General features: G+C 37.7%; 14 protein-coding genes across 24 annotated transcripts in view; 9 read left to right on the forward strand and 5 right to left on the reverse strand.

The window, feature by feature from the left end:
• The window catches only part of LOC112169880 (F-box/LRR-repeat protein At3g48880), a 3,441-nt gene extending 2,863 nt beyond the window's left edge, over window positions 1-578 (reverse strand). For 3 of the 6 annotated variants that reach the window (XM_024306969.2, XM_040512579.1, XM_040512578.1), the window contains exon 1: window positions 409-578. The gene's annotated coding sequence lies outside the window, so the exon portion shown is untranslated. Of the gene's footprint in view, window positions 1-298 lie in introns of all 6 variants that reach the window. The other 3 variants (XM_040512582.1, XM_040512580.1, XM_040512581.1) reach the window with 1 other exon arrangement.
• Window positions 579-19,117: 18,539 nt separating this feature from the next.
• Window positions 19,118-19,657, forward strand: LOC112189870 (DNA topoisomerase 6 subunit A). The gene has a single exon (XM_040507545.1). The coding sequence runs from the start codon at window positions 19,118-19,120 to the stop codon at window positions 19,655-19,657; it is 540 nt and encodes a 179-aa protein (XP_040363479.1).
• Window positions 19,658-24,634: 4,977 nt separating this feature from the next.
• LOC112182440 (putative F-box/FBD/LRR-repeat protein At5g56810) lies at window positions 24,635-26,042 on the reverse strand. The gene is made up of 3 exons (XM_024320936.2): window positions 25,565-26,042; window positions 25,282-25,410; window positions 24,635-25,189 (listed from the first exon to the last, which is right to left on the reverse strand). Exons 1-3 carry the CDS (start codon window positions 25,928-25,930, stop codon window positions 24,860-24,862), a joined length of 825 nt encoding a protein of 274 aa, XP_024176704.1. The 5' UTR covers window positions 25,931-26,042; the 3' UTR covers window positions 24,635-24,859.
• A 621-nt stretch (window positions 26,043-26,663) lies between these two features.
• LOC112182439 (BTB/POZ domain-containing protein At5g03250) lies at window positions 26,664-31,004 on the reverse strand. Of its 2 annotated transcripts, XM_040506096.1 has the most exons (5): window positions 30,691-30,759; window positions 29,445-29,514; window positions 29,319-29,365; window positions 27,875-29,098; window positions 26,664-27,334 (listed from the first exon to the last, which is right to left on the reverse strand). In XM_040506096.1, exons 4-5 carry the CDS (start codon window positions 28,889-28,891, stop codon window positions 26,789-26,791), a joined length of 1,563 nt encoding a protein of 520 aa, XP_040362030.1. In that variant the 5' UTR covers window positions 28,892-29,098; window positions 29,319-29,365; window positions 29,445-29,514; window positions 30,691-30,759; the 3' UTR covers window positions 26,664-26,788. The 2 variants fall into 2 exon arrangements, with proteins under 2 accessions (XP_040362030.1, XP_024176703.1); XM_024320935.2 differs by lacking the exon at window positions 29,319-29,365 and having other exon boundaries at window positions 30,691-31,004.
• Window positions 31,005-33,160: 2,156 nt separating this feature from the next.
• Window positions 33,161-37,956, forward strand: LOC112182375 (dolichyl-diphosphooligosaccharide--protein glycosyltransferase subunit 1B). 2 transcript variants are annotated; one of them, XM_024320863.2, is made up of 9 exons: window positions 33,161-33,392; window positions 33,484-33,528; window positions 34,495-35,126; window positions 35,332-35,473; window positions 35,719-35,898; window positions 36,015-36,083; window positions 36,263-36,352; window positions 37,446-37,593; window positions 37,684-37,956. In XM_024320863.2, the coding sequence occupies exons 1-8, from the start codon at window positions 33,273-33,275 to the stop codon at window positions 37,566-37,568; spliced, it is 1,401 nt and encodes a 466-aa protein (XP_024176631.1). In that variant the 5' UTR covers window positions 33,161-33,272; the 3' UTR covers window positions 37,569-37,593; window positions 37,684-37,956. The 2 variants fall into 2 exon arrangements, with proteins under 2 accessions (XP_024176631.1, XP_024176632.1); XM_024320864.2 differs by having other exon boundaries at window positions 37,689-37,956.
• A 2,634-nt stretch (window positions 37,957-40,590) lies between these two features.
• On the forward strand, window positions 40,591-46,891 carry LOC112186584 (protein ENHANCED DISEASE RESISTANCE 2). The gene is made up of 21 exons (XM_024325054.2): window positions 40,591-41,076; window positions 41,443-41,517; window positions 41,632-41,685; window positions 41,765-41,830; window positions 41,913-41,977; window positions 42,628-42,755; window positions 42,828-42,874; window positions 42,960-43,060; window positions 43,528-43,623; window positions 43,698-43,762; window positions 43,855-43,926; window positions 44,167-44,313; window positions 44,408-44,718; window positions 44,984-45,047; window positions 45,142-45,317; window positions 45,538-45,639; window positions 45,761-45,811; window positions 45,918-46,061; window positions 46,149-46,244; window positions 46,327-46,428; window positions 46,595-46,891. The coding sequence occupies exons 1-21, from the start codon at window positions 40,924-40,926 to the stop codon at window positions 46,685-46,687; spliced, it is 2,208 nt and encodes a 735-aa protein (XP_024180822.1). The 5' UTR covers window positions 40,591-40,923; the 3' UTR covers window positions 46,688-46,891.
• Window positions 46,892-60,589: 13,698 nt separating this feature from the next.
• Window positions 60,590-63,576, forward strand: LOC112182377 (GATA transcription factor 8). The gene is made up of 3 exons (XM_024320867.2): window positions 60,590-60,839; window positions 61,418-61,663; window positions 62,322-63,576. The coding sequence occupies exons 2-3, from the start codon at window positions 61,424-61,426 to the stop codon at window positions 63,123-63,125; spliced, it is 1,044 nt and encodes a 347-aa protein (XP_024176635.1). The 5' UTR covers window positions 60,590-60,839; window positions 61,418-61,423; the 3' UTR covers window positions 63,126-63,576.
• A 20,296-nt stretch (window positions 63,577-83,872) lies between these two features.
• On the forward strand, window positions 83,873-87,188 carry LOC112182577 (auxin response factor 18). Its single transcript, XM_024321083.2, has 4 exons — window positions 83,873-84,234; window positions 84,528-85,697; window positions 85,913-86,787; window positions 86,898-87,188. Exons 2-4 carry the CDS (start codon window positions 84,588-84,590, stop codon window positions 86,935-86,937), a joined length of 2,025 nt encoding a protein of 674 aa, XP_024176851.1. The 5' UTR covers window positions 83,873-84,234; window positions 84,528-84,587; the 3' UTR covers window positions 86,938-87,188.
• Window positions 87,189-100,200: 13,012 nt separating this feature from the next.
• On the forward strand, window positions 100,201-106,411 carry LOC112182379 (phosphomannomutase/phosphoglucomutase). Of its 3 annotated transcripts, XM_024320871.2 has the most exons (18): window positions 100,201-100,331; window positions 101,107-101,331; window positions 101,624-101,690; window positions 101,874-102,054; window positions 102,677-102,729; window positions 103,386-103,474; window positions 103,625-103,861; window positions 104,032-104,096; window positions 104,352-104,412; window positions 104,495-104,612; window positions 104,691-104,772; window positions 104,879-104,951; window positions 105,027-105,088; window positions 105,196-105,291; window positions 105,460-105,614; window positions 105,714-105,810; window positions 105,899-105,976; window positions 106,078-106,411. In XM_024320871.2, the coding sequence occupies exons 1-18, from the start codon at window positions 100,325-100,327 to the stop codon at window positions 106,186-106,188; spliced, it is 1,857 nt and encodes a 618-aa protein (XP_024176639.1). In that variant the 5' UTR covers window positions 100,201-100,324; the 3' UTR covers window positions 106,189-106,411. The 3 variants fall into 3 exon arrangements, with proteins under 3 accessions (XP_024176639.1, XP_024176641.1, XP_024176640.1); XM_024320873.2 differs by lacking the exon at window positions 101,107-101,331 and having other exon boundaries at window positions 100,239-100,331; XM_024320872.2 differs by lacking the exon at window positions 100,201-100,331 and having other exon boundaries at window positions 101,113-101,357.
• Window positions 106,412-107,220: 809 nt separating this feature from the next.
• On the forward strand, window positions 107,221-107,886 carry LOC112169887. Its single transcript, XM_024306981.1, has one exon. The coding sequence runs from the start codon at window positions 107,221-107,223 to the stop codon at window positions 107,884-107,886; it is 666 nt and encodes a 221-aa protein (XP_024162749.1).
• Window positions 107,887-123,480: 15,594 nt separating this feature from the next.
• Window positions 123,481-124,095, forward strand: LOC112169894. Its single transcript, XM_024306990.1, has one exon. The coding sequence runs from the start codon at window positions 123,481-123,483 to the stop codon at window positions 124,093-124,095; it is 615 nt and encodes a 204-aa protein (XP_024162758.1).
• A 6,487-nt stretch (window positions 124,096-130,582) lies between these two features.
• On the forward strand, window positions 130,583-131,197 carry LOC112169903. Its single transcript, XM_024307002.1, has one exon. The coding sequence runs from the start codon at window positions 130,583-130,585 to the stop codon at window positions 131,195-131,197; it is 615 nt and encodes a 204-aa protein (XP_024162770.1).
• Window positions 131,198-131,916: 719 nt separating this feature from the next.
• Window positions 131,917-134,631, reverse strand: LOC112182797. Its single transcript, XM_024321340.2, has 3 exons — window positions 134,371-134,631; window positions 133,269-133,665; window positions 131,917-132,388 (listed from the first exon to the last, which is right to left on the reverse strand). Exons 1-3 carry the CDS (start codon window positions 134,525-134,527, stop codon window positions 132,100-132,102), a joined length of 843 nt encoding a protein of 280 aa, XP_024177108.1. The 5' UTR covers window positions 134,528-134,631; the 3' UTR covers window positions 131,917-132,099.
• Window positions 134,632-135,647: 1,016 nt separating this feature from the next.
• LOC112182384 (endoplasmic reticulum metallopeptidase 1) lies at window positions 135,648-141,999 on the reverse strand. Of its 2 annotated transcripts, none has more exons than XM_024320875.2 (13): window positions 141,609-141,999; window positions 141,274-141,512; window positions 140,917-141,073; window positions 140,503-140,580; window positions 139,784-139,858; window positions 139,569-139,688; window positions 138,739-138,903; window positions 138,045-138,567; window positions 137,765-137,921; window positions 137,209-137,318; window positions 136,961-137,073; window positions 136,356-136,704; window positions 135,648-136,258 (listed from the first exon to the last, which is right to left on the reverse strand). In XM_024320875.2, the coding sequence occupies exons 1-13, from the start codon at window positions 141,933-141,935 to the stop codon at window positions 135,939-135,941; spliced, it is 2,733 nt and encodes a 910-aa protein (XP_024176643.1). In that variant the 5' UTR covers window positions 141,936-141,999; the 3' UTR covers window positions 135,648-135,938. The 2 variants fall into 2 exon arrangements, with proteins under 2 accessions (XP_024176643.1, XP_024176644.1); XM_024320876.2 differs by having other exon boundaries at window positions 141,274-141,499; window positions 141,609-141,750.
• Between the last annotated feature and the right edge of the window lie 25 nt (window positions 142,000-142,024).

Raw genomic sequence — 142,024 nt, forward strand, 5'->3', positions numbered from 1 at the left:
GGCTAGGTTATTCTAGAAAATGAATTATAACAATTTATCAATGTGTCATGCGTGTTTCGCCAACAAACTCTCAATTCATGTGTGTATGGTATTTTAGTGCTTAGCCAAAAAAAAAAAAAAATTAATTAAAAAAATCGGCCATTATGGTGGAAATTAGGGCCGACAATAGTCTGATTTGATGGCTTTTTGTCGAAACAACCCACCAGACCGACATGGCTAATAGATCTTAGGCTTCCCTATTTTGATACTAAAATGGCTAGATGACACAAAAATCAAGAAGAAGAAAGAAATTTCTCACCTAAATCTGGAATATCTCGACTACATCTTTATGATCCGATGAAATCGACTCTCAATTGAAGATCTCTAAAGATCTAGACCAGATCTTGGTTTAGGAAAGTAAATACTCACCCTGATAATGAAAATTAGTAGAAGAAGACACCGAGAAGCAGAGGTATATTTCTTTTAAAATTGCTGGTCTTCACATGAACAGAAGCCCACAAGCACAAGTAGAACTAAACTAAGATTGTAAGTTTTGGGGGGGGGTGGTTGGGAGATAAAGAGAGGATTGTTTGAGAAAAATTGTGAGAAAATGGTGTAAAACTTGATATAGGTTATTTTAGAAAATGAACGTAACAATTTATTAATATGAGTCATGCGTGTTTCGCTAACAAACTCTCGATTCATGTGGCTCTAGTATTTTTGTGATTAGCAAAAAAAAAATAAAAAAATTGGCCATTGTGGTGGAAATTAGGGTCGACAATAGTCTAATTTTTTGTCTTTTTGTTGGAACCACCCAACAAACTGACATGGCTAGTACATTTTAGGCTTCCCAATTTTGATATTAAAATGGCTAGATGACACAAGAATAAAGAAGAGGAAAGAAATTTCTCACCTAGATCTGGAATATCTCGACTACATCTTCAAGATCCGATGAAATCGGCTCTCAATTGAAGATCTCTAAAGATCTAGGCTAGATCTTGGTTTAGGAAAGGAAATACTCATCTTGATAATGAAAAATAGTAGATCGAAGAAGATACCAAGAAGCGGAGGTAGATTTCTTTTTAAATCGCTAGTCTTCACATGCACAAGTAGAACCAAACTAAGACCGTAAGCTTTGCGGTGGCTATGCCGGAAGGGCGGGCGGAGGTGGCGGCGAGGGAGAGGGGGAGCGCTGGTAAGGAATAAAGAGATGATTGTTTGAACAAAGTGCGAGCAATTGACGTAAAACATGATATAGGTTATTTTAGCAAATGAACATAACAATTTATTAATATGTGTCATACGTTTTTCGCCAATAAACTATTGATTCATGTGCCTATGGTATTATTATATTGTAATCAAATCAACAACTCATATACAACGATTAGTCTATTATAAGTCGAACTCATGACCTTTCACTTACAAATAGGAAACTTATGTCACTGGACCAAATGGTACTGAGTTGTACGTGCCTCTAGTACTTTAGTGATTTGCAAGAAAAATGAAATGAAAAAAAAAAATTGGGCATTGTGGTGGAAATTAGGGTCGATGATAGTCTGATTTGATGGCTTTTTGTTGGAACCACCCAATAGACCAACATGGCTAGTACATCTTAGCAGCTTTCCCTATTTTGATATTGAAATGGCTAGATGACACAAAAATCAAGAAGAAGAAAAAACATTCTCACCTAGCTAGATATGGAATATCTCGACTAGATCTTCAAGATTTGATGAAATCGGCTCTGAATTCAAGATCTTTAAAGATCTAGACTAGATCTTGTTTTAGGAAAGGAAATACTCACCTTGATAATGAAAAATGGTAGATGAAGACATCAAGAAGCCAAGGTAGATTCTTTTAAAATCATTGGTCTTCACATGAATAAAAGCCGACAACCACAAGTAGAACTAAACTAAGACCGTAAGCTTTTCGGGGGGTTTGGGGGGATAAAGAGAGGATTGTTTGAGCAATATTATGAGCAAATGTTGTCAAACATTATATAGGTTATTTTAGAAACAAAAAGCTTGAGATCCCAAATAATTCTACCAAATATCAATACCAAATGATGTAGCAGGTGCTATATCATCAATCTATTTTTAGCATGTAATTTTATTTTATTTTGAGAGATTTTATCCACACATTGTACACATTGTTATATACTATATAAACATCCCTATTTTTCACCATATAAAATCAAATTTCAAGAATAGATCAAATGACCAAAAAGGACAACAAATTAGGAAGACTTGAACGTGTTCTTTGTTTATTGCAGGCCTCTTCTTTAAACAATCCTACAACAAATCTTTTCTTTCTTCACACTCCATCAACCCCACGCCCTTATGCTCGTTGTTATACTCATAAATTTCCAACTCAAAACCCTAAAAATACCATAAGGCTTTTGTTAACAGCCTTAGATAGTCCCTATTGTTGCTTTGGAGAAAATCTGGATTGAAACTATTCTAAAATGGGTGTGCGGGTGTTTTGGAACTTGGGGTGTACAAAAAACGATATAAAATGCTTATTTGAAATTAAAGGTAAATAGTAATTCAAACTAGTCTAAATATAACTCTTATCCCAAACTTAGTGATTAGGGTAATAGGTTACCAGTATTAGCGTTGGTCTGACATATACAAAACACAAATTGATCGATCACCGACTACATGGTCAACCATTTGTATACATAATGAACAACCAAATATCCAAGAAAACCATTCCATCATGGTGAATATAAAGCAAGGAAGAGAAAGCATGCATGGTAATTCATTAAACCTCATATCAAGACAAAGCAGGGCTTGGAAAAATTTAATTTGAAGGTTTTGATTAAATGGAAAAGAGAAGTTCTTTCTTTTCTACGTACGGGGGTATTTAGAAATATGGTAGAGAATGTTGAGGAGAGTTTCGGTAGTTTTGGGTGGTGTATATAGAATTATGATATACTGAAAAATTAATTGAGTAGTATCTTGTTTGAAAATAAAGGGCTTGTACGGCTACCCTCAAGCCTTGATTGATGAAACTGTCGAATACAATGGGGGGGGGGGGGGGGGGGGGACATTGAGCCTAAACCCCTAATTACAATAAAAATCGAGAGCACGTCCCAAAATAATATCAGGAGTCTCTATAGAATTCATGTATTCTAACAAGCACCAATTAGCAAAGAGTGCTCTATTGGCTACTCCATTTGCTTTGACATAGCGGTGACATAACGGAAAGATAACTCGACTACAAACACAAAGCATAATTACCATAATCTCAGTTTTCCTACTATGTTGCCGCTGGAGAATAAATCCAACGACACTTCGTTTCATTCTTAATTGAGTAGTATATTAAGAATGAGATGTGTATCAAGTATTTTAGGATGTGTAGAAAAAAAAAATCTCTTTTATTTTTATTCTTTAAAATGAAAAGATCAATAATTAAAAGTTATTGTTGTTTAATTAGAAAAAAAAATGTATATAATAAACAACAACAAAAGGAATGAAGAACCCTAAACCAACCCCTTAAATCATGGAGACTTGAACACGAAACTGTAGGAAAAGGCCATAAGCCAAAACAGAGTAAATAGAATATAAAGTTGTGTATGGCTTAATTCATTAGTTCATTATTGGTAATTGAATAATGATCTATTATATACTGTTAGTGGTGGTGGGTTTCATTATGCTAGAAATAGAGATATGTAGTGATGGAGTAAATAAGTAATGGTGATTTTCAATTGATGGCTAGATCCATCTCTGCTGGGTTTCAAATGAATTTAATATGAATTCTTATATTGTTAGAGGGAGAAAGAAATAGTTGTACTATTATATATACAGTCTACCAAATTTGATGTAATTTCTTTATGCTGTTCTCTAGATTTCTTTGCTCTTTTGATATTATGTAGATTTGGTTGTTTTTTTTGTTTGAGAAGGGCGGTAGCAAATTTGGTTGTTTGGTGAACTACGTTCTCCTTTTTTGTTGATTAATTAGTTTTCTAGATAAAATCAATGAAATTTACTGGAAATTATTAAATTGAATGTCATGACACGTAAGACACCAACTTAGACGCCACATCATTGGTATTGATTTTTGGTATAATTTTTTGGGGTCTTTAGGACTGCTCTTTTAGAAAATGAACATATATAACCATTTTTTTTATTAAATAAACAACTCATGTGCTATAACTAGTCTTTCATGAGTAGAACTCACGACCTCTCACTTATAAATAAGAGACTTATGTCACTAGACCAAATGGTACTGGGCCGAACATAACCATTTAATTAATGAGAATAAAAAAACAAAAAATTAAAATGATACAAAATAGGAAAATCGTGTCATACGTGTTACGCCAACAAATTCTCGATGGGTGGTTCTAGTTAGACCTCCAAATTTGCTATTTGGACGTCTCATACTTAGTACACCTCTAATTTGCTTTTTAGAACACTTGAAAGGCTAAGTAGACCTCCTTATTTTTACCAAAACACCCTTGAATATGAGATACAACAATCTGTTATCTGAATCTTCAACCACGAGAAGAAAAATAAATCAAAATCACATGATATTAATCTCTTATGAGTAGGTCTCTCCTTCACCAAAATTAATCAAAGCGTTGGTCCTCAATCTTGATTATAATTTGCTAAAAGAAGGATTTCAAGGGTTTTGGGTTGGAAGGTTGAGTAATAATTATATCATTGTTTAAGGAAAACAGAAATTGGGAGAGAATTGAGTCGTGCTTTCATTGATAATATATAGAGGATTACAAGACATAGAATCAGAGTTGTACAAGGAAAGATAATCGTACAATTAATCGGATATCTATGAATATCTCCGAGAATATCTCTAATTCTAAACCCTATTACAACTAGGTCAAGTAACCTAGAGTTTGGGCCAGACACATATTCTGGATTTACTTGAACACTCCCCCTTGTGTCGCCCAAACCTGGTGCTCCTCTCGTTGCCTCATTAAAAACCTTGCAAAGGAACAAAAACCCTGTGGGACAAAAATAACCTCGGTCGAAGGGGAAAAAGAGCACAACACACCCTTCACGTTTCGAGACGATACATGTAGACATTTCCCCCTGATGTATGCATCCCCCCTGATGACTATAGTCATGGGAGTTCAGATAACTTCCACAAACGATGCTACCAACACGTTTCTCGAAAGTGGAATTTAGGCAATGACTTAGTGTGCAAGTCTGCCACACTGTCTTCAGATCAAATCTAGTTCACTTTGATCTTGAGGAGAGTCTGTTCTTACTGATTATGCTTGGTGTTGTCGTTTTTTATGTAACCTTGCTTCAAAACAAGCAGCATTATCCTATATGCTTGTAGGCTCATATGTGGTAGACTTCAAACCACAATTGTTCGAACATGTGTAACTATGGATCCAATCCATATACATTCATGAACCAATTCGTGAAGAGCAATAATCTCTGCATTGTTCGAAGATATAGCGACTAGGGTCTATTCTGTAGACCTCCAAGATATCACGGTCTTTACCCATGGTGAACAATTAACCAGTTTGGGAATGACCTTTGTGTGGGTCAGAGAGATACCCCACATCAGCAAAACCTTCCAAAACACATATCGTTTTGGGATGGAGATAGTCAACGCAGGCCAGTGTTGGCGGCGTTCCTAGTGTATGATGAGTCCGAATCCATCATCTCTCTGTAGGGATAGAACAAGCTCATATCAATCGTACATCTCAAGTACCGAAAGATATCTTTTACACCAATCCCATGGTGTCGCTTTAGCGCAAAGCTATATCTAGCTAAAAAGTTCATGGCAAATGAGATGACCGGTCTTATGCATTGAACTAAGTACAATAATGTGCCTATTGTACTCAAGTAAGGCTCTTCTGCCTCTAGCACATCTTCGTCATCATCTTTCGGACGAAGAGGATCATTTTTTAGGATCAAGACTACGGACGATCATGGGAGTGCTTGAAGGTTTGACCTTGTTAAAATGCCAAAGCATCTATCAACACTATGCTCAAGTTCTAAACCGAGACATAATCATTTTCTCCCAAAATCCTTCATCTCAAAATAGGATTTCAAGTGTTCAACGGTTTCCCTTAACTCTTTAAGAACTTCCAATAAAGATCATGTCCAACATGAACCGCGATAGAATCCGAAACTTGTTATGGAAACACGCTGGCATATCCCTTCTCAATCAAGTAGTCACTCTATTGAGCGTTTCAATCTTATTGCAAATGCACTTCGTGGTCTAGAGGCACTTGACTTGGTTAAATGAAGTCCACCATTAACCTTTATGTATATTTCGTATCTAGATCCCCATAGAGATACGTAGTGACAACATTTGTAAGCTACATGTTTAGTTATTCGGAAACTACAAAACTGACAGGGTAGTGGAGTGCAATGACATCCATTACGAGAGAATATGTCTCATCATAATCGATTCCAGGGTGTTTTGTGAGAAGCCTTGCGCCATAAGGTGAGATTGCCATATCTTTTTCTCATCACGCTTTCTAACGAATACCTATTAGTCAATAGGTTTTACGTTAGGAGGTGTTGGCATCACTGGCTCAAAAACATTCCTCTTCATTAGAGAATCCAACTTAACCTGGATCGCATCTTTCCATTTAGGCCAAATTTCTCTATGTTGACATTCATTCATCAACGGAGTGTGGTTCGATATCATCGGACTCAACAAACTCATGCACAATGAAATGCGCAACTACATCATCAATTATGATGGAGTTTCTATCCCACGTCTCATGTACACTAGTATAATTTTCATAGAGCTCTATATTCTCAGGAATAGGTTCTGATGTTGAAGCATCCTCCAACGATAACCATAATCCGGAAGATTCTCATGAGACGGATTTTGAGTCTTGATGATCAAATGATTGGAATGTGCCAAAGTATCATTCGAACCCATGGGCCTCTCATGCATCCTTGCTGGGGCCATGGCCTGTAACGCCAGAGTGCTACTTTCTTTAGCGTTGGCGTCATGCCTACCTCCGTGTAGGGTGGCACTACGTCCTCTCGTAGGGACGTCCTTCCTTGCAAGCATATTTGCAGTAGATGTGTGATCTCGTCACTTTAACAGGGATCGAGATGAGACATAGTGGGGACATGCCACAACAATTCCTGTCATTCCTGCTGAACATTCGTGTTCTTATCTCCCCCTAACGACATTAAGACTGTCTCATCAAAGTGACATCCGCAAATAGCAGTATGGTGATCGCCTAGCAAGGGCATTAAGTGGCGGACGATAGTTGGAATCTCAAATCCAACGTAGTTGCCCATTCGTCTGTAAGGACCCATCATAGAGCGCTGTGGCGGCGCAATTGGCACATAAATTGCACACTCAAATATGCATAAGTACGATACTTGTACCCAGTCATTAGCTGTAACGTAGAGGTAGATTGAGTGGTGGTGGGTCGTAGACTAATTAGCATAGCTGCATGCGATATTGCGTCACCCCAAACAGATATAAGGAGATTAGTGTGCATTACCAATGTCCTGACTACCATCGTAGTCATTTCCGCGAGACCATTTGGGTATGTACATGGGAATATGATGTCCAACATCAGTCCCATTGCAATAACCATCGAAAGTCTTCGATGTTATCTCTCTAACATAGTCAAATCCAATTGACTGAATATGATGGTTCGGGGAGTGAGCCCATTGTCATATGATATGTGCTAGGAGTGTAGCATAAGCAGCATTATAAGTAGACAATGCCACAACACGTGACCACCGTGTTTGCGTGTCAACTAACATCATGAGATATTTAAACGTCCGTAAGTTGGTTGAATCAGTCCATAGAATCCCCATGGATTCTATGTAAGAACATAATGAGTATTTTCATATCCTTTGCATAACATGGTCTCAGTCCTAATTTTCCTAAGGAACGGGCATTGTAAAACAAGCGAGAGGCCTTAGAATCAATCAATAAGGATTTTGGTTGGGCCTAAGCGTTTGAAACGCTATTTGAAGCAAAGTTGGTGATTGCAACATCACCTGGGGCGTCATCACCATGATGTACGCTATCCATGGCGTCATGGATAAAGACTATGCGATCCCTAGGCTAATGGTGGATGGCGGGGGCTCCGGAGGCAGCGGCGCCGGTCACACTTAGTCCAGGAATCAACTTTTGATTCATGCTTCGTTTCGCTAGAAAGAAAGGATGTCCATGTGAAGTCTTTAGTAGATGGATCATCATATCATGACCAGGATGACCTATCATGTCGTAACAAAGCCAATATGTGTCTGAATCTAAGAGATCTTCTCTCATAACTTTATTGGATTTAAGAGCTCGAATAGAGTCTACTATATAGACACATAAACTTCTCTAAGATGCGCCTTTGTTCGCAATCGTTAGAGGTATTGCAAAGGAACTCATTTCTGTTCTCTACATGCGTTTTCGCATGGAATCCGTTGGCTATTCATAGGTGCAATTTTCCCTAGGAGCGTAGAGAGTTTTTGTGACAGTAATCAAGATGCCATTTGGTAGGGGGAACTTAGGCTATTCCATGTCCTTGAATTAATACTGATGGCCCAGCCATCGTAGTCACAAAGTAATATGCTCAAAATTAAAATGGAGTCATAATGAAAAGATCGAACTCAAAATTTTATTCATAAGCCAACGGAGTACATCATTGTCTCTTAACCATTAGGAGAATCTAATCCAAATGCTAGCTAATGCAAAACAAAGGAAGTCGTTTGACTTCTTTCAGTAACTTCAAAATAAATATGACCAGGTGAGTAGAGAGATGTCGGTGGAGCAAAACTCGCTTAAGTACCACTTATCTCAAAACCTTCCTAGACATCATACTTATTTTGGATGAGCCTATGTGAAGAAAAACTAAACCAATGACATTGACTACAAAGTATATGGCAATTGCCTATTACATCTCTTGGAAAAATAAAGACTTAAATAGAATTGGCGATCTATTATTGATCCCAGCCAGATTTGTAGTCTTCAACCCTTCACTGTAGATCATCTTCTTGATCTTCTTGTTCCACATAGTGAGCTTCTCTTGGTTCACAATATACCTTGTAGGCGGTGACAAATTTTTCACGATCTTTACAAATGTGTGCCCAATGACCGGATACTCCACATCGAGAACATACATCTCTTCGCTCAGACTCCATTGATTAAGGAGCTTTGAAAGCGTCATTTAGATGGCTCCTAGTGTTGGTGGTCCACACCAACATGGTCAGAGGTGTTGCCTCCCTCTCTCTTTCCACGTTGACCTCTTCGGTTCCGTGTTCGCCTATTGGCTGTTACCTTACCAAGTAGAGCGATTATATGGACCAGAACGTCCAGAAGTATCCCTAAGATTAGGATTTCGCTCTTGGTGCCCTCTCTTAGGGGCGCGACTATAATTGGATTTCGGAATATACTCTGTTTCCACGGATCTCGAATTATAGTTTTTCACAAGGATGTTGTCATGCTTTTCAGCGACATTCAAAGCTCCAACAACCTCATGAAACCTTGTGATCAGTCCTGCAGTAACATCGATTTGATAGTTCTTAGCAACCATCAATGCAGAGATGAGGAAGGTAGAGAGAGTCTTCTCAATCAACATTGCATCTGTGATCTCTTTACCACATAATTATATTAAGGATTTAATGCGAAGTGTTTTCGAGTTGTAGTCAAGAACTGACTTGAAATCATAGAAGCGGAGGTTATGCCATCTCACTTCTAGGTCAAGAAGCAGGGAGTCATGGACGTTGCCAAATCTTTCTTCGAGTGAGACCCACAGCCTTCTGGGGTCTTCTTCATTCATACACTCGAACTAGACGAATCATCCATATGACGAGTCATTAGGATGATGGCTTTCACCTTATTTGCCTCTAAGTCTGCTCTATTTACTTCCAAAGCTTGAGCTTGCTCAACAGTTAGCACGTCCTGGCTAGGCTCGAGAATCATATCCAGGATTCCATCGGCCTTGAGATGCTAGCGGACATCACAAACCCACCTGTGATATCCAGAGCCAGTTGTTCCCAATTGAGCAAAGTCCAATTTGTTCAGGTTACTCATCCTAAAAGAGAACAAGAAATTAGGGTTAGTTTCGGAGCGTAAAAGAGTACCATGAAAACAAATAAAATTTCTGAGCGTAGTTGCTCCCAAAAAATTATGAATTTCTGAGCGTAATCGCTTCCAAGAAATTCAATTCCAAGAGGTATTGGATTAGATCAAAACAATGACGTAAGTGGTCGATCATAAATTCTCTACAAACTCTAAGTTTGGAGATCTCAACAAGCTCTAAGCTTGTAGTGAGCACGAACCCCCACCGTTCGGCTTAATTAGGTCTCCCCTATGATGAAGAAAGGGGGGTAGAAGAAGGGAGTTTACAAGTCCCCGAGAAAAAGAAGAGAAAACAAATAAAAAAAACTTTAAAAAGGGGAACTTTTAATAAAAAATACCTCAAAATAGGTAGCCAGAAAATTTGACCCGAAAAAGTGGTCGGAAAAGTCGCCGGGGGCGGCCGGAAAAAGTTGTCGGCGCTGAGGTGGCATCGGACTGCTGACGTGTTGTCTTGTTGGCCCTGCGTCAGTGGGCCGTGGCTTGGTCTCGGCTTCACTTCTGCTTCTAGGCCGTTGACTTCTTCTGTAGTGGGTCACGTCAGCCCTTTTTTCTACTTTTGGGCCGCACACGCACGTGGGCAGCTGGGCCTTAGGCTGCCTTCTCCTTTCCTTTTTTTTTTTCCTTCTCTTTTCTGTCGGTTTTCCTGCAGTAGGGTTTAGCTTTCGGTTCAGTATTTTCTGGACCGGTTTTTGTGCTGTTTCTTCCTGTTCCTGAATATTGAGATTGAGGGGCTTCTGCTGGAAAAAATTTGGTGGAAATTGGAGGTCCGGAAGATATTGAACCGGTGAAATATTTGCTGCAGGTTGTATGGAGCTTCCGGTGGTCGGTTCAGTAGGTTTTCGGGCCGGTTCTGGTGGTTCTGCCGCCTGTTCTGGATTCCTGGGGTCTAGGGCTTCAAGTAGTGTGGCGGAGGCAGAAAAGGGTTCAAGGTTTTGTATTCGGATTTAAGGTTTTAGCTTCTTGAATCAGGGTTTGGCTATTTGTTTCAAGGTTAGGGTCTCGTGCTGATAACGTGTCTAAGGAAAACAAAAATTAGGAGAGAATTGAGTCGTGCTTTCATTGATAATAGGAGCCTCTTTATATAGATGATTACAAGACATAGAATCAGAGTTGTACAAGGAAAGATAATCGTACAATTAATCGGATATCTATTAATATATCCGAGAATATCTCTAATTCTAAACCCTATTACAACTAGGTCAAGTAACTTAGAGTTTGGGCCAAACACATATTCTGGATTTATTTGAACAATCATAATATTCAATAAATTTAGTTTAAGGAAATTCCAAATCAGAATGTTTTGAATTTAATTTTGTATTAAATGAAAATTATTATTTTTACTTAATTGTTTTAGGTAAATTATAAAACTATATAGTCAATATAAGAAAATACCGGGAAAAAAAATTAATTGAATGTTATATTTGGGAAGCTAAGAAGAGTATTTTTTTTTTCTCTCATTTTTATCTCTTTGCTCTTATTTGTCTTTTCATATAACTTGACAAAATCTATTAATAATTGAAAAAAGTTGGAGGTCCAAATATCAAATTTGGAGGTCCAACTAGAACCACCCATTCTCGATTCATGTGTCTATTCATTTTAGTGAGATTAGTGATTGCCAGGAAAAATGGATAAAAATATTAATAAATAAAAAATTGGCCATCATGGTGGAGATTAGACGACTTTTTGTTAGAACGATCCATTAGACTGAGATGGCTAGTACATCTTAGGCTTTTCCTATTTTGATACTGAAATGACTAGATGATACAAAAATCAACAAAAAGAAAGAAATTTCTAACCTAGATCTTGAATATCTCATCCAGATCTTTAAGATCCGATGAAATCGTCTCTCAATTGAAGATATTTAAAGATCTAGATCAGATCTTGATTTATTAAGGGAAATGCTCACCCTGATAGTGAAGAATAGTGGAAGAAGACACCGCGAAGCCGAAGTAGATACAATCAACTTATGGCTGAAGTGCGGTTCTCTGGGTCTTAAAACGATTTCCGCCTCCTCGGGTTCTTGAACCAGTTTCGGTGATGAAATCTGGTCTTTAGATTAGGTGCACTTAGATATTCGATCGACTAAGGTATTACCTCAATTTTTCAAGTGCCTTAACCAATTAATCAACGTAGTACCCAAGACATCAAAAATTTATATAAAATCTATTCCTTGAAGCAGTCTTTATATACTGACTTCAAACATTAACAGGGGAAAAGAGATGGATGCAGTTCCTTCTAGGGAAAAAATCACACTTAAAACTAGCAAATTGAAAACAACAAGTACATTCGAATTAACCATTAATCTATATACGTTAAACAAGATTCAATGTACACAAGTTCATGAGTACCAAAAGGAAAACTACTCTTCCCTAATCATTCAGCCTCTTCGTCTTCGTCTTCGTCTTCCACCCCATAAATCTCAATTAGGGGATCAATCTCAAAGACGTAGTGGTGTTTAGAACCAGCATACATGAATTTAGGAATGTGAGATGCAAGCTCCAATATTTCCTCATGACACTCATCAAAACCACTACACTCCCTCACATCCAAAAGCTCAAGGTCTTTGCAGCCTTTCAGTATTTTCACCAGATTATTCCTACTGACGCGTGACTTCCTCAAGCACAAGTACTTAACATTAGGCACAAATTTTACAATTGCTGCAGCCTCATCTTCATTGATGGACGCATCAGACAGATGCAACCCACACAACTTCCTGCACTTCTTGTTGATGTGTTTCAGAATTTCACTTATAGCAAAGCTATAGCTACTGCAAATTCCAGGTAGCTTGAGAAATTGCGTTTCTCCGTTGCTACGATTAATAACATATTCGATAAATTTAGGGACCGAGAAAAGTCTCCAATCAAGTTCAAATTCGCGGGCAAACCTTCTTATAAAGTACTCGAAACGAGAACTCTCAGTTTCATTAGGGTCATTAGTGCCAATTTCTAAGCTCCAAGGATCAATCGTTCGGTCGTTCCTTTCTCGGTGTCTGGGGAGATGAGGCGTTTCCAGCATGTAGGACTGAGGCTTGTTCTGTACCACGATTTGCAGACAAAAGGGATGAACAAGAGCATAGACTCCATTCCTACTTTCTCAAACACATTCACCAAACAGTCGACTGTGTTCAAATCCCCTCCCACCTTCGATCGGTCTGGCGCTTGCGTTTGGGACTCTGAAGCCAATCCATGCATGTTAGTTTTTCTTCTTTCTCTAGTGTTGCAATTTGCTATGTTAAGACTTGCTAATTGGGAGCTGCATACGCTTTGTGGTTAGTTTTGTTGACCTTATAGTCAAATAATTCCTTGCATTTTTAAAATTTGTTTTAATATAAGATAAAAACTCCAAATGGTACATGAATTATTGTGAAATATTTTTTTTTTAAAGGGGGCTGGTGCGGCTGCCCTCAAGCCTTGATTAATGAAATTGCAGAATACAAGGGGGGGGACGTAGAGCCTAAACCCCAAATTACAATAAGCATAAAGAGAACATCTTGAAATAATACCAGGATTCTCCACAAAACCTATGTATTCTAACAAGCACCAATTAGCAAAGAGTGCACGAATGGCTACTCCATTTGCTTTGACATAGTGGTGACATACCGGAAAAATAACTCTATCACGAAGAAACATCATTACAAATAGCACAGTTTTCCCACTATGTTGCCGCACGGAAATAAATCCGGCGACACTCAATTTCATCCTACCACTAGGAGGTTGCGTCCATTTGATCAAGCAAATAACTCGCCGCCTCGCGAGGCCAGACAATGCACACAGAGTGTGCATACCGGGACACAGCCCATATCGCCCTACCAAAAGATGATAGGGATTTATTGCTGGCATAGAGCCACGTTAAATTAAAAATAAAAATAATAAAGCAAAAAATAAAAGGTAAATGGGTCAAAGGCCAAAGCCCAGTCCCCATACCCAATAGGCCAAAGCCAAACCATCAGGTTGCCTGAATCACGACGTCTCCATCCTTCCAGCACCTCCCCTGCCATCCCACCACCGGCAACCGCGCCTCTCCTACCAACCTCACCCCATCTAGCCGCGCCACGTCTCCTCGGATTGGAGCCAAACCGCCCAGCCTAGAACAGGTCGAACCGATCCGATTTGAACCCAGGTCTCAAAGACATCAGGTCGTCACCATCAGACAGGGCCGGCCCTGTGAGTTTAGAGGCTCAAGGCAGGAAAAAATTTGAGGCCCCAAAATAAATGCTCAAACATTACAAAAGAAAATAATATCCCAATTTCAAAGTATCACTGAAATATGACTCGTCTTGCATTTTTAGATGCAAAGGTACTAATCAAATTTACATAATCAAGTTTTCCAACAATATCTTTTTCAATAGATATCATAGCCAAACCACTCAATCTCTCTTGTGACATAGTAGACCGAAGGTAAGATTTGATCAATTTCAACTTTGAAAAACTTCTTTCTGCAGAGGCAACTGTGACTGGTATAGTTAGCAAAATCCTATAAGCAATCCAAGCATTTGGATAACAGCCATCAACTTCTTTTATGTAATTCAACACATCAATAGCTCTTTTTGTTTCATTGGGTAAATCTTCACTCAACATTCGTAAGTCATGATATAGATCATCTTCATTAAGATCAGAAATCTCGCCATGCTTCAATAAATTTGTAAGGTTAGCACAAAAACTCTTCAAACTATCTCTATCTGCAGACCTTAACTTGTCCAAATCAAACAAAAGCCCAAAATTCTCTTCAAAAGTCTTAAATTGCTCAAACCTGGTTTAGAAAAAAAGAAGAAGATGAAGTTCAATAAACTATATAAACATGTCTCACCCAAAACAACGGCTTCTCTGCTTGGATTCTCTTTGCTATAATCTGCTTAGATATCATTAAGTTGGATAAATCAAGTGGTAGGTACAGAGTTGTTCAATTTGAAGAAACTCACAGCTATGATCTTGTAATACAAGAGTGTGCTCACAGTTACTTGGTCAGTGACATGGTCAGTTACGTGACCAGTTACATGACCAGTTACAGTTACTTGGTCAGTGACATGGTCAGTTACATGGTCAGTTACGTGACCAGTTACATGGTCAGTGACATGGTCAGTTACATGACCAGTTACCTGACCAGTTACTTGGTCAGTGACATGGTCAGTTACGTGACCAGTTACATGACCAGTTACAGTTATTTGGTCAGTTACATGGTCAGTTACGTGACCAGTTACATGATCATCAGCTTGCTCAAAACATCATGCTCATTAACTGATTATATTAAATTTGAATGAAATTGTGCTAACCTGGTTTTGAATGAAGAAATAGCTTGATCAACTATGTAGAGAAAATAATTGACTTTAAAGGATTCTGCAGCTGATTGTGTCACCGCTTCGCTAGAGCTTTCACCAAATTGTCTCTTTTTGTGAATTGTCCGTTTTTCCATGAATACCGGTTCAATCCCCATCTCACTTGCAATCTCTTTAGCTTCAATCAAGGACTCCTCAAATCCAGTTTCTCTAAACTTTTGAAGAAAGGAAAGAAGACGTTCCAATTCTTTGATGGCAGTATCAACATGCATATCTTCAGTTTGCAGAACTTTGCTGACATTGTTAACAGCATGTAACAATTCATACCATATAATCATACCGAACAAGAACTCAAAATTCTGAAGATTATATGTTGCTAAAGTCTCAGCATCACTTTTTGTCTTGACATCTTCTTTACCATTCACCAAGTGAATCAAAGCTTCTCTTATTTCTGGAGCTTGATACCTTATTGCTTTAACACTCTCCACACGACTTTCCCAACGAGTTTCTGATAATGGCTTAACGGTAAAACCTGTCACATGCTCTGTAAAAACCTGCCATCTCTTTGTAGAAGCTGAAAACAAGGAATAGATTCGTTGAACTACACCGAAAAAGGACTCGGCTTTGGGACAACAATGAGCCATATCAGAAAGCACAAGATTTAGAGAATGACAAGCACAAGGTGTGTAAAATGCTTTTGGATTTATTTCAAGTAGTCTACTTTGCACACCTTTGTTTTTTCCTTTCATGTTGGATCCATTGTCATACCCCTGTCCTCTTATATCATTAACATCAAGTCCAAGAGTCTTCAATGCAGTTAGAAGTTCATTAAGTAGTCCAAGACCTGATGTGTCAGATACCTTTAAGAATTCTAGAAAATATTCTTCAACCACAATAGGAGTAGCCGAAACATTGACACTTCTTAATACAAGAGACATCTGTTCCTCATTACTTACATCTGGAGTACAATCAAGTATAACTGAAAAATATTTGGCTTCTTTGATTCTACTAATAATTGAGCTTTTCACCTCCCCTGCCAACAATTGAATCATCTCATTCTGAATTTTGTGACTCAAATAATGATATTGAACCTCATGTTTATTAATACGTCGAACATGTTCTTGCATAGTCGAATCAAATTCAGCAAGCAGTTCTATCATCTGTAAGAAAATGCCATTGTTCTCCTCATATAGCTTTTCACTATCTCCACGAAAAGCTAAATTATTTTTCCCAAGTCTTTTCACAACTGCAAGAATTCTCTCTAATACTTGCTTCCAGTGTTCCTTTTCTTGATTGATTTGTTCTTGTAGACTTGCATCAATTGTTAACTTCAATTTCAGCCTTTTTGCCAACTCCATCCAACTTGTCATTGAGCCAATGTGATACCTACTTCTTTCATGACTTTTAAGTCGATCAGAAATATTGTGCCAATCATTCACACCTTCATCAGCTAATTGCCCCACAAGATGTTTCTTTGCAAACAATTTACAACAAAAGCAAAAAACTTTATCCAAAGAAACCGAATATACCAGCCACTTTCTTTCTTGTTTCTCTCCATTTGGTAATTCTCTGAAGTAATGCTTTGAGGAAAAACATCTGTCACATTTATCTCTCGGAAAGATGACATTATTGTCTCTTTTCGGGCCTCTTTCAACCAAGAAATCTGTAATATTTTGGTCTGTCCTGTTCCAATTCCCTGGATCATCCATGTCAAAAAGAATTTCCTCAGTTGAATTTGTAGTGTGAACATCTTCATTGATAATGTCATTAATTTCCTCATTCTCTGACTGATTTGGCTCTGCATTGTGAACATCTTCATTGAGAATTTCGTTATTTTCCTCATTCTCTGATTGATTTAGCTCTTCTGCCTCTTCAATATGATGATCATTCACCACCTGCTCTGGTTCCTCACTTGTATTCTCATTCACAGCTTGACATGCCTCTTCTTTGTTGCTACTAAAATACTTATTAAGAGAACCAACTTGAGTTTTACGTAAAGCTTCTCTCCTCTCTTTCTCTTTTCTTTTCTGCGCCCCGGACTTAAACTTTCTAGTAGGAGCCATGATAACAACTTCAAATCCAACCAACAATCCAACAAATTCAACAATTGAATGATTTGAACCCCTAAAGAATATCATATAGAAAGCCTCAGGCATATAGCAAATTTTCAACAGAGAATGAATGAAACAGAGACGAAAGTTGAAACATGCATAACTGATAACTCTAAAATCCCTAAAAACAAAGATGAAACAAAATCATTGTTCATTGTTCTGCAATATATTAAATAGTTCACAAGTCTTAAATTTTCAATAAATGTTATAAATCATGATTTCATAATTACATGTTTCAAACCAAAATTGAAAAGGAATGGAATACAAGAGGCCAAGAGCATCAAAAACACAAATAGAGAACGAAAAAACCAAAATTTCTTCAAAATCGAAAATAAAAACCTTCAAAGATCTTACCTTTTTGCGTTTTTGGAAGATAAAATCAACTCTTCAGTCTCTTGAATTTACTTTTTCATCTGATCCTCTCAATCACAATTGGATTTTCGATAGCCACCGAGGAAACCTTCCGAGATGTTCAATCATAATTGGATTTTTGTCTTGGATTGAGAAAGAGCTTCAAAAACTTGAACTTAGAAAGAGGAAAATCATCTCCTCTCTACTGCTTTGCGTCTCAATCTGATGGAACTATGGAAGTATTGAAAACAGAGGGTCATGTTGCGTGTACGAAGACACAAAGTGGTTTAGATTGATTCTTTTTTTTTTTTTTTTTTTTTTTTCTGCAGGCCTACATAATAAAATTTTTTGAGGCCCCTAAAATATGAGGCCCTAGGCTTGGGCCTGCTTCGCCTAGCCTCAGGGCCGGCACTGCCATCAGACAATCTCTAAACCAGCGACCCAACCTCGAAGCATCCACCAGGTTGACCGTGCTCCTCCCTATGGCAAGGTGACATCGACCCAGCCATCCATCCATCGCCCCGCCGCTGCCCTTCTCCATCATATCCTTCAAGCGCCTTGGAAAAAACCGCCATCACCATGCAAACTAAAATTCGACTGGGTAAATCACCACCGGACACAGGGTCCCTTCTGGCCCGTCCTACGACACCGCCGCTATGGAGTGCCGTCGGACCGGGCATACGCTTTTATATTCCACAATTTTGTGTCCACAATTTTTTTATATTCCAAATAGTACCTTAAGTATTGCGTTGTTACCAAATATAATACTTACGTTACTTTTTCAGTTATAATCACCTACGTGGCATGTTTTTTTTTTTTTTTAATAAAAACTCCAAATCATATCCGAACTATTACAAAATGTTATTTTTGATACTCATAATTTTTTTGTTTTTATTTTTTTTACCCAAATGGTACCTCAAGGAGAGTTAAACGAGTTACCCCACCCCTCTCCCTCTGTCATTCTTAGATCTTGGAAGCCAACATGTTGGCCGGAGACATGGAGAGGTTGTACCTATCTGACTCTTACGAAGGAGTCGAAGACGATGAAGATGGCATGGAGTCTGACACTGAATCTTTTGACGAAGTCGAAGACAGTCATGGAGGCGCGCGTGCACACATGCAGTAGTATATATGGAGGCTACCATGCATTCAGAAAATTAAAAACGACAAAGCTCTTAAGGAGAGTCTTGATTCCGATGAGGCCATTATTGGAAGGCTCAACAAGTTTGCTGCTTCTCCCTCCCAACTACCAAGCCAGATCTAGTGTGATGGCACCTCCTTTGGTACTGTATATGGGAGGCTTGATTTCGTATATGATGGGATGAAGATGAATTGTCGGACATCTAGGGTTACCATCCCCCACGACCTTAATATGGTTAGTGAAATAAATAGTGATGCATTGTTCATCTTGTTGATTGACCAATCCTCTAATGCTTATATACTGGAAAGAGAGCTGGCTCGGTTTGCAGAGCGCTTTCCACGCATCATTGTGTTTATCAATCAAGTACATGGACAGCCTGCTAACACTACGGGGCTCTTCTTGATGGAGATGAAGATGAAGTTTCCTAACATGCCGATGCTGGCTCTTGTTAATGCTAGTCCAGAAGGAGTGAAGATGTTACTTTCACTCGAGGGACTTGATGTAAAGTGGTTAGGAATCAGAACGGACGATTTTGCCAAATATAAAATACCTACCAATGTCGACACGCCACTGACTGAAGTTGACATCAAGTTGGCGAGACATCTCTTGGAGGAAGAACGTGTCCAAAAGAATCCGGTATTGCGTGATGACCTGAATCACATGGTAGCCACGGAGAGTACGGTAGAATCTGATGCTGTGCTAGCTTTGGGGGCACCCTTCTTGTATCAGGTTTATTTACCACTCAAACTCCAGTATATGGATTGGCAATGAGTTAACGTATTTGAGGATGGTAAGTCACCCCACATTCTATATCTCCGGCCATCATATATTAGGCTTAAGAATTGATTGCTTAGACTTTTTGGCTAATACTCTTCAGAATTGATGGCTTTTATTTGCCGTGTTCTTGTTTTGTATGGAGCAAATACAATGGGAAAAATTGAAAAACTATAGTTTCTTGTTTCCTAAAGCTGTGATTGTCTGCAAGTACATAAGAAAGTGTCTTTTATATATGTTCCCTGCTTGATTTTCCAATCTTTGTCCTTACGAATTAAACACGAGAGTGTTCTTTAGGAATGATATGAAACACTGCATATCCTAATTCTAAAAACTTGTCTTTGTGTCCACCACGGTTCCTTTTTTTTTTTTTTGCCTGTTCTCTCTTTAATATGTTAAAGCAGTTAAGTTTGATTGACAATTGTGTTCAAACATTGCGATGGATGCCTAATTATTTGCATGGAACAATAGATTGATACTAGTGCTGATAAGATCCTCTGGTCCAGTGTTTTCTGTTTTCTTAGTCTTGGAACTACTGATTGTGTCATAATGCATGTCTAATATACATGATATAAGATACAAATTTATAGATGGATGGATAATGTACATTGATATCCGGATTTTTCACGGAGGACAAGAAGTTTGCTGTTGAATGAAGAATGTCTCAATACAATAGGAGAACACAATATTTCATTGTCTCAGAAAACATCCCCTTCTGCCATTCTGCTAGTAACAAAAACACACACGGGCAAGAATAAAGTTATTTAGACAACTCAATTTCTCATTATGTCATCTTTAAGTATTCTGTCTTTGGCTTGTTTGAATTTGTTAGTATTCTGTGTATGTGGTATTGGACATCTAAATCTTTTCTTTAATTAGAAGAAATATATGAGGTCTAGTCTATGAGGTTGAACGGGGTTAAAGATAAAACTATACCCTGGGGGTTCTGATTTGCAAGTTAGACGAGCTTTTAACACTGCTTCCATGGCATGCGCTGAAAGAATGCTTTGACATAATTTCAAGACCATGGTTTCTTGCAGTTTGATTGCCTTGCCTGTTCTGAGCTCACATTCTGGTTTATGTTCAGTAGTTTTGTCTCTAATACTTTTGAAGGATTGTATTGCTCAAGTTTACCCTATGCTTGTAAAGTACACTCCTCTGTCTTTGACTTGGCTGGACATTGATTGATTATTCTCAAATTTAAAACATAACTCTCCAGAAAGTTTCTCAAATTGGGCGTTTGAGAGTTAAAATTTGATATACATTTGGTATATCGTCTCTATTAGAGATTTGGTACACACTAGGCATTAGATTTGCCAAATGAATATCCATGGGTGCCGATTAGTATTGTTAACTAATCAGAAGAAAACCCTTTATGGCTCTGTCCCTCCTTCTAGGGAGAAAACAATGGAAGATTGATAGTAACTGGGCAATTGTCCTATTGTTTAGGTTATGGTGGCCAATCCCCCAAGAATGTGTAATGTTGTCTAACAAATTGAACATGCAAGCACTTGATTCTTTCAATAAGGAATGCTAGTATGCAGATTGCTGATGCAAGAATTTGTAATAGATGATAGTTTACTTTGGAATTTAGTATAGAAAAAAGACTGAAGGTGCTCGAATGATATTGCGATTGGTTTCCTTAAGTTATAGCTTCCTAATTAGCTAGCTATATTCTAAAATTACCAACATTTTTAAAACATGGTCTTTCATGAAACATTGTGTGTTGCAGAAAACTATTCATACTGTTTGACATGCTGTTGAATGAAGAATGTCTTGACTCTTGATACAATAGGAGAACACAATAATTCATTATCTCAGAAAACATTCCCTTCTGCCACTCTGCTAGTTATAAACACACAGACGGCAAAAAGAAAGTCATTTAGACAACCCAGTTTCTCATTGTGTCATATTGATATATCAGCAGGAGTAAACTATCTTCTATTACAATTTACAAACTCAATTTTTTGCATCAGTATTCTCCACACTAGCATGGAATCACAGAGGACGTTATTCCCAAAAAGTATACATATTAAGAACTCGCTTGGCTAGCTCTAAGCCATCGCGCTTCACAACGAAACCAATTAGTAATGGTTTGAGTGACACAAATCCTTAACAAACACATTTGCAAGGTCATTTTCCTGTAGAGATTTAGATTTTGATACCATGATAAAGAAATCTAAGCTGTACAAGAAAAACTAATTGATAATGTTTGGAGTTGCTCAAATCCTTATAAAAATATTTGCAAGGTGTGGGATTCACATTCTCAACATATGCAACATTACACATTCTTCCAAAACAAGATAGTTATCAAAGACAATTATTAGACCATGAACCCTTACAACATCCAGCCAAGCCAAAGATATAAGACAAGGGTAAACATATGCAATATTCACTAATAATAGAAGCTAACAATCCTTCAAGTATAAGAAACAAAACTGAGTGATATTGTTTGATCGCTAGCTTTGTTTCTTTTTGCTCTTTTTCTAGAGGAGTTGGGTTTTATATCCTCTGTCAGCTACTTCTCTATGTATTCAAAAGAAGAAAAGGTTGGCATCATGAACCATATTGTGAGTTCAGAACCGGCGGATGCAATCAAACCCCAAGAAACAATGATCTCGAAATATTGTCAGCATTCTTTCACCGCCGCCATGGAGACTGCTGAAAGCTTGTGTAGCTTTCCAGTAAGAACCCCCAGATTATACATAGCTTGACTAGACCTCATACATTTCTTCCAAAGAAAAGATTTAGGTGTCCAATACCACATACACAGAATACTAACAAATTCAATGAGTACACATAACAATAACAGATCAAGAAGTTCATCATCAGAACGAAAACTGCCCTCACCTCATATTACCCTCGCCAGATTCATGCTCTGTCCTCTAATGTCATCACAACTCGTTCTTCTCCTCGTTGGACACTCAAGACTCTTTGTCTTCCTCCTCCGACATACAAGATTCTTCGCCCTCCAAATCGGTATCCATACAAGATCCTTTGCCCTCCTCCTCCCTGTCCAACACTCGAACCCTCACACATAAACTTAGGAATACTAGCAGCAAGCTCGGCTATTTCCTCATCCCCCTCATCGAAACCACTACACTCCCTAACATCCAAAAGTTCAAGGTCCTTGCAGCCTTGCAATAAAGTAACAAGACCCTGCCTACCAATTCTCGCCCTCCTCAACCACAAGTACTTAATTTTCGGCACAAACTTGACAATGGCCGATGCCGCCTTCTTCCCAATATCGGCATCACACACATTCAACCCACAGAAACTCTTGCATTTCTCCTTCACATGTTCAAGTACAACTTCTAAAGCATAAGAGCCAGTAGGCAGCTTAAGAAACTTCACATTTCCCATGCTACGATCAATCACAAACTTGAAAAAACTAGCGGTGGAGAAACCCCGCAAATCAAGTTGAAATTTAATTGCAAATCTTTTTCTTACAAAGTCCTTAAATCTAGCCTCTTCATCTTGAACATCATAACTGGAAAGATCATCAGTCCCATTAATGTCGAAAGAATCCGTACCTGGGACATCGTCTGGTACAATGAGGCGTTGCCAGCAAGCAGGATTGAGGCTAGATCTGTACCATGACTTGCAGACGAAAGGGACAGAGACTAGAAGTGACCCAGTTCCCACTCTTTCGAAAACGTTGACCAAACAGTCCGGGTTCAAGTCCTCCCATCTTCGATCAGACCCATCACCGCTGATCCCCTGGGGATTGCAACTGAGATGGAGAAGCTCAAGGTCTGATTCCATGGTGGGGTTTTGGTCTTCTGCTTCTTCTGGGGGAGTTGCAGCCATCTTAAGAGCTAAGCTTTCCTTTCTGATTCTCTCCGCTGAAAAAGGAAACTCTCATTGTGGTCTGATAATTTTGGTCAGTAAACTACAATCTTACCCTTGAGGCCTTAACCACACTATCTATATAAACCCCATAATAAATTTTTTTTTTAAATCAATCATATGACAAAATATGCAAAAAATATGCATCACATGAACGGTTTAGTTATTCCGTGTGGTTCCTATGGGGGAACCGAGAGAATCATGAAAGAGCAGACTATTGTCGGATTCCGTCATCTGTCAATCACGATTGAGAATGTGAGGCTAGTATATGTGTTGGACTTTAGGCCTACCTTGTAAAGTTAGGACCCAAGTCTCTTTCGGTGGCCATTTGGTCATGTGCTTTCGGTGTTTGTGCCCAATATGCATGTGGTATGAACAGCATAGTTGGTTGAACAAACTGTTTTTAACTAGATTGACAATTTTGCATCAAAATCTAATCGGGTCATTTTTTAGAGTTTCCATGAGGTATCAATATATATTATTTTCAGTGGCATTAGACAAGTTAATTTACAACATGAAGTAAGATCAACTCTGTTGGGAGGTAGACTATAATGATTAGAGAGTTGGCTAATATAGTGATTCATCAATGCATTGTGGAGTAATACATGATTAGCAGCTGTTGCATCTTAATTATTTATTGGTCAAGATGCTGGATTTTATGAATCTGGCTGGTATGAAGTGACCGAAAATTAGGCATGTTGCATCTTAAAGATCCTAACTATTTCATTTTGAACGAGTCTTCTTGCGATGCATTTCCTTGTTTTGGTGAGTAATTTGGACAAAAAAGCAGCACCAAGTACCAAGGCAAAACACTAACCACGAAGGTTTATTGTCACAAACTCAAAATCTCTAGTTGTAGTTCCTATCAAAATGGAATCAGCTTAAGTGATAAAATGGAACTGCATTTGAATCAATGATTTGGTCAGAGATTACCCTATCTCAATGAAATTGTCAGTACATGCACAGCTAACAATATGCTTGCAAAGAAGAGTTACCTGCAGCGCACTGTGTCATCTAATGTACATGATTATAAGATGAGCATTACCAAATGCTCCGGCTAAGAATGTAACAAGTTGCCATATATCCAGATTCACAGACAATTATAATTAGTTAATTACCATAGGGTATAGAAATAGCTGTGAGCAATTGGCCAAGGCCGCAAAACACCAATTACATATATCTCAAGAAGATTAGATATAAACATGATGAAGATACTATGTACACATTATGTCTTGTATCAAATCAAATTGAGTATCTGAGTCTAAGACCACAGAAAGTTCCACATGCACCTATAATCTGACTTGGAATTACTTGGTCCTGCAGAAAGGTTACTTCACTAGTCCTCCTCTCTCAGTCAAAAAGAGTAGTTTTAAAGCCATCAACATAGGCCTTCTGCCCTTGGAGAAAATCTTCACTCATAAGAAATAGAATAGAACAAGTTATTGCCCTCCGAAACATAAAAAGTTCCTTGCGTAACTCCTCTTTCTTATCCAAAACACCAGTATAGCATATTGTGAACCGATTCAAAAGATAACCATTTTTTAACAAATACTCGGCCATTTTCATCTCAGACCGCCGCCCCTTGAATTTCCTCATATAGATACTCTTCAGATGTGATGACAAACATGAAGGCACAACCTCAGGTAGATTGAATGACCATTCATGATCACCTATACCTTTCTGACAAAAAATATTAATGACATGAAACGACTTTAGTAGCTATATGTTGGTATTCAATGAGAAGCATAAGCTTTACATAGATCTTTACTTACTTCTTCTAAAGAAAGATATTCCAGATTAGGGACTTTTTGGAGCACAACTGTTAGCAATTTCCAGTAATCGTAATGGTCAAGAACCAACTCCAATTTGGTCAAATTACCAAAAGCAGGGAAGCAGCAATCCTTGGTGAAAGAAAAAAAAAAGTACATTAATCAAACAAAAACACAAGTAGAAATAAAAAACTTCCTGAAGCAGAATTTTAAATTATAAAGTGCCAAACTAATAATAATTAATAAACATGCAGATTAGGCTAGTTGGGACTTGGGATGTACTTACCACTGGAATAGGAGCCGAAAGAGACAGATATTTGACCTCAGAAATTTGAGCCAGAAGCATATTGAGACTGTTGGGAAAGGCATGTCGTATAAGGAAGAGCTTGTAATTCTTTTTGAGAACAACAGCAGCTGTGACCAGATATTTTGCATTTTCCAAAAAAAAATTTGGCTGAGGGAACGAACAGAAAAGATCAAGATTTTCAAGCTTTGGGGCATCAACATAAAACTGAGGCCCAGGACAATATGATATTATCTTCAATTGCTTCAGCTCAGGCGCAGAGACCTTGAAATTAAAGGCAGCAATTACTGAAACGATTCGTACGCTCAGATAAACAAGCTTAGGGCAGGAAGAAAAAAGCTTTTCCATTTCGTGCTCAACAGGATCTTGAACTGTAAGTTTGAGGGACTCGAGACTGGGGAAACACCCGGATGTAGGAGGATCAAAAGTAATATACCTACCACTGAAGTGCAAGGTCAAAATCCGCATTGTTTTGCATGTAAAAACACTTGGAGGCATTTGAATACTAGTCCCCTCTTTATATTTAAGTCGGAGTGCAACCACATTGTGCCTAACAGCAGTGCAAATCCAATCGACAATGCTAGGATTATGCGATAATGAGCCCTGTTGAAAAGAACAGTGAACTTGTGGATATCTGATGAGTCTCGAGAAACAAGTACACGATTAACAAACCTAGTAAACCAATCACGGTCACTGCTGTGAGTAGAACTAAAATAACGGTTACCCTCATCAAAGTCTAAATTCTGAATAGAAGTCCACTGGTTGTTCCATCTTCTAGACAAAACAGTGGTCCTCACGGCATCTAATGTTGGAAGTGAGGAAAGTATGTGACTAATGAGTGCATCTGGCAATGCACTGATCCTATCGATCGCATCCATTTCTTTTCCTCTTTTTGAACAAGGAATGGAATCCATTTGATCTACCCAGGCCAACTCTGTCAAAAGGAAATCTATTCTGCCATCGAAGCTCTTGCAGATACACTAGAATCTAAGTTGAAAGAGGGAACTGGATGGACAAAACTGATTACTTGGTCACAATTTGGATGATAAAGACCGGTGCAACTCATAAGGAATTCGTTCCGTGATAAAATAACCATTAATTATATATGATACAATCACAAGACAGCCTACAGCAGCGTTAACTAGGTTCTCAAAGGAAACCAAAGAGTGTAAGAAAAATGGAAATGAACAAGAGCTGGGAACGTTTTTAATCTCTTAATTCTTTATTTTCGTAATTTTCTTTTCCATCCATAAGTGGCCCTATTGATGTTGGTAATTCTTCGGAACCATTGCAGCTAGGCTTGGATGGTTTCTTAGCATCAGGCTTTGACTTGAGCCTCAAACCAAACTTTTTCAACAAGGAATTCCAACTCCCTTTTGTCTTCACCAGCTTCTCAATCTCTTGTTTCATGCTCAAGCATTCCTTCTCAAGCTCAGAAACCCGCTCCTTCATGTCATCGACTGCTACAACACGATCCAGTCGTCTGGTGCCAGCTTGAGCAGGTGCTTCATTTCTAACAAGCGCGAGATTTCCACTCAGATTCTGTGAGTTCTCAAGGTTGTCAGATACAAAGAACCAACCGGCAACTGAAGTCCGTAGCCGAAGCTGTTCAAAGAATAGAACTTGGACAATGACGCGGAGTGGTAACCTCTCATTCTGGGCTGCATGTGTGCTGGCTTCCAATGACAGCTTCTGGCAGTTCATGAGCCTGCAGATTTGCTCCTTCTCAGAGTCTGTTAGCCAGGGATGGGCCTGAACTTGATCAACAATGCAAGCATTGAACATTTAAATCAGACCTCAATGTTTTAAGTAAAAATTTGACAAATTCTAATGGCTGCAATATCTATAATGCAATCTTAATGAGAACTCTTGATTATTTAGGAAGTTTTCAAAGTGCAAGCTTTCTGTAGCTTTCTGACCAGCAAGTGTTTTGACTAATGTATATCAATTAGTAACCACAATCACATTATTACTGCCGCTTCTCTAAGACTTGCATAAAACTGTGCAAGTGCATGTGTATAGCTTTTTAACAATCCTAAATATTAGTAGGTTAGAAAAATTCAAAAACAAGAAAGACAAAGAACTATCATAATATCATATACTATAGGGTGATTCTCATCCATATTCTGGAATCACATTGTAGATCTTTTAAACCGTGTTACCTTGAAGGACTGTGAGGCACTACTATATTATAGGAAATGCTTCCAAGCTAGTTGCAGAAGCAAGTCCTTTAACCAGATATTCCATAATCACGATCATAATAAAAGGAAAGATTCGTAGTGAAATATTTACCTTGAGGTATATGTCGATAGCACGGTAAAATCCATCATCTAATGGTCTTGCATATTCAGGGATAAGAGCAGCTAGTGACTGAAACTTCTGTAACTTCAAGTTAACATCAGGTGCCACCTCAGCAAGATAGCCATCCACAAGATGAGCCACCATGGTCATTCGAGTCAGTGCATGAGACCCATCACTCAACTGGCCTTCATCAACTATACAGTTAGAAGAATAATCAATTGAATCGCGATCCATTAGCATGAAGTGATCGAGAATCCGCTGAACACAATCAATATCGTAGAGGGTCTCCACTGTGTAACCCATGTTTGGTATCAGGAGATCTTCAAGAGCTGCTTGTTCCAACTGGGCCCCAACCCGCTTTTCCAAATTCTCTCGACATGATGGGCTAGCATGCAAAATCATAGATGTCCGGAGAAGCCTAAGCAGGAAGTTGGTTGGTGTAACGCCCTTCTGATCAGGTAGTAATTCCACTATCTCCTCAAGAAGATTCCTTTGATCTACATCAGATGGGGCAGAAACAGTTGATGCTGGGGCAGCACGGTTTCCATTTAGGAAACTAGATTGCCTGCCCAACAAGGAAAGATGCTTCTTTGCATAGTGCATAATTGAACCAGCAACCTTTTCTAGATTCATACCACCTGATTCAACAGCCCGAATCAGCCTTTTATAAAAAGGCAATTTCAGGAAGGAGACTTCCTCAAACCACCAATCTTCATTAACTGGATGTGGTTTGGCAGTCGTGCTTATTCCATTCCAGAATGCCACGCCTTCTGAGCTCTTCACTGCACCTTTACCCGACATAGGCCAACTGAATAAACTCGGATCAGCACTAGCTGTCATTGCCAATGAATTGATGCATCTTGAAACAATATGAAGCTCTTCTGCATGAGGCAAGACTTCTTCGCAGGTTTCAAGTACTTTAATTGTGTCAGTCCAATTGCCAAGTATATCATTTAGAAAATCCTCTGCTTGCCTGATGAGATTTCCTTCTCCATAGTCTTCATTCATGCGAAGATACTCAGCTGCGCACCTCACAATTACTACATTCAGGGCATTGAGTTCAAATCTTACACCATAACAGAATTTGGCTACAAGCAAGAAGGCTTTGGCTCCACCAGGAATGTCATGCAGTTGCAAACTACATTTGTACTCATCCTCACTAGGAAATTCTGCAATAATGTCTTCTAATAATCCACTTCTTGATAGCAATGGAAACTGGTAGATATATAGAAAAGACGTGAAAAAAGAAAAAGGTAAATTAATACATAAATCAGATGAGACAGAGTGAGAGTTATAACAAATCATTGAGCAGCGACAAAAATACAACTAAATAAATGGTCAGGGATAACATCTATTAATATATTGCAGTTGCGAAGCAGATGACAAGCACTCTGCTTGTTTGCCTCTATACACAGTAGAGTAGTGAGGTATTTACTTCACACTTCACCAAACATTGTGCGCCTTACTGCTCCTCAGATTATACTGTCCACATATTTATGTCAAGTTCATTGTGAGAAACAAAATAACAACACAATTTTAAGCTTGACAAAGTAAAGTTCACCTTGTGGAGATGGAAGGATGTCTCCTCAACTTCAACAATGACATCACTTGAAAGTCCAGTTGAGCAAAGCCTGCCAAAGAGAATATCAATTGTTCCACGATAGAAACCAAATTTTTTTTTTCTTAAGACACTTGGTATATTAAATGTAAGTGTATGACAAGGAATGTGCAAACATTGACATCATTAAATTTACAACAATCAAAGTTGTCCAGCAAGATAGCTTTTATGTTTTCACATCAGTCTTGTAGCAAATCAGCAGAATACAGATTTTACTTATCTGTTCTCACTTTCGTTATATTTTGAGAGACCTCTCTCTCTGCATGGTAGTTAATTTTGTGATTCGAGGATAGTCCATCTCACCATGTAGCTCGATGAATACCAGAAGTTCATTTGTATCCAAAGAGCTACACATTTTACTCGGAAAACCAAAGGAAGGTCATTAAGGGTCCCAAAAGAAAAAAAGAGGACAACTTGGGTGTACAGATTTTCATGAAACATATTACTTCATGAGGCGGCAGAAGTCGCAACAGGATGTGAGCAATCTTTGACAGCACAGGGCGCACAATTGATTACTTCGAAAGCAATCATGCCACAAAACCCTTTAACAGTTTAACTAAAGTCCAATCCAATCCAGAACAAGGAATCAGTTGAAAGTACATAATGAGTGACTATCCTCTTAAGATGAACAGTTTCCGATGTTCCTTGATTCAAAAGTTTGTGGGAAGATACTATACACCTAAATATGAGTACATAGAGAACTGACAACACAGACACTTTCTTCTTCCATGGATATAAGTTGCAATATGGAACTCTACACAGCTCTTCAGTTCATAAACTATGTATTGCATACCAAACACCAACAAGAATACAAAAAAATCATCAAATGAATGGCAGTTCAAAATGTCTCTCTATGAACTAAATCATAAACACACGTCTCTTATGATCTTATCCACATTGCATCATTGATATTCTACTATGTGCCCAGACCATATCAGTTAATCACTCACACTGCAACTTCTTATAAGAAATTAAGTAAAGAAATAAGGCTTTCCAGATGATCCGTAGGGAAAGACTAAAACCCAATTGAGTAATCTCCTAAACAAACTAAGCCCAGAAACCACAATCCAAAAGTGAACATTCAAAACAAACCCTTTTACTCTCTTCCCAATTACATGATAAACCCAACATTCCAAAATCACAATGTAAATCATTGTAAGCATAAATCATTGTGAGCAAAATTACTCACCAAGTTTGGCCATCAAGATAAAAGATCTCAGATTTCGATCCCAGCTTCAGGCACGCCATTTCTAACTCTCTCACTCACTCAGTCTCTGTCATCCAATATCATTTCAGCTTGAAATGTATGATGAAATGTACGAGAAAGAAACTGACTAAATAGATAGCCAGCAAATTGTGATAAAGATGAGAAAGGCAGTGACTGAGAAATGGGTTCTCTCTCTCTCTCTCTCTCTCTCTCTCTCTCTCTGTGGTCCCGAGTCCAAAGGAGAAGAAGATCTAATTCAGTTCCTGCTGTTACGCAAACAGAGGCTGTGTTTGGTGATTCCTCTAGAAACTTTATATTTTTCTTATATAATTACTTTTTCGTAACTTCCAACGTTTGACGAACAGAGAGATCAGTCAGTACTATATAGCCGACTTTATGAACTCAATTTAATAACGTTATATGGTGCTTGAAATTCTCTTTGTTGTGTGTACTTTAGGGGACGGCATACAACGTGACTAGTCTCTTTGCCTTTGTACTTAGGGTGACGAAGTTTCTAACATTAAATTGTGATTGTGATTGTGATTGTGATGTGTTTCTTGATATTAATAAAGAATTTCGAGACAAGTCTAGCTTTACATAAAGCTTATTCTTTACAATGGAGACTCTGTAATCTTAGTGGCCAAGTACATTTTGAAGGCCATGACACAAACTCATTCCTAATTTATGAATCCTCTTACTCAAAGCGTCACTTGTCATTTGTCAAAGGAGTTTTGTTATCCTAGGAGTCTAGGACTAAGACAACATCTTCGACTCGATCTTGAGCTACCATAATCCTAATCCATTTTACACACATTAGAAAATGTCAATAACACCATTTATTCAGAGCGCAACTATCTTTTCTTTTTGGGTAAGCCTCTCCAATGTCGTTTTACTTTATTACTACCTGTCACTTGGTATTACTCAAATTGTCTAGCCATATAGATGTGACCTTGATTTTGAGCTTAGTAGTAAAAGTCGAAAAATGAAAAAGGTATCCAAAAAAAATCTAATCTTGTTGGATAATCATATATGTAATCTCCATGACTTTTTTCTCCAACATTTATTATTTATCATTCCCCTAAAAGTTATGGAAATTACAAGATTAATTTTTCTACATTTTATCGAAACATGGCAAACCTTATCAACACTCTTTTTTATTGAAATAATCTTATGTCATAATCTCACCATTAGTAAAACACAATTTTTATGGTCTCAAACATTTTTTTATTTTTATTTTTAGGAAAACTAGGTTTGTTCAATGAATGAATGAAGAAAAAATTGAATTATTCATCACTACATGTCGAGAGCAAAACCCTAGGTTTCGAGTTCAACAGCGATGACCACCTTTTTGGTTGGTTTGCGTCGTGTCTAGTAGGGCCGGACAATGGGTTTCCTTTATGTGTCGGCGTTGATAGGCATCTCTTTTGAGGAGGAACACTACAGCTTCAAGTTGTGGTGTTTTGTTTGATCGGAGGTGTTTCTCAAACTGGCTCATCGAATGGGCCACTGATTTATGCAACGGAATCTAGGTGTCAACGCTGTGGCTAATTAGATTTGGTGCCGGTTTCTAGTTTGCACAGCTGCTCGGTGCTTTGTTGCAAACGGCTAAGACAGGAGTCTGATAAATGATTTCTGTTGATTGGTGCTTGGTTGTAGAAGGGAGGCGACAAAATGACCTTTTAGAAGAGTCGATCATTGAATCTAGCGGTAGTGCGGATGGCTATGGAGGTGGCGGCACTGAGAACGTCCTTTTGCTCGGTGTGCTCTGACATGAATTTGGGATTTTGGGCATGGATTCATGTTGGGGATATTTGGGCCTAGGGTTTGTTAGGTCACAAGCATGTGTGAGTTGGGTGATATTCTATAAGTTTTCTAAGACGTTTCTAGTTACTTGTTTGTAATACAACTGTGTGATTGGCAGGTGAGGGCTGGTTGAATGATTTCTTTTTATTAGAAGACAAGGTTATAGGCTTGCTTAATGCGAGTGTCCCTTAGAACTTATTGGCTTTGTATTTTCTTAGATAGGTTCTACCCGGATTTTCTTGCTGAATTTCTTATTTGAGTGTATGTAGATTCTGGTCTGAGTACTGACTCTGATGATATCAATTTCTATTAAAAAAAAAAGGAAAAATTAGTCATTTTTGATAACTTTTTGATACTGGATTCACTTATATATCAATTCACTTGTGTTAGTAAACGCAGAAGAAATCTTATATCGAAAGTCATCTTCCTTACTCTCATAAGTTGTATTTCATGTAAATAAACGTGTCATGTAACTACCGACCAACTTTTCCCAGCTAAACCACAAACACTTCAAAACAGTGAAGGAAAGTCAGAAGAAAAGATGGGTGAGAATGTGTAACAAGCAAATTGGAAGAGTCCACATCTGAACTCTCACACAGTTAAACAAACACACCAATCCCATAACCAAAAGCCCCTACAAACCCAAAAGGCCCAAACCCGAATGATCCTCAAAGGTCAGAACTTTGCATAAGGGGGAGTGTGAGCCTTCACCAAAACACACACAGCTCAGTCGTCGCAGAGGTCAAGCTCTCCCTTTCGCCATGGAAGCTCTGCCAAGCTTAGCTCGATTACTCCTAGCCTTGACGATCTTCTCCAGTCTCTCACTGCTTGCTTGCTCCTCTTCGCTTCAGGACCTCCAGATCGCCAACGCCGAGCGCAGAGTGAGCTTTTTCCCGTTCCTCATTCCCGATTCAAATTTCTCATTCCCATTGGGATTGTGTGTAATCGTTGTTCGTTAATTTTTGGTTGCAGATTGACGTGACCTCTCATATCATCAAGGTTTTCTTGACGTTAAAGGTAAATTCTTTGTGTTTGATTGGTTGTTTGGTTGCATCCATTAAACTCGTTGCGGAGAAAATTGAACCCAATTTGTGGAAATTGAGAAATTTTGACTGGTCAGGAATAAAGTCTGCATCTTTAACATGGTTTACGATTTTGTGTACATGGTTCATTTTTCATTTGCCAGGTGAATGTAGATTGTAGATGATTGAGCTTAGGTTTGATTTTCAGAGGCTTAGATTTTAAGCCGTAAAGGCCATTTTGTTGACAAATTAACAATGCATTTTGGGCCGGAATCAGGGTTAATGTGGATGACTGAATTTCAGTTAATTTTGGATATCACAGCGTTGGAAGTTATAGTCTTGATGTATTGGCACTAGACAAGAGTTATCTGTGGTCTTTTGGCATTGTTCATTTTGGTACATTCATGTTATTCTACTATACTGATCATTGAGCTTAGGTTCAGTCTTCAGTGTCTTAGAAAGTTGAACCTAATTTGTGAATAATTGAAAATTTTGATGCGTCAGGAATCAAGTCCACATCTCTATTCTTTACCATGGTTTACGATTTTGTAGATGTTTTCATTACTCATTTGCCACATAACTGGGTTTAGGTTGGATTTTCAATCTGCAATGTATTGCATTTGACACTGTAGTCTTAAGAAGGGTCATTCTTTTTCAAAAATTAGCCTTGCATAAGGGCCGATATTGATCATAATGTGGGTAGTTGAGTTTCAGTTTATTTTTGAATATCAGAAACTTGAACGTTACAGTCTTGAGTGTCATTATGTTTCCAAATTGGCATGCCATCCTGAAAATTCGGGTGTGCAATGCAATGCACCTCGGATGATATACTTGTAACCTTGACCGGCATGGAACTATTATGGGAATACTTTGTGGCCATATAGCATTAGTTGTTGTAGAAATAGTTTGTCTTTCTATTCTACTGGGATGTGCATTAGAACTTATTTTGGCTGTCTTTCAGGTGGAAAATACTGGCACTTCTCCTGTTTCAGAAGTGCTTCTTGCTTTCCCACCTACACAGGTTGATCACATAGCATCACTCAAAGCAGCTGTTACCATTGGAAAGAAGAAAAAGAAAAGTTATGTTCCTCTTGAAGTGAATCCTACTGAACTACCTGATGCACCAAATGGGACTAAGTACTTTAAAATATTGTTGCTCAACCCATTGAGTGCTGGTGAAACTGCAACACTAGAAGTGCTTTATATATTGACACATTCTCTGGAGCCTTTCCCAGCAGAAATAAGCCAATCGGAGTCACAGTTGGTCTATTACCGGGATAGTGCAATAATATTGTCTCCCTATTATATTAAGCAACAGACTACTTTTATAAGAACTCCTAGTACTAAGGTGGAGTCATTTACTAGAGTAGAACCCACTACACGTGCTGGTACTGAACTGAAGTATGGACCGTACAAGGATCGCCCTGCATACTCATATTCTCCAGTTCTTGTTCATTTTGAGAATAACAGTCCATTTGCTGTTGTTGAGGAACTTGTACGTGAGGTGGAAATATCTCACTGGGGAAGTCTTCAGATCACGGAACATTACACTCTAGCACATGCTGGTGCTCGACACAAAGGTGTTTTTTCGAGGTAGGTTCTCCTGCTTTTCTTATCATCTCTAATTGATTGTAACAATGGAAAAGACAACCTCTACTAATTTTATTCTTGCAATATAAAAGAATGGAAAAGAAAAAATTGTATTTATGCCTAAGAAAAACTTTTCTGTTAAATCCCATAGAGAATTTGTATGTTGCTTAGTTCTTAGTACTAATCTTTCGAAGCTTTGTTTTGACAGGGTTGATTATCAAGGTCGGTCTAGTGGTGTCTCTTCATTCAAACATCTCCTAGCAAGACTACCTCCTAGGGTCCATTCAGTCTTCTACCGAGATCAAATTGGGAACATCTCATCATCACATTTGCGTACAGATTATCGAAGGGTAAATTCTCTCTTGACAATAGAACATTTATATCAAGAAGTTTTCCGTTTACATATCTTTTAGCTCTTCAGTGCCATCCTTGTGGAATCTCTCCTTATAGTTGAATTGGAAGCATGATATCAGAATTGTGGCAACTGAGCAAATTCACATGGGAAAACTATGTAGAATAATATCTCTGCCTTTGCAAATAGATGCTGATTTTGTATATAATAATCATGTCTCTTTCACTACTTCCCTTTTTCCAGACAGATCTTGAAATTGAACCAAGGTATCCTTTATTTGGAGGTTGGAAAGCTACTTTTTTAATCGGGTATGGACTACCATTGCAAGACTTCCTTTTTGAGTCACCTGATGGCAGGCGATACCTCAATTTCACCTTTGGTTGTCCTCTTGCTGATACGGTGGTAGACAAGTTAACCCTCAAAGTGCGTGTAGTACCATGTCTTTGCATTCATACAACTATCTTTGAATTTCTTCAGCTCAGTTTGCCCCCCAGACATAGGAGAATTAGTTTATTGATTCTGGAACCGTTATCTTTCAGGTTGTGCTACCAGAGGGATCGAAAGATCCATCTGCTGTGGTTCCTTTTACAGTTCAGCAACATCTAGAGGTATCCCAATTGTAACATTTTTTTCATTCTGCCAGACTATATGATTATGCTGAGCAATTTAGTTCTCCTTGATGCTGCTGATTAATTGCCATAAAAGCAAATAACAAGACTGTGCAGATATAATATTCTTCTATAGTGGTATTGATGCTTGGTTATATTTCATTTCATTCCTTTTGCAGACCAAATACTCATACCTTGATGTCGTTGGGAGGACAGTGGTCGTTCTTGAGAAGAAAAATGTAGTTCCGGAGCATAATTCTCCTTTCCAGGTATCACAAACATTGTTTGAGTACTTATATTTGCTCTACTTTAAAACATTGAAGGCAATGAGCTTCTCTAGTCTATAAATTTAGGACTATTGACTTTGCATAGACAGCTAAGCAAATCATGTCGTTATAATTGATGTTGATCTGACCACTTGGAGAGTTGGAGATGAGCTTGTAATGCAGCAGCCACAACTTGGTTAGAAAAGAAATATCCTCTTTGGAAGCCTAAGACTAAGCCTAGCCTTTTTTGGTCCAAGGGAAAGTCTCCATGGTAGTTTAAGGGTCTTGCCAGATAAATTTTCAGTTTTATGAAGAATAAATATGAGCCTAGTGCTTTTAAGAGTCTATTAAAGTCTTTAAGAGTCTGTACTCAAGGGTCTCGAGTCTTTATGTCTATTAAAGTCTAGTATTCAAGGGTCTTATTATTAATGTGTCTTTAGTAGAGTCTTCTGGTGTTCTAGGGGTAAGGATTATGTTTTTAAGCCTATAAATATGGGTACCTATTGTAAACCCAAATCAGATTGGAATGAATTAAAATTGAATTTTATTGAAGGCTCGGTGCCTTGGTTTCTCTTCTCCTACCATATTCTCTGTTCGCTCTCCTAACCTCCCTCAGTCTATTTCTCCCTTCTACAGCTAGAAAAACCTCTGTTTCTTCTAAAATCATTCTGCTTTCTTAATCTCTCAACACTCCCAAACCCACCTTAATCATACTCTCACCAACTGTTGCTCTTTGCTGCATCTGCTTGTGCAGTTCTTCCTTTAAATTAATTGAAACTATAATAGGCTTCAGTTTGTTAATTTGTTACCAGCATGGAATATTTTTGGGATAAGTAATGCTCACCTGATAACCTCACAATAGACACATGCCACAGAGGTTGGCATATATTTTAGTAGTGCATTCCTGGTATATATTCTAAGAGAAATGTACATCCAATAAGATTAGGGTTTGTTGACCAAGTATTGAACCATCTTAGAGTCCTGTATAGTGAAGGAATTGTATGCTTAATATTTGTATGCATCTTTCTATACCAGGCATGCATCTACATCTCCCTTTATGGTGACTGAGCCCTCTTTCTGCTTACTTATTTGGCAGGTCTACTACAGCTTCAACCCAGTTTTCATGCTGGCAGAACCGCTGATGTTGATATCTGTATTCTTCTTCCTTTTCATGGCTAGTGTAGCTTACCTACACGTAGATTTTTCTATCAGCAAGTGATATAGTATCTCCTGAATTATCAAAGGTGTGGTGTCAACTTTCAAGTATCTGTAAGCAAGCTTGGAATTACTCTACTAAAAAAAAAAAAATCTTATGATTCTGTTTTGCTTTGTAGCTTAGATGACCAAGTGGAGCAGTGCAACCAGGACTCTTGAGTGCCAGTCATTTTGGATTTTACTTATTTCAGTCAATCAGATATATGATGTAGGTTACTATGAGAAAATTTTGTTGTGCATTGCCCGCTTGCTTTATGAAACTGAACCTAAACCCCACACTATATTGTTATCTTAGTACACTAAATTGTTATCTTAGTTTTAGAAACAGAAGAATACTGATGTTATAAATCTATCTACATAATATGACAGAGGACTTAAAAGCTCCGTTTTGATGTGGCCTAGAAGCGGATGAATAGAACTGCAAACCTGCAGTTATTATATCTAGAGCATTTCTTGTTCCAGATTGCAGAATAGAAACTTACCGCAACTCTCCCTTGAGAGAAGCAAGCCTTAATCAACAAAGAGTTCTCTTTCTTTCATTAGTACCCAATACCGAAACACAATTCTTTTACTTGTACAAAGACAGTGCACAGAACTTGCATTGCTGAATGCTGTGTTATATAACAACACTCCTTTTTGCAGCGTGCATCTAGATGAGAAAAGAGTTGGCTTCTATTATTCTAGAGTATCATCCAGATCAAAAGAAGCATATCCAAACTGTAACAGTAGGGGTGGGTGGGTGGGTGGTGTTGATTTACTACAAGGTTGACACTTGAAAATGAAATGCGGAAAGCTTTTAATGAATGTTTTGGTTCTGTGAATGTATAACATATCCAGGATACAGATGCGCCAGATACTCAAAAGTCAAAAGCTTTCTGTAGAACCTTGTTGTTTCAATCTAATTAAATCCCACCACCAAGTCAACAACCCAGATAGATAAATCCCAAGTTATTGAAGCCAACCTCTGCCCATGAAGAAACATCAATTTGTGTTGCTCCTATATTCCAAGTCTTCACCAGCCAACCAACTAACCCCATCGTAAAACTAATAAATGTTTTTTATGTGGAAGAATTGCCATAATGAAACCCATTACTTGTGATGATGAGGGCATGGCCAATAACCTATATCAGAGCCTCGGTCATTGTCAAGGTATTAAAACAGCTTGCATATGCAAATTAGATAGGCTTTGGTTTTTGATAGGACTCATGGGGATGAGAATGGCAATGAAATATCTTTGTATAGGAATAGGAAAGTATTTCATTTTAGGATCTGACATCGAGTTTTAGACTTGCACTATGGATAGGTAGTCAAAAAGATCAACAAAAGACTGTGACATCGATGATGTTAAAACTCAAAATTGGGGGGCAAAAGGATGAAATTGAGGACAAGAAAAGGAAATGAGTTATCATAGCATCAGACAGGCTTAGGATAGACTCATATGACTTATGAATTATGATTAATTCCATGCTTAAAGCTAATCTGCAATTATAAGTTTCTTGTCAATGTATAATTATAAAACTTGGCAAAGGGTTCATCATGTGGAGTGAACTTAATAAATCCATTATTGGGGTTTTTTTTTTTTTTTTTTTTGATACGAAAAGATTATAAATTAAAGATGGAAGCCTCTTTGGCATCCCGAGTTTACAATATCAAACATTAAGGATCTTGAAGCCTCCAAAGGGACTCTATTTGTCCACACATTTCCACTAGTACAGTTAAGGCATCAGGTACAAAGTTTGCTTCCCGGAAGATATGTCGAAAGGAGATTGAGTTGAATCTTGAATCCATTATTGGGGGTTGATATATTAGTTCACACCTTGCTGACGCATGTATAGTCATTAAATCCTCCCATGAATGCATTATTGGGGTTGATAAATTAAGACACACTTTGCCGACGTATATACAATTGTTAAAATCCTCCATAAAAAAAAAATAAAAAAATTAAAGGGTCAGATTTTTGCCAAGGAGCCAAGGAGAAAGAAGTCACTTAAAGTATTCTATAAGAAATTAAAATGAAACACAAATGTTTCGTTGACAAAAGTCTCCCATAAAAAGAAAATCGAAAAACGCATAAATGCATCAAGTTGGATATTGGTTATAGATGAGATTGAGCATTATTATAGAAATGAAATCATGATATTATTGTTCTATCTACTCTAATACTCTTGTGGCTAGACTTCGAAGTTGACAAAAAAGACATAGTCACCAAAAAAAATCAATCTCGCTTTGGAGCCCAAATGAATAAATCATGTTATGTGATTGATGGTAACCAACTCATAATGATCACTGGCCACATTCAAGGGGAAAAACTAATTTCCAACCTAACTTGCTTGTCAAGGTACTAGAGAGAGAGAGTCTCTCTCTTTCTTCTGTTTTTCCTTTTCTTTGCATTTTAAATTGATACAAGCCAGATTTTGTCAATGTAGTTTGACTTGGTAAAAGAACAAGAAGAAGGAACCAGAGAAGCACAGCATGGACCATGGAAGGACTAGGAATCCATTCATGGGACACCATCCACTTGGATATGTTTGCCTAAACTACCCATATTCCTATTTTAAGCAAACAACACAAGCATCCACTTTTCTCTATGAGCCATATGCTATGGTAGTTATGATCGTATCCCCAACCAACAACCACCAAAGTCCACATTCTTATGTTCTTCAAAATTCCACATGTTAACCTTAATTATTGAAAGTTAAAGCCTAACAAAGTGGGTGACACATCTAATTAGAACCTTCATTATCAAAGTCAGTGATCAAATTTTCCTCATTTTGCCTTCTTGCCCTCTAGTTTTCTCAAATACCACTGATTTCTTTGAAAGGGATGGTACTATTTATCTTTGAGAATCATATGTTACATATATAGTAAACCTCTAAATATGAGAAACACCCATTACAACTCTCTACAGCTATGAATATTATAAACTCTATATATGATTGTGATTGATCATCAATCAAGCTTGGGGAAAATAAAGGGGCAATATGATAATTCCACCCTCAAACCCAGACAGGTATAAATACACCAGAGTCAGCTAATTTAAAACCGGGAGGAGGAGGAACACAGACAGAGAGAGAAAGAAAAGAGAGAACAAGAGAGAGGATTCATCATCTTCTTTGATTCTCTCAAACCCAGAAACTGAAAACTCCTGTGATTTGATTCTCTGATTCCCTCCAAAGGGATCAGAGGATCATCTTTCCTGCCCCAAGTAGCATGCAGGTTGGGTTCTTCGTCATTATGTTAACCAAAGGCTTAAACTTTTGAAACTAGAAACTCAATCACAAACTGTGGTTTTGATAAAGAAGACTGACGTTTGGGCCTGGAAAGATTAGAAACTTGGGTATTCTGTAACTTTTCTGGAAATGGGTGTCTCACAAAATGATGGTAAAATGGAGGGTTGGCTTTATCTGATGAGGATGAACCGGCTTGGCATGCAATACTCTCGCAAAATGTACTTTATTCTTCAGGGGAATTTCCTCAGGAGCTTCAAATCCAAACCCACTTCTGAATACCAGGTATATTTGGATACCCTTTTAGTCTCATTGTGATTTTCAATCTCTAGAATGCATGGCATGTGTAAGAAATCAATGTGGTTTGTTCAAGTTTGGATTTTGGATCTGGAATTGGGATTCTTGTAGGCTTTGTTGTTAAAGGAGTAATGGGTTTGTATTCATATTTACTTTTGTGTTTGGCATACAACTATGCTGGCTGTGCTGGCTTTGATGCATAAGTCTTTATAACTTTGCATTTGTTTGTATAATCAACTTTGTCTAGGTTCCTCTCTGCATTCCTTGATGTTGGAATTTTTGAAATCATTGTGATGATATTAATTACTAAAATAAGGTAGAAAATTTGCTCAATGAAAGCTGTTCTTTTGTCAGGAACCGGTTAGGAGTGCCATAATAGACAGCTGCATTCGGGTCACGGATAATGGAAAGGCTAGTGTTCATAGAAAAGTAGGGCTTCAACACACCTATGTTTTTTTCAAAATCTATGGATCAATGTTTGTTGAACATCAGAGAGATACCATTTTGAGCAGTTCTATTCATGATGATTTTTGCAACATACAGGTGTTCTTTTCCTTTACGCTTTATAACTCTTCCAATGCCAATGATCAGCTCAAGGTGGGTTGCATTCAAAGCGATATGTCATTGGTTCCGTTTTACAGTATATTGGTGTATAACCGGAATTAAACTTTTATAGTTGGGAGCAAGTAGCCCAGAAGAAGCAGCAAAATGGATTCATTCATTGCAGGATGCTGCATTAAAGGTTTCAAGCTTTAAATCACAACTAGGCTTCAAGAAAGTAGTTTTTGTTTATGATAAGTACCTAATGTTTTATATATTTTCAGGAATTGCCTAATCCAGCAAAGGATTTTGTGGCTTGTTCTTCCGGGAAGAGGTGGTCACCCTTAAGGTAAATATGAGTTCCAGACCGACATATTTCATTTTGGTTTCCCCTCTCTTTGAATCAGGACTCAGGAGGATGACTGCACACAATTCTTTGACTTATCTGAAGATTACAGTTCCTAATTAGTTTCACAAATTGAATAATCCTGGTGGATGGTCAAGAGCATTGGACACATATGCTTGCACAAAAGTCATCATCACACATGTCTGTATTGTTACATATCTTTTCACGCTTTTGAATCTTAATCATAAAAGCTATAATTAAAACTTGCAGATATGACAATGGAACCACAATTGCTTGTCTTTTATTTTCTCTCCCCATTCAGCGCTCCCATTCTTATTCATATAATTGTGTAAACCTGAAGTATAACCTGGTCTATAGTGATTGAATTCTATGCAGTTTTGTATATCACATATCTTGTGAAAACCAAATTTCTGATAAAGTAAGAAACAAATCATCATTTTCTGATAAAACTGATGTGGCAGGTAGTAGTGATTAGTGAGTAAAATTAGCATGCTCATCTCTGTGAAATTAGCATGCTCATCTCTTAGATCTGAAGCATTCAGCTGAATTTATTTAAGTTAGGCTGTCGTATATCTATTCCAAATCTGCAGCATTTGCGCTGTTTATCTACATTTTTTCTGTTTTATTGACAGACTGGGTGGTTCCAGAAGCGCCTTGAGAAGTTCTGTTGACTGGACCTTTTGCCCATTGATTCACACTGAAGTAATGACAAATGACGTTATTGCTCCCTCACCCTGGAAAATATTTGGTTGTCAGAATGGTAAGACATTTAGTGCTTATATGCATTTTGAGCAAGGGATGTGTATGTGTTGAAAGCTCATTTCTTACGCAGGATTACGGCTCTTTAAAGAAACAAAAGATGGGGATTCCCGTGGAAGGGTAAGGTGCTCTTTTGGCAAGCTAATTCTTGATTTTTATTGTTTCTTCTCTTCTCTTTTAAGCTTAATGATGTTTCTAATATCAGCATTGGGATGACCATCCGGCAATAATGGCAGTAGGAGTGCTTGATGGAACTTCAGAGGCCATCTTCGGGACTCTTTTATCTCTTGGTCCATCGAGATCAGAGTAAGATTGGTGATATGTTATTAATCTATTTTAGAAAAGTAGAGCTTTATAATGAAGGCCTCATTGTATTGGTTTATATATTGGTAGAATAGTCTTGCCTTTTAACTAATAACTGCAGTTTCTTATCAATGTAAGTACTGCAATCAGGTAATGAGAAACTTTCTTAACAATAACCATGGCAGCGAGTTACTTCCCGTGCTACAACATTTATGAGTCAAGACATGCAAATGCTTAATTCACTTGAAAATCTCCTTATATACTAGAAGCTGATTTGGTTTTCCTATATGCAGCTTAACTTGCAGTTGTTGTACTTTTCTTTTTTCTTTTTTTTCAAAAGTTTTTAAAACTAGTAGCAAAAACAACCAAGTCCTTATTGTAATTTCTTTCTTTGAATATATTATCTTGACCTCTTTTCCTGATAATGGATTGTTCCAACTCCAGAGGTTGAATTACCAAGTGTCTTGCAGATGGGACTTCTGTTTTTACCGGGGTACTGTGGTTGAGAACCTAGATGGCCATACTGATATTGTTCACCAGCAGTTATACAGTGATTGGCTACCTTGGTTAGATTTGGAACCTCATTAAGATATAAACTTTTTACATAGATATGCTGTCGTTGACACACAGTGATTTTCAGGGGGATGAAACGAAGAGATCTACTGCTGCGACGCTATTGGAGAAGAGAGGAAGATGGCACATATGGTATGAAATTCCTCCTGTAAATATTACACATAATACAAAGCTAGAGCCAGAATCAGCTTGCCCCTAACTTTCTTAACCTGGTTTTGTCACAGTTATCCTATACCACTCTGTGTCTCACAAGAAGTGTCCACCAAAAAGAGGATACGTGCGTGCTTGCCTTAAAAGTAATGTACGCTTTGAGCTGGAGATTATTGATTGACTTTCTCATAGGACATGATATATGGAAAATACATGAGAATTATCTATATTACTTCGCGCCAACTATTTTCTACTACTGAATAAATATGGTTATGCATAGTAATTCATTATTTGGCTTTCATTTTTCTTCTTTCTGACTTTGTCCATGTTGCTTTGAATTTGGATGTGAATATGTCCTCTTTCTCCTTGTGTTCTCACATCTGCAGGTGGAGGATATGTTATTACTCCAGTGAACCATGGGAAACAATCACTTGTTAGACACATGCTTGCTATTGATTGGAAATTCTGGAAGTTATATCTCCGTCCGTCATCTGCAAGATCCATTACCATCAGGATGCTTGAGAGAATTGCTGGTACCGCTTCATTGCTTGCTTAGAATTGAAATCTTTGTTCCCATTCTATGTCCAAATTTTTTGTTCACAGAACCTTCATTATCCTTTATTTCAGCACTAAGAGAGCTGTACGGAACGAAAGCTGGAAATTATTCCACTGCATTCAGATCCGGAGAGTTTTCAAGAGATATTGGATTAGCTCATAGTGAAAAGGAGATTACCAAGACAGAATTTCACAGCCCTTTAGAAGTCAAAAAGAAAGAAGAGGTTAATCCCATGGAAGATGAGGTGGAAAAACCAGGACGTGCTAGTTTAAAGGGAATGCATGATTCTGCAGATGAATTCTTTGATGTTCCTGAACCAACAGATTATGACCAGTTTGAGAATGAGTGGTCTTCAGAGTTTATCATGGAGCAGCATCCCACGGTACTTCACTGATCACCAAGACTGATATCTTTATATACCATATAGTTCAACCTAATGTTGAGTCTGAGTCTTTGCTTCAATTGCTACTTCTATCATGTTTTACGCGCTCATGTTGATGAGATAGATGGACTTCATTTGTGTGGACCTTATTGAAGTTCCAATGGCATATATGCATATTCATGTTATATATGTACTCAAAGAAGTTGTGAAACTCGCGAGTCATTCTTAATATTTTACAATCTTCTCAAACACTTTGGATGTGCAGAACACACACCAGCCCAGAATGTCTAACAGCAGCCGATTTGTAAAGAAATTTCATGAACTTAGAGGTCAGTTTCTGATGTCCCCGTAAATTGCACTTCAGGGATGGGATGTGTACCTGTATATTTCAGTTATATTCTCATCAATCTCTTTATGCTACAGTTCAGAAGAAGGGTTATGTGGACTTACAAGAGGTGGTGAAGGAAGATAACATGTCATGTGCATATGGATCAACTCTTCAAAAGGACCCAAATTGTGCTTTACCTTGTAGCTGGGGAGCAGCTGATCCTTCTTCGTTTTTAATACGTGGGCCAAATTATTTACGAGATCATGAGAAGGTATTTTGTTTTCAGCTGTTGCTACTATTGATCAAGAGACTGAAGTACAAGTAGATTCCTCAAAAGTGCTCAAACATGTGTTGTAAATTTGACTTGCATAGGAAGTGTATAGTTGAATTAAAAATCACGGATTTATATAGCATTTTCTGTTTTTTAGGGAGTGAAAATTTTGATGTTTATTATTTCTCATTTCTGAAACGAGCATGCTTCTTTTTACCAGATCAAGGCAAAAGACACCTTGATGCAACTGGTTGGTGTAGATTGGCTAAGATGTGACGAGCGAATAGATGATCTTAGCAGCCGTTTTGGTGGGATCGTTCAGGTTTGATCTATCATTTCACATAGTACTTTCAATTTGTAGAAATGATCATTTTGAAAATCTGAATCTACTAAATATTTTGAGTGATAAAAAAACGTAATAACAAGCTATTGGATGCATGCAGAAATATGCAGAACTAGGTGGGCCAGAATTCTTCTTTGTTGTTAACATACAAGTAAGTCTCATTCAAATTACATCAATCGAGTAATATCATCAGTATCATCAGAAATTCAGAATCATCAAGATGCAGATTTCTTAGTACATACATGTCCATGAATCAGATCCCCGGCACAACCATGTATACCTTGGCATTTTATTACATGTTGAACACTCCTTTGGAGGAAAACCCTTTACTACATAGCTTTGTCAATGGAGATGACGCCTATAGGAATTCGAGGTTCAAGCTAATACCTTACATTTCTAAGGTTAGTAGCAAGCCATTTTGATATACTTATATGTAGATTAAGTAATTATGTGTTTTGTACTTGACATTGCTCGAGTTGTTTTCTCAGGGCTCATGGATAGTCAAGCAGAGTGTTGGAAAGAAAGCCTGCTTGGTAAGTCAAGCACTTGAGGTAAAATATTTCCGTGGGAAGAACTATTTGGAGGTAAGTTACTAAATCCTTTATCATGTTAAGTGAGAGTTTGAACTGCTTACTACGGTTCTAACCTGTGAATTTCTAATGTTAGCTTATGATCAACGTTGGGTCTTCAACTATAGCAAGGGGGGTTGTCAATCTTGTTCTTGGATACCTAAACAATTTGGTCATTGAAATGGCATTTCTGATACAGGTAACAATTTAAATGTCCTGAGTTATAGGTACACAGAAGATATGTTGATTATGAGCATAAGAAAAGTAGTTTGAGAGTGTTCGAGTGGATTGCTTGCTAATATATTGTGTCAATTTACTTCATGAAACAGTTGTGGTGATCAATCTAACTAAGAAAACTTTTGCAGGCCAACACAGAAGAGGAACTTCCAGAAGTCCTCCTTGGAACATGTAGAATTAACCATTTGGATGCATCCAAATCAGTCCAGGTAAAACCATGATTTTCACCCAGAAAATCAGGCCAAAAAAGAAAAGAGCCAAAAAATCTCATATAAGTTCATCAGGTAGATACCCATTTGCTCCCCAGCAAGGAACCAAAAATGATGTAAAGATTCTACCAAAATAGAAAAGAGAAAAAGATGTAAAGAGAGGTGCTCCATGTTCTGGTATCCAAGTGTTTATAGTCCTTTTTTTTTCCCCATCCAGTCAAAATTAGTTTTTTTTTTTTTTTTTATCAATTCTGTAGAGCTCGTTAATTCATTGTGCTTCATTCTTCAATTTATCCATCTGGTTGTCTAGGTTACGTCATCACATAATGAATTAGCAGCATTTCGTTTGTAATCCTAAAATCAAAAAAGAGAAAACAAAAATCATCAACATCGGTTTATTCTTATATAGTAGAAAATAGATTCATTACTCTGGATCAAAACTGTGACCAATATTTGTCAAAACCGTCGTCGTCGTCGTCGTCCATCACACCACTCCCTGTCAATCTGGCCTCGAGTACTGCATTTTGCTTCATGCGGCACAAGTCCCTGTGATCATTCAATACCCTTATAAAATTTCTATTGCATTGAATTTTCCGTATGCATAGAGCCATTGGTTAGAAGGCTCAGTTATGTTTGACCAACTCTGAAAGCTCTTCAATATTTTTATTTTTTTGGGGGGGTGTTTGGGTCTCTGATTACTGTACGTGATTGCATAGCATTTTAGGCTTGCAATTTTGGACACGCAGCATAATTAGTGGGTTGGGATGACATAATTTTGACACGAAAAATGCGAATTTTACACATACGTACTCTAGTTAGGTTAATGTCAATAAAGAATGATCAACTTACTTGATAGACACACTTAACTAGAATCGTGCAAAGAGATATCAGTTTTGTTCATATCATGACTAATTGATGTATAACTGCGAAGTTTGGTTTAGAAACCAAGAAGATGGACACCAGAAATTGTCGGTTTATAGAATAAACAAGCAGCTCGAACATGAAACTACTATAGACGGGTTGGTTTGGTGTCCGTTGTGCATGCAAGTTGGATATGAAGTAGTGTTTCCACTCGCGGACGGATGAGTAAGGCGTAAGAACAATCTCGAGCACACACAATGGAGCCGTAGACAATCAAGTGAAATTCAATCCATGAAATAAAATTACGATCAATATCGTTGGAGCAAAGGTCGTAATGCCTTTCCATAGGGTCAAAAGAAGAGCAGGAGCCGCATAAAAATCGATTCATTTAGACCCAATGTAGATCCAACTTTTTATTCACTCATGGGATTATGAGCATTTCTGATTAGTGAATTAGAAAATTGTTACGAGTCCTAACTATTAGCTATTACCTAATAAGGAACTCTTGAAAAGCGTTTTATTTGCCCGTAGTTCGCGTTTGATATAGATAAAGTAAATCTTAGTTTTCGTTTTCGTTTTGATGGATTAATTAAATTAATCACATTACATTTGACTAATATTTAAGCTAAAACACTTTCGACACGATACAAACATAACTCTACTATGAAAATATTGCCGATAAACATGACGTACTAACTCACAACATACATGAATAACTGATCAATAACACAACTTGAATGCATTACCGACATGGGGTGGAAACAACTTACAGAAAAGCAAGATTGATCGACATGATTGGTGTTAGTGAATCAATCATATGGGAAGAAGAGTAGGGTTTCCAAGATATGTCATTTCACAGTTTCACACACAAAACCATTTTGTTTTTCCTTCAAACAAAATCCTTGAATCACCAATCCAGCCAATCATACCAGAGCTCAAACCCAGGTTGAGTTACCATAACTAAAGAGAATTCATTATCAACTACAGAAACTTGCCGACATGTTTAGGAATCTCATTACAGTCAACACAAAGAGAAAGGGAAAGATATGATATATGAAATGGCTGTCTTAGTCTCACTTAGTCACTTACACAAAAACAATGATATACGAATGAATTGAAGCTACCATTTCTGCTTAGAAATGACCAACAAAATAAGAATGCCCATAAATTCTGTGGGGAACCAATTCCATGCTTTGTAACTAATACTAGCTAGTGGAGCTTGATAGTTGATAGGTACACTGCTCCATATCAATGGCCACTGAGCAATTAAGTAGAAGCGTGGGATGCCGCTCTCTTTTATTAGAGTTTTAGACACCCTTTTCAGTTGTGGACTGGAATTCAAGTATGTTCCATGCATTTTGATTCTCGATCGAATGTCAATCTCAACCTATCATATTTGTCCGAAGAGGATTGCTAATTGAGATTTGCTATAGGAAGTGTCACATGTAATGTCCGCAAACACAATCTACTATATGAAAATTTAGAATTTGTTCTCATTTGACTTCAGGAATAATTGAAAAAAAAATATTATAAATCTTTAAGTACGAACAACACAGACAACTATACGAAATCAACTAACGCAGTTGCTATTCTCTAATATAGAATGTCATGCAAAATGTTTGGAAGAGACTTAAACACACTTGAACGTGAGCAGTGTATAGAGATCATTGAGTTTAAAGTAAGAAGCTATAGCAAAAACAAATGATGAATCAACACATTAAGTGTGCAAGCTTGTTACTCTTGAGTGCGAGAAAATTATATTGAACGTGCAACTCAGTTACCAAAAGGACCACTGCTTCTAAGTTCTAACAAGTAGAAGAGTAAAATGCGAGATGTAGAGATTAAAATATGGTTAAAAAACAAAATTAATGACTAAATAACTATTAGGGTTGATAAAATGATTAAAATCACCCAACGTAGTTCCCACGTAGTGTCAACCAATTGAGGCACCCACGTGGCACGTGGCAACAATCAACGACTTAATTTTAACCCTCTATTTTTGGCGGATATTTTCAAATTTAACTATTCATTAAATTTTCTAATTTTTTTTTCTGACAAAAAAGCTTCTCACATGTAAGCATCGCTTTCATGTCTCTGTTCCCGGCGTGTATAACGCTCAGTGATCTCTATATCATTTTCCCCGGTCACCATCACCCCATCACGGCGTTAATTAATATTCTCAAAAACTAATTTATTTTCATAGATATTTCATTCAACGAAATAATTATAATATGACCATTGAAATGGAAAAAATGAGCCTAATTCCACCTAATTTCATCAAATTAGACCAGTTAATGTGATATCGTGATTCACCAGAATATCGGTAACTCTGCTACATTTGCGAAAGATATGCAAGGAACGAAAATGCATCTGATCGAGACATACGGTGCTTCATCCAGTCCAATCTAAGTTGTCATACCACCAAATTTTTTGTTCTCATTGAATTTGAATTGGTTAGAATGTTAGACTAAGTTTGCGGCATAATTTGAATTGGTTAGAGTGTTAGACTAAGTTTAGGCCTTTAGGGCATAATCAGTCAAATCTCTTTCAGATATAAACAAAATAAGAAAATATATATATATATATATACAAATCAAGAATTTCATATGTTCATGTAGCCACGTGGTAAGAGCCCATGTGGCTGATTTATTCCATATTCCAGCACATACTTGATATTTTGAATCAGAGTATATGACAGCATCCATGCTGTTGCTAGTAGCTAGCTAGAATATTTAGATCGATCGGGCCCTGAATTATTGGCCTATTATTTTAGTGTTAGATTGATCTGCAACGTATTAGTTTTGTTGTATATAATTAATCTGACAAAAATGTCTATAACTTGGCAATGACTCCATCATAATATGACAAAATGAGTGTGTTTATATTGTGAGACTTGTGAGGCAGTGGAGTGAGCGAGTGAGAAGAGGCAGCACACCACTCTCTATCGAATTGTCGTGCCACTGGCTTTCGTTTAAGGTTTGTCAATGTGCTCATGATCTACAAGTCCCATTGACTTGGTTCTTTACTCTTGGATGTTGGTGTTCTATATTACATTATCCTATTGAGTAATGAAAGAGTTGTGTGAGAGGTTAAAATACAGAACACCCACCACGATATTGTCCTAAATAGGTTGTATTTTAAACGATATTATGGTTATTGAGGATCCTAATTGAAGAAAACATATATATATATATATATATATATATATATATTAAGAGCAAAACAAAAATTACAACCAGAAGCCCCTAGGATAACCGAAACTAAAAGAATCGAAATTGAAAGCTGAAAGGACCAAAAGGGGGAGTTTCCCTTTCCAAGTAGCAGGCGTCTTCAAATGGTGTCCTTGATTCGTCATCGCATCCGCCACAATATATATTGATCAATGTAAGATGACATTTTATGGTCCGATATGCTCAATTTTTAAGTATGATTCAATGATCATCTCTAATGCATGGCTCATTTGGCCAAAGCCGGCCCTGAGGGCTGCTGCCTAAGGCAGCCGTCTCAGAACACCGGTTTCCAGGGGCCTCGGAGAAATGTAATTATGTATATATGTTATATATAGTATATATATTTTCTTTGCTATCATAGACACAAACAGAAATGTTGCTCCAGCGGCAAGCTATTTGTTTCTTTTTGAACCGACCACGTTTCGAACCTTGTAGGCGTATTTTCTTTTCCATTTTTTTTTTACCTTTTCTATATGAAAACAGACAATTAATAATTGTCTTTTCCTTTTCCATATCAATAATTCATTTCTTTCTCCATATAAAAATCTTTTCCTTATGAAAACTGATTTTTTTTTTCTTATCCTTTTTCATATGAAAACAAACAATTAATTCATTTCCTTTTCCTTTTTCATATAAACAACTAATTCATTTCCTTCTCCATATAAAGATTTTGACCAAAAATCCTAGCCTATATATTAATTATTTTAACTACTTTTTGTATTTCAGAAATTTATATACGAATCAACATTCATATATTTTTGTTTTGTTATTAATTCTACACAAAATTTTGTACTGCGTTTTGGCGATATACACACACACACACATGAGGGGCCACATTTTATTTATTCGCCTCAGGCTGTTAGAGTCTCAGGACCGGCCTTGCATTTTGGCATATCATTTTAGTTTCAACACCATGACTGTACCAACTTATTCATAATATGTTTGACTTATTACGTTGATTATATACTTAATATGGGAAAGAAAAAAGTTCAAACTTATAATACGTGTTTTCTCTTTTCAATTATCATTCTCTCTTCATAAGTTATGGATCTTCCATAGTCCTACGCAATTTAGACTAATTTTTAATGATGATTTTATTGACAAAAGTTGGTTTGGTTCGTAAAACTAATAGTGCAATCATTAAGTGTTTAAATTTTAAATTTAAAAACACGCTCGCTCATTTGTCTAATAAAACGAACCAGCTAAAAAAACTGAAACTGCCACCATTATTAGAGAGATGATCACAACACATTCAATCATCTAATTCAAATAGTTTTGTTCAATTCACTAAACAGTCTAAACCAGACAAAGAGTGAGACTATTCTTGCGTGCCAAGAAAGACAGATACTTATTATTTCAGTGAGTTAAATAAAATATATTTGACTGTTAGTAAAAAACCAAAAACAACCGAAAACCGTTAGTGTGTGGGTTGTCACCAGTGTCAAAAATAAACGCACCGACGCGTTTGAGGATCGCCGTGTATGGGTTTCCGGTCCAGTTACCTTCCTTATCCGGTAACACAAACCCCGTTAGGCCCCACCACCTTCCACACGCGGTCACCCAGCTTCTATTCCCCACTGTCGGCACCGACACGCCACATTCATTCCCGGTAATTTAAATTTAAATATATTCTTCCTTTTTTTAAAAAAAAATTAAAAAATAGAAACATGTCCGGATGAGGGTACCACTGTGCCTTCGTTTTCGTTAGTTTCTGAAAATCGTACGACTTACAGAGAGTCACAGAGATGATGAGAGAGATGGAACTTTTCTTGGGATTCGACTCATTCGAGCTGGGGATACAAGTACAAGGAGTATAGTTCTGTGCGGTTCGGTGTAGGGTAATACGGTGGGTGCGGGTAATTAATGCATTGATTGGTGGAGTGTGGGGGACCATGATACGGCATTTTGTTCCGCACGTGACGTACAGCCAAAGAAAACGGACATGCACTTTTGTATTCTTTTTGGGGGGGGGGGCTTCAAGAAGGAAACAAAATGAGGAAAAATGTTCTTCTACAGTGCTACTGCAGAGATTGCTTCTTTACAAGAAAAGTGAGGATAGAGTGGCTTCACCACATTGTTGCTGGTTTTGAGAAATTCAACTCTAGTTTTGTTTCGTTCCATCGACCTCATCCCGCATATCGTCTATAACGAGTTGATAATTTTAAAATCTAAATAATTATTAAGACTTTCTATCATAAATCTCCATTTACTGTTCATAAATCTCATCTCGAACAACTAAACTAAAGTGGTTTAGGTGAAGACTCATAAGCGTAGCATTGCATTCTTGTTTGTATTCAAGCTCACCATGTCAATTTATTGGCATCAGTCCTTGTTTATTAAAATAGTGTGTTTCCATAGCGGTGTTGTTTTCCTAGTATGTATATTGATTTTTGCTATAGTGATTACGACTCTTCTCAACATTTTTGAAATGAGATAATATTCCTTTTTGACAGAGATTGTGGAACCTAATGACTATTTTCATTAATTTCTTTCTTGTAGAATGCAGGCACCATTGGAATAACGAATCAAAACATGTCCCTGGTTGGATAAATAAGAAAGAAAAAACATTTTCAGAATCGATTTTTGGGTAAATAGAATAATTCTTCAAGATTGTGCACTGATTCTTGGACTAAAAACACATGGTGGCCCTCGTCGCATTTAGTCCTCGTAAAAAATCTCTCAATATTGTAAAAAAAAAAAATAAAGAGGAAATAAAATATTCCAATGTGGACGCTTTTCAGTGAGATCGTGCAACGTGGCGGGAGGCTATTAGTCCAAGTAAGCCAAAGTAAGTGTGAGGTGTAAGTGAAATCGAATCCCGAGGCAGAGTCACGTGACCTCCGCCCCCACCTTCTCGTGCTCTTCCTTCCGTTTGATCCCTCCAGCTGGCGTTTAGTAGTTGATTCGCTGTGCTGGGATCCACGTAACTCAGTCAATAACGGGGCGCCACGTCATCTCCGTAATTTGGCGGTGGACCGTGAGATGTGGGTCCACTGTAACATGCTCGCACGCACGTCGCATATGACCCATTTTAGAACATGATGCCCCCGCCTGTCGCGCCGGGCACCGCCACGTTAGTCCAGGTGAGGATGCTTTTACGTTAATGTCCCTCTTTAAGGGTCGGGTGCAGCAGAGAAGGTGAGGGTATATGTGTCAGATGAGAGTGGGAAGGTTACGCAGTCTTTTCGTTAATCAACTCCAGGCAATTGACAACTAACATCTTTTTAACACTAGTAAACTATGAGTCGTTAGCGCGTGATGGACACGTTCTAGAAGAAAATGGTAGCTGCACGGCGAGGGTTAGGGAGTGACCGACTGCACGGCGTACAGCGTGCAATTGGAAATTGGAAATTGGAAATTGGAAATTGGAAATTAGAATTAAGTTATTGTCAAGCTTGGTAACGTGTGTGGAATTAAGCAGTGGATTAAAGTAATTGGTGATTTAAGATGTAGTGTCAGCAGTGATTTTGATCTGTAGTCTATGTCGGTCAAACACGTCTCACTCTCAGGTTATGAGAAACTTTCATATTCTCACTCACGTGAGTCGCGTCAATGAGTGAGTAACAAATCAAGTTTACGAAACTAAAGCCATTACATCAATTTTCTCTCAGGTTAGGAGAGACTTTCATATTCTCACTCACGTGAGTCGCGTCAATGAGTGATTAGCAAATCAAGTTTACGAGACTAAAGCCATTACATCAATTTTTATTTTTTGTTAATGTAGAAGGCCAAAAGATGGAGGATTTTTGCAAACATTTTCACCCTGAAGAGAGTTGGCACCAAAGCTCGACAGTTTACGTATATATGAATTCTCATTATACAAACGTGTTATTCTTCTTCTAATTTGTATAAAGCGTTAGATTAATCTTATTTTCTCCAAAACTAAAGAAATATGAAGCAAGCTTGTATTTGCATCCATGATGATCGGATAAAACATGTCAATGTGCGCGGCAGTAAATCGAAACCCTAATCGATTGAGTGCAGCTCTCGGCCATTGTCAATGCCAAGCGCAATTCGTCCGACGCAATCTATAAAGTTAGTTTTTGTTCGACCTAAGCAAAGATCGGCCTTCTTTGTGGGGATTATGTTGCTAATCAAAGCTACAAGATCACAATGACACGAACTATTCCTGCATCTGATAACGTAGCTAAGTCACTCCTTCTCCGTACTATCGGGGCGCAACGCCATGTGCATGGCTGCAGCTCTGCTCCTTTCTCTCAGTATCTTCTTACCGACACTATCAGACGATTAATTAGATCAACTAGTCTCTCTCTGTGATTAAATTATCTCTCATTATTGAATCAATCCAACAATTATAAATTTCGCCTAATCTAAGATTAAATACGACAATGACAGATGATCAAGGTCCAAATTAACTCGACCTTCCCCGACCATTAATTTCAAACACAGCCCTATTTTATACGCTACTCTAGCAATCGATCGATCAGCTCGGCACGACGTCGTGCCGGGAGAAAATCATTTGTGGTCAAATCAGATGATTAGGTCTTCTGGGCCGGCCAATCGCATGCTCGTTTGCTCATTATATAAAACCCTAATCCATGCAACTTCGTCGGTGCCACTCTTTGGGAACTCTAATCGGATACAGACACAGGACGTACTTGAAATATACTTGGTGTTTCCTTTTCTTTGAAGGAAAGAGATCATGTGTCAATCAGAGTCAGTTTCTTTATATGCTTGGATGTGATATCAAGGTATGCTAAAAATAATTGTGTCCCTGGACGATGTCACTTTGAATTGTTTAGACATTGATTAGGAAAGGTGTTGGTGTGTGTTATTTTATTTAAAGATGAGATCTCCAAAAGCTTTCAGGTTTTTAAGATTTGGGATTTCATTCCCAGAACATGTTTAATACTTTAAATTTGCATTAAATTTGTATTATGACATCACTTTTTGAAGCGAAACTCTCAAATAGATACTCTTAATTTACTGGTATATATACAGGTTGTTATTAGTGTATCATTTGTTGACATGTCGTATTTTTAATCTTGATTTTTAGATTTTGGTATTGCTATTGTAACGAGTTTTATAAAATGCTTTGCGTCTAGATATTGTTGTTTCCGCTTGAGTAGCACTAGACTGAAGTACTAGATGACCTTCATGGTGCAAGAAGCCTAAATCTTGACTGGCCAAATGGGAGAAATGGGATTTAACCAAATTTACTTTTTGAAAATGAAAAAGTCTTTCAGAAGGAATTGATGGTGATACAAAGAGTGTAAACCAAGTTAGTCAAAAGGTAAAAGGGTTCACAGCCCTCTTTTTTTTTTTTTTTCTCTTTATTTAAAAACAAAATCCATTATTAGTTTTAGCATGGAGCACAACCCCCTTTCTATACTGGATTTCAGAGACAGAGTATTTTGTAAGGGATTGATGCAAAGAGTAGACCTCAAGTTAGTAAAAAAAAGAGCATTGCTATTGCAAAGAGTAAGTGAAACAAATCATTGCAATAGACCCAAATGACACATGCATCTGTTGTGGAGTCCCTTTTCTTAAACCTTTCTTCCCAATATAAAAAACCAACTCCTATCATATTTAATTGAAAGATTAACACTCTGATTTGCTGGTAAAGTCATTCCAAATTTAGCAAAACACTTGTGGAGCACTACGGGTAGGATTTTTTTTCTTTCATGATTCTGGCCAAATTACCCAAATGGGTATCACCCTAAAACTCTAAAAGTAATAGGCTAATGCCTAAGTTAGAGAGAAATGACAGCTTTGCAGATCATCACTCCACACTTTGCATAAAGTCCATGGCTCCCATACCCTAATGCCATTCAACCAGATAACTACGGTGTGTGACCATTTTGCTATATGGTAGAGACAATCCCATTACCACCAAAAATGGGTCAGAGGGTCCCCAAAACATATAATGTTTCTTCATTTTCAACCCTGTGGACCTAAACTATGAAACAAACAAATCTTTCACTGTTTGTTTTACCGGAAGAGGACTGAGTAAAATTAATGTTACAGCATTATTTTTGGTCTGATTTCTGTAACCTCTGCTGCCTTTAAGGTACAACATTTTTCAATTTTGGGTGAAGAACGTCAGAGAAACTATGTCAGTGTGTATGGATTTTGTTTGCATGGGATACAAGTCACATTGACTCGTAGTGACATAACAAACAATTTAAATGATTCCAATTTTAATTGGATGAGAAAAGGGTAAGACATTGACACAGTGTACAAGGCATATGGAGTACTTCAATGTTGGTTAATAGGCACGGGCTCCAATTCTGCTATCTGTTACTTTGAAATATAATGAGGGGGATGATCTTTAGGTAGAAATTCCCTTAATGTGGCACTTTTTTCTGTTGAGTGTGAATGTGAATTAAGAACCATAATGGCAATGGGATAGATTGGGAAGAAATATGTTGGTTAAGCCAACTTCTAATGATGAGGAAATTGAACGTGTAGGGAGTAATAAGTTTGAGGTGCTATCTTTAAGAGCCATTGCATATGTAGAACAATTTATCAATGGTGCCTTTGGATTTAAAATTTATGTGTTATTTGCTTAATTAAACCTAATGGATAGTGAACTAGCTAAATTGGTTGATTCCACATTTTGTGTATCATATGAATTAAAATTAAGTCCAACATCATAGTTCAAATTTCTATGGTTCAACTATGCATGAAGAGTGTGATATTTCAAGTCATTCTACATAGTATTTAGCATAGATTTGTATATATACCACACATGTAAAAAATCTTCTTCGAGTAAAGAGCTTATTTTATGATAGAATACATAAATTTTATGGAGAATTTTGGTATTATTTGTGAATGTTCTCTTTAGTCTTTATGCTTATTATAATATGGGATTCAGGCTCTACGTTTCTCCCATGTATTCTGCAATTTCATTAATAAAGATTTGAGGGCAACCACACCAAGCCCATTTGAAAAAAAAAAAAAAAAACTTTTTTTTTTGGAGGAAAAAAGAGCTTATTTTAATAATAAGAGAAATATCGATGGTGGATGATCATTGTATTTTATTTTTTGGATGAGAAGTATTGATTACATATACGAACACCTCGTTTAGTCGCACAAAAATTTGGTACGTTACCTCACACATGTCCAACACACGTGTCCAACGTTACCTCACATGTGTCCAACGTCTATGAAGTGTGTATGATACTAGAAGTTATTCTTCAATAGTATTTAACCTTGATTTTTTTTTTTTTTTTTTGAGAAGATGAAAATTCTATTAATAACCAAACATATTACAAAGCATTGGATCCATAGTTATGGGACCGTCAACATGAGTGACTTCCATGAACCAAAAAGGCCCAATCCCTAACCAAATTTTACACCCATACCCGCGAGCTACAATGAGTAACAACCAAACCTGTACCGATACAACCCAGCCACCAACATTAAGATGAACTGTTTTCACCCGTTTGGACACCGCGTCCCAAAACAAGTAGACCACGTATAAGGGTGATTCACCATCATGTTGATAACCAGAAAGCATCGACAAAAGACCAGACCATGACACAGCAGAACGACCATGACACCATAACAATGGCATCGACACTCCACTAAAACACCCAAACCCTCGCTCAAGGGAGGAGGGACTTATTAATCCTAATTAACCACGAACTAAAGACTAAAAGCCTAAAAAAACAAAGAAATAAACTGCCACAATCAACTTTCCTTCTCCACAAAATCGACTCAAGCTTCACAAAATCAGCCACAGCAAAGTTGGGATTGAGGTTGGTAAACTCGACCCCAATTATTTGACATCTAAGCCAAGGACAAAACCAACTTGGAGAGAAACTCCATCTCTGAAATCTCCTTCCACTATAAACCCATATGGCAAAACTCTCCAACCCAGCACCGTCCCAACACCGACCCAATGTCAATACGCCTTCCAATCTTACCGAGATGACCACTCCTCGATTCCCCAAGCTTTCTGCAACAGAACACCGATCCGCCGTTGTCTTCATCTGAGAAAAAGAAAACGCCTCCTGTCGCAACCCCCAATCTTGATCACCTCCCGCCACCAAGTGAAAACAAGCCCATCCGGCCACACCCTTCGCTCGATGGGAAGGCGCAACTGGATAAGCAAAGGAGCCGCCTCTATTTTTTCCAAACCATAACTACGTTGCTCCAATTTTTGCAGTATTTAGCATTGATTCGTATATATCATATATGTATATTAAATAGTCGTATTGTATAAAGTATTTTAAAGTGAACTTTAATAATGAACAAAATTATCAATGATAAATAATCATTATACGTTATCTGATTGTTTCACTTTTTGAAAAAATTGCTAGGTTACTCACGCGCTTATCAACTAGCATCCGGTGTATATAAAGTGTATGATTCTTCAAGTACTTGGTATCAATTCGTATATCCCATATTCAATGCACAAATGACCGAAGATTTGAAGTTTTATATGGTAACTTTAATAGTGAATGAGATAATCACTATACGTTATCTGTTTATCATACTTTCTGGAAAGAAATATTGATGACATACATAAGGACGTGATTCATTCACTCGCTTATATACGCGCTACATACTTCAAGTTGTTCTAAAATAGTATTGATTCTTACATCCTATATTGCATATTAAATAACATCGGACGGTTTAAAGTGTTTTTGATAACTTTTATTCTATCTCACTATCTCGAAAAGAAAGTATAACGCACTAGTTCACTTACAAAAAAATTGTTACGTTACGTCACCCGCGTGTCCACCGCATGATAAAATTATTACATTGTCTCATGTGCGCATCTTTGCGCGTCCAGAGTACATGCGATATACTTTATTTTTTTTATAAATAACTCACGAGTTTAGAGTTACATACATCTAAATCCAAGTGAACTGATATCTCTTAATTTTGCTAACTCCCCTTATGTCAACATATTATAGATGTACACATATGATTCTAATAACTCATCGTCTCATTACTAAATCAAGACGGATAGAATTTACTTGCCTAACCAAATACATTGATTGTTACATCCTAGCAGTAATATGTGAATGTAAATAATATACCAAACCTGGCCAAAACCATCTCGACCCAGAAAGAAAATCTCTAAATCATATTAATCATTTTCAAATAGGAGTAATTAAAGAATTACGATGATTTTCCAAATAAACCCGAACCGAATTCTGACCAAAAACCTATCCAATTTCAAAAGGTTCCCTCTCAAACGAATTGCATGAGTTGTGATTGATATAATGCCAAAAAAGCCTCTCTGGTTTTAATTGCCCCATTCAACAGCACCAAGTTTTTTCCATGTATAACAGCTCAAACGCGTTTTTGTAAAAGAGAATAGTCGCTGTTTTGGGGGAAAAACAGAGGGTAAGAGTGCGCGTGGGATAAGCGCGTGTGATTACTCATTTATTAGATGAAAAAAGAAAAATCCATAAAAAGAAACAAAAAAAGAAAAGAAAAAAGTGCCCCGTTGGTGCTATAAGTAATTCCCCTTCCCCATACACTCCTCATCACACAACAAAAATGAGCTCTCCTGATATGAAAAACTCTCAGCAAAACTCTAAGCGAGAAGAGGTAAACACTTCTGTTTTAAACTACTGCTTCAAAATTTCAATACTCTGAAGCATTATAAGATAATGACATTCTTAAATTTGTTTCTTCTTCATCTTCTTCGTTTTTCGCTAGGTGTTTAATTTTCTGCGTTTTAATGGGTTTAATGGGGGAGGAATTGAAAAAGGTGTGAGAGGGAGCGGTGAGGGGTGTGTGGGACCCGTGAGGGCAATGAGGGGGGGAGAGAGAGAGCGAGAAGTCTTCAACATCACGATAGTAAAAGACAGCTAGCAATGAAGGTTGAGGCTCACCTACCATTTACGCCCCTCTCTCTCTCCTTCTCCTTCCTTTTTAGCCTTTCTCCTTCTCCTCTCTCCTCTTTCAAACCTCACTCCTCACCTTCAAAAACTCAACCCCCTTCTCTCTCTCTTTCTCTGAACAGGGTTTTAGTTCAGTAGCACTAGCTAGATAAAACCAAAGCCTCAAAATTTCCCAGAGACTTCATTTGTCTCTTCTAGGCGGGAGAGTCTTGGTTCATCCACTGGTTCATTTCCCAAACCTCACAGGTTTGCCCTCCTCTGCATTTTTCTCTCATTATTTCCCTCTCGGCGTTCTCAATTCTCCTCACTCCGTTTGGTTTCTCGGAAAATGACGTGGAAAACTCAAAACTCAAAATTTCCTTTCTTTCCGGCTCGGTTTCCGAGGAATTATTGCTCGGAAATTCGAACCCCTGGTTAATTTTGTTTTCCGCCGGAATTCGGAACCCAGAAAATTCTCAATTTAAATTTTTTCCGGTTGAATTTCATAATCCGGTGACCAAATAATTGAAAATTCCTTTTTCCGGGAAAGCGGAAGTTTGAGTTTTGGGGACCAGCTGGCCTGGTTCTGGATTCCCATACGCCATGTGTTATTGTTTTCTCCTTTACTGAAAGCTCCATTTCGAATACCATGATTTTCGCCTTAATTTAATCCCCAACCTTTACTCTTTTTCTCTCTTTTCACCCCAATGAACAGTGTGAATTAAGCAAAGTAAATAAGCCCCCTCTATTCACCTTTACGTTAATCACGGTTCGCATTGTCAAAATTTAACCAAAGACGCTGATTTTGACTCTTCCTCTTTTTACTCTTTTTCTTTTTTTTTCAGGACAAAATGATCACACCCAACTTCGTCGACGAGATTGACTGCGGAAGCTTCTTCGATAACATCGACGACCTCATGGAGGACGTCGACTCCGTCCTCGGCCCCGCCCCCGACTGCAACTCCGCCTTCCCTTCCTCCCTCTCCCTCTGGGACGGCCACTCCTCCGCCGCCGCGCCTCTCCCCCCTCCCGACGCCGCCGTCTTCTCCGGCAACGGCGACTCCGACTTCTCCTCCGAGCTCCCGGTTCCGGTGAGTCACTCACTCATTCAATCACCGCATTTTTATTCAATTGTTTCGCTTTGCTTACGTGGCAGTCCTCAGTGTCGGTTTTCACGGGATTGCGGTGAATGGTGACGTCATAAAGTTGAATTTTCTGGATAGATTTTTAATTTTTTTTTTCTTTCCGTTTTTGTTTTTTAGTTATTTAAATTTATTTTTGGTAAAAAGTTAGAATTGGACGTGCCAGGCTGGCAGTCCCCGCGTAAAGGTGGTTTGTATGGTATGGTCTGCATGTGTGGTATCATGTGGGTGGTTGTTTGTCTTGGGATCATTGAGGTTCGAGGATATTTTTGTCTTTTCGAATGATTGGGTGAAGAAAAGGTTAAACGGTAAAAAAAAAAGAAAAAAAGAAAACAAATTGAAATCAAATCCCTCCTTTGTGAGGGTATTTTAGTCATTACAGGACACCGTTTTAAATGTCGGTGGGGTTCGTGAATAATTGTGGGGGTGTCGTCAGTCACGTGACTTGTCATGTGTCATACATCACCTTGATGTTAAGTAGTTAACCATAGATATTAATTGATTGAGTTGTACTCAACTGAAATTTGGTTTGATTAATTAATGAGGTCAAGTTTGATTCCGTGTTGGTTATGAGTTTCTGATAGTGTTTTGTTTTATTGTGTTGCAGTATGAAGAGATGGTTCATTTGGAATGGCTGTCCAACTTTGTTGAGAATTCCGAGTACTCTGGCGGAAACCTCACCATCAACAAGCAACAGGAGTCTTCCCTGGTCAACAAGGAGTCTTCCCACCAACAGTTCCAGACCTCCAGCCCCATTTCTGTGCTTGACAGCAGCAGCTCCTGCTCGGGCGAGAAGAATGTGCTTGAAGGATCGATTGCTCCTGGCAGGCGGGGACGTGCTAGAAGCAAGCGTCCACGCCCTGCCACCTTCAATCCTCGCTCGGCAATTCAACTGATTTCCCCTGCTTCCTCTGTTTCGGAGATTGACAACCCTCTGCAGCAGCATTCGTTGTTTGCCCCTAAGGTGTTTTCGGACTCTGAGAACTTTGCAGAGTCTCGTCCTGTGGTGAAGATGCCCAAACAAGCTTCCGGGGAGCAGAAGAAGAAGAAGAGAATCAAGTTGCCCCCTCCCCCAAAGGTTCCAGGGGAGCTGAATGAGGATACCCCAGTGCAGGGATCAGTCAGGAAGTGCTTGCATTGTGAGATTACCAAGACACCCCAGTGGAGGGCAGGCCCAATGGGGCCGAAAACCCTTTGCAATGCCTGTGGAGTGCGCTACAAGTCAGGCAGGCTCTTCCCTGAGTACCGTCCTGCAGCTAGTCCAACTTTTGTTCCGGCCTTGCACTCCAATTCCCACAAGAAGGTTATTGAGATGAGAACCAAGGGTGGCGAGATGGCTGCTGTTCCCGATAACAGCATCCCAGAACTCATTCCGAATAACAACAGCAGCATTTCGCTGGATTACATGTGAGGGGAGGAAAGGCAAGACTTAGAGGATAATGTTGCTTAGTTTGGAGACTTCTCTCTCGTCCTCAGTTATGTTATTTGTCTTTCGTTGTCATTTCATTTCTTTGTTCATTGGTTTTTGTACAGGGATGGGAATGGGGGGGAGAATAGGAGCCATAGATGACCATATATTTAGCTAGTAGAGGAGAGAGAGAGACCTGAAAACAAAAAAGGGGTAGAGAAAGTGATGCAAGCTTAATGGTAGAAGAGAAAAAGAGCCTTTAGGTTTAGTGACGATGATGGCGTAGTAGGTTCTTAAGGTTATATTAGGTGTTGTTGAGAGTCTAGTTTGTCTTGTCTCCTTTTGAATTCATTTTCCTTTTTCTTCCTTTGCAAGGGAATTCTTTTTGCAGTTCATTTGTAGTTGGAACAATTCTGAAATGAGTACCTGGAATTTGAGATTTCCTTTGCACTTATTTTTTTCCGTTTTTCGATTAGCCTAAAATCTATCTATTTGTTCAAATGTTGCTGGTTTGGAAGTATCTGTATTATAACAGTGCTTTCTGAACCAAATTTCCCAAAAGGTTTTGGTACATTCCTATTAAGATTTGGTACACATTTCAAATTTCAAAGAGGGCCATGAACAACTGAGGAGGATTGAGAACAATTAATGTAAATAATACAAGGCACATGGTTCCTTGGGATGGTGACAAAGCAAAGCAAATGGGGAATGGTTGGAGTCTGGTTGGCTTTGGAAATTAGTACCTAAAGTCCAATAAACCCTATCACACCACTTGAGCCACCACCCCTCTTGTTCATAGGGACCCAAAAGTCATTGCCCATCTAAATGAGTGTGACAGATGGTCCTGGATGAAATGGCTAAATGCTCGTAGCTCATCTAAGGCAAGAATGAAAGGTGCAAAAGGAAAAGTTTTCAGGTCCATTTGCTCTGCAAATTTTGGGAGACTTTTCGATTCCTTTTAGGGTTTTGGTCAAGGGGTTGGAAGCTTCATACTCTATGTGCTGCCGTTGGTTTGGATGTGATTAGCTCTGAGTTTGGCACTTGCGTAATGTTTTCTCAACAGATTAACTATGATTTTTAGGCCCCATATGATGCTAGGATTCATGACTCATGAGCTAATATATAATGGTAGGGCTCCGGTTGCTTCAAGGTTAGTCAACCACTAAATGATCAAAACAAGAAGGGTCTCTCCTTTTTTTTTGTACGTAGCTGGTAGCAGATAAAAGAAAGAACGAGTTTGATCAGACAAAACCCTTTAGGTCATTCTATAATGGATGGATTAAGCAAGCTTCACATGCCCATCTGACATAACAAACTCATAGAGTTAGGAGTTAGGACTTTATCACTTTAGTAACTGGCAATTAGTATTGGCAGGTTGAGACCCACAAAATAAAAGAAACATAATATCCTCTCACTATGCTAGGGTTACTGATGAGGAGTGCATTTGGCTAGAGGGGAGACCTAATAAGGAATGTTTCTATCGAGGATTGTTGTATTTCTTCATTGGGTTTAAATACTGCGTTCCTTGTTGCGCTTTCTTTGAACTTAAATATTGGCGTGGCACTAAACCTAAACTTTCCCGGCTTGACTAGGTTCCGATATACCTAGGGATTTTGGGGAGGGTTAAAACTCATAATTGAAAATTGTAGCTGAGGGTTAAATGTCAAGGGCTTTGGCAACACGTCTCAATCTGACCAAACGCAACCAAATGAAAGATAAAGATGAGCTTTTAATCACCAGCAATGATAGAATTTAGCACATATCAATCATTCCAGTAAATTGCTTTCATTTTCTTAATAAGCTATTGACTCGATGTCTAATCATATGAAATGATAGCCAACTCAGTCTCAAAATGCATGTTTTAAGTTATGCTCGATCAAGGAAACGTTTTGATAGGACGATTGAATAGGCAAAACACAAAAACAATTTGTGTGAAAAATGAGAATGTGGTCTATTCTCACTTCTCCATCTAGAATGAAACGCCTGGCCAACCTAATAATTTCTGGATTTAAATAAATGGGGGATGTGGTGGTTAAACCTAATTGGGATGAGTTTTTGGGTTTTCACTTTTCAGTGTAAGAAATGCTACTGGCATTTCAGCTTCAATGATGGGTATTTTGCAGAAAATATGGCCAAATTTATGGGATTGATTTAATGTGCAAAATCAACCCCGTAAAATTGACTTCGTGGTAATGAAGGAATATGATGACCCAAAATTGAACTAAAAATGCTTTCAGACTGTCCAAATTGGCCATAGGTAGGGTTGGACTATGCAAGGATATAATAGGATGCTGCATTTTCAGCCTTATGAATTCATGTCAATGAAATGTGTAATTGATTGAAAACAAAATGAAGAAATGTGCACAATCATATCAACAATAATGACACTGAGATGGTCCATCCCAATGTTGAAATTTAAACTTATTCAGTACCACTAGTACCGGGGAAGTTTTTGTGATCTTTTTAACTATGCTTGCAAGGTTGTGGTAGGACATCAAAAAGAACATAAAAGGCTAATAGGGATTGGATCTCTCTTTGTAATCATCGTGCTAAGCTAAATTTTGATGGTTCAGTTTGGCATAGAAGACATGCTCTATTGAGTGTTGATTTTGTTCTTAGAGATTGTGGTGATAAAATTTTAGGTGTTGGTTCTATTTCGATCAACTGGTTATGCTTTTGTCTTATAAAAATTAGGTCTTAAATATGGTTTGATGCGGACTACCAGATTGCATTTGTCTTCTTCATAAGTAGAATGCTATTCCGGTTTGATTAAGATGTTAAACGAGGAACCACTATTCGTCTAAGACATTCATCATATGAGCTCTAAGGTTCATCAATTCAAGTTCTCTCATGTATCTTGGGAAGCCAATATGCTTGCTTGTAGTGTTTGCAAATAGGTCATAAACATCAGAAATCTTGCATTTGGTTTTCACATTTTGCTAGGAAGGTAAAGATACAACTCTTTTAATGCTTGGATGTTTAAGATCTTGCCAAGTTATATATCAAATTAAATTTGACATAGGCCAAAAGAATCTCAATTAGAGATGCTCTAGGCCCAATATGTAATTATGGTCAAATGTATTTTTCCCTAATGGAACCTCCCAAAGTCTGTACTGTACATAATTAGTACAAGGAGACCCAAGTTATACCTGTATTAATATTTTTAATAATTAGGCTCTTTTTGAAGAAGCCGGTGCCTTTTACTTCTTCTCGATGGCGGTGTCTCAGATGCTGAAAAATAAGCAAGTTTTTTTTTTTTTTTTTTTTAAACAAAATGTAATTAATAAAACAATAATTAGTAGTAATATACTGTACACTATGTTCAGAACTGATAGAAGTAGAAGAAGCTGCAACCTCAATCGCAGTATTATCACCAATCCTTTGCGTGCACCTTCAACTCCTCGAATTTGATGAATTAGATTGAGCAATTACAGAAACAGAAGGATAATGAACAATTTCTTCATTGCAGAGAGACAAATTTCTTTTACTTTTTCTTTATCGTAATGCCATATTTGAGCATAAAATATGAATTATTAACATAATAGTAATGTATTCATATTTATTGTAACCATGGTATAAATTATGTATACTTGTTATTAAGAATTTGATGCGGAAATGATTTTGCTTAATTGTAAATGTCCTTGAGCAAGGAACATATTTTTTAGATGTAATATATCAAATTTGATAGATAAATCTTGTTATTGATGAACAGTTCTCTTGAGAAGACTATCCAAACACAGGTACCATGTGTGTTTGGGCAGAGATGCGCATATTGAGTACACAATTTTTTATTATCAAACAATAAATGCAATCTAGTTATTCAAGAATTTGTGGATTTCAAGGCTTGAAAGCAGCCGCACCAACCCATTTCAAAAAAAAAAAAAATTTGTGGATTGTGTGGAAATATTGATGTCAGGTCAACATTGATAACGCAAGCTTTCATGAGACTCAAAACATAAATGCCAACTGCAATTTGGTAAAAACTAACTACATAATCACTTCATAATACATATTCTAATTTATTATTTCATACACAGATAAACAAATTGCTCACTGCTATAAATACATAACATTGCATAGCAGAATCTTCATGCAAACCAACCAACAAAAAATTGAATACCAATTGTTTTTGCTGAAATTTGCAAACCTAGTTTGATTTGAACTTATTGGTTGTGGTGGAGAAATTCATATAACATGCTTTAATCCAGTAGCCGAAGAATTCAAAAAGGGTATTTGATCTCCAAGGATACTGCAAAGATAGGTACAACATAATGAGCCTGAGATTCAATTGGTCAAAACACATGTTGAAGTTATGTCCTAATTGAATCTCAGGCTCATTCTGGTGGAGCTGTCTTTACAGTAGCCTTGGAGATCAGACACCCCTTTTGAAATCTTTGGCTATGGGATTCATGTTACCTAAATTTCTCACCACAATCAATAAGTTCAAACCCCTATATGACCTGATTACAATGATTAAATATTAGGATGTTCAGGCTTATTCAGAAAAGAGCAAACAACCCTTGTTCACACTTTTAACCTTGTTAAGAAGTTTGTGTTCACTTCCTGTTTTGTCCAAATAAATCAGCAATATAATGCAAGTAATACCACATATATATGCAGGAAACTGTTTCAGATCTTGTTTCTGGAGGCAACTTCCTTGAAAGCTTGAGTTGCATGAAATAAGTCAAGAATAACAAAGGGTCAGGATTTGCGATAGTATTTTTCAAAACAACTGGACTTTAGCATGACAGTTCTATGCTTTATATATATTTCAATTTCTCTGCAAGCTAGAGATGGTAGCTGATCAAATTTTTTTCCTCACATAGAAATGTCAAGATATTGTCCCTACAATCTAAGTCTAAGAACTTCACCAAAGTGTAGATTACTACAAACAAAACCTCTTTCAATGTGTGTTACAACAAAACAGAAATCCATAACACCGGGCTATGAAGTGCAGAAAAAGTCTTGGTATCATCTCTCCCAATGCTCATACATTAAGATCATACAATCAATCATCCCAAAAACCATGCAAACACAGCAAACCCAAAAACTCAAAGGAAAAAAAAGGAAACCCAAACTCCGATCAGACCTGAAGGGACAGAACTCATCCAATTGCACATGCCAGACGCAGACGAGGCCGGAGGCCCACACCGACGCAAGTGCGCCACCGGACGAGAGAAGATGTCAACGAGAAAGAAACCCTAGATGAGTAGAGAGAAACGAGAGCGGCTGTTTTATTTGTGGCTCTGTTGATACTAACGAAGATTGATTGAGTTGGATTTAGTACTTACATTTTATCTTGCGTATGTATGATTGGATAACACAATTAGAATCAATCTCTTTTTTGTTGTCACTTGCGACACTATCTACTCTCTCTCAATTAAAAATTAATGTATTTTAGATCTTAATCTCAACCAAAATTTATTTGAAATAGTCGGAAGGTCAAAGTCAAACACAAGTCTACAATTTTCACTTTCAGAGTGCACAGTATTTTCAGTCCATTTGAGTCACTAACCAAATGTAATATTTTAATTTAAAATTTGAGTGTTTTGAGTGAATTTTTCTTTGTAAATCATTGTAATATGACCTATAATTTTGAACTTTTCTTACCAACTCATACGTCCCCAAAAAAAGGTCTCACAGATGATCAATTGTTTTTTTTTTTTTTGGTAATATAGATGATCAATTGTTTAAAAATTGTAATATTTTGCTTCCATAAATAAAGAAAAGGAAAATTCCCCATAAGTATCATTTTTCCCATAAATTTAATCCTTTTTATCAATTTTCCCCAGAAGTCTAATATAAGCCAAAAGTTTTTTCCGTTAAGGATGAAATTATTGTCCAATGTTTTTTTTAAGACCATTTTATCCTTTAATTAGATTAAAAGAACAGGTTTTTCAGAATTGTCAGACAAAAATTTTGTTTGAGGGTCACGAATTATTTCGTTGTGTTTTGCTGCGAGCTCCTTCTCATTCTTTCTCTTGGGAATCATAAAACTCGTGCATTATAATTGTTGATTAACCTAACCAATGCATTTTCTTTCTCCCTCTGCTATGCCTGCTGCTTGTGGTATTTGTATTGATATATGGATACCTTTTCATGGTGGTATTTCAACTGTATTGTAGGGGGCCTGGGATGAACCGATATGACATCAGTGAAGAGGAAACAACAAAAACACTTGATGCATTGTACCAACTACCATCTGTAGTACCTTCGGGTCATGCTCAACATCTTGATCAAAATTACCAAAATCTCAGTTCTAATGGCATGTCTAATAGGGTGAAGAATAGACATGGTGTGAAGGAAACATGGAATGCAGGTAGTGGTAATGGTGTCTTGAAATTTTACCTGCAAGAATCTGTGAAGCGTACAAGCTTAAATGACACGAACCAGCCTCCTTTAGAAATTAGAATTAATCCAATAAAGAAATCCAGCATAAAAGGTTTGTACTGACTTCTATATACAAAGCCCCTGTTTTGACGTTGCATTATGATTTCAATCTTACATTCAGCTTAGGCTTATCTTGGAATTAATATCCAAAACACTGATACTTTAGGGGTCAAATATGAATGCCTTAATATTTAGAACTTCTGTCTGCTTGGTGAAATGATTTTGATGACAACAATTTTAATTTGCTGGTACCAACGCATAGGTTGTAGTACATGAATATCTAAAAACTAGGAGAAAAAACCTTTCTGATATCCTTGTTTTAAGTTATTCTCTTTGGCATTCTAGAAATGAACTTATTTTCAGAAATGTTCAAAGATAAAAATCATACTCAAGTTCTTCATTTGACAGCTAACATGACTAATCAATATTAGAAAACTTCAGATGGATTCCTCCTCAGGCTAATCATATTAAGCTGAATTTTGATGGCTCAGTTATAATTAGAATGGTGCTTCGTGATTTAGTTGAGGATAAAATTCTTGCACTTGAATTTATTCCCACTGAACACCAGCTCGCAGATTTATTCACTAAGCCTCTAGATCAAGTACGTTTTGAACATCTCAGAAGATCCATTGGAGTCTGTGATTTAAGTTAGGCAATCACCTTGATCTTGTAGCATCTCATGTGTGATCATGCAGAATAGGTTGTTGTTTACTCTCATGCATAGATCTGTTTACATGCATTAGTGTTATTATTTTTAGGACCCGATTTGTCTTTCTGTCCTATTCTAGGATCAAATGTCATGTTCTGTCCTAATATGTGCATTGGTTCTTCTTCATCATCTCAAGGAGTAATTCATGATCTAAGATTTAGATATCATCACTTGGTCTTCTCTTTGAGTGATCTGTTCTCGCACTTTGAGTGTTTAAAGGTCCAGAATTAAACCCTATTCTTTTCACTCCTTTATTGTGTTTATAGAGACTGAATCTTTGCTTTGCCTCTTGCACTTGCACACTAAGATGTTGAGTGAGGTATGCAGTCAGAGTTTTTCATTCCTGTAATGGCACCATTAGTTCTTAAGGAGACATCCAGTCTACCACCAAATGTAGGTGGGACACCTACCTTGTAAAGCTAGTGTGTTCCAGGTCAAAACGGTGGTGGTCTAGGCAAGTCAGGCTATCTCCAAATGTAGGTGGGACACTTGCCTTGTAAAGCTAGTGTGTTCCAGGTCGAAACGGGGATGGTTTGACTTATGATCTTTAAAAAAAACAAAAAAAAAAACAAAAAATGTCTATCAGTTGTCTTGAGCTCAAAGAGCCTTCAAAGATCTTGTCTCCATTTATTTATCTTTAAAAAAAAATTCTATGTTTATCGTGCCCTCTAGACTTGTTGGGTGATACTCTTACTAAAGCTTCTGATGCTCTTGGTTCATTTCTCAGCATCGCACATTTTGTTCTTTGTCTCAATTTGGTTTTTGAAATAAATAGTGTTGAATTACTGTGACTTGCTCCTTTCAAAACTGCTGGTGGATGCTCTTGAGGTAGTGCTCACATTGATGTTATCTTGGAAAAGCTCTGCCTGTTTTTTCTCCTTGAGTTGGTGTTGGTCTGTCTCATATATTCATGTTGTGTGATTGATTTTATTCATATTTACCTGCTGCAAGTTGTCATGGTGAATAGCTCCAGACTTGATCTCTTCTCTATGGTTTCTTTTTCATCGTTAAAAAGGTATTTGATTTTAGGAGTGTGTTGTCTGTTGACTCCCACTTTAGGATTGTTTTGGTCTTTCAGTCCTAGTTCTTTTAGGTTTTAGCTTTATTATTATTATTTAAAAAAAAAAACAAAAACGTTAAACAACAACAAGGGGTTTATTCATATATCAGTCGCGTCTTTTCTTTTCTTTTCTTTTTCCTTTAGACTGTTTCTTTTCTTCGCGTCTCTGGGTTTGTCTTCGAGTTAGGGTTTATTCTATCATGCCTCCCTCTAAGCCTGCTCTGCGCTCTCGGAAGAATCAAGTTGGTTCTACTGCTTCCTCTCAAGATGCTACTTTAGCTGCGCCATCTTCTTCAAGACCTGCGGTCTCCAGTAAGAACCCTTCCAAGAAGTCCAAAAGAGTTCAAGAGTCTTCTCCAGATGCCCCATCTTCCACTTTGGACTCCTTTCGATTTGCATCTGCTGACTCTCAATTCAGGTTTTGTTCCTTCTCTTCTCACAGACCGGTTCTTTTTTAGAAGAAATTTGATCTTACTAGTCTTGGTCCTGCATTCTCTGAGATTTTGGGTTATTATGGTTGGTTGGAATTGATTTCTGGGTTATCTGATGCCAACCTTTCTGTTGTCCGAGAATTTTATGCTAATTTTCCATCCAATATTGATTCTGTTGCTAATTCTTCGGAACCGGATTTCAATGCTCAACGTGGGTTGATTTCAATCCATCTCACATTCATTCAGTGCTTCATCTCTCTGAGCTCAACTCTGATGTCTCGATTGACTCCGTTAAAACCTATATTGAAGGATTCAACAAAAAATGACTCATGGATGAATTGTATTGGAATAAGGAGGCAGTCAATCCATCTGACACCTATGCTACTCTTGGTCACTTGTCTCAGCTCACCAAGCTTGTATATCATTTTGTGACCAGTTACTTGTGGCCGTCATCTCAGTCTTCTCAACTCTCCATCAGACCGGGTGCTTTAGCTGTTGCTATTAAGACTAGAAATTTTTCCTCCATTCCTCTTCATCAATATGTCTTTGATAGAGTGAAGGAATCTACTTTAACCAAGGGAACCAGTACCTCAGCCTTCCTTATTTTTCCATGCATGATCACTCAAATCTGCAATGCAAGCAATGTTCCCACCTCTCGTGATGATGATCCTTGTATACTATGCATTCTTTGTCTCGCAGTGATGGGCAAAGCTCTTTTCCATGCCCTTCCATCAATGATGAAGCTTGGTACACGCTATTGGATCAACATTTTCTAGTCTTGAAGGATTGTTTACTGCGCTTCAGTCATCCATCAAAGAGACCCTGGCTCCTTTTTCTCGTCTCATTGATGCTCATGAGCAGGACATTCTGAATGCCCTCTCTGCTGCTGCTCCTTCAGCTAATGTTGCTTCTCAGAGAGATGAAGCGCTGAATGAATGTGAGATGGATTGAAATCAACCCACTTTCCACGAACAAAGACTTGATACGTGAGCATTGAAATCCGGTTCCGAAGAATTAGCAACAGAATCAATATTGGATGGAAAATTAGCATAAAATTCTCGAACAACAGAAAGGTTGGCATCAGATAACCCAGAAATCAATTCCGACCAACCATAATAACCCAAAATCTCAGAGAATGCAGGACCAAGATTGGTAAGATCAAATTTCTTCTCAAAAAGAACCGGTCTGTGAGAAGAGAATGAATAAAACCTGAATCTCCATCAGCCTCAGACCGTGTCCACAGTAAGTGTCGCTCCAAGCGCTTTGCTGACCGTCCTGCTACTTGTCACCAGCTGTGACGCCTCTTCACCCTCCTCTTTTTGTTTATTTCTCTTGTATGTGTTTAGGGGGAAAGAAATTATTTTGCTTACCCTTTGTCCTTTCCAGGCAAAAAGGGGGAGAAAATTATTTGTTTCTTGAAGTAGGACCTGTTGAAAATTGCTAGCATGGTTTATTAGTTATCGGCCTTACCTTATTATTATGTCGCTTGTTGCTTCACTGGTGTTTTGTTTTCATTGTGTGCAGTTTCACAGAACTTGATGTTTTCAGCCGTGTTTATGAAAGAATAGTGTTATGTTTTCTTGATCATAGTTTTTGCCTAGGAAATGCCAAAGGGGGAGAATGTTAGTGCAAAAACTATTTTGTAATTGGCATTTCCTAGCTCATTATTTAAGACTCTCTAGTATCTAGTTTTAGCTTCTGTCCCTTTGATCTTCAAAAGAATGTTGTGCTTCAAGTTCTATGGATCTTCCCTCCTCAACATCATCAGGTATAAATTGCATTCATATTGCTTGTTGTTTTTAGGATTGAATGTTCTTATCTATTCTAGATTAGGATGAGACTTGCGTTTCAATCCTGTGTGTCTAAGTTCAGCTGGCAGCTTGTTTTAAGCTTGCTTTATTTAATGTGTCTGATCTTAATTAAGTGAGTTATCTTTATTACACATCTAGTCAGCCCTAGCTCGAGTCTTTCCATAGAAATAGGTTCTCACACTCAGCTAGCCACATACTTGCATCTAGAGAGCACTGTTCCTTATCGGTTTCTCTCATCCTCAGATCTCTCTAGAAATGCACTGAGCCAAAATCTTCTCTGATAGTGTCTTGGTAAGCTGTTCCATGTCTAGCTTCCAAAGGATTGTTAAACCCAATAAACCATACCTTTAAAACACCATCTGTGTATGTCTTCTTGTGTGTTGCATACATGTCTTCTTTGTGCCTTGAGATGATTGACGACGTTGTGGAAGTTATGCCATCTGAAGATTGATAAAGGAGTTACAAGTTCAGCTGGTGAAGTCAGTAGCAAAGCAAAGACAAAGCTGCCTTCTAGATTGGGTCTAGGTAGATTGAGCGTCCGTAAATTCTTTATGTACTGATTTCTTTAATGGATTTGTTACCGGCATAGTACCTGCAGTTGTCTCCCTTCTCTAAGGGTTTTATTGCGTCAAAAGATTTGGTGTTTGTGTGTCATGCTTTTAGCTTCTGTTGATGGTTTGGTAAATTGAAAAAGTCATAATCTTGTTGCGATTTGATTAGTGGTTTCGATTAGGATCGAAGTTATTCTGCAATCCAAATTTAGGATTGAAACCACTCTGGAATCCTAAACCATAAGTTAAAGTTGTTGGCCAGATTTCTTATCACTTTAAATAGTGGTGTAAGTACCCGTTCTGTAATTACAAATCATAAGGTGGTTGTTTCCACGAAAGGGCACGATCTCTAAAAACTATACCACTGAAATCCTTGAAAACAACAATGAATGTGTGTAACGTTTGATTCTCTTTTTGTCTTGAATGTTACAAAAATTTGAAGTTTCGCGGTAAATATTAAAATTTATAGTTTCTCAGTTAGATCGATGTTCTACATCACTGCTATGTTAGGAAAAAAAAAGGAAGCCAAGTTACAGATATGTGATTTCTTCAATGAACACTGCAATATGGAGGGTCGAAATTGTCAGAAAGGCAGCAATATATCAGAAAAACTGTGTGTTTTTTTCCATGACAAGAATAATAGAAACTACAAAACTTCCAACGGAATGAAACAATTGTTTAATATGATCAAGGTCACCTCTCAATTGTGTCCTACTTGGAAGTATTTCTCAAAAACCATCCTGCATATATTATCTTCTTCCTGCAGAGTCATAAGAATACTGTTTCAACTGTTAATATAGCAAACTTATGTCCACATAATGTTGTGGAGTACCCTAGTATAATAAGCACAACTAAATCACAAATATAGGCTAAGCTACAAAAAAAGACAGTCTCATAAAATAAGATTTAAAGTCATGTTATACTTTATTCCTGCCAGGCAAATTCAAGTTGTGACCTCATATAGATAGATTATAATGTTCTCAAATATCATTCAACTTTTGTATAAAACGATATTAGTTCAAATCACTCAATTATGCAAAATAGGCCAACCAAAAAGAACAAAATCTGTGACATATATTATTGTGATTGGTTGAATCAAAACAGTGCAGATGACACCCCAAACAAAATGGTTTTCTCTCTTTTCTTTTCTTTCTTTTTGAGCCCCAAAAAAAGGTTTAGGATGCCGATTCATTCACACAGTCAGAGCCTACAACCCACCCTGAATCCTGAATACGCTTGTAACTAAAAACAATTATTATTTTCAATATTTTAGCTGTACCAAGCAAATGAATTTCCCTCCACAAAGTACTACAGATCCCCTAACTACCAACTAACCTTATGAGAACGCCGCCATCCGACTTAGGATTCTTTCTTTGCTTCTACATCACGATTTCTCCAAGGATTGAGAGCTTCTTTGACTGCCTAAGCCTCTAGCGAATTCTCCCAAGCCATCTTTCCAGATTCCAAAATTGTTACTTTATCATCTTCATGTATGAAAAAGGAAACTGAGAATTAGATTAAGCAAGAAACAAAGTAGAATATCAGAGAGACAGATTCACAAAATGTGTTGGAGAAAGTTCTAACTAAATGATAACAAATAACTTAGAGATGCATTTGGTCAGAAATAACATGAGTATCATAAAAGAGACCCGAGTTGATAGGGTGGGGGAGCTAAAAAACTCAAAAGGGCACAAAAGGGGAGCAAGATATGTTGAAGAAATTACTGAGCGGAGACCATTGTCAATGTTCAGTATCCAGGTTTATCAATCCTCAAAACCGCTTGAGAGCTGAGTAACCATTACAATTGGTAACTTATTGACTTTGAACACAATTGCTTATTCAAAGAGTCCAAAAATTCTCTAAAACCCATGTCCATGAAACCGTATCTAGGTTAAGTTGAACCAGTAATGTGCCATTTATACCCATTTCTTATACAATGCCATCTGAACCATATCCTACTACATGTCTGTAACTACAGCAGTCATGAACAACCTTTACAGGCACAATATAATCTATCCTTGTTAGAAAGGATCAAACTTTTAAGGACAAATTTAGGACATTTCACATGCTGACATATACTATTACCCATCCTTGGTCATAAACTGAAGCAACAATTTCTATACTATTCAGGATAACCTCAACTCCAACATTCCCTACCAAACAGTAAAATAGGGAATACAAATGTCAAAGATGGAGACTTGGTACCCAAAATTGAGAAAAGAAGAACAAGAAAAAGGGAAAAGATGAAAAGGAGAGTTCTCACACAGAAGCCGGTTTTGATCATGAAAAACTCCATGGAAGCTCCAATCAGAGCTGACCCAAATGCAATCTTCAAATACCAATCTAGAAACTTCATATTAACTGCACATACATAACCCAAATAACAACTCAAAATTCAGAAAGGGGCGGGTTTAAATAAGTAAGAGGCATCAGTAGAGCAAAGAAATTTACAGAGCTCAAGAGTAAGCCAAGTTCTGGGAAGACTCTTTGTAACTGCGAGTGTGGGCTTCGGGTTTTGGGAGCTACATGCAAATGGACTAATAACACTTATGCCCCATTTAATGTAGGTATTTGGGAATTTTCTTTTATTTATGGCATGCTCACTAGAAAAATGTTCCAATTTGCAATGAAGTCCCAATCTTGGAAGCTGAAATCAGCTACCCTCCTAATAGCAGAAATACAACCATTCTTATGCATTATGTGACCAGGTGACCAGCTGCAAAAGCACTCTGGGATTTTCATGTAAATTGTTATGAAATAGCAAATTACATACCTCCACTTACTCGCTTCTCCTTCTGCTTAATTAGCTATGTTTTCTTCCATGCCCCAGTTATGGAGGTTACTCATATGTTGATCACTAGATTTCTTAATTGGATTTGATCCTAAAGGAGGCTGGTTCATGTCATTTAAGCTTGTACACTTCACATATTCTTGCAGGTAAGATTTCAAGATACCATCACCACTACCTGCATTCCATGTTTCCTTCACACCATGTCTATTCTTCACCCTATTAGACATGCCATTAGAACTGAGATTTTGGTAATATAGAAAATGTCCTCATTTTCTATGTAAGTATTGTGTTATTATATACCTCCAAAATACAATGTAATCAATTTTTCAGTGAAGGCCAACACCAACCAAAAGGGGGAATCTTTACACTCTTCCCTTTTTCATAACATTAAGCCATATGCATTTGGTTTGAAAATCTATGCTTAAGACCAAGTTTGTGCGATTTTTCAGAACATCACACCATAGATTATCAATTTTCTATTCCAACACAACATTTCAACTGATAGAAATCAAGACATTGCAACCCATCCTTACAATGTGCCATCAAGAAATTCAAATCCTGGAAAAGTAAACAGAAAAGCACACGATTTCGATGCCTAATGGAAGATTTGGAAAGAAAACAACTTGATCAGTAATAATGAGATGAGAACCAAATTGGAACTATTTCCTGAGATGGGTAAAGCCAAGAAGTACCATTCTTCCAATACCAGCCACCAAATCATTTGCAGATGATATTCTAAATTTCAAACAGTAATGGGTACGTAATATAGAAAAAGTTTGATGGAATCTAGAGGTTACCTGGATATTAAGATGCACGGGAAAAAGGATAGGTAACTGCTCTACCGCACTCGACTTATGCCAAAACAAGGCAGCAACTGTGCTTGAAATGAATCAGTCCAGCAGCTTTCATAGCCAGACTGAAAACAGCCACAAAAAGATCAGCATGTTGGCAAATTTCCATCCAGAAAGTACCAACTAAACAGTATAGTGTCTGACATAAGTTTACTATAGTAAAATGCAACACCTAGATCCCTAGTAGAGTTTATTAAGTTCTTTTACCTAGATATCTAAAGATGATTATTGAAAAATAAATTAAAAATATCTAGACAATGTGTTTTCAAAGGTCATGTAAAATATTTACTACAGTAGTAATCGATTCGTTGAGATAACAACTTCATAGCGATAGAGTAAATCCACAAGAACTGAATGGACAAAATAGTCACGACACTATTAAATGAACAGTACAAAACCTCATTCTACTTTAGTATAGTTATAATATATTAAACGGCAGGATCAACCATTTCGCTAAGATAACAACTCCATAACAATATAATAAATCTACAAAAAAATAAAAAGACAAAAGAGCCATGACACTATTGAATGAACCGTACAAAACCTCATTCTACTTTAGTATAGTTATAATTAGCTAGCTTGTTTCTTGTCATAAATGTGAGAAGTTACATTGAACTTGTGATGATCTTACACCATCTAATAAATAAGAACCAAATATGAATCTAGCTATGGAGTATGGACTTCACCTCTTCATTACCATGTAATATTTGTGACTTGTGATTTAGATCGAGATAGATCCTAATTAACGCACTACAGTTTAGAGTATCTCAAATAAAGATGTCTTTTGCCACATGGCAAATCCAACAACTACTTTTGACATATTAGGTTTCTCCAACCTATAAGTTAATTCTGACAGAGCAAAAGACATCTCATTTTATTTTATATGTCAAATTTAACCATTCTATTTCCCAATGTCAATTTACTGTTCATCGAGAGAAAGGAAAAAATTTTGAACAAAATGTTTGACATGATGATTGGAGCTAAGATTAACCAAAAGTCCAATTTAAAACAACAAATCAATTTTTCCATGTCAAGTATCAAATTTAAATTTAACACAAGTCAAAAGACTTGGAGATGCTAGCTCTGGGCCCAAAATATAATTATGGTCAAATGTATTTAGCCCTAATGGAACCTCCCAAAGTCTGTATTGTACCTAATTAGTACAAGAAGACTCAAATTAAACCTGTACTAATCTATTTAATAATTAGGCTCATTATAAGTCATATTTTGCAGCATCAAGCATGAGAATTGAGAGAGTGAGAGGTATGTTCAGCCTTCCAATACATCCATATATATGATATGAACCAAGTTCCAACTGCTCAGAATTACCAGATCACCCTCACCATGTGAATATGTATGAACCGTCCTTAGGGTTTTAGGCTAGCTGACTTCATTGATTTGAATTTAGAAGTTATAGCCGGCAATGATATAAACTTTCATAGTACCAAGCTACCAACATACCTAGCTAGCTCACGTGTTAGAACTTTCTTCTCTACACCACTGTTTCATAAAATATTAGACAGAAGTCAGAATTACACACTAATTGTTATAATTAATGGCATTAGACTTTGAATAATCAAACCATATTTAATCGATCCATACGGTGGTAGTGGATTCATGTTTGTCAGATTACTCAATAGAAAACTATTCACCCTCATTAAGAGCTATAGTTGACCCAATTAATTATCCCCTTATCGTCTTAATTAAACTAATCAATTCGAAGTTACGCTAGGGATTGTTGGAGAGAATTAACTAGAGTGAGGGCTGGAGCAGCGGCCGTGGCTCGATCTTTACCGGATCGAGCGGCATGTGAACAGCCGTTGCCGATGTCTATGTGTTTGTTGCCTTGCCGATCTGCCATGTGTGGCATTCAATTTGATCAATGCGTGCATCAGACTAGTAGAGTAGTATAGCTTAATTAGCTACCTTCATGCAACGACTTGCTGCTTCAAATTTTGCTGCAGGCAAGCCCTTCCCAAGTAGACTACTGCCTCTGATTGCCTATTTAGTATTTTAGTGGGCAAGCTGAGCTCCTCAACACGCCCAAAGGTTAAGGTTAAGGTAAAGGTAAAGCCTCGATCCCAAAACCAGATTAAACTAGCTTTATGTACCTCAAAGCCATCGAAATGTATATGATTAATTAAGAGCTAGTAGCTAAGCTATGGTCTTGACTAGTTCATACTGCTAGTTTAGTGAGTAGCTAGTGACGCTACGCTACGTTTGTATGAGTATGAAAAAGTTTAGTTTCTCCGTCAAACCGGATCATGAGAGATTAAATTATTGACTGTACTGAAATGATGAACTAGTCAATATGGATTAATTAAGAAATTAACTAGCTCCCTTTTACTTTATCACTCTTATGAGAGGTAGCTAGCTAGAAGTCAATGGCGCATCGATGGCTTCATAGCTAGGTTCAAGATATCCGACATGTTGCATTAGTAACTTTAGTGTTTAAGCGGAGATCCATAAAAAGTAATTTTAGTGGCAAATAGTTTAAGGCGCTCATGTAGATACAAAGGTAACGATAATGTGTTTTTGGAGTAGATTATCGCATTTTGATTATATTCCGACATATTTATTTGTGACTCCATAGCTAAATACTTGATAGCATAGCTAATGATCTTGACTTTATGAGTAACACTCCATCAACGTACTCGATATCATAACTAGATAGTGATTTCTTACATGTTATGTTAACGAAATCGTGGAAAATATCATCACATTTGGAAGAAACTCAATTCTTTGTTGATATATAGTTATATACCATGTATTAACCTAATCATGTCTCTTCAAATTTCTATATAACAAATTATATCATAACCCCTAAACTCAATTAATACGACATTATTGTGGACACAACACAATACAAACACAAAAAACAAAAGCCTAAGAAGATCCGAACTCCCAAATTATCTAGTAGACATGAAGCATTTCAAACTAAATGGAAGAAATAGTACTGCAACTTCGCAAATGTTCCTTCCATTTCCCAACAACTGTCAATTGCTAACCCTAATATCACTTTCACATACAAAATCAATTGCAGATTGCAAGCCTAAGTCCTTATCAGGGGCCAAACTGAGAGGAACAATCAACCACTCAAAGCAGGTGATGAACACAAACCCCTTTTACAGGGCTTTTAGGAGACCACCAAGGTTGGTTGGTTAGTTAGGAACTTGTGCTCTCTGTGGTCTACAGTCTACTATATGAATATATGAAAGTGGCCTAATCACATTGCTGAAGAGGTAGAACAATATAATAAATTGTGAGGGAGGTCAAGTCTTGAAGTTTGTTGGACCAAATTGGTCTTTTTTTTTTTTTTTGTCAGTGCCTGTTTTCTCATAGTGTTGTGGTCCGATCGGGAAATATTTCTGGTTCAAAAGTCACTTTCTGTGTCTACTTTTTAACGGTCTTGATTCTCCGCCGGAATGTTTTCAACTTCTGGTTGGCTCCTGTGGATTTCAGAGGTAATTTTTAAATGAGTAAATATCATCACTTTTTATCTTGTCAAGTTTCAATTATCGGTTAATTTTATTATTCTCGAATAAATTGTCCAACGATGCAATTTACTCTTTAAAATTTGTTATGTGTTACAACGTAAACTTTACAGTTTCTCTTATATACAATCGCATAACCTAAAATTGAATTTTTTGCGTTATCGAGAGCGTCATGTTTTAAATATTTTTTCTTCCCAATAACCGGTTTGCTTGTAAATTACTCGGCTTCAGTTGTTATGCTTGCTTGATTAGAGGTGAATGTGAGAACAACATAACTTACTACTAATACCTTGCGAATTAGAGATTACAATCAGAAATAACACCATTTCAACTTCTTCTTTTTTTATTCGAAAGGAATTCATAGATACATCATACATGAGAGAAAGGCACATTGTTAAGGTCTTTCTGGAAAAGTATTAAGAGTTTTAACTCTAATTAAACAAAAAAAAAAAAAGTACCATATGCATCTCGAACAAAATTACTAGTCGACTACTTAATCAGACTTATACGTAAGGAGATAACCATGTAAACGTCTCTCCTAAACAAAACAATGAAAGAGTTAAAGTAGACAACAACTCTAGCTAATTAATTGGTAAACCACTTCATTGGTAACTCTTAAGACAATAGCCTTCCAATTTGTAACCATATAACTACTACTGCTACTTCTTTTTGTCCCTCAAGAACTGTATTCTGATAAGAGAAAGGTATCTTGGCCTTTATTAGACCGAACAAAGCCATTTGCCGAATGATTTGGCTTTTCTATTATATCTCATCTTATTGTCATATTAATCTGTCCTTGCGTTCAAATCGGTTCGTGCCTTATCAAGTTTTTACCCTAATCAAAACCACTTTGATTCGTTGCCGTAATCTCCTATCAATATCACGAATTCACAAAATAGCATTTATCACTATTTCTTGGGTCCACAATTTAGCTACGATCCAATAACTTTCTAATTCATCAATCTCTTTGAACTATACATAAATATGGAGAATTAGTTACTAACAAACCAACCACTTGATCCTACTAATTCAAGGAAGGGAGTTTCGGTGTAAATTATATAGATGATTTTTATTAGTGACGAATTTGTGTCTATTCTTAAGTCCCAATAGTCTTGTTTTTAAGACATCTAATCTCTGATGATCTCTGGTGGATTTACCGGTGATGTAAACCGCGTTATTCAGATTTTTACCAAAGGCGCCATAAAACATAACTTTACATCCTATTATATTCTACAATGTTATTGAGTTTATACATTCCAACAAATACCTCAAAGAGACCGTTCAAGGAGCAACGAATACACTAGTTGTCCTGCGTCTAGGCGATCATGCGTCTAGGCCAGATTGGGTTAAAGTTTGATCTTTATTTAACGTCTCTACTCCTCTTTTTTACAAGTTGTAATTTTCTCTAGATGAGGAAAAGAGAAAAAAGAGACTTAAAAGCCGGTGGTTTAATAGTTTGTTCTCTTCTTAGCCCTAGAATTGTCAGACGACAAGATCACCAAGAAATCAGGAACAACCAGTGAACTAAGAGACGCAGTGGATCATTGCCACGTAGGAGTTGACTATTGACTACGAGTTAGTAGAAAGTACAAAACCAATCCAATCAGACTAAATGACTAAAGGAGTTTGTGCAAAACCAATCCAATCAGGTTAAATGACTAGAGGAGTTCGTTATTACTTAACCCTGGTTAGTCCGAAGAGTTAGGACCTCGGACAAGATGATCTTCAAAATGGTATTTTGTAAAGATGTATTTCAACCGATTCTCCAATATGTATGTTAATACTTACACTACTTACCATATAATATAATTTAATAATGGTTAAACTTCTAACCGGCTCCTAAATTCATGCACACACAAGAGATGATATTTAGATATAATCTGAGTCACTTATTTATCGCGTGGTAAATATGAGTAGACTTTTCACTTACAATTAATATTTTGAGAATTGTTAAAACTTTTAACAACCGCCTACATTTATGCACAAATATATTAGTAAACAGTGTTTTACTAGAATGGTATGTTGGCAGTCACGAATAAGTATTGTTGTAATAACCTTTACTTTTGATACAAGAGTAAAATTGTTAATGGCGTATGAATCGTTAAACTTTCTAACAACCTCCTATGTTCATGCGCACATATACAAGTAAACACAGTTTTACCAGCATGATTTGTTGACAATCAAGATAAGTATTATTGTAATAACCTATTGTTAATGGCTTATGAATCGTTAAACTTCTAACAACCTCCTATACTCATACGTAGATAATGAGTAAACACTCTTTTACTAGTATAGTGCCTGCCTAGTACTACTGTAATAATGTTGTGACCGGCAAGGTTGCATTCTAGTACAAAATTGAAAGAGGCCAACGTGGTTTTTTAATCTGAGAGTTGTATGCATTGGTTAAAAAAAACCGAATATTAGTATCTGTGGATCTGGCTTGACATGTCAATACAAATACACCAGTATGAACTTGAAAAAGCTTATAGAATGGTGAGGAAAGTATATAATTTCTCTGGTCCAATGGTAAAAAAACTGTTATGTATTAAAAATGAAGAAGAGAGAAAGGGAATTCAATTCACCTGAAATTTGGCAAAGTCCACTTGGACTTTTGCGATCCGAAAACATCGAACGTAGCACGTAAATCTCTGGCCCCTGCGAGATAAATGAGTTGTTTAATATATAAAACGGGCTCTTTTCGTAGTGTCCCTTGTCGTCTAAATCTCTCTTCCACACTCCAAACACAGTCTGCTCTGGTCGGCAACGAAGCTTCACCCTTCAGTCAGTCACTCTCTCTCTCTTTTTAGAGAATGAGTTGTTCACTTGTTTAACGCGCTTCTGTGGTTCAGAACTCATTCACAAACCAACCCTTAAAGCAGTTCACACTCTCAAGTCACACCAACCAAACCCATCAAAGATTTTGGTTCTTACCTTTGGAGTTTGGACTTCATATATCACTGGGAATTCCAAATCCTTGGTGGAGTTTTCATCTCTCTTATTTCAGAGCCTTGCCTTGAAACAGAGGTAATTTACAAAGTTCTGAACTTTGTCTCTCTTGAATCTCATATTTCTGGCAGTTATTGTTGTTTCTAAATTTGGTATGTCTTGTGTGTTTTTGTATTGAATCCCACCAATTAAACTGTAATGGGTCCCTGGATGATCAGTTAAAGATTGATACTTTGCATTCCTATTGTAGCAGTGCAGTTATTATTATTATTATTTTTCATCATGAATGCTGTTATGAGTTTTTTTGTCTTTGAAGAAATTATGGGTTTTGATTTCGTTTTGTTCTTTTGTGATTTTTCATGTGTTAACAGCTGCATTTTTACTGAGAAAAGCAATAAGCTTTGAGAGGATCTATATGCTTTTGTGAAACTATGATTACTATAATGAATTCTGTGAGGGAGCCAATGAAGAACAACAGCAACAACTCAGAGAAAGGTTTGGATTCTCAGTTCTGGCATGCCTGTGCTGGTGGCATGGTTCAAATGCCACCTATTAACTCTAAGGTCTTCTACTTCCCTCAAGGGCATGCAGAGTATGCCCAAGGGGATGTGGATTTTGGGAATTCTCGAATTCCAGCACTCATTCTTTCTAGGATATCTGCTATTAGGTACATGGCAGATCCTGAAACCGATGAGGTTTATGCGAAAATGAGGCTGGTTCCGGTGAGAGAGAGTGGTTTTGATTTTGAGGATGATGGGGTTGTGGGGAATAACAATGGAGTAGTTGAGAATCCTGAGAAACCCACATCTTTTGCTAAGACTTTGACTCAATCTGATGCTAACAATGGGGGAGGGTTCTCTGTGCCTCGCTTCTGCGCGGAGACTATCTTTCCGCGCTTGGATTACTCGGCTGAGCCTCCGGTTCAGACCATTCTTGCAAAGGATGTGCATGGTGAGATTTGGAAGTTTAGGCATATCTATAGAGGTACTCCTCGCCGTCACCTTTTGACAACGGGATGGAGTAATTTTGTGAACAATAAAAAGCTTGTTGCTGGGGATTCGATTGTTTTTTTCCGAGCAGAAAATGGGGATCTTTGTGTGGGGATTAGGAGGGCTAAAAGGGGGATTGGTGGTGGACCTGAGTACCCTTGTGGGTGGAACACTCCATCCGGAAATCCTTCCTCTCAGTATGGTGGTTATTCTGGCTTTTCAAGGGAGAATGGAAACAAGTCAATGGAGAAAAATTCTAGTGGGACTACGAGAGGAAGAGTCAGGGCTGAACATGTTATAGAAGCTGCAACTCTTGCTGTCAGTGGCCAGCCCTTTGAGGTTGTGTACTATCCACGTGCAAGCACACCAGAGTTTTGTGTTAAGGCCTCATCTGTGAGAGCTGCAATGCAAATTCGCTGGTGCTCGGGAATAAGGTTCAAAATGCCTTTTGAAACTGAGGATTCTTCTCGGATAAGCTGGTTCATGGGAACCATATCTTCTGTTCATCATGCAGATCCCCGTTGGCCTGATTCTCCATGGCGCATATTACAGGTGGGTTACAAATACATTTCATTCCTGCTTCCTAAACTTATTGCTATGTTGTTAGCCTAGCATATGAAAATACATTTTGGTCATGTTCGATATTTTATGTTTTTTAGCTTTGTAATTCTGTAAAGTACATGGTTATATGCACATGCCTGATATGAAGTATACATCCACTGTTAGTAGACTATTGTCAAAGATTAAAGAAAAGTTCAACTTTTTAGGTTGCATGGGATGAGCCAGATCTGCTCCAAAATGTGAGATGTGTTAGTCCATGGTTGGTCGAATTGGTATCAAGCATACCAGCTATCGATCTCTCTCCCTACTCGCCTCCAAGAAAGAAGTTGCGGCTTCAACAGTACCCAGATTATTCTCTTATTGGCCAGCTGCCAATGCCGTCTGTTTATGGCAACTTCCTAAATTCCAGCAACACTTTATGTCATCTATCAGACAACATTCCTGCAGGCATACAGGGAGCCAGGCAAGCTCATTTTGGACTATCTTCATCGAATCTTTTCAACAAACGGCACTCAGGTCTAATTCCAGTTGGCTTTCAACAACTTGGTCATGTTGTCCCTCCTGGAATCCCTGGAGGTAACTTCATGCGCATTGCTGAAACCAATGAGGACAGCCCTTGCTGCATTACTGAGGGTATTCCTTACCACAATTTAAAGGATAATGACGAGATAAAGACACCTCACATATTCTTGTTTGGACAGCTAATTGTTTCGGGGCAGCAGATGTCAAAGAGCTCCTCTGGTGATGATAGTTCATCAGATCCAGAGAAAACAGGAAATTCTTCTGATGGCTCTGGTTCTGCATTACATCGCAACGGTTCAGTGGAAAATTGCTCTGATGGAGGGTCTCCCTGGGACAAAGACCACCAGAAAAGTGACCACAACTTGGAGACTAGTCTTTGCAAAGTGTATGTTGAATCTGGAGATGCGGGGACCCTTGATCTCTCAGTGTTTAGATCATACCAAGAATTGTACCGAAAGCTGGCCAACATGTTTGGCAAAGAAAATTCAGAGATGCTGAGTAATGTACTGTACCGGGATGCAACAGGTGCTGTTAGACACACTGGAGATGAACCCTTCAGGTAGTTTTCTGCGTTTTATTACTTCAGAAATTTGATTTTTCTTTTCCTTTTAAGACACATATGTGACGATATATTCATTCTGTTTTGGTTTTTCTTGGTTGCTATGGCAGTGAGTTTTTGAAGACAGCAAGAGGACTTTATATGGCATGATGTCTACAACTGCAATGCTTGCCTTGAAGACCAATGAAACTGGAAGATACCATAGAAGTATATAAATAAACTTCTCTGGTGTTTCTTCTCTATGGTTTGGTAGTCAGTAAACAAAGTTTAGTGATTCAGGCAGTGACATTGGAATGATTGAGAATTAGAAACTCTCCTTTATTAACATTTTGTACAGTTGCATTTCTTCCTTCTTTTTAACTTTTTGTACTAAAACTCTTGGGAAATCCCACCCCACTAAATTGTGGTTTATTTTAGCTCAGATTCCAGCCCGCAAATCTTTTGGCCTTTCCTCGATTCTTTTCAGAAGTTTGGTTTCCTTCACTGATGATATATGAAGTTACATGAAAGCTGTTGTCAATTGACGAGCAATATGGTTTTCCTCAAATCAAAGAGAGCTGCTTTTTAATCATCTGCATTTCATCAATTTTGCTTCTTTGGGTATCTCTTCATATCAGAAGATAAAGGGATACGAGAAAGTCAGGTCTTTTTTACTCTGCTAGACTAACAACTTTATATCAAGCTAACACTCCCCTTCGTGGGTGAGAAGGCAGAAATATACTCATACGATGCTGCATGAGGCAGGGAGACTGAGACGGAGAGACAATGCTTTGTTACTATATCAGACAAGTTGACAACTACTAGTCCTAAACCTTTTCTTTTTTTTAATAAACTAGTCCTAAACCTTAAGTTGTCGCAGAAAATGCCAATAATGTAAATCGAGCTGACGATGCCCATTTTAGTGACTCTTTCTTCTCTATTATATGGTGCCTTTCACTACATTTCCGATAATGGTTGATCCTAATCATCCTATTACAGAATCACTGAGGATTTTTTTGATTAGATATTGATCGCATCCATCCAGGTCTTGAGGCATTGATGAGTCCTAATGCTCTTGGAAGTTGGAAATGACTGTAAAATGAATAGTCCCAGAGTTAATTTCAACACTTTTGATCCACTAATGCGCCGCATCTACTGGATACAGTTCCTTTGGGATTTGAAATCTCTTACTTAACCAGCTTTGCTAGTCAAATAAGCACTTCTGTCCATGAAAATCGGTTTTTAAATCTTTAGGATCAAACAGGCAAAGATTGTGAGCCAAATAATTCCACCTTATGTCCCTATGCTAACCACTTTGAATCATTCACAGGAAAAACTGAATCCTATATACTATGAAATAAACTAAGATTTGAGTTTGACATTTTAAAATCTCTCACAAAGTCACAAGATAGGCTGGACCAAGCCCTAAGAGAGACAAAAACAAACCAGTAAGACAGCAAAGATGCAGAAGCATCACACATTCTTTGTCCGTGGAATTTGGATCCTCCATTGACAAATCTCAGTAATCAAAGAGGTTGTCTTGCCCAACAAACTATAAAGAAAACTAATGGTGACACAGGAAACCGGGTTGGTCAACAATATTAGTTTAGATTAGATAGGTATTGAAAACTGAGAACTGATTTGTGATTTACAATGCTCAATGTGTTGATATATTTAGTGACCAAGATCCAAGATTTCCACGGATGTGTTCCCTTAATTAGTCAACTATATTGATCGGATTTTCGACATGGGTTTTAGCAAAAACCTAGCTCCAACCTGTCTTCCATTTTTTCTGGTGTTGTTTTTCTAATCATCCGCACGAATTGCATGGGAACAGAGTTTTAAGAACATGAGAGTGATGAGATATTGATTAGTCCCTAGTCAACTCACACAAAAAAATTGTCAAACATCATCGTGTTGTTGCTCATAATATTTTTATGTAATATGTTGATTCATATAAGAACAGGTGAGATGTGACCTATTAGTAAGTTATAATTTCAATATTAAAAAAGTCATGAATTCTATTCTCCACTGACATATGGCGAGTAGAGTCCTGCTCCAAAAATATCAGAGCTCCTAGGGTTTCAAAAAAAATTTGGGAAAGCGACGTTCTTCTTGGCGGCACTTGTCCGGTGGCGCTCTAATGTCGGTGAGGGCCAACAGCTTCACTGGTGATTGGAGCTCCCAAGGTTTCGAAAAAAGTTTAGGGAAGCGACATTCTTCTTGGAGGCTCTTGTCCAGTGGCGGCCCAACGTCAATGAGGGCCAACGGCTTCACCGGTGATTGGAGGTTGCTACCTGACAGGCGTGTGATAAGTTGGTGGTGGAGGACATGATGCAGCTGGAATTTATTACCCCTATTTTGGGTGGCGGTGGTAGTGCTTCTTTGGATGATTCATGCTGGATCTGGAGGCGGGATCAGTGACCTCTGGTATCGAAGCTGGGGGGTTATGGTTGTGTTAGGCGGGGTGTGACTATGTAGGTGGATGTTGGAAGGTGGATCGATGCCGGAGGTTTGGGTGGTAACAGCTTTGTTGCTTCTTGGTTTTGATATAGAGTGCATTGGTATTGGCACCAATTCAGCAGAGAGTGTTCTTGGTAGTACGGCAGTGGTTCAACTTAGCAGATCTGTGGATTCCGGTGGTATCTATTTGTTTTTTAGCGTTGTTTTAGTTTTTTTGGCTTAGTCTAATAAGTCCCTACTCTTTCGAGCTAGGGTTTAGGAGTCTTGGTATGTTAGTTGGTGTCATTTTATTCTCAAGAATTCAATTTACCCTTTTGTGGTCAAAGTAATGGGGAGAAGCTCCTGCACGTGGTTTGGCGGTTTTGGGTCATGGTGTTGAAATGAGTAAGTTTCTTCTTGAGGCTGGCTGTGAGGATGTACTTTGACTCCTGGGTCAGTGTGGATGAAGTGCCATTGATATGGCGTTATTTCCGGGGACTACATGTTTTACTCTCGGTGTTTTCTTGTTGTCAATATGCCAATGTGGTAGTGACTTGCTCTTGCACGTGGTCTTGTTGATTTGGGTCACGATGTTGATAAAGGGGAAGTGCTGTTCGTAATGTTGGCTACATGGATTTATCGTGACTCTCGGAAAGTGGTCTGATTCTGTAGCCTGAGTTGAGGGACGATTAGTTGGTTAGGAGTTGGGCCCGTTTGGCTTATGGTTGTCATTATGGATGACGGACCCGTAACTGAGGTTGTTCTTAGGGAGAAGAGTGGAGAATTTATGTCCACCACCGATCATTCCCGTATGTAATTTTGTTATTCTGAAATAAAAGGTTGTTTTCATTATAATATATATATATATATATATATATATATATATATATAATGTGCTATTTGTATTTTATTGGTGCAAGCCTACAACAAATCTGAGGCTCAATCAAAAGGGCTTTTGGTGTTTGATTTGATAGTCAACATTGAAACTACATAAGTACATAGTGGCAATTCACCTATTTTTAACTCATGTAAAGTGTGAGTTGAAAAGTTTCATCACTAGATCATCAATAATGACCTATCTGCTACAGGTTTTACATAGATATCTACGTCTTCCTTCCTCAAATTTCATGACCACGAGATTGCTGCAACACTGACTCCTTTGCCTTCTCCGACTCGCCTAGAGTTGATTTAGGCCTCATATATAGGAGCATAGGTGATCCAAGACACACATCATTATTTGGTGGTAAAGAGGTTTAAAAAATTTGCTATGCATTCTTTTCATTTAGCGGCAAAGATTATAGGAGTAGGCTGCAAACCACCAAACTATAAAAAACCAAGGAGCCCCGGTGACGTGGCACACTAGTGTCTACATATTTAGTAGCCTAAGAGCAACTCTAACAACTTCCCCATATTTTGATTTTTCTCTATTTTAGGAAAAAATGAGCCTCTTTTGCTCCAACAGATTCCCTACAACTATCTTATTTTAGGGATAGTAAGGAAAGAGAAAACCAAATTCCCTAAATTTGCAGCAATCTATAAAATTTTAAGGAAGAATTATGGAGATTTTAGAGATTGCTGTAAAATAGAGAATCTGTTGGAGTTGAAGAAGAAAAATTGCTTAAAATTTTGACTTTTGCTTTCCTAAAATACAAAAATCATAGAGAACTTGTTGGAGTTGCTCTAAGCTATTGACCGTCACTCTCCGGTTGCAATAAATTTAGATTTCGTTATGGTGAAAAAGGATGGGCATTTTTGTCCTTCCTAAACAACCACGCTGGAATACACTGATTTTCTCTCACTTTCTCCATCATCTCTTCTTCGTCTCATTTTTAGCGCAAAACCAACAATTCTAGGAGCATATGTCTGAATATTCTGACCTACTTTTTGACTTAACTTGGGAGCATATGTCTAAATATTCTGACTTACTTTTAGACTTAACAAGTTATTTTTTCCCCATGGTGTTGATCTTCACGGAATGCATGCATGCTTGATTGACCAATACACATATTCAGAAAATCTGGATTATTTGGAATCTCAGCATGTCATGGTTTTCCTTTGAGACTCTCTAGACGAAGAGCATGTCAAATCCACCTGCATGTGATTTCCCATGTTTCCTCCATGTTGCAAAAAACTAAACCGAAATGAATAATAAGCTTCTTTGCTTGTGGGTTATTCAACAAACTTCTTCTTCTTTCTTTAACTCGAATTTTCTATGCAATTCGTATGGTTTCCATTGTTTATCTTTTCTTCTAGAGAACTGGAGATGAGCATCTATGCAATTTATATCCTAACCATGAATTTTGGTGGAACAGAATTTTTTGAATTGGGAAGAGAGTGTGTTGGGTTCTTCATCAACTGCATGCAATACTGAGATTGTGCAAAATCTCATGAATCCTATTATGCAAATAGTCAAATACTCAAATTCATACTTGCCTTTTCACCCAAAATTGGAGGTGAGAGTAGTTATCTTCTTTTCCCTATTCAAGACGAAGAAAGGTTGGACTCTTATACTTCGCAACAAGAGAAGTGACGTCCAGGGAAGAAGAGCTACTTGCAATTGCAGAGGAAGAAGAATTTTTAGTTCCTGAAACAGATAAAGGAGAGAAAACCAGTAGGTCAAGCATTCCTCCTTCTCCATAAAATGCCCTTACGGTAACAAAACTCTCAAGAGCATCAACAGTGGTAACTCATTTTTTAGACTCAAATTTGGATCCAAATAAGATGGAATAGTGATTTGAGTTCATCTTAATAGTGTATAAAAAGACTTACTTTTATTGAGTGCTGCAGGACTTATTTTTGGACCCATAGTTTGGACTCATTTTTTTAGACTGATATTTGGGTCCAAAACACAATTTTTTTTTTTTCAAAGGGAAACACAAATCTTTTTGCTGTGGAACAGATTCATATTTGAGTCTTTTATTTTATGTTTTTTTTTTTTAATTTTAGATTTATATATATATATAATATGTTTAACTTATATTAAGTTTAAAAAATCCCTAACTTTTTTTTTTTTGAATCAATCCATCAATGATTGTATTTATCAAAACTCAAGCCAGAATGACCATTACATACCCCTCCGCTACCATTCAAAGATAGACAAGAGGTTGTGGGGATAACACATGGTACATAGTACTAGACCATTCATTAGACATCCGATGCTCACTTATTAAAGTAAGCCTATTAACTACGATATACTGGGACATAATTAGAGGCAAATGTAAAGAAAGACTACACTTTTCCTATGCCCTTTAACCTAGGGCTGGGAGAAATAAACACATTATCATCAGTAATCTTGGTTTGTTGACTCCGATTTTTGGAATGCACTTCCAAGGTTCTATGTTGTTCCTGCTGCTTCTGAGGCTCATACTTTTCCATAGACCTCATTAGCCCAAGTTGAGCCCACTTCCAAGCTATCCAGCCCCGTGGAGAAAACCAACCCAACCATCTGATTTGGGCCCCAAGTAAGCCCTCCACATTAACCACCTTTGATCTGGACACCCAAGCCCATTTGGTTAACTCGACAAGCATCAATCGCTGCAATTGCTCCAGCGCCGACTGCTTCATGTCTGTTCTGCCATTGTCGAAGCCGTGATGCCGACTTTCAGGCCACGCCAAACCCAAAATCCATTCCTCGCTCTACAACACCAGAGCCATCGAAATTTCGATCACCCAAACTTCGCACTGCTGCAACGGTACTAACCATGGCAGACCGACTCTCCATCATTTGAGATCTTCGATTTTTGGATCAATATCGAGGCCAAGGCCGAGATGGGTAACCAAGCAATATCGTCCACCCAAATGAGATTGAGTGCGACTACCCTTTTGGGCTAGTGTAAAGGATACATCACCTGCATCCTCGTCTCCGACAGCAACGACATCATCGCTGCAAATCTGGTCTCTCGTCTGCGTGCAACAAAGGTTGTCTGGGACTGGACGTTCTTCAACATTGTCGCCACCAATCCGCGAAAGCACAAACCCAGAAGGGAAGGGTAGAGGAAAAGATGGATCAGAATATTGGAAAAGGTGAAAGGGTTCACCAGCCATTGGGAAGAGTGGAAGAAAAAGTCTCGAAGTTTCAAAGCAGTAAGAACCGCTGTGCTTGTCACCGCCGCCATTAGCGAGCAGCGTTAGGGAGAGCACGACCAAGAGTGCTGCTAGATAGAGATTAGGGTTCGACATAACTTGCAGTATTCCCCAAGCATCTAATAAAGGTTAGTTAGCTGTTCCCCTAGCTTATTAGTATAAATAAAAGTTAATTATCAAACATAAAAGTTAAATAAATATAATCCAAAAAAAAAAAGGGAAAATGATCATTTACCCGATTTTAGGCTAAAAATTGCCCACTTGCTCCACCAACTGTTTTTTAACCCCATTTACCCAAAACACTCTAAGGGATTATTTCCCCTTTACCCAATTAATTCTTTTTTCTTTTTTTTGAGACTTTTTTGCCATCTCCTTCTTTCTCACTTAGAAAGAGAAGTCACCCTCCACCTTGCTGTGCTCCGACGACCGGTGACTGGACTCCGGCGACCGATGACCGGATTCCGGCGACTGATGACCGGATTCCGGGAACCGGTAACCGAAATCCGGCGATCGATGACCGGAATCCGGAATCCGGCTATTATTGCCCCCCAGTAATCATATTACTGCCCCCAGTAATCATATTATTGCCTCCCAAAAATCATATTATTGCCATCCAGTGAATTGTATGAACTCCAAAAACCAAAATGAATACACTACAGGCACAATTGATCAATTTATAATCATATTATTGGCTCCCAATAATCATATTATTGCCCCCCAATACAAAGTCCAATGTCTCTACTGCCTCTCAATAGACCACCAAAAATGCACCATTTTGTATGATTCACAGATAATTTGACTTTAATACACAGAAAACAACAGGTAACTTATCAATACACCACACTATAGTGATCCCTGTCCCTCATTTCAAAGTCTACTGGGGCCAATAATGTGTCTACTGCCTCATCTTCGTTACTAACAGACCCAACGTTTTGCTCATTATCCATAATCATCTCCACAACACCGTTCTTTAATTCGTCTTCGGTGACCTTCGACTCCGCCACATCGTTTCTAGGCTCGTCGTCGCTCATTACATCCACCACATCGCTCACCAGAAGCTCATTCTCAGCCTTCCTGGCCCGGGTCCGGCCAAACGAACAGGTGACCTCCGCCTGAGCCAAATCAAGGTCAATTCGTGCTTCAGCCCCGGTCGTTCACCGGCGGGAAGCTCTACATGCAGAATGACCTCGACATGTCCGCCGCGTCCGTCACCAACCAGCTCTGCGACCTCGACTTGCTGCTCAGATCTGGCGTCCTCCACCAGTCAAACGCCACCTCCACCATCTCGCCCCTCACCGCCGCAAACGATGAGTCGCGCAATCACCGTCGAGGCCTCATCGCCGACCCGGAAAACACCTCCTCTGTTTCGGTCTTCATCGGCGCCTTCTCCGACGACGCAGAACCACTCGATCGGCGCCTCCTCTATTTGCCGCTGCTTCTGGAAATATTACGCCATGCCGGAGTCGAGAGAGAGAGCGAGAGAGAGAGAGAGAGGGACACGTCTGAGAGGAAGAGAGAATATGATAGGAGAGTAATTTTTTAATTAAAATAAGGGTATTACTGTCAAATACTGTTAGATTGGGTAAATGGGGTTAAAAAACTCTAGGTGGAGTAAGTGGGCAATTTTTAGGCTAAAATTGGGTAAGTGGTCACGGCCCAAAAAAAAAACACCTAAAATTCGACTGTTGGTATAATTGGATCAATTAATTTTTGGTCTTCAGATTGGATGATTAATTCAATCATGGCTTCCATTTAAAACCAATATAGCTGTTTGAAATTTGAAAGCATGAGTCCCAGTCCAATTCTAATCTCAATCCCAATTGAATGCCTCAATCTGCCCATGTGGTTGGTCCCACCAGTTTTGAGTCCTCTCTTGGACCATATCTGAGCCAAGATATGGGTCTCAAGCATAAATGGGTCTAAATTTTTCCAACCCACCACAACCCTATTCTCATGATTTTGGACTCAAATTTTGAATTTGGACCCATAAATGGGTCTCCATTGCTGATGCTTTAATAGATTCATCTTATTTGTCTTAATCAATTGACCTAGTCAACTATAATGAAAAATGCTTGGTGAATTAAAATGTTAGTGGCTTGCAGACACTGCCAAGATTATATACACAAAGAATTACTACATTACAAATATTTAGATTTTTAGTCTAAGCAATTACAATAATTACATAATGAAGGGTGATGATTGTATAGCTAAAGAAAAGATTGATTACTGCCAGGGGCGGATCCAGAAATGTTTCTCAGGTAAGGCAAGACTCAAAGTAAATAGTAAGGATATATTTAGTAGGTCAATATATCCTACGAAGCTTGCCTATTTTGCCATTTTCTACCATATTTCTGCTAGTTTCACATATATAGCTTGCTTATGCCAAACCTATTAAATATATATTCAGTACCAAGCTTGCCTATTTTACCATATTCCTGCCCTATTTTCTCCATATTTATGCCATTTTTGCCCTATTTCTGCCATTTTCACATAGCTTGCCTATACCAAATCTATGTAAACTCAAAAATCCAGTCTAGGCAAGTGCCTAAGCTAGACTCTATGTGCATCCGCCCTTGATTACTGCATTTTCCTTTTTTAATAAATAATGTCACAGTTGCTTATAAGTATTGTCATATGTATCCACCATTTCTCTTTGAAGCTTGCAATGATAAAAATTCATACATTAGAAAGGAATTAGCTGCACGGGAAGTTGGTATTTGTGTAGAGGTTGTGATGATGGGACTGGTTTCAGACTTATTTCATTGTGATGATTGGACTGTTTTGATTGTGATTTCGGATTGAGATTGGACTGATTTCAGACTGATTTAGTTGTGATTTTGGATTGATTTCGTTGTGATTTTCACTTATTTGAGACAAATTTCATCGTGATGATCAGATTGATTTCATTATGATTTCGGAATGACTGGGGGCTGATTTCATTGTGATGATCAGACTAATTTCATTATGATTAAAGACTAATTTCATTGTGGTGATCGGACTAATTTTATTGTGATGATTAGACTGATATTGTACTAATTTCATTACAAGATATCTGACCTGATTTTCAGTAGGGCATCCCTGAATTTTCATGCTCCTAGAGTGTGCTACTGTATTTCGACAATTTATTTTCTTGTAAGTTGTTCGTTCTTTGTTTTTACGTTTCTTTGATAATTTTCCTTCACCTTCTAAGTGAAAAAGTCAAGAGAATGAAACTATTACATATTTTAGAAAAACAAATCGATAAGGACATAAGTTAACGAGAAATTTGATAGCAACTCCTTAATTTGGGTGCAAGATTCATGGACCTTATGAGAAAATAAAGTAGAAGAAGTTCTTTGCAAATATTTTTATTCTATTTAATACCACTAAATTTTTTGAACATAAAGTAGATGTCCATCCTCAAAAAATGTATTGCTTATAACAAAAGTTTAATTATGTAGTAACATTTACATGAAAACAAAAACCCTAACTCCTAACATGTAATTGCATTTTTTTTCTTTCCATTTTCTGAAGCTTGAGACGAGTCGGTTATACCCCAAGGTTTGCGAATTGATAGTTGATTTTTCCCTCCAAAGCTTGATTTTTGTTGCAGACAAATATGATGAAGAAATCAGAAAAAACAGTTAGATTGACCTAAATTCTCTAAGTTATTCATTCAGTGCTCGCAATGCATGCCTTGGAAATTGTTCATTCAAATAAATGACTTTTTGTTGAGCTTTTCTTTTGGCCTTTTGGTTCTTTTTGCACCGAAAGTACATTTGTATTATTATTCTTTAATAAATTTCAAAAATTTATTAAAAAAAAAAAAATTTCAAACAAAAGGAAGTGGGTGCATTCCTTGAGTAACGTAGACCCCTCACATTCGAGGTTGAGGGTGAGACTAGTTCCCTACATCTTTTACCTCCGAGGAACTATATTGCTTAATCCTTTATTTGATTTAAAAAAAAATTGTGGAACATGTGAGATATAGTTCAATGATGAGTATGTATATAAGGATCACATGGAGATATTTGAGCAGCCTCATAAGGTTGAGCTTGGGGTGAAGACACATCCTCGCTCTATCTGCAAGAAGATATTTGCAAGCAACAATGCACTACATGCTCATATGAAAAGCCAAGTGCACAAAAAGTAGCTATATGTTTTATTATATGTTTGAAGGCTTATGGTGGATTAGATAGTTTAGACTAGTAACATGGACTTATTAAAAAAAATAAACTAAACAATGCATGACATTAAAAAAAGAAGGACAGAATGGTGAAGAATTTCTTTTTTAGGGTTTTTTTAGAAGTTTTTGTCTTTTTCCGAACATTTCTTTTTGAACATTTTTAGAAGCCTCTTGTCATCTCTTCATATTACTTTTTAGTATTCAATATCCATAATCATCCACATTTTCTCATTCCTCACAACAAAAAATAAGACCAAATTAGAGTCACTTTTTGTGGGTGGTATGCGTCGCAGTTATCTTCGGGTGTAGGATGAATTTCTTTCTTTTTGAAAGTTCAAAAATCTAAATTATACTTAAATTTGTTTAAAAGAAAATCATCAAACCATAGTCCCAAACATTACGTTATTACAAATCATAATCTTTGATTTGAAAGAAAGTTCAATAACAAAAAACTTAGAAGCAAAACACATAGCTTCTGTTAGTAAGCCCAAATTACCATCATCAAATACATCAAATAGTGGAGTAGTATTAACTAGGTACAACAAGCAAGTTACAAGTAGTAGTCATCAAGTCTCAAACGAATTAGGGCAGTTGTAGTAGCCTCTTTAGAAACTGAATGAGTTTGCTTTGCCTTCCGTAACCATACAATATTTCCGAGCATCAATGACCTATTATCTTTATTTGCTATAAGAGCCTGGATTATTTGACAACAATTCAATTACACTATCAGTGCCAAGTTCAAAGTACTATTTGTACAAATAAAAACCCCTTTGTTACATGATTTCCTGGGTTGCACATTCTCCAGCCCCAACTTGAAATGTAGTCCTTGCATTTCTAAAGGAGCTAGAGGAGAGTACTAAAATAAGAGACATAATCTCTTGTAGGACTGAAGAATCATCATTAGAAAATATATCCCAGTGTTTGCCAATAATCGCACAAGGACTGCCAATGATCGTATACTTGTTGGCAGGTAAAGGCAATAATAAAACATATGAAAACCATCATAATCTCACTCTTTTTAAACACACCACCACATTGAATGTTTTCATTATTAATCACATTTTTGAAATCGTTGTGTTTAAGGATAAGCTCAAGAGCTCTTGTGATACTGATTGCCACGTAATTTCGGGTTACTTTAGATATTCTGAAAGGTAGTGTTCCTGAAAAAAGAAAAATAGTTCGGATTACACATTCGAATTCATTGAAAAAGTAAGCAATGATTTTAAAACAAAACATTTTGTCCTTCCTTTCAACTCAACAAAATATTTTATAGACTTTCAATTTCAAGTTCATCCTACACCCGGAGTGATCCAAAGAGCTATGCATGATTTTCTCAATTTTTTTTTTGCATCCCTTCCCTTCCCTCCCTTGATGGGGCTTGAACACATGATCTTCTAAATGAGAAGTCATTGTTTTACCAGCAACCGATGATTTTTTTAGTTATGGTGACTAACTTTGGCTATTGGCGTTAAAAGTACGTGTTGCTAAATTGCTGATATAGTAAAGAAAATAAATGCTTCACTCTAATATCATTCTGAGACCAATGCATTTAGCCATATTGATTTGTCAAATGAAATTTGTGCATTCAACTAAAATGATGCATTTTATGGAATGCAAATGAAGATACTGATAGGTCATTGGCCCACAACATTAGAGATCTCTTGAAAATTACTATTTGCATAATGTTTCAGCCACCAAATGCTTCAAATCTTATGGAATTTTTCAAGCCGCGATTTTCATTTACAAGCAAACTCATAATTAATGTTAAATATCTTGAATTATTTTCCTTTAATCTTCCAATCTTTTGGAATGATGACCTTTCAATAAGGTTTTTAACGAACTTTGACTAAACTCAAATGTAATGCAAACAAATTTAAGCTTGGACTTGGGGATTTGATGCTGACAACAGTGGAAATTGATAAGTTTTGTTTGGTTTGGCTTGGGTTGAGTGCTTTCATTTTTTTTTGAAAGGTAGTTTCATTGAATCAGATAGTGATTACATCGTTTCAAATGACATCCTCTATAGTGTTGGGAGCTAGTACAAACCAAACTTGACTATCGCTATCCTTGAGAGCATGAGAAGTCAAAGTATGAGCAACTAAATTAGCTTCTCGTCTAACATGACTAACACTAAAGGCAAGATGGCCTTGCAACAGTTGCCTGACTTCATGATCTAAAACTAACCAAAAAGTCAAAAACGAACCGATTGGGTTTAGTTCAAGTTTTAATTCTTCACTTCAGAATAGATATATTTTTTCAAATTATCGATCGAAATTTAGCACCAATTCAATTCAGAAAATGATAGTCTGTTGGTAAGTGAGTGAGATTGATATATCCAATCACATTAAAACACAAAGGTACGTATGAACAAGAAAAATGGATGACAACAACAATAGATGAGATCATGAGATCAAGACATTTTTACCACAAACAATAATAAGTACTTTTTAACGGCTAAAGTTATTTTAGGCTTTATACATTGCACCGACAATAATCTATTTATCAGACTCCAACTTCAAATGAGAGAACTCTACCAAGTATAGCCCTAATAAGATTGTAAGAATCTTATAATGTCTTACAAAAAGGCAATTGTAATTTGTAAAGAGAAATGGTTCCAACTGTTAATTCTTCCATAACACCATTCCTTTTTAGAGGTTTATGCTTTATACTTTATAGGCCTCAGTGTAACACACACACACCCAAAAAAAAAAAAAATGGAGGCCAATATTAGAAAAAAGAGAGGAAAAAAAAAAAAATAGCCAGGTGGCAGTGGCCAGATATATTTACCAACCCTTCTTGTTCCACCATGTTCCAAGTCTCATCTATCGGCTTCTCCGCCTTGCTCGCTCCACCAACAAACTCACGAAAATGGAAGGTGAAATCTCTGTCTTTTATCTCAAACTCCAACTTGTAATCTGCAGTTTGATTTTAAATGTCCATTGTCTCTAGTTTTTATTTTCGTTTTGTAAGTTCTACTGCTCTCTATGATTTAGGAAATGTAAAGTTTACTCCTTTGGTGATGAAATTTCCAATTGAAAATTTAAAGTTCAGTTCTAGCTGCTAGATTACTCTTGCCCACTTTGTTTATATTGGTTGGTCATCACTTACTGGTTTGAAGATGAAATCTTTAGATTAGAAGTGAACCATATTGTTTGGAGTGAGTTGAGTATTTGATAAAAGATGACATATAGGCATTTGATTGTTGTGTAAACTCTGAACTGATGCTTTCTCACAATGACATCGACTTGGGTTCGCTTTTTGATTCTGTCTTGATATGATGTATACTAAGTTTCCTTATGATTCAAGTCGACTTGAAACTCTTTTGTTCAGAATATAGAGTGCTCATAGTTCAAAATATTAAAGTTTGTGCCTTTTATGGAATTCGACCCTTTTTAGCTCACAAAGTATGATGTTGGCATTATGTGGAGATGGGTTTTAAGACTCGCAAAAACTGTTAGATCGTTATTCGTTGGTAAAGTGTGGTATTCATCTTTTAGACCCTAGTGTTTCACTGAAGAAATCGAAACGTACCTGTGTTATAGTCTAAATTGGTGAATAAAAACCAACTATTTACATGCCCGTGGAAAGCACTATCTTGATTAATCTTTTATCACCATGAAATCTGATAAAAGTGCAAAACTTCTATGCAGCAATGTCAGGGAAGATTGTCGAAAATGTTACTGTGTCACAATGCTACCAACTAAGTAGGAAGTTCGACAACCAATATCGAAGGGACCCTTGTGCCCCTTTTATGCGCAAAGTGCTTCCCTTACAGAAAGGGAAGTTAGCATGGACTGCCATTCATTCCATGCAATTGCGCAACTTATCAAAATACCAGAGCAGTTTTGTAAAGCGAAGAACTATTCATTGCAATGGTCTGTTCTAGAATCTCATTATCCAGGTTGATATCAGATGAAAAATTAGTGTTCTAGATTTGCTCATAAAACACTAAAATCTTTCTTGACCACCTTTTCTGTATTAAAGATTTATTTATTTTTACTTATTTTTATTGTTGTTTGGATGGCCTACGTCTCAAATGACACTTTAATTTTGGATCTCTTGTCATTTGTCAACTTGTCATTGTGGTTCAATGATCTTTACCTTATGGTTCTATATATTTTACCCTTAGTGGTTTATATATTAACTTCATATTGGCTTTTCTTGCAGCTGCTGCATCTACCACTGCAGTTCCATATCTTGAAAAAGTTGATTTTCTGAAGCTTCAAAATGGCAGGTAACAAATTATGCCACCATATATGTTCTTACCTTTAACATGTCCTAAATATCTGGGTCCTGAAAATTTCTTGCATTCTTAATGGTTGTTTAAGTCTTTTTGGTCAAGGTTGTATGTTTCCTTTGTTTCAATAATAAGCATAAAGTGGTTGGTTCTATTTAATGGATTGATGTTCACATGCAGTGATATTCGAGGTGTTGCTGTTGCTGGGGTTGAAGGAGAGCCAATCAATTTGACTGAACCTGTGGCAGAAGCAATAGCAGCTGGTTTTGCTGCATGGTTGGCGGAAAAGAAGAAGGCCGACTCTAAACGTTTGAGAGTTTCTGTTGGCCATGATTCTCGAATATCTGCACAACAGTTAGAGGTATGTCCTAAATGTAACAGCATGTTTAAGTTTGAGGATTTGTTTTTTGACATTATTCAGATTGCTTGATTGATTATTCTTGATCTGGAGTACATTTTTTTCAGTACATTTTTTTCAGTACATATTATATTAGCAAGTACGCTTTCAATGCTTCATTTTCTGTTAAATTTTTAGCAATAAGTGTTTGTACTTATAGTTTCATATAACAAAATAAGGAACACGGTAAAGTTATAGAAATTGAAAAATTGTATTGGAATTACAAAGGAAATATAGATGTTGAGACCTTGAATTTGATCAAGAATAAATACTGCAGGATCCATATGATTTCTATTTTCCTGTTGTATTAATCAAGCTTCTTGCTTTGTTGGGGTTAAAATGGTTGTAGTGCTCATACTTTTTAAATTAGTATTCTTTGTTAAGATAATTTAGTTTCTGAAAACTACCAGTGCTATAAGAGACGCAGAAAAGAATCAGAGTTTTAGACAGATAGTATAGAATCCCCTTTATTAGAGAGACCCATTGAAAAGTTTCAAACTATTTATTCTAGAAATGTATTCCAAAGTTCTACTATACTTTCCTTAATTGTTGACAATTTGATTCAATTTGAATGATCAATTTCCAGGATGCAATTTCACGGGGAATTGCTGGTGCTGGTCTGGATGTTGTTCAATACGGGTGGGTGATGAATTTCTATATCATATTGTTGATATATACTACTGCATATGCCACTTTTTGGATGTTAATCATGTTGAATGAAAAGATAATGGATGACTGGTAAAATAATGATACTCGGGATTCTGGTCGATTGCGTTGATCTAGTTGGTCACAACTGTCACTATTTTTTTTTTTGGCTTAGACCAGGCAAGTAGGAACTGAGGTCATTATTAGAAGTCACTTGCAACTCTATGTAGATGATTAGAGAAGATTTTTGTTTTGATATCATTGTCTTTTGATCCCTCCTTATGTATGTCTGAGATAATCAGTTGAATGCACAAACCTATATCACCTCAAAATGCACTAGTTTACTCTTCATCTTAAGTAGTAAAATTTTACTGTATAATAAATTGATGATGCCACTGTTCGCTGACCCATTGGTCAGTTTGATGATGTTGACATGAATCGTACAGGCCCTTGGTCTAGCTTGTGCTTTGTAATTGATAATTATACTGTAATAGATACAAGGATGATATGATTCAATATGCTTCATTCTGATTCTTATAAAATTTGCAAATGTTGCATTGGATTCACAACACCAAGAGTATCTTTTTTTTTTTTGGTACTACTTTGACAGGCAATGTTTCATTGAATCTTTTTTTCCTCTTTATATGTAGATTGGCATCCACACCAGCAATGTTTAATAGCACAATTACCGAAGATGATGGTTTCTTATGTCCTGCCGATGGGGCCATAATGATAACAGGTAAGTCACTCATGTTCATGTTTAAACTATGTGAGTTTTGGTTTTATCACTTCTGTATAATTAAAAATTATGTTCGCTTAATGTTAAATCATCTACAAGGTTAGTTTCCCCTCCTGATTTAAATTCTAACATACTGCGCTGTTGCAACAGCAAGTCATTTGCCTTACAACAGGAATGGATTCAAATTCTTCACAAATGCTGGAGGGCTTGGGAAAGCTGACATTAAAAACATCTTAGAGCGTGCTGCAGATATTTACAATAAGTTTACAGTGGAAGGTTTGACAAGTTCAAAAGAAAAGGCACTTGCTTCTGTGAAGAGAGTTGATTATATGAACGTATATACATCTGATCTTGTAAAGGCAGTTCACAAAGCTGCAGGAAATATAGGTACCACTTCTATATACTGGTTATATAGTTGGAGATAAATCTCTTTACCCCTTACTGGAATTGATTATGTGAGTGGTACTTGACTTGTTCTTTTCAGTATTAAATATTGGCTTCTACCTTTCTAAATTGATCTTATTTCTATATTCTTTTTTGGTGTTATTTAATCTCAGAGAAGCCACTGGAACGATTCCATATTGTTGTTGATGCAGGGAATGGAGCAGGAGGATTTTTTGCTGTAAGTCTCTCTCTCTCTCTCTCTCTCTCTCTCTCTAACTTTTTCTTAAAAGTTTTGGATCTAACTTTGTGGCTGTATATGTTGATAGCTACTTTGCTTCTCTCTCATGAAAGTATGTTTGATTCTGTGCTGGAAGCGATTTAGCTTTATGTCATGCGTCGAATTCTTATTTTATCAAACTGTGCGCTATGTGAATTGATGTGACATTATAGAATACTCGAGTTGATGATAGGATTTTTGTTTCAATGATGTCAGGCAAAAGTGCTTGAACCTCTTGGGGCAGTCACTTCTGGTAGTCAGTTCTTGGAGCCAGATGGTAATACTGAACCCTAGGCAATTAAAGCTTTTTAGTCTGGATTGGATTTATTAATTCAATGATTTTTTTTGGGTCATGTTAGGTATGTTTCCAAACCATATTCCAAACCCAGAGGACAAAGCAGCCATGAAAGCTATCACCCAGGCAGTCCTTGATAACAAGGCTGATTTAGGGATCATCTTTGATACAGACGTTGATAGGTACTTTTTGTGTGAGTTGTGACCCATAAACATATATCATATTGTATTTTATTACATATTTCTGACAAATGCTTTTAGATCTGCTGCTGTGGACTCTTCTGGCAACGAGTTCAATCGGAATCGGCTGATTGCCTTGATGTCTGCCATTGTTCTTGAGGAAGTAAGATTTTCTTCTTATTGCATCAAGGATCTTGACTCAAAATTATGAAATTTTGTTTATTTGCTCTGGTATGACTTCAATAACGTTTTTGGTTTATTTTGTGAAGCATCCTGGAACAACTATTGTCACAGACAGTGTCACCTCAGATGGTCTTACCACATTCATCGAGCAGAAACTTGGTATGAGGAAAACTCAAAGTGGTATAGTTCTTTTCTTTTCTATTGAATGTATTGGTAATTACAAATTTCTTGTAGGGGGGAAGCACCACCGTTTCAAAAGAGGTTACAAAAACGTTATTGATGAAGCCATTCGTTTGGTGAGGAAAATTTCTACTTATCTTGTTTACACTGTTTAGGATCTATGTGAATCAGCAAAAACGAATCAAGCAAAATCTTGTGTGACTGAAGTATAGATTGCTTACAGAACTCTCTGGGTGAGGAATCACATCTGGCTATTGAAACTAGTGGCCATGGAGCTCTCAAGGAAAACCATTGGCTTGATGATGGTGCATACCTCATGGTAGGTTTTCGATGCATCTCTGCATTAGGTTCTCCTTTACACTGTTAAATTTGTGTTTGATTGTCCATTCATTGATATGAATATAGTCAATTTACTCTTTCTTCATCTCTTCTGGCATGATTGTTTCGGCTGCTGCTGCTCTTAATGTTCTGTGGCAAACTTTTGTAGGTCAAAACTTTAAATAAACTTGCCTCAGCTAGAGCTTCAGGACATGGTGGTGGCAGCAAAGTTTTGACTGATCTTTTAGAAGGTTTGGAGGAACCAGGTTTTTCAGTGGAACTGAGATTAAAGATCAATCAAAGTCATCAAGATCTTAAAGGAGGGTATGGCATTGAATATGCTTATTCTCCCTGAGAATTTGTTCAGTGTGTCTAAGTGCATGTGTACTTGCCTTTAAGTTTCTGATAATTCTGTGCTTCCAGATCTTTCCGAGACTATGGAGAAGCAGTGTTGAAACATTTAGGAAACTATATTGAATTGTATCCTAAGCTTAAAAAAGCCCCTGTTAACCATGAAGGGGTAAGTCAATTTATGTTATTATTCACTTTATTCTCATCATCTATTAGTTTGTTTTGCTCATGTTTCCCCTATTTGCTCTTGCAAACAGGTACGAGTTTCTGGCTATGGTGGGTGGTTTCTTCTTAGACTCTCACTTCACGATCCTGTACTTCCCCTTAACATAGAGGTAACCTAAATTCACCAATTAATGATCGCCTTATTTATGGTTCTTGATTACTTAAAAGCACTGTTTAATGTGCTTCTACTAATGGAACTTTTACACTGAAGGCACCAAGCAAGAGTGATGCTGTATTACTTGGAAATGTTGTGCGTGCTGCTTTGACGGAGTTCTCTGCTTTGGATACATCTTCTTTAGACAAATTTGTCCAAGCATCCTAGTTTTAGGTTTACACGAGTGGGAAAGGCTTTGGCATCTTCATGTGTGAATTTCCTTTTTGTAATTTGAGTTGTTCTGCAGTTTTAGATATGGTTGTTAGGCGCCATAGGGCCTTGGAGAAATCTATCAGACTAATGACACTCGAATACTATTGTACAAAGATTGAGTTTACCTGATTGTGGTTCTATTAGTACAAATACATGAATAATGTGGATTTCTCAATTCCATCCCGTAGTTAAGAAGACCCTCAAATTCAGTGGTATAAAAACATTCAAAAGGTGAAAGTGATTGAAAAGCTGAGCTCCATTTTAGATCTTCAGCGTCATAGCATTACCTACAATCCCTGCCAAACCAATCACGGCCACTGAGAATTGAAGACTTGGTGACCAGGAGTCCAAGATTTGAATGCCTCACATGAAAGTATTTCAGCAACAATAGAAGCCATTACGCAGAAGTGGCAAAAGCAACAGCTTACAGAAAAAATAATCTAAATCATATATAGCCTGTGACATTACCAATTCTACCCTCCAAGTTTTCACTAGATAGAATTTATTCATCAAGACTCTCAGTAAGAAAATCGAGTAGTAAATAAACAATGACAAATGCAGAATCAGGCAAAGAAAATAGAACACCAATCATCAGTCATATATCAAACAGCCAAATCAGATGACAGAGCTTGACAACATAAACTTTGCAAATACATTGAATCCACAATATAGGATAATCCTATTTAACTTACTGTATATGTTTAGTAGTACTCTTACCAGGTTGTAGCTACAGAGTTGAGCCAAGTTACTTGTTCAATTTTTCACTTATCTTTTTTTTTTCTTTTTTTTTTTTAATCAACTCTTTATTTACAGAAATACTAATTTTAATTACCTGGCATAGAAGCCTTCTCGTAAAAGGAAAAGGATCAAGGATCCCATTCCTATAAGGAAAAGGATGGTTACTTGGTCACTACTCTTTAATTAACCCTAATCCCTAAAGGAAAAGGAAATCAAGCCAGACCTCATTTTCCTATAAATAAGGCAGAAATGGAAACCACAGAGCTCACTCACTTCACTCACAAAACAACCATCATCACAATGGAGAAGGGAAGGCTAATCCGTCTCAATGATCACTGGGTCTCCATTGCTATAGACAATCTTGATTCTTTTGGGGATGTTGGGTACCTAGATTTCAGGTTTCTCGATCAACTCTTACCCCACTGCTCCAAAGACCAGTTGATTCACATCGAGAAGTGCACAAAAGATACAGACCTGACTCCGATCACCGATAAGCTTTGGAAGAAGTTCTTTGAGAGAGACTTCGGTGGCAAAGCTACTGATGAGGTCATCGAGAAGATGAAGATCAAGAAAGTGAGCTTCAAGTGGTCGGAGTTGTACCAGGAAAAGTCCAAGAGACTGGAAAAGGCTGAGAAAGAAGTCGGTGTAAGGTTGAAGAAGCTGTACGAGAAAGAAGCCGCTCGGAAACAAAGCCGGCAGGTTAAGGTGTTGGACAAGGTTCCACCTTCTTCGTCAACCAACAACAGAAATGGCTCCAACAAAGATAGCAAACTGATGAGCAGATTGAGGAAACAACATCTGAATTGTCTGGAAATGAGAAATATTCAAGCTATGAAGATGAAGAGAACTGCTGCCAACTATTCTGGTCTCATCAAAAGGCCAAGAACGACTATTCGACCTATGAACATCTTTTGAAGCATGATCAATCTTGGTGGTGGCTTTCAATCTTCCTACTTAGCTAGTAAAGAATCTATAGATTAACATTTGTTGTTGATTTCAAGAAAAGAAAGAAAGAAAAAAAAGATCAAAGTTTGTTCTTTTTCATCTCTCTTCACGTAAATTAATTTGTGATTGATGAAATATAAAGTTCATTCTTTAATGATAATTTGGTGTTTTATTGATCTTGGTTATTGGTCTGATCCTGGTTTCCTTTTCCATTACACATTCACAGTAACGAATCTAATCAAAACATGAATATAAAAGAAAAGGTCTTTGATACCATGCCTTGGTCTGGTGATTACATGTTTTGAGGAAACAACCAATTCCTACAGATTTGTACTTGTCCAATTCTGTTTTCATTAAGTTCTTGATTCTCAATAAAAAGTTTCTATAAAAGATTTCTGTTACCTCATATTAGTTGTTACTTTTAATCAAAGTACCAAACCAATTTATTAGGCCATTCTTTTTCTTGCAGCTTTCACTTGGATCATGCTGCATCCCTACCTTGTTCTTGAGAAAGTTCACAGTAGCTTCCTTAATGAATTTTACATATTTCTTTTCCATTTTTTGTTTTCCAGAAACTAATGTTCAGTCTCCAACTTTCGATAGCCATATTCTAAGGGTGTGTCTTTGTAACATATGCAACAAAGGCCATCTACAAGTTGCATTTGAAAGATTAATTGAAAATGATGAGCAAAGTATCAGTTGAAGATAGGTTATTTGATTAGGAGGAATTAAATTCCTGAAAGCTAAAGATTGAGGTTTGTGTTTGTTGACAATGGTGTCATGAATTAACTAACATTTATTCTGAGTTATGTTGTTCTCAATGATATACATATTTGAGCAAACCAATAAGAACTGTAATTATATAGTTACGTGTTGCTCAGTTTCATATGCCATGTCTGTATACATGTATGCAACTGATCGATTTGTTCAAATTAAAAAAGTAGAGTTCCAAGCATCTGAGTCGGTCAGGTCTGATGTATATTCATATTTCAGTTTGATACAAGGTTATGATTGATATCATTAGTTTCTGTTGATTACTTCACATCTTGTCAATGTACCCTCAATGTTTATCTGTATTTTTGTCATAAATGGACTCATCTTCAGTATTAACTTTAAATAGTTATTCATTGGATGAATGGATTCTACTGATTCTATTAGCACACCATGCGAGGACATGAAAGGTGTTCTCATAAATATTGTGCAGCAGCTATGAATAGTATTTTCAAGCACGTATATAACACTGCCGGTGCAGGAAAGTTCCCCTCAACATGAATAGTCCATTACATTTCATTCTCTGCTGGTGCTGACTTTGCTCTGATTACTGCATTTTGCTCAGATGATTTATGGAGAAGCTAAGCAGATGGCAAGGCTCAAAGATGAGCTCATGAAGAACCAGAATCATGATGGTAGTGGTAGTAACAGAAAAGTCCTCTCACTAAAGAATTGTCGTCCTATTGAAATGTTATTTAGGAGGTAGAAAATGGCTAAAGTAGTTGGGAAGCTCACTGCGGAGAAGAAGAATGTCAGCGGCTTGATAGTCAAAAAAGGGTTCAGTAGTTATCAAATAATGGCTCCTGACTCCTAAAGATCTTCATGTCTTCTCACCAGTGAGTGGTGACCACAGTGAACATCACTCAAAGGACTGTCCCATATACTGCTGTCCTCTTAAATGTATGAGTAAGCAATTCAAGAGGGGTCTGATTTGAAGTCTGAGTGCCAACAATGTGAGTACAGAATCAAGTGACTGTGAAGCAGGTGTTGGCGAGATATAGGGAAATGAGGAGGAAATGGCCATTCTTGCACTTCTTGGAAAATGTTTTGGGGATATGGATCCCTTAAAGGAAAATGGGCAGCTGGTAATTAGTGTAGATGGGAATGTAACACAGCTACTTAAACGCAGTGGGAAGTTTGAGGATGAAAGCAGTGAAGGTCTCAAGGAACAAGTAAAGACAACATTTTGTATAATCCAAAATGTCTTGAAGCCAATACCTCTAATCTTTCCATCATAGCTGCTTTATCAATTATCTTCTTTGCTACGTACTGGTGTACGTTCACAGTGTTTTGATCTTCATTGTTTCTTTTTGATTAATAACTGCAAACCTTGATTCTACTAAATGCTTAGCTTATAATACTTCTAGATTGTGCTTGTGAACTAATCCAATGTTGTTGATCTTGAAGCAAATGATTCTTAATGTTTCTGTACCCTTCGAAACAAAACAAAAAGAAGGGTGCCTGAATTAAATAATGGTTATCAGTTTACGACTTGAAGACTTTGTTAGATTCTACTCTATTACATGAAGGTTCAGACTCTACATACAAGGCAGAATTGATGTATGTACAAACACTTAATATACTTCTTAGTTTGGGAGCAAGCGAATTCACTAACTTGTTCATATTATGTTGACTGGTACACTGCATATGGTAACAAAGTTGTAAAAGTACCCACTGAAAACCCTATAGAAGACCCTCAAACATATTCTATAAATATATATATATATATATATATATATATATATATATATATATATCAAATTGTGAAAGTGAATGAAAAACTGTGTTCAGTTTTAGCCCTTGAGCATCATAGCACTACCTACATCCCTTGCGAAACCAATCACAGCCACATACTAAGAATTGAAGAGTTGTGACCATGGTTTCAAACTTTCAATCATCTGAATGCCTCGCATAAAAGCACTACAACAATAAATGAAACTTTGTGCAGAACTGGCAAAAGCAAGAGCTTGGACAAAAAATACTCTAAATCAAACCTGCATATATAGCCTTGAGAAGTGCCATTGACAAGACTGCACCACTGATATATTGTTAATTTTGAGGTGGTCCTCCTGCATATATATATGTGTGTGTGTGTGCGCGCGCGCCTTTAACAGCACCATATCTAGTCTCTATAGTACGTAGTTATCTCATGGAACTTCTTCAAGCACAGAAATGAATAGTCGCAAGAGATCAGATGAAGAAAAGACATCCGGTAGCTGCACTAAGCAAACTGTACTAAGAGCAGCTAACGATAATACTAAAAGAATCAACAAATTTTTCATTCCATAGGATTAATGGATGTCAAATATCAACTTGATAGCATTGATTTACAAAGTGATCGATCTTAGACTTAGTAAGGTCACAGTTCTCAATAAACTGTAACAAGTCCAGAATCAAGTAAAGAAAATAGATCATCAGTCATATCAGTCATCAAATTTCCAAATGCTTTTGACAATGTCTACTGCTATATAATGGACTCTCAATTCTCAAATAAGGAAAGTCCAACAAATACATTAAATTTAGGGAAAATGATTATTTACCCGATTTATGTGACATTTGACCCCATTTATCCAAACACTAAGAGATTGCCCACTTAATCATCAGTTTTCATTTTTAAACCCCAATTACCCAACTTTTTCAACAGGTGGCTGTTTTATTCATTTTTGTGGACGCTTTTGCCCCTCTATAACTGAAACCTCTATAACTGAAATGTTTTGAAATCGTAACAGAAACGTGATTTAGGGAGCGAAGCTCTCCGATTTTAGTGAGAGAGGTTCGGCTGTATCTGTAGAGAGAGAAGCTCTCCGGTTTTGAGTGTGGAGCTCTATCATTTTAGAGAGAGAGAGAGGAGCTGTGCGATTTAGAGAAGCGTCCTGGTCCCGGTTTTTGAAGCTTTACGGCGATTTCGGTGTGTGAAGCTCCTGCGATTTATATTTAGAGCTGGTGGTAGAAGTTTTGCGATTCATATAGAGAGGAATTCTGCTGTGATTTTCACATGGATCGTGATCCAGATGCTCTTTGTGTTCCTCCACTGAGGTTTGCTTTTGTTTCTTTACCTCTATCTAATCCGTTTGGCTCTTAGCTCTGTTTAATATGTTTGATTTTAGAATTTTTTTTGTACGAATTGTTGTCTTATTTTCGAACTGATTTTTCTGAATCAGAGCTTCCAGGTGTTTGTTTTGGTTATGAATTGTTTTTGTAATTTTAGTTTTGAACTTCCAGGTGTTTTTGAGTGCATTGTGTTAGTTTTGAGTTTCTGTATTAATTTCGTGTTTCTTTCGGTGAATTCATGTTTGGATTTTGGGGTTGAGCTGGTACCCGGAGTGTTGCGGTAGTTCTGATTATATTCTTGGGAGGCAGTAATATTTCTAGTGGGGGCCAATAATGTTGTTCAACGATATTTTAGTTGATCTTGGTTTTATGTAATCTTGGGAGGCAGTAACTTGTGATTGATGAAATATAAAGCTATTCTTTGATGATAATTTGGTCTTTAGTTGATCTTGGTTTTATGTAATCTGTTGCTTGGTCTGATCTTGTTGCCTTTTCCATTACACATTCACAATACCAAATCTAATGAAAAAATGAATCTAAAAGAATAGGTCTATGATCTCATGCCTTGGTCTGGTTATCAAATATTATGAGTAAACAAACCATTTGGTTGTCTTAGTTTCCAGTTCAGTTATTGTGCAGGCGAAAAATGGAATGACTAATGAATTAGACACCATGATGGGAGAAAATGAATAAATGATGTCCCTTAATGGCTTTTATAAATGGAAGTAGGATTCAAGGATCCTCGTAAGCTCAAAGCTATATGGCTTTTACTGAGCAGTACGTTGTTCTTGCAACCTAGATGGAAATTCCTTCAACTGGTATTGATTGGAGTTTGTTTCTTTTTTCTTTTTTGGTCATTCTTCGAACAACAAACACCTTCAATTGCTCTAATGTCTCAAGAAGTATTTCCTACAACTATTGATTGAGATGTAAACAGCAATACTGTACATAATTTCCTGTAAGGTTGACCATTTTCACAATTTCTTGATATGTAGTTTGTTTATGACAGAGTATTATAGGGCCAAACTATGAATCAGAAAGAGATGTTGCACAAAGAAGTCAATGAAACAATGAAATTCACAATAGTTTTATTGAAGTTTTCTTTACAAGTAGGACTACTTGAGACAGACAAGCTGGAAATATAAAACAACATTAAGAGGCTTTAGCTTTGCCACAACAACGAACTTATTCAAATTATCATGATAAAGATCAGACCCTAGCTCTCGCCTCTCCTTCCACTCCGATACTCTACCAATACGTTGCCACCCCTCGGCATCAATAACAGGCTTTGGTTTTGCTTCTTTTTTCTGATTCTCTTGACCAATCTTCTTAGTAACCCTTCCATTATCATAGTATCTTTGGCTGAAGCCATTATCACCATTAGTAACCCTTCTTCCATTGCCATGGTATTTTTGGCCGGATCCATTGCCACCACCATTAGTAACTACCATTCCCATGGTACTTTTGGTCTGGCCCATTAGTCCTCCGTGGACCACTGTTATATGATCTCTCTGAGGACATGGTACTAGTACTAGAGTTAGATTTTACAGGACCTTTCTGGGCTGCTTGGTACTGTGAATTCTTGAACTCATTAGTAACATGGTTAGTAGTCTTTGTATGGGGAGCATAGTTCTCCTGAAGAACAGGAAGACTAGTAGTCACAACTGTAGTGGCAGGAACAACTGATGCATTGTTGTTGTTGCCTTGAGTTTTTTGAGCCTCTGCAGCCTTGTTCTTTTGTAAGGCACTTGAATAAGTCATCGCATTAACCCCCTCCTCTACTTGCTTGTTTCCTTCTTGCACTTTATCAGCACCTGTCTGCTGATTTTCCACAACAGTGGCTCGACTCTCCTTCTTCTCAAACAAAGAAACATTTTTTGTTTGATTATTGGTTGGTGTCTTTACCAGGATTTGTCCAACAAAGAAGGCTGTCTTTGTGGAGCCAGCAGTACTCGTAGACTCGTAGTACTACTGGAGAGAGATGTTATAGCAGCTAGTTGTTGACTGATAGCAACACTACCAGGCTTCACTGAAACAGTAGGTATAGGAGTTTCAGCTGCTTTGACAGGAGCTTTTGAGGCTTGGGACTGCGAATGACCATCGATATCAGATCTTTTAGAGACATCAGTTGCACTAATTGGGGCCGCTGCCTTTGCCCAAGCTGCAGCAGGAATGTGAGTTACACAAGCATTGGGCATGGGGCTGTGAATGGTGATTGTTATAAGACTTAATTTGCCGAAGCAACAGGAGGAACACGAGTGGAAGGAAGTCTTGAAACTTGCTTAACATTGTGCTCTTTGTTTCTATGTAAATCCACTAGCATGCGGAGGTGCTCCTTGTTCTTCCTTTCTTCCTCCTCCTTGTTCCTCTTTTCCTTCTCTTCAAGCGCTTTGTATTTCTCCTCTCTTCTTGTTCTTCTCCTCTTTCTTTGTATTTGCTGATATAAAGGCTGGCTCTGCTAAAGCCGCCATGGAATCAAAGGGTTAGAAATGTTGAAGGATGTCGACATCGTGTGCCTCTATAAACTAGGGTTTAAAGTTGTAATAGGAAAAGGTTCTAGGTATTCAATGTATTCGGATTCTATTACCTTTTGTGTACTTTGTAACTCCCTATATAAAGGGCTCCTATTATCAATAATACACACAATTCCATTCTCCTACAACACGTTATCAGCACGAGCCTTCACCCTCGCCGGAAAAAAAAAAAAAAAAAAAAAAAAAAAACTCTAAAAGCCCTAATCACCCAAAACTGTCGCAAGCCTGCAGCCCTCTTGCCTCATACCTGCAGCCCCAGCCTCCTGCCGAGCCTACTGCCCTGCGCTGCCCTCCTGCCACAAGCCTTGCAGTCCCTAGCCGCACATACTGCAGCTCCCTGCTGCAGCCTCACCACAACGCCAAGTTCCTGCTGCTGCCCGCCATCTGCCGCAAGCCTCACCACCCTGTCAGCTCGCTTACTGCCCCCGCAGCCTCTGCACACCAACTGCCGCATCCTCCTTTTGCTACCACAAGCCCGTGCAGCCCTGCCTTCCTGCGCTGCTGCTGGCTGCGTCCGTGCACACCTCCCTGCACACCTGCCGCACTGAGCTTGCTGCTGCCCATGCACTTGTTGCTGCTGCCTGCGTCGGTGCACACCATCTGCTGCTGCTGCCGCCAAATTGCTGCTGCTGCCATCTTTTTGCTGCTGCCCCAAAACACGCTTGCTCCAACACGCGCGTGTTCTCAAGCCCCAAACCATCACGTAAGTTTTTGTAATTAAAGTTGCTACTTTCTTGTATTTTAAATTCTTTTTATTTTCTGCAGAATTTTGGATATATGAACATGGTTTTTTGAGTATTTAATAAGCGGAATTGTGGGGATTCACGCTTAACGAACTAAGAGTGTTCGTATGGGATTTAAATTTGCTCACCACTTTTATTTTGTGGTGATATCACCACCCTATTAAAACTTCCACGTCATATAGAATTAATTGAATATTTAAAATATAATTTTGGATTAATTTCAGTTTACCCCCCCTGAGGTTTGGGGGTGAAATCATTTCACCCCTAAACTTTCAATTTTGAATTTTTACCCCCTAAACTTTTCAATTTCAATCAGCCGTGTCCAATTTTTACTGTTCCGTCCAAATTGGACGTTAAGTTTGACTTTTGAGGGTTAAAATGGTCATTTCAACATAAAAAATTAAAATAAATTTTTTTTTTTTTTTTTTTTTTTTTTTCTGCTTTTTAGTTTTTTTTTTTTTTTTTTTTTTTAATAATTTTGTCTCCAACCTATATACCACAAATTATAATAGGTTTATAAAAACAAAAAAAATACTCTAGGTAGTTGAAAGCCGCTCGCTGGTCTACGATATTTGTGACATATCTCCGATAAAGTGAAGAATTTAGGATATATCCCAAATAAAGTGAAGAAATATTTGTTAAAAATAATTTTACACTTTATCTGTAAATAAATATCTGTATATTCCCAATAAAGTGAAGAAATATCTGTGTAAAATCATTTTTGGTCTGCGATATTTGTGATATATATCCAATATTTATCTGTAAATAAATATCTGTAAAAAATGATTTTACACAGATATTTCTTCACTTTATTGGGGATATACAGATATTTACAGATAAAGTGTAAAATCATTTTTTACAGATATTTCTTCACTTTATTGGGGATATATCCTAAAATTCTTCAATTTATTGGACATATATCACAAATATCGTAGACCAAAAATGATTTTACACAGATATTTCTTCACTTTATTGGAAATATACAGATATTTATTTACAGATAAAGTGTAAAATTATTTTTTATAAATATTTCTTCACTTTATTTGGGATATATCCTAAATTCTTCACTTTATCGGAGATATGTCACAAATATCGTAGACTAGCGAGCGGCTTTCAACTACCTAGAGTATTTTTTTGTTTTTATAAACCTATTATAATTTGTGGTATATAGGTTGGAGACAAAATTATTAAAAAAAAAAAAAACTAAAAAGCAGAAAAAAAAAAAAAAAAAAAAAACAGAATTATTTTTTTTAATTTTTTTTTAATGTTGAAATGACCATTTTAACCCTCAAAAGTCAAACTTAACGTCCAATTTGGACGGAACAGTAAAAATTGGACACGGCTGATTGAAATTGAAAAGTTTAGGGGGTAAAAATTCAAAATTGAAAGTTTAGGGGGTGAAATGATTTCACCCCTAAACCTCAGGGGGGTAAACTGAAATTAATCCTATAATTTTTTAATAAAACATCATGATAAACTATAATTATGTTTTATAACACGTGGCAGTTTTGTATTGAGTGGTGGTATCACCACCAAAGTATTGGTATTTTGGTGGTGAGCAAATTTGAATCCGTTCGTATGAACTAAGAGTGTTCATGATAAACGAACTAAGAGCGTTCGTATGAACTAAGAGTGTTCATAATGCTCGGACTAAGAGCGTCCGTAAGCATCAAATAATGACCATATTAAAACATCATTGTTTGGTCTAATCCAAAGATTCTTGGAAATTGATTTCTTGGTAGCATAGCTTGGAAATCTTATTATTTTAGTTTTCGTGGAAGTTTAGCTCCGAAACTAATATATTTTCTCTTCTTATTTTCAGGATGTCGAATGAACCAAGACTCGACTTTCCCATGCTTGACTCAACATGCTCGGATTACCAGACCTGGGTAACCGATGTTGAGAACCATCTCACTTCAAAGGGAATATTACCCATAATCCAGGCACCTAACCCGGATCTTGTGTTCGTACGAACACCTACAAAGCATGCTCAAGCAGTCATCTTGATGCGACGTCATATGGACAAAGCACTCAGATTGGAGCATATGTCGATCAAGGATGCAAGAGAGCTATGGGTAGCGCTAGAAGAGCGCTTTGGTAATGTCCAAGATTCCCTCCTCCCTGACTTGAAGGTTCAATGGAACAATCTGTGCTTTGCTGACTTCAAGTCTATTGCTGAATATAATTCAGAAGCTCTTCGCTTACAATCCATGTTGAGATTTTGTGGACAACTTGTCACAAAGCAAGAGCTAATTGAGAAAACTCTCTCCACCTTCCCCGTTTCAGCCATTGTGGTATCAAAGCAATATCGTACTAAGGTCAATGCTGGACGGATCACGAGGTTTCATCAGCTTATCAATATCATATCTGTAGCTGAGAAACATGATAACATACTCGTGGGGAATTATAATTCAAGGCCCATTGAAACTAAAAGCGTTCATGAGGCGAATTATAATGCACCCAAAGGAGGGCGTAAGGAGTGGAACCCTAAGAATAAGGGACATGAGGGACGTATGGGCCCATATAACCACCCTAACCAAGAAGGAAACCACAAGTTTGGTGCGGATACACTTGATGGCAATGCCACACGTGGGAGAGGGGGTCGTGGAATCCCTGGACGTGGTGGTGGCGCCATGGCCCGTGGTGGTGGCGCCATGGGTCGTAGTGGTGGCACCAACCCTCCTAGGGAACGCCCACAACGTGCACCTCAATTGAAGGGAGGCAACCACAATAATGTGTGTCATCGATGTGGATCAATTGAGCATTGGTTCAAGCAATGCAAGGCAAGTGAGAAACTAGCTGCAAGATACAGGGACCTGAGGGAGCAAGAGGTTTACCTTGCAGAAGAAGAAGATGGTGAAGATGTCAACCTCACCATAGAGGACTTCAAAACTGAAGATGAAGTGCACAAGGATGCTGCAGACTTTGATTAGAATAGTCCTTTTATTTTCCAAGAATTTTGTAATGGAAATATGCCTTAGTCAATAAATGACAATTGTATTAACTCTTTCACATGTGGTGCACCCAATGAAATATGATGTCTAGGAAAGTCATTGAGATTAATGGTACTTAAGAGAGCCTCGCTCTACCAACATCTCTCTACTTTCCTGGTCATATTTGATTGGAGTTACCAAACGGATAGAGTAACTACAATGTGTCTTAGTTTGATTTTATTTTGGATTAGACTTTTGGGACCTTTGATGTAATCATTGGCTATTTTTATTAATTAAGTATCGTATTATTATTCAATGTCATGGACATGTTTTAATTCCGAACTTTATTATTTTTTAGTATGTTTCCTGGAGAGTTGGAATGCCTTGTTGATAGTGGCACCACACATACTATATTGCGACATAGGCAATTATTTCTATGGATGACGCCTAGTCGAGCTTCTGTGACTACAATGGCTGGACCATCACAATTGATTCATGGTCGAGGACCAGCTCAATTTATGTTGCCAAATGACGCAAATATTAATGTCACCGAAGCTCTATATGCTTCTAGGGCTGGAAGAACCCTATTGAGTTTTAATGATATAAGAGCCAATGGTTTTCATATGGAAACACATTGTGAGAATGGACAAGAGTTCATTTGCATCACCTCTAATGACTACGGACATAAACGAGTATTAGAGAAACTTATGTGTCGCTCTAGTTGGTTTTATGCAACCACTATTCGAATTATTGAATCCAACCATGTCATGAGAAATGACTTATGGGATTCTGACACATATAGGTTTTGGCATGACCGTTTGGGACACCCAGGTCATAATATGATGATCCGTATATTAAAGACTTCACACGGACATCCATTTTTCAAAACAAAAAGAAGTTAGAACCGAAATTTGGTCCAAGGTAGGGCTAGCGAAGCCTACCCCCTGCGGCCCAAAAGTGGTATTGGCGCCACTAATGCCTCCTTGGTTCCTTTTTCTACTTCTAAAGTCAATTGTAACTTCGTGGCTCAACCGGATTCTTCTTTGGTTGCTTCTAAAGCCCATCTTTCGTTTTGCAAAGCCTGCTCTTTAGCAAAATTAGGATCGAGACCATCCTATGCAAAGGACACCAAGGAAAATATTCCATTCTTGCAAAGAATCCAAGGTAATATTTGTGGACCTATTCAACCAACTTGCGGACCATTTAGATACTTTATGGTGTTGGTTGATGCATCGACACGTTGGTCACATGTCATGCTCTTGTCCATAAGAAATGCTGCATTTGCTAAACTCCTAGCACAAATCATTAAATTAAGGGTTCACCACCCTGATCATCCCATTAAGTCAATTCGTCTTGACAATGTTGGAGAGTGTACATCAAAAACGTTTGATGACTATTGCATGTCCATTGGGATTGAGGTTGAACACCCTGTTCCTCATGTTCACACCCAAAATGGTCTCGCAGAACCTGCCATTAAAAGACTTCAAATGGTCGCTCGAGCATTGGTTATGCGCACCAATCTCCCTGTTTCTGCTTGGGGCTGTGCAATATTGCATGCAGCTGTGCTCATTCGTCTGAGGCTTACTGCCACTTAACCCTTTTCTGCGTCCCAGATGGTTACTGGATATGAGCCTGATGTCTCACACTTGCGCATATTTGGGTGTGCAGTTTATGTGCCAATTGCGCCGCCACAGCGCACCAAAATGGGTCCTCAAAGACGATTAGGCATTTATGTTGGATATGACTCTCCAACCATTATCCGCTATTTAGAATCCTTGACAGGCGATCTATTTACCGCTAGATTTGTGGATTGTCACTTTGATGAGACAGTCTTCCTGTCATTAGGGAGAGATAAGAACAATAATGTTCAACAGGACGACAGGAATTGTCGTGGTCTGTCCCCACTTTGTCTCATCTTGATCCCCGAACCGCACAGTCCGAAATTGAAGTACGGAGAATTCTCGATCTTCAGAACGTAGTAGACTCTATGTCTGACACGTTTTCTGATATCGCTAAAGTGACAAGATCACATATACCTGCTGCAAACGTGCCTGCAAGGATTGATGTCCCTAAAAATCATGGACATGGCGCCACCCCTAGGGGTATTGGGCATGGCGCCGCCACCACTAATGGTGATGGCAATGTGGCTCAGGCCAGGCTCCCAGCAAGGAAACATGGGAGGCCCAAAGGTTCGATGGATTCTCGCCTAAGAAAGAAAGTGAGTTTGGCACAAAAAGATCCATTAATCATCGACATAAATAACCAGTCTCATGAAGATATTCCGGATTATGGTTATGTCCAAGGGGACGCTCCAATGTTAGAACCAATTCCAGGGAATAGAGAGATCTCCATGAATTACACTAGTATACATGAGACGTTGAATCGAGATTCTATTATCCTTGATGATGTGTTTGCATATTCTGTAGCTCAAGGAATTATAGAACACGATGATATCGAACCTCGCTCCGTTGAAGAATGTCAACGAAGAGCAGACTGGCCTAAATGGAAAGATGTGATCTAGGTTGAATTTGGGCCTATAACGCTGACAAAGAGACATGTATTTGGGCCTATAACGCTGACACCCCCAAATATAAAGCCTGTTGGCCATAAATGGGTCTTTGTTAGAAAGCGTAATGAGAAAAATGAGGTTGTTAGATACAAAGCCCGCCTTGTGGCGTAAGGTTTCTCACAACGCCCTAGAATCGACTACGAGGAGACATATTCTCCGGTAATGTACAATAATGCGCCTATTGTACTTAGATAGGGCACTTGAGCCTCTAATAAGTCTTCGTCCTCATCCCTTGGACGAAACGGGTCTTTTCCGAGCTCAAGACTACCGCCGATCATGGGAGTACTCACAGACTTTGCTTTATCTTCATTAAAGCACCTTAGTAATTTTTGAGTATATGCTGACTAATGGATCATGATCTCATCACTACGGTGCTCAAGTTCTAGTCCGAGATAAAACCGTGTTTTTCCAAGATCTTTCATCTCAAATTCGGATTTTAAGTATTTAGCAGTTTCCTTTAACCCATCTAGAGTTCCAATTAGGTTCATGTCATCAACATAAACTGCTACAATTGTAAATTCAGAACTTGTCCTTTTTATAAACACGCATGGGCATATTTCATTATTGATATATCCCTTCCCAATCAAGTAGTCACTTAGACGGTTATACCACATCCGTCCGGATTGTTTCAATCCATATAGTGAGTGTCTCAATCTTATTGAAAACGCGCTCCGTGGTTTAGAGCCACTTGATTTGGGTAATTGAAGTCCATCTGGAACCTTCATATATATCTCTGAATCTAGATCCCCATAGAGATATGTTGTAACCACATCCATAAGCTGCATGTCCAGTTTTTTGGAAACTACCAAACTGACAAGGGAGCGGAACGTTATAAGGTCTTAGCTCAATGAACAAGACCGGATATCTCATTCGCAGTGAACTTGTTAGCCAACACGCCGCCATTGGATTGGTGTAAAGACAATCTTTCAATACTTGAGAGGTACGATTGATATGGGCTTGTTTTATCCCTACAGAGAGAAAAGAAATAATGGAAGTATGGGATCGGACTCCACAAGGCAAAAGGCCACCTTCCGTGCACCTCCTCCCCTCCATCAAAATGACAATGATGTCTTGATGGGTTTTGCCAATGCAGGGTATCTCTCTGACCCTCACAAAGGTCGCTCCCAAACGGGTTATGTCTTTACCATGGGAAGCACTGCGATATCTTGGAGGTCTACAAAGCAGACCTTTGTTGCTACTTCCTCAAATCATGCAGAGATTATTGCTCTACATGAAGCTGTGCGAGAATGCATATGGCTAAGGTCTCTAGTTAGACACATTCGAGGAACTTGTGGTTTGAAGTCTACCACAGATGAACCTACATGCATTTATGAAGATAATGCAGCTTGTATTAAGCAAATGAAATTAGGTTTCATCAAGGGCGACAACACCAAGCATATATCGCCTAAGTTCTTTTACAATCACCAACAACAGGCACTTCTAAATATTGAAGTGAACCAAATCCGATCTGAGGATAATGTAGCGGACTTATTTACTAAGTCGTTACCTAAATCCACCTTCGAGAAACATGTGCAGAGCATCAGATTAAGAAAGTTATCCGAACTCCAATGATTGTGGTAATCAGGGGAAGATATTGACATCAGGGGGAGGTATGATGTCTACATGTTCGATCTCGAAGAGTGAAGGACGTGCTGTGCTCTTTTTGTCCTTCAACCAGGGTTATTTTTGTCCCACAGGGTTTTTGTTACCTGGCAAGGTTTTTAGTGAGGCAACGATCAAAGAGTCATCACCAAGTTTGAGCGGCACAAGGGGGAGTGTTGAAGGATGTCGACATACTAGGGTTTAGAGTTGTAATAGGAGAAGATTCTAGGTATTTAATGTATTCGGATTCTATTACCTTTTGTGTACTTTGTAACTCCCTATATAAAGGGCCCCTATTATCAATAATACACACAATTCTATTCTCCTACAACAAGAAATCCTTATTTCTGAGATGAAATCAATATGTTTCTATTGCTGTGAACTTAGGCTGTTTTATGGATTCATCATGACAAGAATGAATAAACAGTTAGAAATACTAATTGAATACTAATTCGTATAGGATTAGGAATACACCCACTAGTACTACAGTCTATAGGATTTCCTGAATCGACCGGGTTACACATGCTTGCTACCCAAGCCAAAAGAAAATCTAGAATCATCATTTAAGATTGGGCTAAATACAAATTACTACCCTGTGGTTTAGGTCCAAAATCAATTCAGTCCATGAACTTCTAATATCATCAAAAACACCCATGCACTTTCAATTTTGATCTAATAGGTCCAATTTGTTAATTTTCCGACAATTGAGTTATTTAACTTGTTAACGTGGCTCATATATGGCCTGTGTTTTATGATGTGGTGTCGAGGTGGTCTGCATAGTCAATTTAGAAGTGAGTCCAACTATTAAAAATAAATAGTTTTTCAACAAATAATCCAACTATAACTTGAACACATAACAGAATATTAACGAATTGGACTTATTAGATCAAAATTGAAAGTGCAGGGGTGTTTTTGATGAAATTAGAAATCCAGTGACTGAATTGATTTTGGACCTAAACCACAGGGTACTAATTAGTATTTAGCCCTTTAAGATTTAATGTGCGACTTGGTTGACTGATTTAGTTTATTAATTTTTTTTTGTTTCACTTTACTTTGCTTGGGTCTAAATTGAGAGAAATTTTTGTATGACATCTGCAGAATTCCGTTTCCAACTTTATATATCAGCAGAATCTTTTGAGATTTTTTGAAAAAACTTTTATATACAGAAAAACTAATTTAATTAGCTGGCATAGAAGCCTTCTCGTATAAGGAAAAGGATGGTTACTTGGTCACTACTCCTTAATTAACCCTAATCCCTAAAGGAAAAGGAAACCAAGCCAGACCTCATTTTCCTATAAATAAGGCAGAAATGGAAACCACAGAGCTCACTCACTCACTTCACTCACAAAACAACCATCACAATGGAGAAGGGAAGGTTAATCCGTCTCAACGATCACTGGGTCTCCATCGCTATCGACAATCTTGATTCTTTCGGGGATGTTGGGTACCTAGACTTCAGGTTTCTCGATCAACTCTTACCCCACTGCTCCAAAGATCAGTTGATTCACATCGAGAAGAGCACAAAAGATGTAGACCTGACTCCGATCACCGATAAGCTGTGGAGGAGGTTCTTCGAGAGAGACTTCGGTGGCAAAGCCACTGATGAGGTGATCCAGAAGATGAAGATCAAGAAAATGAGTTTCAAGTGGTCGGAGTTGTACCAGGCCAAGTCGAAGAGGATGGAAGATGATGAGAAAGAAGTCGGTGAAAGGTTGAAGAAGCTGTACGAGAAAGAAGCCGCTCGGAAACAAAGCCGGCAAGTTAAGGTGTTGGACAAGGTTCCACCTTCTTCGTCAAGCAACAAAAGAACTGGGTCCAAGAAAGAGAGCAAACTGATGAACAAATTAAGGAAACAGCATCTGAATTGTCTGGAAATGAGAAATATTCAAGCTATGAAGATGAAGAGAACTGCTGCCACCTGTTCTGGTCCAATCAGAAAGCCAAGAACGAGTATTAAACCTATGAACGTCTCTTGAAGCATTGATTAATCTTGGTGGTGCCGTGGTGGCCTTCAGTCTTCCCTTTAGCTTGTAAAGAATTTAAAGATGAACATTTGTTATTGATTTCAAGAAAAGAAAGAAAGAAATTCTTTTTGTTCTTGTTCATCTTCGTTGATCTTGTTCATCTCTCTGTACGTAAATTAACTTGTGATTGATGAAATATAAAGTTGTTCTTTGATGATAATTTGGTCTTCTTCTTTTTTTTTTTCTGAATAAATGATAATTTGGTCTTTAGTTGATCTTAGTTTTATGTAATCTGTTGCTTGGGGTCTGATCTTGTTGCCTTTTTGTTACGACTCTATCTTTGTACATGGGCCATCATTGTTGTTTGGGACTATTTGGGCTTTTCCTTACATGAGTACACTACCTCTAGTCTTTCTCTGCTTAAATAGCTAATAGGAATTGTATGGAGATATCGAATTATTGGATCAGTTTTATTTGCTTAGTTTCTTTTCCTCTTGTTTTCCTTCTTTCTCTTTCACAACCATGTCGATCCATGGCTACGATCCCAGGGATCGTAACAACTGGTATCAGAGCCCGCAACTGGGCCTGTTTCCGGCGGTGGGATATCCGACATCTATTACTGTGCTTGGTCAAATCATGTTCAAGGTAACCCCTATAGCCAAGCTCAAATGGTGACCAACTTCATACAACCCAATCCTTACCCACCTCCGCCACACAACCCTTCTGCACCCATCATCAATGGCCACTTACTCCCTCACCAATTTTCATGTGTTCCTCAGACTCACTCCCATTTCTTCCCACCTCCATACTTGCAACCGATTCATCCTGTTGCATTATCTGAAGGTCAGGTGTTCGATCCACCTTCACCGCAGCCACTCACTTTTGTGCCCCAACCTCAATGTCCAGATCTCAAACCTCTTTCTCTGAATCGCAAGTCGTTTCGGACATAGAGTCACCATGGCGGCAAAGTAATGACCTAGATCAGATAGATCCCGCTAAACCCATATTGAATGTGGCACCGTTGAATAGCCTGCCATATATTCTCCCAACCACAAAGCCATCAGCAGCCAGAAAGTCCAGTGAACAAGAAAAAGTGAAGCCAGCTATGGTGCTTTTACCTTTACTCGCAACAAGAGAAGAGCGAGATAAGATTTTGGAAACCACCAAAGGGGTTGTATTGACTGGAGTTACTGCAACGGGACAGGTGGGACCCATAATTGTAACGGAACCCACAGACCTCTCTGTTTCCACACAAGCTTCAGCTGGTTCATCTCTCCCTCCATCAATTGAGGCTACAGCGTTTGTTGGAGATATACCGCTGGACATCCCAGCTGTGGCAGTGAATTTGGCTGGTATCAATGAGTCTGCACATGATGTAGACCCGCATATCGGTCCTCCAGTAGTGGAAGCACTGTCAAGGACAAAATTCATAGGGCTTTCCGAGGGTTTTAGCTTACTAAATGGGTTGCCACATTCATTAACTTTTCAGATTGTTAATGTGATTGGTACTGGGGAGAATGTGATGGGGTATTGGACACCTGAAAATGAATTTGTGAGAAACTTGAATTCCAAAACCGCAATGAACAGCTCATTCTCTACTTCCAATAGTAGTCTTGGGTATATTATATGGCCTGGAGACTCCACCTCTACTCCAAAAGGTTGGCAGATTCCTACAAGTGGGACGAAGTTGAAGATTTTACTACCAGTTCAGAGTGGGTTCAAGGAATTTACGAACGTGGCGGATGATTCTAACCTTGAGCAGCAGATTATCATGAAAGAGGAATTTTGCAATGAACAGTTGGCTCTGGTCTATCGATTTTGTAGGTCAGGTCATTTTGATAAGGCAAAAGAGGTGTTGGTGCAAATATTAGAGAGGTGGAAATCAAAAGTTATGGCTAAAATTGCAGGGGAGGAGAATACTAAGAAACCAAATTTTGTTCTTAAGGAATGCCTCAAGCTCGACAATAAGATGGCGGTCTGCTCCATTGACACCCAATCTCGATCGCATCTATTGTCGTGGTTCATTCTTTTCTTTGAATTGGGTAATTGTGAGACATCGAAGGAAACACCACCCTATTGCAGAAAAGCATCGGCTGAAATTAGTCTAGTGACCCAAAGCTTAGTCTCTCAGGTATTCACTGCCATCATTTCTAGTCCTCAATACTTTCGAGCATCTTTTTATGGGGTATTGTATGACTTGATTAAGCTCTATGCTGTGATTTATATTGCTTTCATCGATAATGCTGGAATTTTGCTCCCTGATGACTCATTTGGGATAATGATAAGAAATGGCAAGTTATTTTATGAATATATGAATGTGCTTGCCAAAATGCTTTTAAGGGGTGTTAGTAAGGAGCGGCTGATGAGTTCAAATGTTAGTATAATGGATACAATTGTTGCTGCATTATGTGGAGAGAGCATCACGATGGATGGCATTGGAAACTCATTTTTGATTTGGTTGCTTGCAATTCATAGTACAAAGTTTAAGAGAGAAGCTGCAAGTATATTACATATCTGGGCATATCATATTAATGATCAAATGGTGGACTGGAATGTTGTACATGCCTTGATGTATGAAGAGGGATTCATGATTGAGTTTGTTGAGAAACCAAAAGACAGGAAATTTGAAGCTTTGATAGATGGTGCTACCAATTTGGGAATTGATGACCTGAACACCCAAGAGACACCTTACCTTACCACTGTGGATATTTATGTTCTTTACAGGAAAGTGATGTCTGATATGCTTCAAGTAAAGTTTTCAGATTTTGGCACTGCAGTTGTTCAGGGTGCAACCTACATAAGCCTGAAAGTTAAAGTTTACATGGTTGTTGGCTATTGTAAAGAAATTGTTCACACTTGGTTGTCAAAATTTCCAGCAGTTCAATTTTGCAGTTTAAGCGATGATGCATTTGGAGATATTGCTGGTATGGAATCTGATCTTTTCAGTTCATATGCTGAATCATTTTGTGCTGCTCTAGTTGTTGCTTCCATTTCCTCATTTGTAATCCACCATGAGTTCACCACCATGCTGTACCCCCTCCTTGTTAGTTCTATGGGCATAAATGATGTTTGGTCGCAATATGTTGATGGCGCCATAGTGACTACAGCACATCTGGAATCAATCTCTGAGAGCCAAGGGAATGGAGTCGTAATTGAGAAAATGGAGAGCTCCAATCTCCTATTTAAGGAACTGGATGTTACTGACAGGAACATAATTACTCATCTTTCAAAAGACTCTGAGCTCCCACGCAAAGTTGAAGACACGGATTGTTATTGGAAATGGTTTGCTAGTAACTTGGCCTCAGGAGGTGCTTCTTCTCTTCTCTTTGTCTACTCCTTGTACTATGCTTGTACCCATCTGGCTCGTGATTCTAAGGCTACAAAGAAGGGAGGAGAACGACAATTCAATGGTCTGGTTGATGTCTATAGGAAGACATTGAAATCTGATGGTATTGCAGGTCTATATCATGGATCCATTATATCATGTGTTGAAGCAATTATGGTGATTAAAGCAATGCCAGAGAGAAGACTGGTTTCTCCTGAAGTCCTAGGGGTTCACTTTCTTTTTCTTACATGTTTTTAAGGTAACTCAGGCTTGAGGTCAAAGCCTGTTCTTTGAGCGGGTGGCAATGTTGCGACTCTATCTTTGTACATGGGCCATCATTGTTGTTTGGGCCTATTTGGGCTTTTCCTTACATGAGTACACTACCTCTAGTCTTTCTCTGCTTAAATAGCTAATAGGAATTGTATGGAGATATCGAATTATTGGATCAGTTTTATTTGCTTAGTTTCTTTTCCTCTTGTTTTCCTTCTTTCTCTTTCACAACCATGTCGATCCATGGCTACGATCCCAGGGATCGTAACACTTTTCCATTACACATTCACAATACCAAATCTAATGGAAAAATGAATCTAAAAGAATAGGTCTATGATATCATGCCTTGGTCTGGTGATCAATTATTTTGAGTAAACAAACCATTTGGTTGTCTTCTGTTTACAATTGTCCACATTGAACCCGAACATTCTAGACTCACTCCCTCCACTTTGGTTGGGTCTAAACTGAGAAATTTTTGTACGACATCTGCAGAATTTCGTTTCCGACTTTATATATCAACAGAATCTTTGAGATCTACCTCAAACCTTGTTTTGAAGAAACTTTTATACAGTTTCTAGATTAATCAATCAGTTGCCTGCTCAAGATATGAAGATGCTCCAAACATGAGGTCACGAGGATAATGGACTGGTGCCATTTGATACAATCTTCCTAGACATGTTGCTAGGGCTTTACAAATGTAGATTTATCCAAAAATATAAAAATACAGTGAAGAGTTATCAACACAGATACATCACAAGCACTTTTATGCAATGCTCCGTTTCTTATATACAGCCTATTTTAAAGCAATCCTACTTTTCATGTCTTTAATCCTTTCTTCCTTGTAAGTTCTTCACATGTTCCTAGTCTAAGATGCAGTAATGTTGTTCAGAAGCTTCATCATGAAGTTGAATCTAACATCGGGCGCGGTCTTGGGCTGAGGCCAAGTTGCTCCTTCAGGCACCTTAATAGATCTGAAACCCTGACCTTTGTACAGCTTTATGGCTCCCGGATTGTTCAAATCACAATGCAATGCGATGGCACGACAATCCCAGCTCCTCGCTTGAGCTTCTGCTTTCGCTATTAGCCTTTTACCAATTCCTCTACGTCGAAATTTCTCCTGAACAGCAACGTTTGATACATATGCAATACCAGTCCTTCAATTCAAACATCATCCGTGGATGTAAGTAAGAATGCATGCTAGATGAATCGATGTGTATATAAGAAGCTAGATGAACTAATTATCTTAACATTTTTTACAATGAGTATCTAAAGTCAAAGGGTTAAGGGTCATCAGCTATAGATTAAGTAGTTGCTTTCACCTAACTACAAGTTTCTGAAACACATGCTTAGCTCTTCTTTTGTTTTTGAGACTCTGAGGTTGGTCTGTGGTGCTACGCTCTCTTCTATGTAGCAGATGAATCTAGAACTATTGCCACTCTAGATGGCAGCACAATGTTAAAATTCAAAGGGTGAAGGTCATAGGCTATGAGTTAAGTGGTCACTTTCAGCTAGAGGCTAGGTGAAATCACTGATTATAAGTATCTGGATATCCTGCTTAGCTCCTATTTTGTTTTTGAGGCTCAATAGATGGTTGGTTTATGGCGCTAAGCTATCAATTCCAATGTATCAGATGGATCTAAGAACTACCGCCACCCTTGTCTATTCAATGGCTAACAAACAAGTTCCATCCAAAACTTATTATTTTCCAAAATCACCACATCAAATTCAGGAGAAGATTCTAGGTATTTAATGTATTCGGATTCTATTACCTTTTGTGTACTTTGTAACTCCCTATATAAAGGGCCCCTATTATCAATAATACACACAATTCTATTCTCCTACAACAAGAAATCCTTATTTCTGAGATGAAATCAATATGTTTCTATTGCTGTGAACTTAGGCTGTTTTATGGATTCATCATGACAAGAATGAATAAACAGTTAGAAATACTAATTGAATACTAATTCGTATAGGATTAGGAATACACCCACTAGTACTACAGTCTATAGGATTTCCTGAATCGACCGGGTTACACATGCTTGCTACCCAAGCCAAAAGAAAATCTAGAATCATCATTTAAGATTGGGCTAAATACAAATTACTACCCTGTGGTTTAGGTCCAAAATCAATTCAGTCCATGAACTTCTAATATCATCAAAAACACCCATGCACTTTCAATTTTGATCTAATAGGTCCAATTTGTTAATTTTCCGACAATTGAGTTATTTAACTTGTTAACGTGGCTCATATATGGCCTGTGTTTTATGATGTGGTGTCGAGGTGGTCTGCATAGTCAATTTAGAAGTGAGTCCAACTATTAAAAATAAATAGTTTTTCAACAAATAATCCAACTATAACTTGAACACATAACAGAATATTAACGAATTGGACTTATTAGATCAAAATTGAAAGTGCAGGGGTGTTTTTGATGAAATTAGAAGTCCAGTGACTGAATTGATTTTGGACCTAAACCACAGGGTACTAATTAGTATTTAGCCCTTTAAGATTTAATGTGCGACTTGGTTGACTGATTTAGTTTATTAATTTTTTTTTGTTTCACTTTACTTTGCTTGGGTCTAAATTGAGAGAAATTTTTGTATGACATCTGCAGAATTCCGTTTCCAACTTTATATATCAGCAGAATCTTTTGAGATTTTTTGAAAAAACTTTTATATACAGAAAAACTAATTTAATTAGCTGGCATAGAAGCCTTCTCGTATAAGGAAAAGGATTAAGGATCCCATTCCTGTTAGGAAAAGGATGGTTACTTGGTCACTACTCCTTAATTAACCCTAATCCCTAAAGGAAAAGGAAACCAAGCCAGACCTCATTTTCCTATAAATAAGGCAGAAATGGAAACCACAGAGCTCACTCACTCACTTCACTCACAAAACAACCATCACAATGGAGAAGGGAAGGTTGATCCGTCTCAACGATCACTGGGTCTCCATCGCTATCGACAATCTTGATTCTTTCGGGGATGTTGGGTACCTAGACTTCAGGTTTCTCGATCAACTCTTACCCCACTGCTCCAAAGATCAGTTGATTCACATCGAGAAGAGCACAAAAGATGTAGACCTGACTCCGATCACCGATAAGCTGTGGAGGAGGTTCTTCGAGAGAGACTTCGGTGGTAAAGCCACTGATGAGGTGATCCAGAAGATGAAGATCAAGAAAATGAGTTTCAAGTGGTCGGAGTTGTACCAGGCCAAGTCGAAGAGGATGGAAGATGATGAGAAAGAAGTCGGTGAAAGGTTGAAGAAGCTGTACGAGAAAGAAGCCGCTCGGAAACAAAGCCGGCAAGTTAAGGTGTTGGACAAGGTTCCACCTTCTTCGTCAAGCAACAAAAGAACTGGGTCCAAGAAAGAGAGCAAACTGATGAACAAATTAAGGAAACAGCATCTGAATTGTCTGGAAATGAGAAATATTCAAGCTATGAAGATGAAGAGAACTGCTGCCACCTGTTCTGGTCCAATCAGAAAGCCAAGAACGAGTATTAAACCTATGAACGTCTTTTGAAGCATTGATTAATCTTGGTGGTGCCGTGGTGGCCTTCAGTCTTCCCTTTAGCTTGTAAAGAATTTAAAGATGAACATTTGTTATTGATTTCAAGAAAAAGAAAGAAAGAAATTCTTTTTGTTCTTGTTCATCTTCGTTGATCTTGTTCATCTCTCTGTACGTAAATTAACTTGTGATTGATGAAATATAAAGTTGTTCTTTGATGATAATTTGGTCTTCTTCTTTTTTTTTTTTGAATAAATGATAATTTGGTCTTTAGTTGATCTTAGTTTTATGTAATCTGTTGCTTGGGGTCTGATCTTGTTGCCTTTTCCATTACACATTCACAATACCAAATCTAATGGAAAAATGAATCTAAAAGAATAGGTCTATGATATCATGCCTTGGTCTGGTGATCAATTATTTTGAGTAAACAAACCATTTGGTTGTCTTCTGTTTACAATTGTCCACATTGAACCCGAACATTCTAGACTCACTCCCTCCACTTTGGTTGGGTCTAAACTGAGAAATTTTTGTACGACATCTGCAGAATTTCGTTTCCGACTTTATATATCAACAGAATCTTTGAGATCTACCTCAAACCTTGTTTTGAAGAAACTTTTATACAGTTTCTAGATTAATCAATCAGTTGCCTGCTCAAGATATGAAGATGCTCCAAACATGAGGTCACGAGGATAATGGACTGGTGCCATTTGATACAATCTTCCTAGACATGTTGCTAGGGCTTTACTAATGTAGATTTATCCAAAAATATAAAAATACAGTGAAGAGTTATCAACACAGATACATCACAAGCACTTTTATGCAATGCTCCGTTTCTTATATACAGCCTATTTTAAAGCAATCCTACTTTTCATGTCTTTAATCCTTTCTTCCTTGTAAGTTCTTCACATGTTCCTAGTCTAAGATGCAGTAGTGTTGTTCAGAAGCTTCATCATGAAGTTGAATCTAACATCGGGCGCGGTCTTGGGCTGAGGCCAAGTTGCTCCTTCAGGCACCTTAATAGATCTGAAACCCTGACCTTTGTACAGCTTTATGGCTCCCGGATTGTTCAAATCACAATGCAATGCGATGGCACGACAATCCCAGCTCCTCGCTTGAGCTTCTGCTTTCGCTATTAGCCTTTTACCAATTCCTCTACGTCGAAATTTCTCCCGAACAGCAACGTTTGATACATATGCAATACCAGTCCTTCAATTCAAACATCATCCGTGGATGTAAGTAAGAATGCATGCTAGATGAATCGATGTGTATATAAGAAGCTAGATGAACTAATTATCTTAACATTTTTTACAATGAGTATCTAAAGTCAAAGGGTTAAGGGTCATCAGCTATAGATTAAGTAGTTGCTTTCACCTAACTACAAGTTTCTGAAACACATGCTTAGCTCTTCTTTTGTTTTTGAGACTCTGAGGTTGGTCTGTGGTGCTACGCTCTCTTCTATGTAGCAGATGAATCTAGAACTATTGCCACTCTAGATGGCAGCACAATGTTAAAATTCAAAGGGTGAAGGTCATGAGCTATGAGTTAAGTGGTCACTTTCAGCTAGAGGCTAGGTGAAATCACTGATTATAAGTATCTGGATATCCTGCTTAGCTCCTATTTTGTTTTTGAGGCTCAATAGATGGTTGGTTTATGGCGCTAAGCTATCAATTCCAATGTATCAGATGGATCTAAGAACTACCACCACCCTTGTCTATTCAATGGCTAACAAACAAGTTCCATCCAAAACTTAATTAGAATCTTAACTAGATGGCTGCACAATGATTAAAGTCAAACGATTAAGGTTATGGGCTATGAGTTACGTGGTTTCTACTTTCTACTTGAAAGGTTCAACTCACACTGATTACATCTGCATAACATGCTTAATTCCTCTTTTGTTGTTTAGGCTCCATGGTTGGTCTATGGCACTACTGCCATCATTTATGATGTATAGATGGATCTAAGAACTATGACCACTCTTGTATTTTTAATGGCTAACAAACAAGTCTCATCCAAAACTTAACTGTAACACGAACGAGATGTTTAAATAGTCAAGAAATTGAAAGACCTCTTGAAGTATAATGCTCACCTTCTCTGCCGAAGAGGACCTTTTCTAGGAAGAAAATCAGCTACAGTATCCACTGTCAATATTCCAGCCACATACCTCTTACTGAGACTGATCTTCCCATCAAGACCGGCAATCTTGAAATCTTCACTTCCGAAGAGGAAAGTTTCATCAGCAGGGTTTCCAATGACCGCTACCAGACAAGTCCTTTTGCAACCACTTGGCAAAGAAAACCCGGCTAGCATTCCCACCAGCCGGTCAACCCTAAGAACAAAATCCAAAGGGAAAGCATATTCGGGGAAGAAAGAGCTGCAATGAGTCTCGGCAACCTCCCAACAGTCCTCTAACCTCGCCTCCCGAACAACAATTTCAGGAGACACAGTTGGAAATAGATCAGCCACTTGACTGGCTCTGCAGACTCCTACACACAACAACCAAAACCATCTTCAATACCCAAAATTCTATGCACATTCTGATAGACAAATCTTAGTCCCACAATTACACTAGACCTCTGTTTGGTGACATCCGTAAAACTAAAGGGATACAAAAATCAGGAGGAAAACAAAGGAAGGAAAGTACTCATGCTAGTCAAAGGAACTGTTTGCAATGCTAATTTTTCTGGTTTTCTAAGTTTTAGCTTAATTTCCAAACCAAATAGTTGAATAAAATGCAGAGTGCTTTCTTTTGCCCCTAATCATGGGATGGTATAACAGTGTGACTATGATTTTCAAATATACAAATTTCCGGATTCTTAGCAACTACAAAAATACACCAACAATGGTTATCAATCATCTTTAGAGATGGAAAATCATAGTCAGATGTGAATGTAGCCCAATAAAGCAGTGAACTTGGAGCTGAAATTGACAAAATGTCAAAAGGGTCTTATACAAGTTCCAAACTTCTCAACAAATACTCAAAACTTCAGGGTTATTTGCAAATGCAGTAAATGAATCAACACCACAGATGGGTCTCTCAGTAACCCAATAAAGTAGTCAACTTGAAATTGAAATTGACAAAGCACCCAAAACTGTCAATACCAGCTCAAATCCACCCACATAGTCAAACAAAGAATCTAAGCAAGTAAAGTAAGTAACTGTGAAAAAGAATGAAAATTGAGAGTACCCACCAGATTTGGAGAAGGAGAGGAGAGAGAAATTGTTAGTGGAGGATGCAGAAACCCTAGATGTGGAAGTGGAAAGAGGGAAGTTGTTTGGTCGTTTAAGGTTGAGAGTGGTGTTAATGGAGGTTGGGGACACTGAGATTCCCAACGGTATGGTCCGCATTTCTTGGACTGCCTTTTTTTTCTGTCTATCAAGAATCGGAGATTCTTTGTTTCTCTTTTGGGACGGTTGAAGTTGTTACAGTGAATCAGTTATAAAAGGACACACGGCTGAGCAGAGCAGAGCAACTCTGTGTCTGACCCCAGTTTTAACAGAGTTACCTAACTTTCCACACGTGTGTTTTGGTAACTGACTGTACCAATAATGAAAAAAAAAATCCTTTTTTTTCTTCTCGAGTAAATTGTATTTCGAAAATTTTGAAAATGTTATAGACAATCGTTAAATTGTAAGTTGTTTGCGGTACTCCTTATGGGTGAACTAATTTAATGACTCTGGACTGTAAAGTTTTAATACTCCAGAGCACTATAAACAACTCTATTTCATTTTACATATAACTTTATATGACTGATTTTATGTCAATACGTATCATCTAACTTGATATAATATAGCATTTACATTTACATTTTGAAGTTGTTGCAATTCAAAACGATAGCCTTTTTTAGTTGTAAGTTCCATTTTCATGCTGCTAGTACTCTCATTCATCATTTTCAAAACTACCCAGAGTTGCCCAAGCTCTAAGGTCTTAAGACTTTACTTTCATTTAAATTAAATTGGAAAGCAAGTTTTACCAACGAAAAGTTCTTCAGGAAAGATCGTTTCAGTTTTCATTGTCAATGAATTTTCGTCGTTTGAATTCTCACTTTCAATGACTTTTGTTGTTTGAATTTTCATTCATTGTAAGACAGCTTTTGCCGAGGAGAGATCATCGCCAAACCTCGTTTCAGTTTTTCATTCCCAACAACTTTTTATCATTTGAAGATAGCCAGCAATAAATTAGATGAGAAAGGTAGTTTCAATTTTTTCGTTTAAATTAAAATGAAAAATTTTTGAGACTTGTTCATTGTTTGAGTTAAATTTATTAAAAAATAAAAAATAAAAATAAAAATTTGTTTTCCAAGTTTTATTTAAATAAAATTGGATAATAACATTCTGCCGATTCGGGAGAGATCGTCTTGAGTTTTACATAATACGTGAACATACTGTATACAAGCCAAAAGTTTTAATGGCATATGGACAACAATTCTGATAGCTTAAGGTTGCTTCAGAAGAACAGGGAGCACCATAGAAACCAAATCTGTATAGCACCAACTTCAACAAATCACCATAAAAAATGTCCACATCATTAGATACACAAATTCATGCTCAGTTACACTTCATTTGAAAAGAAAGGGGAGCTCTCAAGAACACTTTGAACTGAGGTAATGCTATTGAATTAAAAGCCATATCCCTTTAGTAAATCAACTCTGTAAACTGCTTATACATGAACTTTTATTGGTCTCTTGAATTTGACATTTCCTATGTAAGGTAAAGTAAATGTGTATGTTATATTTGTGTGGAATGAGATTTGAAGGATCTAAAAATCAACAGGAAGACTACTTAAGAATGCAAAGGTGTAGGGAGACGTGGACTTGCCAAACAGTGAACACCAAGTAGGAAGCTTTGAAAGAACTCTTTCGACTTTCGGTGTTACAATATCCATATCAGTTCTTAACTTGAGAAGGGGAGCTTGCTCGTCTCTCTTCCCGTCCGCCTTAAGAGTAGAGTTTTTGGTCCAGTAGACAGTCAGACCAAACTTCGTTGGTGAATTGTTTCCCCCGGCAAACTGAATAACATGCCAACCATCTACAGCGCTCTTGTCACCAACTGAAACCAATTCCTCAGAGTTTCCAGCATCTGAAATTACAGGTTTGACATTTTCAGCTGAGAAATGTCGTCGTACAATCACAAGAAAGAAATAAGGAGAAATGCAATATAATGCAGTTAATTGTACCTGTGAATGCAAAATCCCGTATTTCATCCATGTTTATTGCAAGAGACCACCGTAATGAACCCTTCGTATCAATTAAAACTTGTGTTGTTCTTTCAATACCTTGATTATCACTCTGAACATGCATTATGGGAATGTCTACTTCACTCCACCCACTGTCACTGTCATCCTCAGTCCAACAGCCGTATTTCACTGTAAAAGTTACAAAATCAAAGACCTGATCTCGACCACATCTGAAACCTTCATTAATTAGCTCAACCTCCTTTGTCAATTTTCCAGGAGTTGAAGAAAACAGAGACACATAGGATCTAGGATCTTCAATGCTTCTTGTAGTATCTACAACATGCACAACCTGAGAACCATAAAGTGTGAATAACTGAATAAGAGGCGGACTCAAGATAATCAAGTGAGGGAAATATATTGGATCACTAATTAACTGGACAAACGAAAAATTCAATCCCATGGTTTTCCAATAAAATCATGTATTACACAGAAAAAAAGAGCTTCATGTGCATAATCCAGGTACCAGAAACACAATATTGACATACAAACAAAATTAGGACTTAGGGTGGTAAAGATACTATAGGGACAGTGCTACAGGGACTTACATTTACAGCTCTTGATGTGTCTTTGGTAAATGCTGGTACAGTACCAGATAATACAAGAGCAAGCGAGAGGCAAAACAAGGCGCAAGTTGAGAGAACAATCAATCTCTTGGCACCTGGAGAGCAATTGAACCAATACTACCTAGTTAGCTCAAAACTAAAAAGGGAGGTCAAATTATGTCTTATAAGTTAACTAAACATATCCATCATCATGAACTCAATAAAAAGCCAACTACTTGGTAAACAAATACCTGAAAGATGAATGTATGAAAGAAGATACACCAAAGTCAGGCACATGACAGCAGAAACAAAAACAGCAAGTATAACATTTCCCAGCCAATCAGGAGTACCACCAGGATTCCTGAGAAAAATAAAAATAACAATGTCACAGTTGAGAATTAAAAAAAGCAGGTTGCTAAATCTGCAAATAGCAACAAAGAATTTCACAAATATACTTGTGGAGTTCCATCGCAGGCAAGGTGTCCAAAGACACCAAGGAGCTGTCTACTCAGAAGGGTTTAATAAAAATCAAGAGGCAGCCCACTTTCAACCTCCAGATTCATTATTTCACTTATCAAACAGTCTGTTAGTAAATTGTTAATAATTACTTTGGACTTATCACATAAATGACTTGATTGGATTCGATTCTCTTCTAGAAAGAAGTTCATATGATACATCACCAATCTGAATGTGGCTTGAAATGCCACCTTAAATTTGCAAAGACATTAAACTTCAACCCTATAATACCCTAAAAGTAAATCAGTTGCCTTTTAGTTTTTAGATAAACTAGAGTACCGCATAATTTACCTATCAAAACGAACCATGGTCCCGATTATTGTGCCAGCCACCCTAATGAATACGCCAGCAGAAAGTACTATCGGTACAGCTAATCCTATCAGCAGAGTTGCAAGTTTCAGTGGCTTAGGTAATCGGACTGGGCTTAGAGTTGCTTCAAGAAAGCCATCTGGATAGTACAGTGTATATGATTAGTTGAAAGAAAAATCAAGTAGATATGAACATGCTTCTCTTTAAAGAAATGTTAAATTGAACATGGGTCAGACTAAAGTGGTTATAAACATGAACTCACATGCGAATGCTGGTGGAACCAACCAAGCAAGAGCCAGATAAGACGATCCAATTCTGTAATAGGTTCCCAAACAGAGGAGAATGAGCCATTGAATTGATCCAGCTTTGTAGAGCCATCTTTCAGCCTCCAATTTAACCAAATCGGCTCGGATAGCAGGTGACAGCTGTTTTTTCTTGGAGTAAGCGTTTGCCAAATACGTATGAAGAACAAGATAACCCAAATATTGACCAGTTAATGCTCCAAGCAGAGCAGGTGCAGCGAATAACCCAACTACAAGCCATGGGTTTGCGACATATGGCACTGGTGATGATGATATTAGGGGTATAATAAAGGCCACAATAACAGAGAAACTTAATGCAAATGTCCACATAAGAATGACACTTAAACATGACAAGACCAATGATACTGCAGCTGGATAACCACCCATAAGCAATGATGTAGTCCATATAAGAAGTGATTGCGCTATCACTGAATTATGAAGCATTCTGGCGAAGCGTTGACGGTAGACAATCATGTACATCCCCTGGGATTGTCACAAGATTCAGAATTACATGGCAAACTTGAAATATCATGAAGGCCACAAACTACAACATCTCAGCAAAAGAAAAAAAGAAAGAAAAAAAAAGAAGAAATCCCAAGTGTGTCAGGTATCAAAACAAGAAAACATGATAACGTTTCTGGAGTCAAAATGTACCAAAATGTCAAAATATATGGCAGAACTCAGGCCTGTTTTATCCTCTTCTTCCATTGTACTGGCTTTTGGAAGATGAGAGGATGCAGCGACCCGGAGCAGAAAAGCAAGCATATTTTCTCCAAGATGTTGAAGAGATCCCAATTGAAGAAGCTCGAATTTGTCATTCTGCATTATAAAGAAAGTGTAGATTGTAAATAATAAATTCAAATTGGAAACACCAAGTTAAGTCTGTGACTAGTTGGATGATTGTTAGATGCAGCCAATACTCTTGATTAACACTAATAATCAATCAGGCGGAAAAGAGTTACAACTTAGAACCATTCCCATAATCAAAAGCAAATAAAGCTACATACTACATGTAGCCTAACTACTGGATAAACTAGTAATTACTTCCATGGAATCAAATAGCTGCATTGCTTCACATGCTTAGTTGCATACTACTGGATAAACTTTTAATTACTTCCATGGAATCAAATAGCTGCATTGCTTCACATTCTTATTTGCTTTTTTTTTTTTTTTCATAGAAATATTGACATTATAGCTACAGACAAGCTAGCATGCAATGATAAAAGATGGGTACAACCAGACAACCTTAATGAAGCGCCCCCCACATATCCTCATTAAGAAGGCAGAGCCTCAAGCCAATATTACAATAAAATTACTCAAATCAATTCTTTGCAAAACAAAACTAAAGAATAATATTGAATGTTAAACAATAAATTTCAATCCCCTTACAAGAATCGACTCAGAACTTCCTCTGAATTATGAAAGGAAAAAGAACTAGCCAGCTAATATCCCAAAAAAGAGTGCAAGACGAAGAGAAGAAAAACCTTCGTGTGGTATACTGCACTGTTATCTGAGTAAGCAAAGTCAAGGCCTGAAAGGCCAGCTAGCTCTTTGTATACTTGGAAATCTGTTGCAGATTTGATGGCTCCCGAGGAAAATATATTCTGCAGCATAAGAATTGAGTCCTTTTCCTATATAAATACACATATATTGTCCAAAAGAGATATAACAAAAAAATATCAAAGGAATGATTACAAACCTGTCCTATTATGTGGCCAGATGGGTATTTCGCTACTGCAGCATAATTCTCAATAGCCCAAGGATGAGGACCGGCCTATCAGATGAAGAAATCATTACAAGAAAGGACGATATTAAGCTCAAACACAGTTTAGAGCAGCATGAGTAACTTTAATGAGAACAGAAGATATAGATGTATAGTTAATAGATGATACATCTGCCATCTAAGCTATAAAATCTAATGAACTACACAAGTAAAGTTTCAAGAAATACCCAGTACTATCATATTACAAAATGGACAACCTCAACTGACCCATCTGCTCAATATCAGACAATGATGAGGTACTGCTATTAGAGACAGCACAGTCAATCATAGGTGGTTGTGTTTAACATACCAAAATCAAGCACTGCATGAGAAAAGTAAGTTTACAAACTGTTCCCTATTTTTTCCATTACTGTCCTTGGACCCTAATGTCCCAAACTAACAAGAGAAACCCTTTCAAACAAAGTGATATAGAAATTTTAAAAGTGATATACAAAATTTATAGAGCAATGCCGTGGAAATATAATTTAAGCAATATCATCATATCCTACATATTTTGGAGATAGAAATCTGAGACCTTGACACACGCTATATATGACTTAAGTTATAAAAAGGCTATTAACTGGAGTTTAGAATATTGAGCACCTACAGACATATCTCAACTGCAAGAATAAGTGAATGCTGATCACAAACCTGACCTGAAATATGCCAGACTTCCCTCCAATACCCATGGCCTCCAAATCAATAGCCAGACGAATCGTACTGCTCCATGGATGCTGCATCAATAAGTTCAAAACAAATTCAATAGAAGACTTAATTGTACAGACAGAACGAGAAATGCTTAGGATCATACTGATGCATGATTTAAACAACTTCTCCTTGTTTTGTCTGTTTCTTAGAACACATGTAAAGAATCAGTTTTTCTAATTCACAGTTAAAAACTACACCACATGATCTCTACAATCTCTACATCAAACAACATTATCTCACTAATCGAATTTTCTAATAAATGGAACAGAGGGACAATAGAACCTCATCATCTAAGTATTTGGATATGCATATCAAAGGACAGTACGGCTACTAGTGACGACAAAGAGAGAGTTGAAATTAACCTGAGTAATAAAGCTATGAGCACCATCTAGACCTTCCTCCTCCCCAGTGTTAAACAAAAATATAACAGCATGCTTAAATCCATGCGCCCACTGCGAAACTCCACGAGCAAGTTCCAACATAACAGCCACACACGAACTGCAATCTCCGGCCCCTCCTCTGAAACATGTATGATCACCACATCAAATTCAGCTAGTGAAAAACTGTTCCAAAATCATACACTCATGTACTAAACTGAAAGTCCTTCACACAGAATTTCCCAACATGGGTACTTATGCTCGAAACAAAGATCATAACTTTAACAAACAAAACCGAAAAAGATATGAACTTCGAGACTGAACAACATGAACAAGGCTTACGTTGAGAAGACAGTGTCAATGTGAGAAGACACGAGAACAGCATTGTCCACAGAAATAGGTGAATACTTGGGCGAGATTCTTACAACAATGTGATTCAAATCCGAATACACAAGTGTTTTCCCCTTAAATAATCCACTCTTCATTTGATTAGCTCCGGTTTTCGCAACAAACGAGTCCACCTCCACATCAACTTCCCAGTGAGCCGTTTTCTTAATCTCCTCTGCTTCTGCCAATACATACTGAAAACCCCATGTCAGAAACCAAAACCGAAATCAAACTATACAAAACTGAATGCTTTGTATTGCTAAAAATATATCCAAGTGTGCTGAACTAACCTGCTGAGCAAGAGTGATGGCTTCAGAGGCAACAGGGTGAGGGCCCAACTGGGTCAGAACCTTGACGTGTTTCCGAGCAGAGAACTCGGAGAAGCCTCGCTTTCCGGCCTGGTCAGGAGTGAGAGGGGCGGGGAGGGACTCGAACTGGTAATGATAAACGCCCCAACACGAGTATGTGATGGCTGCGAACAAGGTGAGCCAGACAAAAGGTGATCGCTGTGGCCTCTGAACAACCCATGGGGTGGTGACACTTGGGTTTTGAGTTGGTTCTTGTTCTGGTTGTGGTTCGGGAGCTGAAGAGGAACCAGTCTGGGGCTTCCGTCGCATTGTGGAGTTTGGTTTGGGGAAAGAGAGTTGGAATGTGATTTGGGTTCTGGATTGCACAGGATGCAGAGGTTTGTACTTTGTACTTAAAA

This window comes from Rosa chinensis, chromosome 1 (assembly GCF_002994745.2).
Source record: "Rosa chinensis cultivar Old Blush chromosome 1, RchiOBHm-V2, whole genome shotgun sequence".
In the NCBI taxonomy this organism is placed as follows: Eukaryota; Viridiplantae; Streptophyta; class Magnoliopsida; order Rosales; family Rosaceae; genus Rosa; species Rosa chinensis.

Bases quoted from the DNA above. Each gene is read 5' to 3' on its own strand.
- LOC112189870 (XM_040507545.1), top strand. From the start codon at position 19,118: ATGGTTAGTGAAATAAATAGTGATGCATTGTTCATCTTGTTGATTGAC.
- LOC112182440 (XM_024320936.2), bottom strand. From the start codon at position 25,930: ATGGAAAAGCTTTTTTCTTCCTGCCCTAAGCTTGTTTATCTGAGCGTA. The intron at 25,411-25,564 runs GTAAGTACATCC...TCTTTCACCAAG, and splicing joins TTTCGGCTCCTATTCCAGTG to GATTGCTGCTTCCCTGCTTT. The intron at 25,190-25,281 runs GTAAGTAAAGAT...ATTTTTTGTCAG, and splicing joins AATATCTTTCTTTAGAAGAA to AAAGGTATAGGTGATCATGA.
- LOC112182439 (XM_024320935.2), bottom strand. From the start codon at position 30,749: ATGGCGTGCCTGAAGCTGGGATCGAAATCTGAGATCTTTTATCTTGAT. The intron at 29,515-30,690 runs GTGAGTAATTTT...TCTCTTTGGCAG, and splicing joins TATCTTGATGGCCAAACTTG to GCTTTGCTCAACTGGACTTT. The intron at 29,099-29,444 runs GTGAACTTTACT...TATATCTACCAG, and splicing joins CATCCTTCCATCTCCACAAG to TTTCCATTGCTATCAAGAAG.
- LOC112182375 (XM_024320863.2), top strand. From the start codon at position 33,273: ATGGAAGCTCTGCCAAGCTTAGCTCGATTACTCCTAGCCTTGACGATC. The intron at 35,127-35,331 runs GTAGGTTCTCCT...TTGTTTTGACAG, and splicing joins CACAAAGGTGTTTTTTCGAG to GGTTGATTATCAAGGTCGGT. The intron at 36,084-36,262 runs GTATCCCAATTG...TTCCTTTTGCAG, and splicing joins CAGTTCAGCAACATCTAGAG to ACCAAATACTCATACCTTGA.
- LOC112186584 (XM_024325054.2), top strand. From the start codon at position 40,924: ATGGGTGTCTCACAAAATGATGGTAAAATGGAGGGTTGGCTTTATCTG. The intron at 43,624-43,697 runs GTTAGATTTGGA...AGTGATTTTCAG, and splicing joins TACAGTGATTGGCTACCTTG to GGGGATGAAACGAAGAGATC. The intron at 43,763-43,854 runs GTATGAAATTCC...GTTTTGTCACAG, and splicing joins AGAGGAAGATGGCACATATG to TTATCCTATACCACTCTGTG.
- LOC112182377 (XM_024320867.2), top strand. From the start codon at position 61,424: ATGATCACACCCAACTTCGTCGACGAGATTGACTGCGGAAGCTTCTTC. The intron at 61,664-62,321 runs GTGAGTCACTCA...ATTGTGTTGCAG, and splicing joins CCTCCGAGCTCCCGGTTCCG to TATGAAGAGATGGTTCATTT.
- LOC112182577 (XM_024321083.2), top strand. From the start codon at position 84,588: ATGATTACTATAATGAATTCTGTGAGGGAGCCAATGAAGAACAACAGC. The intron at 85,698-85,912 runs GTGGGTTACAAA...TCAACTTTTTAG, and splicing joins CTCCATGGCGCATATTACAG to GTTGCATGGGATGAGCCAGA. The intron at 86,788-86,897 runs GTAGTTTTCTGC...TTGCTATGGCAG, and splicing joins ACTGGAGATGAACCCTTCAG to TGAGTTTTTGAAGACAGCAA.
- LOC112182379 (XM_024320871.2), top strand. The intron at 104,413-104,494 runs GTAATACTGAAC...GGGTCATGTTAG, and splicing joins TCAGTTCTTGGAGCCAGATG to GTATGTTTCCAAACCATATT. The intron at 105,811-105,898 runs GTAAGTCAATTT...TCTTGCAAACAG, and splicing joins CCCCTGTTAACCATGAAGGG to GTACGAGTTTCTGGCTATGG.
- LOC112169887 (XM_024306981.1), top strand. From the start codon at position 107,221: ATGGAAACCACAGAGCTCACTCACTTCACTCACAAAACAACCATCATC.
- LOC112169894 (XM_024306990.1), top strand. From the start codon at position 123,481: ATGGAGAAGGGAAGGTTAATCCGTCTCAACGATCACTGGGTCTCCATC.
- LOC112169903 (XM_024307002.1), top strand. From the start codon at position 130,583: ATGGAGAAGGGAAGGTTGATCCGTCTCAACGATCACTGGGTCTCCATC.
- LOC112182797 (XM_024321340.2), bottom strand. From the start codon at position 134,527: ATGCGGACCATACCGTTGGGAATCTCAGTGTCCCCAACCTCCATTAAC. The intron at 133,666-134,370 runs GTGGGTACTCTC...TGTTGTGTGTAG, and splicing joins CCTCTCCTTCTCCAAATCTG to GAGTCTGCAGAGCCAGTCAA. The intron at 132,389-133,268 runs GTGAGCATTATA...TTTGAATTGAAG, and splicing joins GGTCCTCTTCGGCAGAGAAG to GACTGGTATTGCATATGTAT.
- LOC112182384 (XM_024320875.2), bottom strand. From the start codon at position 141,935: ATGCGACGGAAGCCCCAGACTGGTTCCTCTTCAGCTCCCGAACCACAA. The intron at 137,922-138,044 runs GTGAGTTCATGT...TGTACTATCCAG, and splicing joins GGTTCCACCAGCATTCGCAT to ATGGCTTTCTTGAAGCAACT. The intron at 136,259-136,355 runs GTACAATTAACT...CTGTAATTTCAG, and splicing joins ACGGGATTTTGCATTCACAG to ATGCTGGAAACTCTGAGGAA.